The sequence below is a fragment of the Bufo gargarizans genome, chromosome 4, assembly GCF_014858855.1.
Source record: "Bufo gargarizans isolate SCDJY-AF-19 chromosome 4, ASM1485885v1, whole genome shotgun sequence".
NCBI lineage: Eukaryota > Metazoa > Chordata > Amphibia > Anura > Bufonidae > Bufo > Bufo gargarizans.
Window position 1 is genome coordinate 28,115,447 of NC_058083.1, and position 144,179 is coordinate 28,259,625.

Sequence of the window (144,179 nt, forward strand, 5' to 3'; positions counted from 1 at the left end):
GACGGAGCGCTCTGTGAGCACGCTCTAATATTATCTCATGTTTAAAATCAGGGCCCACAAGCTGGGAGCATATAGATTTAACTATGAAGGGTACGTCACCTGGTTGAACTGCTTCAGAGATCCCTCTGAAGCGCAGATTGTTCTCCTGGTTTTCCAGGGCGTTGTGCAGGTCGTTGAAGTGCTGCACTTTTGTAGGGAGTTAGTGGTGGCCGTCTGGTGCTCCAGAATTGCGGCCTGGTGCGATTCGAGTGTCTCTACTCTGTCCCCCACTTGCCTCATTTCTTGACGTAGAGCGGATATTTCGTCAAGCACAGGCTCCATAGCCTTGCAGAGGGCATATTTCAAATAGTGCCTGGTGATGGGGAGCAAACCTTTGCTCTGTGGTTCTTCCGTGTCGCTGTCTTCCTCCGATCTTTCCAGCGACCGCTCCGAATTTTTCTGAGAGTGTGCAGGCGCCATATTTGAGTCCCGCTCTACGAATGAGGAGGCAGCCTTTTTATGAAACTATCCATTTCTCCCGATGTGGCTTGTAATTTGTTGGAGGTAGGATGTTCTCCAGCTTTAGCGTTCCCGATCTTTACCATTGTTAGCTGTGTTCAGGCAGTTTAATGGCTGTATCAGTAGCTTATAGAGATCAGTGTTACGGAGCTCAGGGAAGTGCGGACCGGCGCAAGCTCCGCCCCCCTGAAGAACAGCTTTTACCCCAAAACAATCAGTCTCCTAAATGCTCGGAGATTATTGCCCCTTCCTGCATTCATGAACCCATGATGATCTCTTGTCTGCAGTGGTGTCTGAATCAGTGTGTATATATACTCATAAGCACTTCCTACTTTGCTCTTGCTATATATATGCTGTGAACTGTGAATAGTAATGCTTTCTAGTGCAATGTTTTGTTTTTTTCTAGTGTAATGCTTTAGTTCTTGTTCCTCTGTCCATGGCATCTAGGATTGCTCCAAACAACATTTCATTGTATTGTACATTGTATTACATTGTATTATACAGTGACAATAAAGGCATCTTATCTTATCTGATCATAGATACGACCCAGAGTTTTAAAAAATTCATCCACCGACCTGAGAGACTGTGATCCGGTCAGCAGAGAAAAAGCCCATGACTGAGCTTCCCTATTAAGCAACGAAATAACTGCACCAACTCTCTGCTTATCATCCCCAGATGAGTGTGGATGTAGCCTAAAATACAATTTACACGCCTCCCTAAACAAAATGAATATATCACTTCCCCCAGAAAATCTGTCCAATTATTAGGCATGTTTGGGCTAAGTACACTGGAATTCGGGTTCCAGCGGAGGGGAAGCTGTTTCATGACGGAGGTACCCAGTCAGGGTACTAGGTGGTCTGTCGCAGTAAGTTTCACACACACATAAATATATATTTGTGTGTGTGTATGTATATGAAAAAATGCAATCCTAATTCTGTATTTCAGTAAAAGGCCCCATCCATCATTACATTAGATACATCCCACACTTAACTCTTTAACGCCAGACGACATACATGTACGTCAGATCTAGAAGTGACTTAAAGCCCAGTGACATAAATGTACTGCATGGTGATCGGGCAGGTTCAGGAGCTGACCGCGGCACGTGCGAGCTTCAGAAATGTGCGGGGTGTCCATCGGGATTCCGCGCCGCTGCGACGGGTACCCAAAGGCAGAAAAGGTAGCCCGATGCATTGTGGCTGCCTTCCAGGAGGCCCTATGAGATCCAGCCCCATGTATTACACTGTGTAATACACTTACAGCCAATGCATGGCAAAGCAGAAATTTTGTAATGCATTGTAAAGGAGATCAGACCCCCAAACGTTAAAGTCCCAGAGGGGGACAAAAAATAAACAGGAAAAAAAAAGTAAAAAAATAATGAAAGATAAATGTCCTTTTCCCAAAATAAAGTTAAATAAAAATTGGTAAAAATAGGGAAAAAAAAGAAAAGTAGACATATCTATCGCCGAATCCGTATCAACCGGCTCTATAAAAATATCACAAACCCTATGAACACAGTTAAAAAAAATATATATATAAAAACTGTGCTAAATAAACCATATTTTTGGCACATTACATCACTAAAAGTGCAACACCAAGTGATCAAAAAGGCTTATAACCCCCAAAATAGTACCAATCTAACCGTCACCTCATCCAGCTAAAAATGAGCTTCTGCCTAAGACAAATCGCCCCCAAAAAATAGAACTAATAATGCTCTCAGACTATGGAGACACTAAACCATGAATATTTCAGTTCAAAAATACTATTTTTATGTAATACTAAAATCCCCCCAAAAAAGGATACATATTAGGTATTGCCACGTCCGTAAAAACCAGCTGTATAAAAATATCACATGACCTAACCCCTAAAAATTACATAAAAACAGTGTCAAAAAAGCAATTTTTTGTCACCTTACAATCACAAAAAGTGTAATACCAACTGATCAAATTTTAGGTAAATTTTAAATTTTTCTTAAAAATAACAAAGAACTGTTATGACTGAATTTTACCACCGTCATAAAATACAATATTTGAGGAGCAAACAATCTCAGAATGGCTAGGATAAGTAAAAGCGTTTTAAAGTTACTACCGCAAAAATGGGGAAGGGGCAGCTGTGTTGGGGAGAAAGATGGCTAGAAGGCTGGAGAACTGTTTAAACTAGGGACTGTGGGGTAGGGAAAATACATTATAGAAGGGGAAGATAGTGCAGATAGAGACCGGGGGAAAGGTAGTGAGACTGGGGGAGGAATGGAAGGAGGGACTAGAACAGTTCAGAAGGCAAGGTGTAGGGTAAAAAATATACATACACCTCTCAAATATATGTACACTAATGCCAGAAGCCTGACTAATAAAACTGGTGAACTGGAATTAGTGATGTGTGAGGAGAACTATGACATAGTGGGAATAACTGAGACATGGCTGGATGATAGCTATGACTGGGCAGTTAATGTAAAGGTTACAGTTTGTTTAGAAAGGATAGTCAAAACTGGAGAGGAGGAGGGGTCTGCCTTTATGCAAAGTCTTGTCTAAAGCCCACACTCCGTGAAGATATAAGTGAGGGACATGTAAATGTAGAGTCACTGTGGGTAGAGATACATGGAGCTAAAAACAATAATAAATTACTAATAGGAGTTTACTATAAACCACCTAATATACCAGAGTCCACAGAAAATCTACTACTAAACGAGATAGACAAGGCGGCAAATCATAATGAGGTGGTTATTATGGGGATTTCAACTACCCAGATATAGACTGGGAAACTGAAACTTGTATATCTCATAAAGGAAACAGGTTCTTGGCAATAACCAAAGACAATTACCTCTCCCAACTGGTTCAGGACCCGACTAGAGGGACGGCCATACTGGACTTAGTATTAACAAATAGACCTGACAGAACAACAGATGTGCAGGTTGGGGGACACCTGGGAAATAGTGACCATAAAGTAAAAACCTTCCAATTATCATTCAAAAGAGCGTTTCTACAGGGGGGGGGGGGGAGGGGGGGACAAAAATACCAAACTGCCTAACTAAATGGGCCTATTTTTGAAGCCTAACTAAAGTCCTCAAAAATAAAAATACAGCCATAAGAAAATGGGATATCTTTAAAAGCATCCTAAAATCTCATTGTGAGAGGTACATACCGTATGGGAATAAAAGGTTAAGGAACAAAAAGAAACCAATGTGGATAAATAGAACTGTAAAGAAAGCAATAAATGACAAAAAGAAAGCATATAAATCACTAAAACAGGAGGGTAGCACGGAAGCACTGAAAAACTATAAGGAAAAAAAAAATAGAACACGTAAAAAAAAACAAATAAAAGCGGCCAAACTAGAGACCGAGAGATTCATTTTAAAAGAGAGTAAAACTAACCCTGAAACGTTAAAAAGTATAAATCTGAACATAAATGTTAAAAAGTATAAATCTGAAGGTGTCGGCCCTTTAAAGAGTAATAAGGGGGGAGTCGCAGAGAGCGACGAGGAGAAAGCAAAGCTGTTAAATATTTTTTCTCCAATGTATTCACTGAGGAAAATAAACTGTCAGATGACATGCTAAATGTTGAAATAAATTCCCCATTAAAAGTTTCCTGTCTGACCCAGGAAGAAGTACAACAGCGACTTAAAAAGATTAAAATAGACAAATCGCCAGGACCGGATGGCATACATCCCCGTATCCTAAGGGAATTAAGTAATGTCATAGCCAGACCCTTATTTCTGATATTTGCAGACTCTATATTGACAGGGAATGTCCCACAGGATTGGCGCATGGCAAATGTGGTGCCAATATTCAAGAAGGGTCCAAAAACAGAGCCTGGAAACTATAGGCTGGTAAGTTTAACATCTGTTGTAGGTAAACTGTTTGAAGGTTTTCTAAGAGATGCCATCTTAGAGCATCTCAACGGAAATAAGCAAATAACGCTATATCAGCATGGCTTCATGAGGGATCGGTCATGCCAAACTAATTTAATCAGTTTCTACGAGGAGGTAAGTTCTAGACTTGACAGCAGCGAATCAATGGATGTCGTATATCTGGACTTCTCCAAAGCATTTGACACCGTACCACATAAAAGGTTAGTATATAAAATTAGAATGCTCGGACTGGGAGAAAACGTCTGTAAGTGGGTAAGTAACTGGCTCAATGATAGAAAACAGAGGGTGATTATTAACGGTACACACTCAGATTGGGTCACTGTCACTAGTGGGGTACCTCAGGGGTCAGTATTGGAGGGGTCACTGTCACTAATGGAGTACCTCAGGGGTCAGTATTAGGCCCTACTCTCTTCAATATATTTATTAATGATCTCGTAGAAGGCTTGCAAAGTAAAATATCAATTTTCGCAGATGACACTAAACTGTGTAAAGTAATTAACACTGAAGAGGATAGTATACTGCTACAAAGGGATCTGGATAGATTGGAGGCTTGGGCAGATAAGTGGCAGATAAGGTTTAACACTGACAAATGTAAAGTTATGCACATGGGAAGGAATAATGCAAGTCACCCGTACATACTAAATGGTAAAACTCGGTAACACTGACATGAAAAAGGATCTAGGAATGCAAACTAAGCTGCAAAAAACAGTGTCAGGCAGCTGCTGCCAAGGACAATAAGATAATGGGTTGCATCAAACGGGGCATAGATGCCGTGATAAAAACATAGTCCTACCACTTTACAAATCGCTAGTCAGACCACACATGGAGTACTGTGTACAGTTCTGGACTTCTGTGAATAAGGCAGACATAGCAGAGCTGGAGAGGGTCTGGAGGAGGGCAACTAAAGTAATAACTGGAATGGGGCAACTACAGTACCCTGAAAGATTATCAAAATTAGGGTTATTCACTTTAGAAAAAAGATGACTGAGGGGAGATCTAATTACTATGTATAAATATATCAGGGGTCAGTACAGAGATCTATCCCATTATCTATTTATCCCCAGGACTGTGGCTGTGACGAGGGGATATCCTCTGTGTCTAAAGGAAAGAAGAGGATTCTTTACGGTAAGAGCAGTGAGACTATGGAACTCTCTGCCTGAGGAGGTGGTGATGGTAAGTACAATAAAGGAATTAAAGAGGGGCCTGAATATATTTTTGGAGTGTAATACTATTACAGGCTATAGCTACTAGAGAGGGGTCGTTGATCCAGGGAGTCATTCTGATTGCCTGATTGGAGTCTGGAAGGAATTTTTAATTCCCCTAAAGTGGGGAAAATTGACTTCTACCTCACAGAGTTTTTTTTTCATTCCTCTGGATCAACTTGCAGGATGACAGGCCGAACTGGATGGACAAATGTATTTTTTTGGCCTTATGTACTATGATAAATGATAAATGTCCGATTTGCTAAAAATAGCCTGGGCAGAAAGGTGAAAAATGGCCCGGTCATTAAGTGGTAAATTTGCATTTGTTATGAGTTCTGAGTTGTTTGTCTACATTCTGAACATAGTGTGATTACAGGGGTTTCACTTCCCTCTGTAGGGCGGAGGACATTTGCAGAGGAGATGGAGTTGGTTGTATTGTCAGCAGAGGAGAGGGACGAGGGAGAGCAGGCAGGACCCTGCCAGCATGTAGATGCTCCACCACCATCTGATGTGTGGGAAAATGTGGAGGTTGATGCCGAAGAGGCTTCTCCCTGTCAGAAGCAGCATTCCCCGTTTCAGCTCCTGATGAGGAAGAAAAGGAGGAGGAAGTTGTCTACTGCCCCCTCTAGGAGGGTAAATATGTGCACACAGAATTATAATTTTGTATCGATAACATGTACAGAAAAAAAAGGGCCAACAATGAAGGCAAAACCACACACTACAGTAATATAAAACAACAACAATAGACACTTACTCTGTAATCTACATAAAAACCATTAAATAACTAACTAAATCACATTATACTCTACATAACTTACAAACAACCAACTAAATATAATTATACTCTACTGAACTAATACTAACTAACCAACTAAGTAACATTATACTATACTGAACTATCATTATCTAACCAACTATATAATCCTCATAAATACCATTAACTAATGAATTGTAATGTAAATAATCAGTGCTTTAACAAATACTTCCCACAATGCACTATTTGGCTCTTAATTGAAAGTAATTTTGTATTTTTTTTTTTAAATCCTAACAGGTCTTGCTAAATAAAAACAATTATAAAAATTTGATCCAGCTGCAGTGGGATGAGCAAGTCGCAATACAGGATATCAAAAACCAGCAAAATAATAATTATGGAGCAGCAAAGGAGGATTCAACAGCAGCATCGGTTTATGGAGAAGGTCAATCAGCTGGAGGAGCAGCACCAAAAGGGGCTCCAGTAGTTGCTGGACCTCCAGAAGCAGCTGAAACAGTTGCCTTAGATGCTTGTTTGTTCCTATACATTGTTGATAAATATTTATTTATGTTCTAACGTGTGCTTTCGTTTTTAGATAGTGTTATGTTTTTGATTAATTTTAACCTATAAGGTTGCAGGGAGGCCCCTTTAGTCCTGGTGTAAACTCAACAGGATCAGGGCAGACAGCAGCAGCAGATAAAGGTAACCTTGGAGTATAAGGCCTACACAGAAGTCAACATGATCAGGACAGACAGCAGCAGCAGTTACATGGTAATGGTCAAGTCTAAGGCCTACACATAGCTCGGCCTCATCAGGAACACACAGCAGCAGGTTCTTTGTTTGAAGCAGGAATGTGTTCCCAGGAATGGACACCCACCAGACCTCAGCAACACCAAAAATAAACTTAAACACCTCTGACTAGTGATGGACGAACATCGGCCCGGGATGATGCGCGAAAGCGATCAAATGTTCGCAAACCGCAAGTTTGCAGCGGGCCTCATTCACTTTAATGGCAAGTGAACCTGAAAAACCTTCAGGTCATATTTGCAGCCACCAAATACTTACAAGAAGTGCACAAATAGTCCCACAACATAGACAGTGACATACCAGAGGAGGATCAATGGCAAAAATTTCCCCCAAAAATATGTATTTTAATCAGGGGCCAGTTTTATGCGTCTTAAAGGGAAATTCTCAGAAATATGCCCAGCTGGAGACTAGAAAACATTTATATTAGGCCACGGAGTAAAGTCCTTAAAAATTAGGCATTCACCTGACATAAAAGAAATTGTGGATAAAGTAGTAGGGCACACCACCACTTGATACCACAAGGAGAATTGATATAAAGTATTTATTCGTTGTAACATATATTATTATCAAACACACTAAATTATTTAAAATTTTAATAAAATAAATAATCTCTAATAAAATAAATAATTAGAGCTGTTTCGATGTAACAATGATTATAATATCTTTCGTATTTTTTACATATTTATATTTTTATATATTTTTATGTTTTTTTATACTTTTTACATATATGTATGTATTATATAGAATTAACATATAACTATAAAGTCCAAATGAGAGTTGATATATGTCTAGCAGTATCGATATGGACAGAGAAGTGAATTGTAGCGAAAACGCAGCATGAATAAAAAAACGCAGATGCACCGCGCATAACATACATATTCTCAGTCTCTATCGTCTGCTTTACATTATCATCAAAGATGAAATCTATATATTGTATTCTTTGAACTAGTCTATATAGAGGTATTTGGAAACATAGTTAGATGCCGTTCCGACTGATACATTTATGATACGAACTTCAGTTTTATAGCATATAATTGTAATACTTGGTAACATATATATTTAAAGTGATTTAATATATTTTTACTATGAGAAATAAACGCTTTTAAATGAAAAAAAACACAGTTTATTATCCTGAAGTTTAAAAGGAAATTCACGTCACTTCCGACAAACGCCAATGGATAATTGATTTAAACCACACCTGTTCAGGTATATAAAGACAGATCATTCCCATGGGTAATTCAACCACTGAAGAAGGAGTTGTAGTCCACTCCGAAACGCGTCTGGTAATTATTCCCATGAGACCAAAGTACAGGACCTAAGGATATAAAGTGCTTCAAGAAAGGGATCGGTGTTTTTTCGCTCTGTTACGAGGAAAAGCTGGATATCTGCTGTCCTTTGTTGAGATCATTCTCCTGGTGTTAACTAACCTTGCGGAATTGAACCGCACTGAGGACATTTGTTACCAGGTGATCTCCAGGAAAACACAGCGACATACGACCACCGAAGATCCCATTACCGCAGCAAGATAAATCGCATCGCACCGAAGAAAGATAAATCGCATCGCACCGCAGCCTATAAAGATCTCTACTATACGTGGGACGCCACGAGTGAGAAATTAAAACCGGTATCATCTGAAACAGTGAGTAATATCATTCCGGTTCATGTCTACAAATAGGCAGCGGTATTACAGCGGTACTGGTGCGATTCTTTTGGTAAGTGGTAATTAAAACCACACATGACTTAAATGACTATCCTCAAAATAATCTCAATTGAATAATCTCTTTACCCCTGCCAGAGACATTGTTTGGGTCAATTAACCCTTAAGAGAGACTGCTTCTTATAAATTTTTACTATTGGATGATATATGTTTTAAGGATGTTATATGTTTTAGGTATTTTATAGTAATAATTTTAAGTAATTTAGTGTGTTTGATAATAATATATGTTACAACGAATAAATACATTATATCAATTCTCCTTGTGGTATCAAGTGGTGGTGTGCCCTACTACTTTATCCTCTCATAAAAGAAATTGTGATTACTTGGCTCGAGGTACATTATGTGGTTAATGGATAAAATTTTTAATGTAGGCCACTGGAGTGCAGGCCCCAAACATTAGGCATTCACCGGACAGAAAAGAACAAGTAATTATGTTGTGGCTGGAGGTATATTAGACGGTCACTGGATATAAATTTTACTGTAGGCCAGTACAAATAGATGTCAAATACATATGTTTAGAAGAACAAAAAATATAAAATTGAATTAAAAACATGGCTAACGAAATCCCTCCTCTTGAAAAAAAAACAACACCAAATGATAATAGTTAAAATTTGATAACACGTGGTCGTCACAGGTGTTGAATTCCTCCGAGGTCCCAAACATTAGGCATTCACCGGACAGAAAAGGCCTTTTATGCCGCTGTATTTACCTAAGAAAGGGACCATTATTTGTTCTGGGTGGTGGCTGATATTTGTGCGCTGTCATGAGGAAATTCAATTAAACATGGTCGTCACAGGTGTTGAATTCCTCCGAGATCCATGCCTCATTCATTTATAGAAATGTGAGGTAGTCCGCACTGTCGTGAGCTAGGCGAGTGCACTTATCGGTCACGATCCCCCCTGCTGCGCTGAACATCCTTTCGCACAGGACACTCGACAAGGGGCAAGTCAAAAATTCCATGGCAAATTGTGCCAGCTCTGGCCACAGGTCAAGTCTGCACACCCAATAGTCAAGGGGTTCCTCGCTTCTCAGAGCGTCCACATCGGTCGTTAACCCGATGTAGTCAGACACCTGTCGGTCTAGGTGTTCCCTGAGGCTGGATCCGGAGGGCAGCTGTCGATGGGTTGGCTGCAACATTGATCTCATTATACACACAAACTGAAAAAAATGGTGTGATGTTAAACAGGCAGGAAGTGCTCAAACCCATAAGCAATTGCGCATATATATATACACAGGGGAGCAAATCCTGCACTGATGTTTAAATTGAGAGATTAGCCAACATATCATACTGTGCAGGACATGTCTGAGGTGTCTGTGAGTCAGACCCCACGCTCCTGTAATTCGCCCACTGGCCCCTCGTATTGCCCATACGGCTCAGGTAGGTGAGTGTTAGGACCCAAGCTACTTGAAAAACCTTGGCGCGGTGCTCAGGCTCAGACATGTCCTCCACAGTAGGATATGTTGGCTAATGTCTCAAGTTCAACATCAGTTTGAGGGTTTAGGAAGACCGCAGAGTGCATCTGTTTTTGCTACCATTATATTGTTAAGCATGATCTCATATCTGAAGCGACGAACACCTCTTAAAACCGCCCTCTTCTTGCATGCGCTGTAGGATTGGTACTCACAACTGTTTTTCTGTGGGAGGAAATTCCAGCAGAATGCAACATCTCTCGTAGCAAGGCCTGGAACTGCTGCATTCTGACAGCACTCTGTGTTGCTGGTAACATGTCCATCATTTTGTGTTTGTACCGGGGGTCTAAGGCCTCTTTCACACTTGCGTTGTCCGGATCCGGCGTGTACTCCACTTGCCGGAATTACACGCCGGATCCGGAAAAACGCAAGTGTACTGAAAGCATTTGAAGACGGATCCGTCTTCAAAATGCTTTCAGTGTTACTATGGCAGCCAGGACGCTATTAAAGTCCTGGTTGCCATAGTAGGAGCGGGGAGCAGGGGAGCGGTATACTTACAGTCCGCGCGGCTCCCGGGGTGCTCCAGAGTGACGTCAGAGCGCCCCATGCGCATGGATGACGTGCCATGCGATCATGTCATCCATGCGCTTGGAGCGCCTTGACGTCACTCTGGAGCGCCCCGGGAGCCGCACGGACGGTAAGTATGCTGCTCCCCCGCTCCCCACTACACTTTACCATGGCTGCCAGGACTTTAGCGTCCCGGCAGCCATGGTAACCACTCTAAAATGGCCAGATATTTTCCTGGCCTGCAGCAAGACATCCTGGACCACGGGGTATTTGGCAACGAATCGCTGCACGACTAAGTTCAGGACGTGTGCCATGCACGGCACACGTGTCATTTTGCCCTGTTTCAGAACGCTCATCAGATTGGCACCGTTGTCGCACACCACTTTACCAACTGTCAAATTGAGCGGGGTTAGCCACTGATCGGCCTGTGACCGCAGAGCTGAATGGAGTGCAGGACGGGTGTGGTTCTTGGCACAACAGCCACAGCTCAGCATGGCAAAGTCTCACCTGGCACATCAAATAGGTTCAGGGGAGCTTGGCGGGTGCAGCGGAAGAGGCGGTTGCAGTGGAAAAGGAGGAGTCAGACAAGGAGGAGACAGAGGATGGAGTAGGAGAAGAAGAGGCAGGCCTGTATGCAATCCGTGGCGGTAACACCACATCCACATGAGTGCCATGGGTTACATGCTTGACAGCCATCAGAAGGTTCACCCAGTGGGCAGTAAAAGTTATGTACCTTTACTGCCCGTGTTTGCTAGACCACGTGTCTGTGGTTAGATGTATCTTGGCACCGACACTGTGCCAGAGAAATATTAACTTGCCGCTGAACGTGGCCATATAGTTCAGGGATGCCCTTTTGGGAGAAAAATTTCCTTCATGGGACCTACCATTGCAGTGTGCCAATGGCCTCAAATTTTCTAAAGCCCGCCGAGTCCACCAATTTATATAGCAGTAGTTGGCGGACTAGCAGTTCCAAAAAGCCAGCGATCAGCCATTGGGCAAGAGGATTATCCAGCGTCATAATTTTTTTTACGCTCAAACATTTTGCTATGTGCCAGATTAACGCAACAACGGCACGGTGGAAGGTGGAGGACAAATAGGAGGAGAGAGGAGAAGAGACAGGACATAGAGCGCCGGGAGTGTGGCTTGGTGGGTTCTGACGGCGTTGCCCCCACTGGGCTCGGTGATGGGAGGCCAGGTGCCTTCTTAAGGCTGTCATCCCTAGGTGAGTGTTGGGCTTACTGCGACTTACGCGTTGACAGCACAGGCTGCAGATGGCAACACTATTGTTAGCAGCTGGCACGTTATAAAAAGCCCACACTGCGGAGTCATGTGCCGGTGTCCTGGAAGCACAAGATGTGACCGTGCATGGTGGATGGCTCACTACAGATACATTTGCAGTCTGCTTTTTGCCACCTGTGCACTGAGTTCTGCCAGCTTCTCCTCCTTATCTGCTGCTCAGTCTCTCCCTCTGAACTCCCCTCCTCTTCCTCTCTTGTGGACACCTGCAGTACGCCGCCCTGCAGGGTATTGCGATGTGAGGTCACGGTTAATGGGCAAACGAGGATTACTCACAGTTTGTAGGGAGACCCTGGGCGTACAGCAGTGATGGAGAGGCTGACACAGGGGTCCTCTGGGGCCCTCTCTGTATTTAGGGACCAGGCCTGATGGTGGATGAGGTGCCCTGGATGTTGCAGGTGTTTAATGTGCCTGGGGCAAGGTCCCTTTAAGGTTCGTGACGCCAGTGCCTGTAACGAAGGCACATCGATTTATAGTAATAAGTGAGGAACACGGTGTTGTGGTGAACCAAACTTTCTTTACTGGAAACAGTTCAACTTTATACAGTTTGAGTTCAGTTCCACTTTGCAGCAGCAATCAATAGCAGGCTTTCACATCAATGGCAGGTAATGTTCTTTGCAAGATACTCAGAGGGTAAAAACAACACTCACAGACCAGGCTGCACTATTCCTCAGATATCCTGGCTGTCTGTATGCCAAGGCCCGTATGCCCTAATGCTGGCTTTTATCCTTGGTAACAATCCTCCTCAGGTATATATCCCTTGCTTTGAGTTAATAATGCTTCTGCCCTTCAGCTTACTTGTCTAGCTGGAATACTCTTCTGCTCTGCTCTTTGCTCTGTGGGAACTGCAGGTTTCTCCCAGGAGGTAAACTCTTCTCTTGGGGTGAATCTTCTAAGCCAACTGTGGCTCAAGAACTTCAGGCAGGCTAGACTGCACTTACTAGCCTCCTGGACTACACTACCCTTCCCTGTTTGGGCCTAACTATATATACTAAGGATTCCCTAGTTCCCTCTAGTGTCTAGGAGGCTGAACTACACCCTAATAGGCCTGCTACCCAGATAACACAGGGAAATGAACATAAAACATCATATCAATACAATAGTCATATTAACCTTTGTGTAGTGGCCACATTTACCTAGTGGGACACTACATACACTGTTGCTTTGACGTTGCCCGTCCTCGGCGCAACATAAGGGGCCCTGCCCAGCTGGAAACTGCACCTGAAAGAAAAAATAATGCAAAGCAGGAACACACATCTACATTTGCAAATACACATACATATATATCAGGCAGCTCCGCTGGCTCAGGAACAAGTCCTGGTGAAAATGGGCGTCATTCTCTTCTCTCAGGATAGTATAAGGGAACAGGGGGCGCTGACCTGGTGCAGCGTATCAAGGATAACCAGGATAGTCCATAATGATAATAATAGAAAATGCAAATGTAACATAAGTTCTTGGAGGCTCAAAGAACAAAAATGAGTCCGTACCCGGGTCTTGTAAATAGTTAAACAGGGGTTTTTCCAGGGAGGGGCTACCTGGCCCCATAATGTAGTCTCCAAATCTCACAGGTGGGTGCCCCTTAGTAGACCGTGTGGATCTCCTTACTGGCAGAGGTTCTTCCTGCCTTTGTTCCGGAGGGTCAGAGTAGACAGGCTCTGGAGCTCTTTCAGGTACACTCTGGGACAGGTTATCCTGGGGTTGAGGACTAGCAGGAACCGGAGCTGGTATTACCAAGTTCAACCAGGGTGTGAGAAACCAATGAAGTGGCTCTTTGTCATGTATCATGTTCTCAACAGCCTGCATAGGATCAGCAGGTTGGGCTGGCAACTTGGGTGCAGGAGACTCCGGCTCAATGTCCTCGGCTACAATTTCTCCTTCTATGCAGAGTTTTAATCGATTCCTATGTACAATTTGGGAGCCTTTACCTTCTCTGGAAATTTGATACATGTGGGCCTCAGCATTAGGCATAGAAGAAATGACGTAGGGAGTCCTTTCCCACTTACTGTCTAATTTACTGGTGCGGTGGTTATTCTTCAACCACACCATGTCTTCTAAAGCTAGAGGCTCCGCATGAGCAGCCAGGTCATAGTCTCTCTGCTGTCATTCTCGTGCATTTTCCATGCGCTCCTGAACAATCTCCTTAGCATTGAGGAGATGTCTTTGATGCTCCACCACCCAATCAGTCTTTGGTAGTGGATTGATGACATCAGGCACCTGTACATCCAGAGAGTGGTCAGCAGGTAACCTTCCTTGACGGCCGAACATCAGATAGAAGGGTGTGTAACCGGTGGAGCAGTGAATAGTTTTGTTATAGGTATGCATGAGTTGTGGCAGCAGCGTAGGCCAATTACCCCTTGTCTCAGCATTTCAATGAGAGTTTGATTCATCAGTCTGTTACCTTGCAGATGATAGGCGGTGGTCCGGACTTTCTGGCAATTATGCAGCAGGCACATCTCTTGGAACAACTGTGATTCAAACGCTGACCCTTGGTCGGTGAGGATCCTCTCTGGGCAGCCGTAGGGCAGGAGTAAATGCTTCCAGAACGCCTCCGCCGCAGTCTTGGCTGTCAGGTTCTTCACAGGCACTGCTACGACAAACTTAGTGAAGTGATCAATAATGTTAATGGCACAAGTATACCCTGAGCGACTTGGCTCCAACTTCACATGATCAATGGCAACAAGTTCTAAAGGAGTTTTACTCACGATAGGATGGAGAGGTGCTCTCTGGTTGTGGCGTTCACTTCTCCCAACAGCACAGGTAGTACATTCCCGGCACCATTTCTCAATGTCTTCTCTCATCCCGATCCAATAGAATCTCCTGCGAATGGTGGCCTCGGTTTTCTGCATGCCGAAGTGTCCGGATTGGTCATGATACATCTCTAACACCAGACTGGCATCTCAACGTGGTATGAGGATCTGGTACACCCTATCGCAGGACACTGGATCCAGGCTCCTCCTTAGCAACAGGCCCTTTTGGAGGAAGAGTTGGTGGCGATGTCTCCACAGTCTCATTAGTTCTGGGTCTGCACTCTTCCTGCGGACTCTCTCAGGAGTTCTCCCACTGGTAAGGAAGTCGAGCAGTTCACAGAGGACTCTACTTTCTGACTGGAGCTTGATCCACCTTTCTTGTTTGCCCCTGGACTCAGGAATATTTGATGAAGAGGGATCAGCAGCTGAGTGATTTTCAGTGCGAATATTATCTTGCTGACCAAATTTGTTGTAGAACGCCGGCATCTCCACTTCTTCCCAGGCATCCTTTGGTTCATCTGGTGCTTCTGTAGTGGGGAGCCAGGACAGGGCATCAGCATTATCATTGGAGCGGCCTGCCCGGTATTTCACAGTGAAGTCATAGTTGGCAAGGCGGGAGGCCCATCTTTGCTCCAGCGCCCCTAACTTGGCTGTATTCAGATGCGCCAGAGGGTTGTTGTCCGTGAAGGCGACAAACGGGGTGGCAGCAAGATAATCTTTGAACTTTTCAGTTACAGCCCATACTAAAGCATGGAACTCCAGCTTTAAAGAACTATAATTCTGATAGTTTTTCTCAGCTCCCCTCAGGAATCTGCTGGCGTAGGCAAAATCACCCTCTCTTTGTTGTCTTGCACTTGAGCCAACACGGCTCCCAGGCCTCTTTTACTGGCATCCGTGTAGAGGTGAAATGGCTTCTGATAATCCGGGTAACCCAGGACAGGGGTTTCAGTCAGCTTCTTCTTTAGGAGCTGGAAGGCAATTTCCCGTTCTTCAATCCATTCAACAGGGATAGGAGTCTTTGGACTCTTCTTGGGATGCCCCCTTAGGAGTTCCTGGATCGGATCTGCAATCTGTGCGAAATGCGGGAGGAAGCGCCTATAATATCCTGCAAAGCGGAGGAAACTTCTCACCTCTTTCACGGTGGTGGGAGTAGGCCAATTACGGACAGCAGCAAGTTTATCAGGATCAGGCTGGACTCGTTCGGCACTAACAACGTGCCCCAGATACTTTACTGCTGGTTTCAGCTGATGGCACTTGGACGGTTTAATTTTAAGGCCATATTTAACAAGAACTTGAAACACTTCAGCCAGGTGTTTTAAATGGTCCTCATACGTCTTGGAGTATATAATGACGTCATCCAGGTATAGTAGTACAGTCTCAAAGTTTCTATGGCCTAAACAACGCTCCATCAACCGCTGGAACGTCCCTGGAGCGTTACACAGTCCGAAAGGCATATCATTGAATTCAAACAGGCCCATAGGCATAGTAAAAGCGGTCTTCTCCCGATCTTCTGGGGTCATAGGTACCTGCCAGTACCCGCTAGTTAAGTCCAGAGTGGAGAAGTAGGCTGATGACCCCAGGGCAGTCAAGGACTCCTCAATGCGTGGTAACGGAAAAGCATCTTTGTGGGTGGATTGATTTTTCTATAATCCACGCAGAACCTTATGCTGCCATCTTTTTTTCGGACAAGAACGAGGGGCGCAGCCCAGGGACTATGACTGTCCCGGATTATATTAGAGTCCTTCATCTCTTGTATCATCTCTTTCACAGACTGATAGGTAGTAGGTGGTATGGGTCTGTATCTCTCCTTGATAGGAGGATGAGAGCCAGTGGGTATGGTGTGTTCGATTACACTGACCTCTCCGTAGTCTGTGGAGTGTTTGCTAAAGGCCTTGTGGTGCTCTTTCACCAGACTCAGGACTCCCTCTATTTGCTCCTTCGGGGTGGATTCGTTTCCCACATGAAGTTCTTCCCACCAGGATACTGAAGAGGCGCTGGCAGGGGCGCTGCTGCTCTGTGCGGTCTGGAACGTCTCCGTGGCAGGCAGACAGATAACATCCTGGAAGGACACCTGGAAAAGCTGAGCAACGGGGCAGTGCTTGAAAAGAGTAACGGGGTGATCACCAAAATTAATCAAACGGACAGGCACTTTACCTTGAGATACGGTCACCAGACTCTTGGCTGTTCGCACAAAGGGATGATTCTAAATTTGAATAGGTTCCACTAGGGCTTGATAGTCCTGGCCCTGGACCCCTAACAGCACGGCACCACAGGATGATCTGGGAATTTGGAGGCAGAATTACTGGCCGGTTATCTCGGATCCGGACAGTACAGATTTCTCCTTTTCCATTTGCGAACCTTTGCTGAGCACACAGCACACTGATAGTCTTTTGAATGACCCTTTTGGAAGCAGGTGAGGCCGAAGGTATAGTTTGGTTTAAAGCTTCAAGCACTTCGGAGTAACAATTTTTACAATTAGTCCCTAGGATCACAGGGTGTCCTCCTTTACCTCCGGCTTGTACCACAATCACACCTTGCTGTTGTAAGGTGGCTTCTCCCACCTGAAGGGTAGGTTCCCAATACCCATGGACTTTCACTGGCTTGCCGTTGCTGGCGATGATATCTAGCCAGGACTCTGGTGGCTGGGTGAGGAGACTTGAATCCAAGAACTTGTCAAAGGCAGGTCGTTGAATGGTGGTGACCTGAGACCCAGTATCCAGTAGGGCTTTGAAAGGTATCCCATTGATACATATGTTAATTTTTGGACGGGATCCTACGTATCTGGGCATCCAGCTTGAATCCTTTGGACCTATTGTTCTACCTCCCGAGGGGTGGTCCTCAGCCTCGGGGGTGGCCCGTTTAACTGTCAACACGTTGATTCAGTATGGCCATATTTTTTACAATAATGACAGACAGGCTGCTTGCGATTTCTTTACCGGTAACTCGGTCGTCCATCAGGTTCCTTAGGGAACATCTCTATATGCAGGCGGGAGCCTTGGAGGAAGGGGGCTTTCATCTTCCAGTAGCAATGGTCTCTCCCATTCCTCTATTTTCCTGCACACCTTCTCCTGGCTGTTAGTGAGATGGTTTACCTGCTCCATTAGTGCCGCCACCACACCTGTTACTGGAGCCTGTGTGGCTTGACTGACTCCAGACGGCCTCACATTGACAGTTTTTGACTGCCAGGTCTGAGGTTCAAGGGAGGCCGCTGGCCCCGTGGGCGGGTTTTGGCCTAGGATACTGATGGCCAGCTTTTTAAAGTCCAAAAACGCACAAATGGGGTGTTGGGCCGACAGCATCCTCAGCTGGCCCTTTAAGTGTTCAGTGTTTATACCCGCAATGAATTGCTCTCTCAGAGTCCGGACCTGATCCTCAGCCTCCTTGGGGTCCACCTGGACCACGGCCCTCAGGGTCTCTTGCAGGGACAGAGCAAAATCACGGAGTGACTCGCCCGGCTGTTGCTTCCTGCTGAAAAATCTCATCTTAACTTCGGACACCGTTCTGGCCTCAAACGTGGTGACGAGGCAATAAAATATCTGTTTCAGGCTACCCTTTTCAAAATGGGGCCAGGACATGACTTCCCTGCAGGCGGCGCCTTCTAACTGGGCTAGGAGGATCTCCAGTTGTTGTTCAGCAGAGATAGGGTATAGCCGGAATAGGGCCAGGATCTGGTCTCTAAAATCCTTAAATTTATGGGCTTCTCCGGAATATCGTGGGAACCAGAGGGCCCCAAAATAATGTGGCATGGTCAGTAGCATTAGGCTTGATGCTGCCGCAGTGGCAGGCATCCTATTATCAGCTGCGTGCGCTTCAGAAGGCACATCATGGGCCGCCTGCTCCGCTTATTGAGGTGCGGACATAGCGTTACTAAGGGGGCTATGGATTGAGTATGGCCCTTTAAGAAACTCTGGTGCAGACCGGAGCTAAGGTGGACGTATTTTTCCCCCAGGTCAAGTCTTTTATTCCTAGTAGGGAACCTTCCCCAGTCTCCTGGCAAGGATCGGGACCTCCCCGGTACAGATATATGAAGGGGCCGTTGAATACGAAAGTTTGTACTTACTCCGGTGGTGCTCGCTCCAAATCTCGCGAGATGCGTGGTTACGTCAGACGGAAGTTCCACGCACGGCGTCAGAAGGTAGGCGCGGCCTCTTGGAGCTCCGGGATTCAAGGTAGACGGTCTCTTCTTCAGAGACAGGGCGACGTTTTTCCTTCTTGCAGGCTGGGCGGTACCTTCTCTTTGTCTTTTTCGCGCCAAACGGACACAACGAGGCGCACAAATAATCTAGTCAGGTTAAGCGGCCATCTTTGTGCACATCGCTGTCTATTCACTGACAGCAAGCGGCGACTTAAATAAACGGCAAACAGTCCATGCAATAAAATTTTCACACCACAATTATTACAGTTCTTTGGCCCAGCAATTTTTCCAATAAACAAGTAGGGCTTGGTCACTTTATGGGCAAATAACGGCACACAGTTTAATTCCACAATGGCGCAGGAATAATCCGTAAATCCTGTTTGTGATGCCAAAATATGCAGTACGCTGCCATGCAGGGTATTGCGATGTGAGGTCACGGTTAATGGGTAAATGAGGGTTACTCCGTTTCTAGGGAGACCCTGGGCAGGCGTACAGCAGTGATGGAGAGGCTGACATAGGGGTCCTCTGGGGCACTCTCTGTATTTAGGGACCAGGCCTGATGGTGGATGAGGTGCCCTGGATGTTGCAGGTGTTTAATGTGCCTGGGGCAAGGTCCCATTAAGGTTTGTGATGCCAGTGCCTGTAACGGTGGCACACCGATTTATAGTAATAAGTGAGGAACACGGTGTTGTGGTGAACCAAACTTTCTTTACTGGAAAAAGTTCAACTTTATACAGATTGAGTTCAGTTCCACTTTGCAGCAGCAATCAATAGCAGGCTTTTACATCAATGGCAGGTAATGTTCTTTGCAAGATACTCAGAGGGTAAAAACAACACTCACAGACCAGGCTGCACTATTCCTCAGATATCCTGGCTGTCTGTATCCCAAGGCCCATATGCCCTAATGCTGGCTTTTATCCTTGGTAACAATTCTCCTCAGGTATATATCCCTTGCTTTGAGTTAATAATCCTTCTGCCCTTCAGCTTACTTGTCTAGCCGGAATACTCTTCTGCTCTGCTCTTTGCTCTGTGGGAACTGCAGGTTTCTCCCAGGAGGTAAACTCTTCTCTTGGGGTGAATCTTCTGAGCTAACTGTGGCTCAAGAACTTTAGGCAGGCTAGACTGCACTTACTAGCCTCCTGGACTACACTACCCTTACCTGTCTGGGCCTAGCTATATATACTAAGGGTTCCCTAGTTCCCTCTAGTGTCTAGGAGGCTGAACTACACCCCAATAAGCCTGCTACCCAGATAACACAGGGAAATGAACATAAACCATCATATCAATACAATAGTCATATTAATCCTTGTGTAGTGGCCACATTTACCTAGTGGGACACTACACACCCACGTGACGTCCATCGACAAGTCATCATCGTCAACTTCACCACTGTTGACATTAGAGATCTCGGAGTAGGAAGCAACAGCGGGGACCACCCTCCTTGGGCTTATCTGGGCACGGTCATCAGACCGCTGGGTGCTGGCCGCTGTTACCTCCTCTTCCTCATCCGATGCCAAGAATGGCTGCGCATCGCTAATGTCTGGGAATAGATGGGAAAATAATTCCTTTGACTGGAGGGGTTATGGTGGTGTCTTTGGGGGTGTACACAGCAGAGAGTAAGGAGGGTGCAGAAGCGGAAGGCTGAATGAGCCACTCAACCAACTGTGGTGCGTCCTTTGACATAATCGCACGCACCTTCTCCAACTTCCCACTTAAACTCCGGCCTGGTGCACCTGCCCGACCCTACCCCCCCTTGCGGAACGGCCTGCCTCTTCCTCTGCCTATCATTTTCAAAATGACCCTGTGCCAAAGTCCCTAGAGAAGAGCAGTATTTGTGGAAGCTGATATATGGCAGGCCTCAATCACTTGTTAGTTGAAGCAGGTATATCAAAACCTGCAATCTGTATTGTGTGGACACAGGTATATAGAAAACCTCTACCACTATTTTGTGAAAGCTGATATATTGAAGGCCTCAATTGGTTGTTAGCTGAAGCTGGTATATCATCCACAAGGAAACCTATAAACGGACACAGAGCTACTAAGCTATAAAAATATTATTTTATTGGATACATGATTTAAAACATACAAAAGAGATGACAGACAAATGCAAAAAGTGCAGTACAATACTGGGAGAATTTGTAGAGTACAACAATATAATGAGGCAAGTGACCTAAACATAAAAGCCTATGAGCGGGAAAGCTGCCATATAAGATATATATTAAAAAGGTATCCACTATCCATGAGAGTGCAAATAATATCATCAAGTATAAAGTGCAAGTGCAAACTGCAATATAAGCAGAAGACAGGATGGCAACTCTCAGGTGTGAGTCTTATATATATATATATATATATATATATACATATACATACATATATACACAGTTGCAAGAAAAAGTATGTGAACCCTTTAAATTATATGGATTTCTGCACAAATTGGTCATACAATGTGATCTGATCTTCATCTAAGTCACAACAATAGACAATCACAGTCTGCATAAACTAATAACACACAAAGAATTAAATGTTACCATGTTTATTTGTAAACCTTCACAATGCAGGTGGAAAAAGTATGTGAAACCCTAGACTAATGACATCTCCAAGAGCTAATTGGAGTGAGGTGTCAGCCAACTGGAGTCCAATCAGTGAGATGAGATTGGAGGTGTTGGTTACAGCTGCCTTATAAAAAACACACACCAGTTCTGGGTTTGCTTTTCACAAGAAGCATTGCCTGATGTGAATGATGCCTTGCACAAAAGAGCTCTCAGAAAACTCATGATTAAGAATTGTTGACTTGCATAAAACTGGAAAGGGTTATAAAAGTATCTCCAAAAGCCTCTCTGTTCATAAGTCCACAGTAAGACAAATTGTCTATAAATGGAGAAAGTTTAGCACTGCTGCTACTCTCCCTAGGAGTGGCCGTCCTGTAAAGATGACCGCAAGAGCACAGTGCAGACTGCTCAATGAGGTGAAGAAGAATACTAGAGTGTCAGCTAAAGACTTACAAAAGTCTCTGGCATATGCTAACATCCCTGTTAGCGAATCTACGATACGTAAAACACTAATCAAGAATGGATTTCATGGGAGGATACCACAGAGGAAGCCACTGCTGTCCAAAAAAAACATTGCTACACGTTTACAGTTTGCACAAGAGCACCTGGATGTTCCACAGCAGTACTGGCAAAATAATCTGTGGACAGATGAAGCCAAAGTTGAGTTGTTTGGAAGAAACACACAACACTATGTGTGGAGAAAAAGAGGCACAGCACACCAACATCAAAACCTCATCCCAACTGTGAAGTATGGTGGTGGGGGCATCATGGTTTGGGGCTGCTTTGCTGCATCAGGGCCTGGACGGATTGCTATCATTGAACAAAAAATGAATTCCCAAGTTTATCAAGACATTTTGCAGGAGAACTTAAGGCCATCTGTCCACCAGCTGAAGCTCAACAGAAGATGGGTGTTGCAACAGGAAAACGACCCAAAGCATAGGAGTAAATCAACAACAGAATGACTTAAACAGAAGAAAATATGCCTTCTGGAGTGGCCCAGTCAGAGTCTTGACCTCAACCCGATGGAGATGCTGTGGATGACCTCAAGAAAGTGATTCACACCAGACATCCGAAGAATATTGCTGAACTGAAACAGTTCTGTAAAGAGGAATGGTCAAGAATTACTCCTGACCGTTGTGCACGTCTGATCTGCAACTACAGGAAACGTTTGGTTGAAGTTATTGCTGCCAAAGGAGGTTCAACCAGTTATTAAATCCAAGGGTTCACATACTTTTTCCACCTGCACTGTGAATGCTTACATGGTGTGTTCAATAAAAACATGGTAACATTTAATTCTGTGTGTGTTATTAGTTTAAGCAGACTGTGATTGTCTATTGCTGTGACTTAGATGAAGATCAGATCACATTTTATGACCAATTTGTGCAGAAATCCATATCATTCCAAAGGGTTCACATACCTTTTCTTGCAACTATATTATATATATATATATATATATATATATATATATAGATAGATAGATAGATAGATAGATAGATAGATAGATAGAGAGAGAGAGAGAGAGAGAGAGAGAGAGAGAGAGAGAGAGAGAGAGAGAGAGAAGAAAAAAGAAAAGAAGCAGCACACAAAACTGTAAGGGGGTGCAAAAATCCTCCTGGGGGACCAGAGACCAAGGTCCCAAGTGTAGACAAAAAAGCAAAAAAAGAAGGCAGCACTCCAAATAGTGAAAAGAAGTGTTGTTATCATCCAGGAGTGTGGTCACCTTGGCATCGTAGTCAGACGTATTAAGTACAACTGTGCATCTTCCTTTATCTGCAGGCAGGATGGTGATGTTTGTGTCTTTCTTCAGGGATGTAACCGCCTTCCTTTCTTCTCCAGTCAAGTTTGAAGGAGGTGGTTTGGCACTGGCCAGAGCTGCAGACACTTTAAGGCGAAGTTGTTCAGCCTCACCCTGGGGTACTTTGTTGCTGTGGATTGAGGCTTCAGTGGCTGAAATAATATCAACTATTGGTATGGTTCTTGGTGTGATTGCGAAATTCAACCCTTTCACAAGGACATCCATCTCAGGCTGGGTGAGAACCCGTCTGAAAGATTCTGCACCCATTTCTCTTTGTTTTGCACTGTCCTTGTTTCCTCCTTTCGCCTCCATGTCAGTTCCTCACTGGTATGGCTGTTTGCAGTTCGGGATATTGCAGAACTTGTTCTTCTGCCTCTCCTTGCTCTTAGTGTGCTGAGCTAGCTGTGCATGTACTGTGAAATCTGCTACTTTCCTCCACATTTCAGCGCAAAATCAGGTCCTCTTCCAGGTGACTAATAGTTTGTTTCAAAGCTTCAACTGTGAAATAGGTCTGTCGTACCCGTTCATTTAGTAGTTGCTTCTGTCCAAACTGATGCTGCACGGTACCAGCCCCTGTTTTCGGCATCTGAGGTTGAAGCACAGGTGGTTTCTATTGTCTGCCACATACAATGCTGTCTTGACACCTTTTTCTGGGAAGTCTTTATCACCTACTGACTCCAATTAGGATAATGGAATCAACACCTTTGACCCAATGCTGGGTATAATTACCAGATGTGGATTCAGTTATATATTTATTCCCAGAATTTTTGTAGAATCACTCAGAATTGAGAAAGCTCGTTGGAAGAACGAGTGAAACGTTTTCAAGAAATCTACAGTACGTCCAGTTGCCTTGAATTATTCTTTACAGATATAACCCTTTTAAAAAGACTTTTCTGGCCCTATTAGCTAGCGTTTGGTGTCCCTAAGTTACTAACAGCCTGTCCCTGCTCCAAAATGCAACCTCTCCCTACACTGGCAAAACACATAATGTAATATGGCTGCCAGATCAGGTTCTGTTATAGGGTTGGGGGGGGTGTCCACGTGTTGAAACGTTTCAATTGGCTGTCCTGTCCCACCTGATAGATGCGTCATGGGTCGAAGTTCGGCACAATGCAAAAGAATATGGCGAATATGTTTGCATCTTCCGCAAATCACAAACGCGCAAAGTTTGCTGCGAGCCGCAAGGCCATCTCTAGTGTTGTGTATTTTACCACACTAAAATAATATTAACCCCTTCAGGACCCTGCCATTTTTCACCTTAAGGACCAGGCCATTTTTTGCAAATATGACATGTGTCACTTTATGTGGTGATAACGTTAAAACACTTTTACTTATCCAAGCCAATCTGAGATTGTTTTCTCGTCACATATTGTACTTCATGACAGTGGTAAATTTGAGTCAAAATATTTCATTTTTATTTATTAAAAGCTACCAAATTTACCAAAAGTTTGAAGACATTAGCAATTTTCTAAATTTCTATTTCTCTGCTTTTAAAACAGATAGTGATACCTCCTAAAATAGTTATTACTTTACATTTCCCATATATCTACTTCATGTTTGGATCATTTTGCAAATAAAATTTTCTTTTTTGGGGATGTTAGAAGGCTTAGAAGTTTAGAAGCAAATGTTAAGATGCTTCAGAAAATTTCCAAAACCCACTTTTTAAGGACCAGTTCAGGTCTGAAGTCACTTTGTGAGGCTTACATAGTGGAAACCACCATTAATGGCCCCATTTTAGAAACCACACCCTCAAGGTATCCAAAACTGATTTTACAAGCTTTCTTAACCCTTCAGGTGTTACACAAGAATTAAAGGAAAATGTAGATGAAATTTCAAAATGTCACTTTTTGGCAGTAACTTTTTCCAGTAACAAAGCAAGGGTTAACAGTCAAACAAAAGGTTGTTATGGACGTGGCAATACCCAATATGTATACTTTTTTTTTTTATTTACCGTATTTTTCGCCGTATAAGACGCACTTTTTCCCCCCCAAAAGTGGGGGGGAAATAGCAGTGCGTCTTATACGGCGAATGTAGCCGATTTTGCCTAGTTTTCAATGATACACCCGGCGCGATGCCGTGCGGCGGGTGTATCAGCTGTGAGGGAGGAGGGGCTGGGGGTGGCATCTGCATTTATAATGGCAGCGGGGCCCGTGCAGTGACTATTCTACTACACGGGCCCCGCTTACTGTATAATCATATCCCTAATAGTTAATTGTGTGCATATAAAGGAATAATGAGTGGTAATGATGAGCGCTATTACTTACAATTAGAAGCGCTCGCCGTTCAGAGCAGAGAGGAGGGAGGAGGGAGGAGGCAGGCCGGGAGGACGGGCGCTGGCAGTGTGAGTCATACGTCACGAGCCTGCGCCGCCCACTTTATGAATGAAGCAGGCGGCGTGGGCGCATGACGGATGACTCACACTGCCAGCGCCCGTCCTCCCGGCCTGCCTCCTCCCTCCTCTCTGCTCTGAACGGCGAGCGCTTCTAATTGTAAGTAATAGACAGCGCTCATCATTACCGCTCATTATGCTTTTACATGCACACAACAATTAACTATTAGGGATATGATTATACAGTAAGCGGGGCCCGTGTAGTAGAATAGTCACTGCACGGGCCCCGCTGTCATTATAAATGCAGATGCGACCCCCACCCCCATTATAAAAGCAAATGCGACCCCCACACTTATGGAGGGGATCTGTGGATGACACATAGCATAAGATGCTATATATGTGTCATCCACAGATCCCCCCCCCATAACTGTCATACACAGATCCCCCATAACAGTGCGTCACCCACAGATCCCCCAAAACAGTGCGTCACCCACAGATCCCCCATAACAGTGCGTCACCCACAGATCCCCCATAACAGTGAGTCATCCACAGATCCCCTATAACAACAGATCCTCCATAACAGTGCGTCACCCACAGATCCCCCATAACAGTGCGTCACCCACAGATCCCCCATAACAGTGCGTCACCCACAGATCCTCCATAACAGTGCGTCACCCACAGATCCCCCATAACAGTGCGTCACCCACAGATCCTCCATAACAGTGCGTCACCCACAGATCCCCCATAACAGTGCGTCACCCACAGATCCCCCATAACAGTGCGTCACCCACAGATCCCCCATAACAGTGCGTCACCCACAGATCCCCCATAACAGTGCGTCACCCACAGATCCTCCATAACAGTGCGTCACCCACAGACCACAATTAGTTCAAAAGCACACCTTTTGGTTCAAAATATTTTTTTTCTTATTTTCCTCCTCAAAAACCTAGGTGCGTCCTATGGGCCGGTGCGTCTTATAGGGCGAAAAATACGGTATGTTTTACACAATATCTTTTTTTTTAAACAAAAATAAAAAATTTGTGTCTCCATAGTCTGAGAGACATATTTTTTTTTATTTTTTTGGAGATTGTCTTAGGTAGGGTTTCATTTTTGAGGGATGAGATGACGGTTTGATTGGCACTATTTTGGGGTGCATATGACTTTTTGCTCACTTGCGATTACACTTTTTGTGAAAAAATTGCTTTTTTTACACCGGTTTTATTTTATATTTTTTACGGTGTTCACCTGAGGGGTTAGGTCATGTGGTATTTTTATAGAGCAGGTTGTTATGGATGCGGCTATACATAATGTCTACTTGAAAAAAATAAATAAAAAAAAAAAAAATTACACTTAACACAATAAAAGCATTTTTTAAACAAAAAACAAACAAAAAAAAAAAAACACATGTTTTAGTGTCTCCATAGTCTGAGCCATAGTTTTTTTTTTGGGGCAAAAATCTTAGGTAGGGGCTCATATTTTGCAGGATAAGGTGATGGTTAGATTGGTACTAGGGATGAGCGAATTGACTTCAGATGAAACATCCGAAGTCGATTCTCATAAAACTTTGTTTCAATACTGTACGGAGCGAGCGCTCCGTACAGTATTATAATGTATTGGCTCCGATGAGCCAAAGTTTTTACTTCACAAAGTCTCGCGAGACTACGCATTACAACTTCAGAAATTGATTTATACTGTAAAAAAAAAAAAAAAAAAACTTTCCAGAACCCGAGTTTTTTACAGTATAAATCAATTTCTAAAGTTGGTCAGGTGGGAGTTCAGTTTGCACACAAGAGGATTACTGGATGCCTATTGTTGTTTCCTGCCCACACCATCTGTTATGGATGACAGATGATGGAGCCAAGGAGTAGAAGTCGGAGTAGAGGCAGTAGCTGGCGATGTGGATAATAACAACAACAACGACGACACTGTACGGCTTGATAATTTGTCCTGGCTACTAGAATGATAACGGGGAGAAGAAGGATGGCCTTGCTCACATTGGTGGCCAGTTTGACTTTTCCACTTGAACAGGTCTTCTCATGTGCTGAAAGAAAACCTTAGTACATGACATTTGTGCCTAAACTGCTACAGCTGATTTGCTTGCACAGTGCAATGGTTTTCTTGGCTGGCACTGTGGAGAAAAATTATCCCATGTAAGATGTCCACCATTGGCATTGCTCACAATATTTTTGCCACCACCACTATCACCACTCGAGCTTCCCCTAGGACAGCTTTGGAGCCTACATCAACAGCAGCAGCATCACTTGCCCCCAAGCTGACCACAGTAGAAGCAGATCTGCCCTGCCGTTTTTTTTTTTTTTTTTAGGTTCTGGCCGTATGTCAGCTCTTCTCTTTTTTGCCACCAACACTCTCCTCTTCTGTTGTCACCACCTCCTCATCATTCAGATCCAGTTCCCCGGTCTTGTCCAACACACAATCACCATTGTAGTCATCATTGTCACCCCCACCACTTTTATCAGATTATGAGGTGTCCTTGCCCCCTTCATGATTCCCACTACTGTATTTGCTACCAGTACCTCTATTACCATCACTGCAAAGTGCCACTACTACCACCAACAATGCAGCTGTGTATTTCGACCATCATGTCCTCCTCCTCACTCTGAACCACCTCTTCAAAGAAGGCTAAATGCTGAATGTTCTCATAAAACTCATTGAACTTGAAATCTAGCTTTAGCGTCTTTCATAGAGGAAAATAATGTGCCCCACTAGAAAGAGCCAGTGAAGACAGAGATAATTAAAAGGCTTCTCTGGGGCCACAAGGAACAGGAGCAGGAGGTACTTGCTGAGCCTTGGATCAAATAAAAAGAAAAAATTTAGCAGCACTACAGAAAATATTGATGGTTCCTTACTGTGGTGGTGCTCACTGTGTCAGAAGCCAGCCCTATGCTTCCCCAAATCCAGATGCAATTGTAAAAGAAAACTGCAGCACTCTCCAGCCTTGATCCTTAATGCTTTATTTCACCAAAACAAATGCGACGTTTCGATCAGTGTGATCTTTCTCAAGATTGCTTGAGAAAGATCACACTGATCGAAACGTCGCATTTGTTTTGGTGAAATAAAGCATTAAGGATCAAGGCTGGAGAGTGCTGCAGTTTTCTGTTACAATTGCATCGAGCCTTGGATCAAAGTCATGGTGTCAGACTCAGAGGTGACATTAACATTACCCTGATGTGACTGAGATGATGTGTGGACCATTCAGTCCCCAATGTCATCCTCAAAAATAATATTTTTTACCAGTTGTGCTAAAAAGAAGTTTGGTGTCATTTTCAACGCAAAAAATAAATAAAAAAAATACAAAGTTGAACAGAGTCCACCTCTACAACATCTATCTGCCATTGTGACGTGAAATTTTCAACATGTTTTCAAATGTGCAATTGGACAGGGTCCACTATTATAAGAAGTAACTATGATTCAGGAAAATATGTCAGATCAAGTGCAACAGTTTCTGGCAAATGGAACTCTTGTAATCAAATTTTTAGCACTTTTTCAGAATGCAAAAATGCACAATGTAACTATGATGATGTCCGCCAGTACACCATCAGTACCAGGATTAATACTGTGGAAGAGTTCTGTCTGTGAGAGCGATTTGGCTTATGCAATTAGGCCGATAGCTGAGTACTGTAGCTTTACATATTGATATATAATGCAAACAGAGATTTATGCAATGTTATGTGACACCTGGCTGAGGAGAAAGGTTTAACATTATTGCTCTGTTACAATCTCTAGGCAGGCACGGTACACACTGTGTACTGAAAGCAGCATTATTGAAGATTAAAGGGGTTCTCCGGACAATTAATATTGATGACATGTCCTCAGTAGAGACCACCAATATCAGATCGGCAGGGGTTCGACACCCGGCACCCCCGACGATCAGCTGTATGAAGGGAAGGCACGCGCAGTATTCACTTGCCGTTTCCCTTCTATCTTCCTGCTCGTTGCTGCTTTGCCATAGACCTACCTGTACGGGAAGTGCGAGAACGACAGTCTGTAGAGGTGACGCACACATTTTGTCTTATGGACTTTATAGCATATTGACTAGGTGTAAAGGTCCTAAGGCCCCTTGTCATACAAAAGAAAGAGAGACAGATTACAAGTCTGTTAAAGGTTTTTTTTTCAAGACTTAACTGATCATCTATCTTCTGGATAGCTCCTGCACAGCTCTGTCCTTCATGTAGAAGTCGGAGCTGGTTACTGCATGTAGTGCCGTTCCCGTTCACTTTAATGGGAGAAGCGCTGCAGTACTCCGCTCCATCCATTACACAGTGGACAAGGCTGTAGTTCCGGCACAGGAGCTACTGTGGAATAGTCGATTGTCAGCAAACTGGGGTGTTGGACCCCAGATTTGATAGTGGTGGCCTATCCTATGGATAGACTATCAATATAACTATCCGGGACAACCCCTTTAAACCCCCCTTCAATCTTGTAGCACTACAAATAGTCTATGTGTATTTTATGGTGAATAGTACAGTACAAGAATAAGAAAAACACAGCGACCAGTCATTTCACAAACTAAAATTATATGGTTTATTTCACTGAATACTATTAGATTAATCTGTCAGCAATGTAAAATGGGATAGAGCATTTTTTTTTGTTGATATTGTAGTTACTTTGGCTTAGAAGCCAGCACCATAACAAAGGTGAACCAGACATCGACTTCCGTTTCACTGGAGGACACTCCCATAATCTCAAGGAACCTTAAAAAGAAAGAAAGGCACAAGGTTTAAAGGGAACCTGTCGTCAACTTTATGCCGACCGTACTGAGGGCAGTATAAAGTAGTGACAGAAATGCCGATTTCAGCGGTGTGTCACACATCAGCTAAAAGTAAGTGGTTGCCGAGAACCAGCATCATAATCATTGCAGCCCAGGCCTTGAAAAGAGTCAAATCTACCTGAGAAGAGTCCTGGTTAGTCATAATCTCCTGCTCTTCCGCCCACCTGCTGATTGGCAGTTCTCTCCTAGAGAGGAAGGGAGAAAACTGGGTAGAAGACAGTCAGTCATCAGCAGGGAGAGCAGGAATTCATGAATAACCAGGACTCTTCTCAGGTGGTCGTGACTCTTTTCCAGGCCCAGTCTGTAATGTTTGTGATGTTGGTTCTCGGCAACCACTTACTTTTAACTTATAAATGACCGACCGCTGAAATCAACTTACTTGTCTCTACTTTATTCTGCAGTTAGTATGGGCAGCATAAAGGTGATGACAGGTTCCCTTTAAGAAAATATATTCTAAACATAATGATATTTTACATCCATGACTTTCCATAAAAAGTGGAAATCCTTTAATTCGTATAAGACAAGACTGGGAATGGGATGGGCAAATTGTACAGTATGTCATTGCTTCAGTTCTAGTGACTGTACCAGAGATTTACTTAAAGGGGTTGCCCCACGGAAAATATCATATACAGTTTTCAAACCAGCACCTGGATCTTAATACTTTTGTAATTGCACATAATTAAAAGTTTTGTATAGCCACTGAGCTGTTCAATAGAATGTATCTGTATAGCGCCACCTGCTGTTTTTTTTCCCTCTCATTTCTTTGTCCTGCTCACTGAGATGTCCGCACATGCTCAATTTCATCCTTCAACTGCCTCCTGAGCTGTGACAGGGAGAGCATGGACACACCTCCTGAGCTGTGATAGGGAGAGCATGGACACGCCTCCTGAGCTGTGATAGGGAGAGAGCTCCAGCAGAATGGACACGCCCCCTTAGCTGCGGCCGAAGAGACACTCCCCTTGAGCTGTCAGCTTGATATTAATTTAGAGATCTCTGGATCCATGTGAGGTGCAGGGCTGGTTCTAGTTTGGCTAGAAAGAGATTGTCCTGTACTATATGATGTCTGATTTTCACTTTTTACATTAAATCATGGGATAACCCTTTTAACATAAAAAGTTGACTCAATTTGGGTGGTTTCACTCTGTGGGAGGAATTCTGTGGCTTTTTTGAGACTTTTTAAAAAGTCTCAGTGATAAACCCAGAGTAAAAACTCATTAAAAAGGGCATCTTTCAGCAGATCTGTACTAGGCTGACCTGTTACATGTGCGCTTGGCAGCTGAAGCCATCTGCGTTGGTCCCATGTTCATATGCATCAAAATGCAGAGGGTGCGGCATTTGCAGAGAAAGCAGAGCCTCTAGATGTAATGACCATGCGCCCGTTGCACCTAGAGGCTCATTTACATATAATTTAAAAAAAATATCTCAGCCATGTGGGCACATAGGAACATGGGACCAACACAAATGTCTTCAGCTGCCAAGCACACATGTAACAGGTCAGCCGGTATCATAAGGTACAAAACTGCTGACAGATGCCCTTTTATGTGGCTAACCAGATCCAATTTACTTTTCAAAACTGGAGTGAATGGTGCAAGAATGTAAAAAGTCACAAAATGTTTGAGCACGTGAACCTTAAAAGTTGCATAGCCCTTATTTTGTGTATTTTTGAAGCCAGAATTCTGACGCAAAGGCGTGGTAAATTCCATTAAGCCTTTTTGAAGATACGTTGTACTTTATTTTTTTACATTCTTCTTTTTGTAGATCCAAAACCCGAAGACCAGATGTTACATGCTGGCCAACAGGAAATAATAAAACACCCCATAAACACTCTTGCTGTGCCATTTTTAGACAGTTTCTTCGTGTTTTCTGCTCCTCTGGCATTTATTTTTATTTATTTTTTAATCAAAGCATTTTCTTGCCATTTTTCTATAGCATTCTCTACAGGAAGGAAAAAAAAATTGCAAAAGAAAGTACGAAAGAAAAGTATGAAAGAGCGAAAGAAAGACCTTTAAAAGTCTTGGTCACGGAAATACAGTATTTAACCCCTTCAGGACCCAGCCATTTTCTATTTCTGCATTTTAACTTTTTATTCCCCGCCTTCCCAGAGCCATAACTTCTTTATTTTTCTGTTCAGCTAGCCGTATGAAGGCTTGTGTTTTGCAGGACAAGTTGTACTTTTAATGACACCATTTATTATTGCATACAATGTAGTGAGAAGCTGGAAACATTTCCAAATGGGGTGGAATTGGAAGAAGTGCAATTCTGCCACAGTTTTATGGGTTTTGTTTAAACAGCCTTCCCCATGCAATAAAACTAACCTGCCATATTTATGATGAAAAAAGTGGCAAGGTGGGAATGATAAATTCCCCCCGCTGAGTTTGCGAGGCTGCAGGCTAGTTATATCATTTCCCTACTTGGGCATGCTACACAAAATGGAAGTTGATGGAAGTAATGGGGTCTTCACATTCGAGTTTGAGGGGCCCGGATAATTCCAATTTTGATACTGCAGCTACCCAAAACCTTAGCTTCTCTAGGACAGCAGAACTTCAACTATAGCACTCGCTTTTCCCAAGTCCTAATTACTGTATCTATTAACTATCTTGGTTCTCAGATAACCCCAGGACTTGAGTAGAAAGAGCAGAATTACAACCAAACAGTCACAAGGAAAGATATTTGAAGCACATATCAGGCAACAAAAGCAGAATGATAAAGTGACTGAAAGATGATGGCAAACTGAATGAAGATGGCAAGGGGATCTGGTCACCGATGTGGCCAGTGAATGGCCCCATGTTTTCAGTGAAGGAGCCTAGTCTAGCACCGTAGGCCGGGAGAAGACAGAGTAGGGAGTCATCGTCCAAAAGTAGGCAAGTAATCTTTCCTTTACAGGTCCGGCATTAGGCAGGTTTCATTATAGTTGTCTGGTCTCCTGTGCCTTTGCTGATCTTCTCATGATAAGAATTTGTATGTGATGAAACATTATGAAATATTATCTGCTGTACTGGATTATACTATAATCATGGAAAATAATATTTTATGATGTAATTAGCATAATCCGCTCTAAATTACAAATTTAGATTTCCATATTCCCTAGTTCTATAGGGATAGCTGTTTTTATGTAATTTCCCTCAAAATTACAGAAAATGTAAATTTGAGGGAAATTATATAAAGAAAAAAATAAAAATAAAGCCATCATCACTCAGTGTATAAATCATGGCATCAATACTTGGACACTTAACCCTCAGTTATGACCGTACATATTTTATACGACCAGTTTAAAAAAAATAAAATAAAAACATAGATGAATACATATCAAAAGAAATAATCCATCATACTTCTTACCTTTGCTCTGTCGTCTTTATGTACTCTTTCGCTTTCTCAGGTTCATGTTCCCGATATTTTTGGAACATGGAAAAAGACTGAACAAGACCAAGTAAATGTGAAAGAGGCATAGTCATCTTTGCCTTCACATTCTCCTTCCTGAAATACATAAAAGTTGTTTTCCAGTATCATCCAGTCATATGTTACAATCAAACATGCAACAAATCTGAGAAGGTTTACTAATCGTGCAGAACCTCTAATATAGAGCTGGGGTCTGACACCCAGGACCCCGTTGACTAGCTGTTTACGAAGGCAATGAGACTCACAGTAACGCAGCGGCCTTCTCACAGCTTAGGCTACTTTCACACCGGCAGGGTTCAGCAAAAACGCTCCATTACTGACAATACAACCGTCTGCATCCGTTATGAACAGATCCTGTTGTATTATCTGTAACATGGCCAAGACGGATCCGTCATGAACTCCACTGAAAGTCAATGGGGGACGGATCCGTTTTCTATTGTGTCTTGCTCCACTTCCCGGGATGAAAAGCAAACCGCAGCATGCTGCGTTTCGCTCTCCGGTATGAGAACAGAACGGAATGCATTTTGGTGCACTACGTTGTGTTCAGTTACGTTTTGTCCCCATTGACAATGAATAGGGACAAAACGGAAGCATTTTTTACCCCATGACGGATCTCAATACCAGAAAACATTAACAGTAGTGTGAAAGTAGCCTTCGGCCAGGTGATGTCACGTTCATCGGTCACATGGTTAGGCGCAGCTTAGTCCCATTAGACACAACAACAAAACATAATAAAATCAGTAGATACCAATAAAACCCACTCAGAATATCCACAATATGTGAAGTATAAATACACCGGACTCTTACGATCGGGATCAGATGCTGCTGAAGTATCCTGCCTGTCGTTACTAATGATTCAGCTGTCTGTATATCCGGTCAACAACTCCCGATTTGACTTGAGAAGTGGGATCATAACAGATTTGGGAATATCCTTCCCAGCTCCTTTAATGCCCCTGGAGTACACCTGCCTAAAAGCAGAGCTCGCACCCCGACATGGGCAATCCCACTTCTCGGTGGCCAAGCCCTGCTGATCCCTGCAATAAATATCAAGCTTCTTGTCCTGATGTGTTTCCCCAGTATTAGATAACTCTGTTTTTTAGGGGACCCCAGAAAAGGGGTTGCTAAATAGATGAAAAGGTTTAAGGCACACCCTTAAACAGCTACCTCCTGACTCCATATATTCTTCAATACCTTTGATTTGTGCCTCAGCTTGAAGCACATTCCATTCCTCCTATCCTCATCCATCATACTTGTGCCTCCACAGTTTCCTGTTATGCGCAGTCATCCAATGCGTTCCACTATGGAACGCACATGGCTTCCAGTGATATGCGTTTCCTCACCGGGATTTTGTGTATAGAGCTGAGGACATGGGTTGCTAGATGGCCGGTAGCACATCCGCAATATCCAGTCCCCATAGCTCTGTGTGCTTTTATTGTGTAAATATGCAAATGAACCTGAGATGAGTCCTGTATGTGAGATGAGTCAGGGACAGGACTCATCTCAGGTTAATTTGCATATGTATGAAATATTTTTTTTACACAATAAAAGCACACAGAGCTATTGGGACTGGGTATTGCGGATGTGCTAGCAGCCATCTAGTAACCCATGTCCTCAGCTCTATACACAAAATCTCAGTGACAGGTTCCCTTTAAGTTCAGTATGTGACCTGTAAATCCATTGGGCCTCCTTTTGGAGGACTCGTTTATCCCACTAATAGAAGTGGTACGTTCATCTCTTCCACACCTAGGCCCCTCTTCAGCCTCTTTTGTGGATGTGGAATGCACAACAAATATCTGACTTACAAGGGTCTTACATTTGTACCTTGATCCCTCTTAGTTTATAGTTATTTTTAAGCACATAATCTAGGAGTAGAGGGGAAATATTACGGTCCAGGATGTGGAATGCTTTCCACGCTGGAACGCAGGAACCAGCACGCATGACTCCAGCTATGATTGCTCCATGGAGGAAAACATTGGATTATTACACTTCATACTATAGCCCAGGAGGAAGAGAGCATCACCAGAAGCCATGTGCATTCCTCCTCTTTCAGGCAGGGGTAGTCCGGGGACATTAAAGGGGCAGAGAAGGATATTAATGAACCTGGATATACACTGTTATGATCCCACTTCTCAAGTCAAATCAGGAGTGTTAACCAGATACAGTTGAATCACGAATAACGACGGGCTGGTTGCTTCAGAGGCGTCTGAGCTCCATGTATTTAATGTATACCCTGACTCAATAACTGCTCGTTATTCGCGATTCAACCTTTAAATTCTGAGTGGCTTTTATTGGTATCTGGCGATTTATTCTTTTAAGGAATCAATTAAAGGTTACAATTTAATGGGGGTTACTTTTGGAGTTCTGCGAAAAATATTTAATTCCCTGTTATCTAACAGACAGAGAGAGGTGGTTGATATCAAGCACGGCCGCAGTACAATGTATGTGAGCTGAGAGAAGGCGGTGGCGCTACTGCAAGCGCTGGTGCCTTCACGAATCCTGGGGGTCAGCCCCCACGATCAGTATAAAAGTTTTGAAAACTTCTTTAGCATCTTTTCCATAGTGAATCTAGCAGTCGCTCAGCACTTTGGAATGAAACAAAAACGTTATTCTCTAGTGGATTTCAGGGATTACAGTCCACATCATTCTGTATCACATAACAAACGTTCTACAGAAAAAACATGACAGTATCTGGGCAAAATCCGCATGTCTATAGGGGATGTCCAGGATTATTATTATTTTTTTTAATACCCCTCCCTACCCCCCACACATAACCAGTGGGACCTGTGAAGGGAATTTACTTAACTGCTCCCCATGGCACGGCAATGACTGGCCACAGCAATGATGTGTCCCCTAGTGGCACGTGACCCAGCAGTGACGTTCAGCTTGGGACCTCTGAGGCCTGTCATTGGTTGCAGAGGAACAGGTGACCCTGTCTGTTCAGGATGTTTACAGGTGGGGACTGAAAGTCCAGTAAAAAGAGGCCGGGAGCCACAGAGCAGCGAGAAGCCGTTAAGAACACTTCTCTTCACAGGTCCTGCTGGGTAGAGGTGGAGAATTAAAAAAATAAAAAATAAAAAAATAAAGTATTCCTTGATAACCCCATTTAATCTGCTAAATTCTTTTTGGATTTTATTTGTAACTTGTGATTCAGAGCAAATCAGTTTGAATTCAACAAATGGTCTTGTGACAAGACAAATGATAAATCATCTAAATGCAATCTACAGCTTCTAAAAATACAAAAATAATAATGTACTAACCTTAGTTTGTCTGGATAAGGAACAGCCTCAAAAACGCCCTTGTACCCGGATTCAACAATATTCACTTTCTGATGCCGATATTTGGTCAGATGATCACTAACCTGAAAAAAACATCATGTAACCTTTCTCTCAACTGCAGGGAAAGGGAAAATGTACACCCTGATAACTAATATACACATGGGATGGCCCAATGACATTTGAGAAAATGTCCAGCCATCTAAATGACAATCAATGGGGTCTATAATTCAGTGGCAAATCACTGGAGAAAAGTCTTGAATATCTTGATCTCCTACTATACATCGACAAAAGGGCAATCATAAATCAATTTTAATTTTATTTTTTTAAGTTGACTATGCTGTACTAGATTATAGAAGTTCACACTTTTGTAAATGGAAAAACAATATCCCTTATTGACAATTTAGGAGACTCAGACTTAACTGTACCAGGGATTCTGACTTCCTGTCCAAAGCCTAATCATGGAACATAGATTTTTCGTGAAGAAATACCCTAAAGCAGTGTTCCCCCCCCAACTCCAGCCCTCAGGGCCCACCTTCCGGTCATGTTTTCAGGATTTCCTTAGTATTGATCAGGTGATACAATTAGTGTATGCATCAGGACTTACCTCAGGTATTCATTCTGTGGGATATTCCCAAATCTTGACCGGTAGGTGGGCCCTAAGGACTGAAGTTGGGGAACACTGCCCTAAAGGGATTATCAAAGCAGCCTTCAACAGAGCAAAGCCACTCTCTAAAAAGGAACGCATTCCATCCAAGCAATGGCCCACTAAGAGCTCCATTCATAGCAGCACGCACCAGCTCTACAGAAATCATTGTATCACTAATTACAATCAGTCGAGAACAAAATCAGATCCATTATGTAGAAACACTGCCCTGTTTTACTAAACTATCTTCTTTTGAGATACACCCTTCCAGATCACCCATGAATTACCTACAGACGAGTCAAGTCCAATGGAAAATTAAAAACCGTATCATTATGTCTGTCTTTCTTTCTCCTGTGAGGTTGCTATGAGCATGGCGATATTTCGATGTGCATTATTCCTGTTCTGTCATCACTATTCAAGCTGTTATTTTGTTGTGCAATATTCCTTTACTATATGCCAGTATATAGAAATTCTGGGATGCAGACTATTCTACCCTAAGGGTATGTTCACACAGAGCTTTTTATAGGCTGAAAAAAATGGTTAATCTGCTTCAGGAGTCTGCATGGACTTTAGATGCATTTTTTTCAAAAATGTGGGTTTTGACACATTGTTGATGCAGTTTTTCATCCTGGACAGGTCACCTCTTTTTTCCACATTGCAATTTTTAAAACCGGAAGTGAGAAGAAAAGCACAGTATGAAAGCACATGCAGATTTCTGATTTAGATCAATGGGAAAGATCTGCATTTGTTTTCGGTGTGGTTTTTTGGCACCACAAAAACTCCATGCAAACATAACCCTAAGGCCTCACGCACACCACCGTGCCGTTTCTTTGCGGTCTGCAAAACACAAGGCCCATTGTAGACATGCCTATTGTTGCCCGCAAAACGGATAAGAATAGGACATGCTATATTTTTTTTTGCGGGGCCTCGGAACGGAGCAACGGATGCGGACAGCACACGGAGTGCTGTCCGCATCTTTTGCAGCCCCATTGAAGTGAATGGGTCCATAACTACGGTCGTGTGCATGAGGCCTAAAAACAAAGCTTCTGGGGAAAAAAAAGAAAGCTCCATTATTTTTTCTTGTCATATTTTCTGCATAAATCCATAAAGACAAAAAAAATAAAAAAAAATTCAAATGCATGGAAACGGCATTACAAATACATAACGTGGCCGTGTGCATGAGGACTTATATTGGAAGAAAAGATATTGAAACGCATTGAACTTTCTTTAATACTGACCTCAGACATCACCTTACACATTTGCTCTGATCGGTCTTTGTAGTGAACTTCCACATGCGGTAGGTAAGTATAGAAAGCAAGGCATCCATGAGGCTTCAGAATCCGGTCCACCTAGATCATTAACATACAGTATGAGTTAGTAAATGTGTGACCCAAATTAATACTATCATGGCTTCCTGCTAGTGTAAATAATGTCACAAAAGGAAAGATTTGCCTTTATATGTGGGTGGGCAGGTGGCACCTTCTGGATGTTGTGCCTTTTGGCAACTCATATACAACTCCAATTCCCAAAAAGTTGGGGTGCTGTGTAAAATATAAAAGTGAGGCCTTCTATTATTTTATGGTAAGAATAAACTCATTTAGAACATATTCATAGCAACTCATCTCAAAAACATTAGGAGAGGGCCATGTCTACCATTGTGTAGCATCTCCCAATGTAAACGTCTGAGAAGTGAGAAGACCCAATTGCTGGAGTTTAGGGAGAGGAACATTGTCCCATTCTTGTCTGAAGTAGGATTCTAGCTGCTCAACAGTTCTGGGTCTTTGCTGGATTTTTCATTTTAGAAGGCGTTTTCTATTGGTGAAGGGTCTGGACTGCAGGCGGCCAGTTCAGCACTTGGACTCTTCTTTGGCGTAGCCATGCTGTTGTGATGGATACAGTATGTGGTTAAGCATTGTCTCGCTAAAATATGCAAGGCCTTCCCTGTAAGAGATGTTGTCCCTGTAAGCAGGGGCGTAGCTAAAGGCTCATGGGCCCAGGTGCAAGAGTTCAGCTTGGGCCTCCCTTTCCTCAGTGCTTTGTGGCTAGGGGCAGGGGAGCACATTCATGCTGGCTGAGGCAAAAATTTGAAACGGCATCCCTCCCCCCATGCCAAATTCTTGACCTAACCCCTTCCGTAAAGCCAGAGAGGTGTAACTTAACCAACAAGTACTTTCTATAATACTGGTGTCTTCTTATGTGGCACAAGGGTCTTTGGGCCCCCTCAGGCTCCTGGGCCTAGTAGCAACTGCTACCTCTGCACCCTCTATAGCCATGTCCCTGCCTGTAAGATATGTAGGAGTTTGACCTGTGTGCTGATTGCAAGCTGGACCGTCCCTCTCCACTTGAGTCTGCAGAACACTGCATCCAGTAATTTCAAACTTTGATTCATCTGACCACAGAAGCATTTTCCATTTTAAATGAGCTTTGGCGCAGAGAAGACGGCAGCATTTCTAGATGGTGTTGACATATGGCTTCTTTGCATGATACAGCTTTAACTTGCATTTGTGGATTGCATGGCAAACTGTGTTCGCAGACAATGATTTCTGCAATGTCCATGCAGCGATTTCTGCGAGTGTTCCTGAGCCCACGTAGCGATTTCTGCGAGTGTTCCTGAGCCCACGTAGCGATTTCTGCGAGTGTTCCTGAGCCCACGTAGCGATTTCTGCGAGTGTTCCTGAGCCCACGTAGCGATTTCTGCGAGTGTTCCTGAGCCCACGTAGCGATTTCTGCGAGTGTTCCTGAGCCCACGTAGCGATTTCTGCGAGTGTTCCTGAGCCCACGTAGCGATTTCTGCGAGTGTTCCTGAGCCCACGTAGCGATTTCTGCGAGTGTTCCTGAGCCCACGTAGCGATTTCTGCGAGTGTTCCTGAGCCCACGTAGTGATTTTCAGTACAGAATCATGCCTTTTTTTATTGCAGTGGCACCTAAATCACGAGCATTTAATACTAACCGTGGGTCTTCTCCCTTGCCACGTGGATTTATCCAGATTCTCAGAATATTTTGATGATATTATGTACTGTAGATGGTGGGATATACAAAGTCTTCACGTTTTTATGTTGAAATTTTTTTCTGAAATTGCAAAAATGTCAACAGGGGAAGCTCACTGAGATAACTCAGCCTGCTATAACTCCTAGCTGCTCAATAAAATTAATAAGTGCCGTTTTTCAAAAACATATAATTACATTTATTATTACCTATTACAATATACAGTACAGACCAAAAGTTTGGACACACCTTCTCATTCAAAGAGTTTTCTTTATTTTCATGACTATGAAAATTGTAGATTCACACTGAAGGCATCAAAACTATGAATTAACACATGTGGAAATATATACATAACAAAAAAGTGTGAAACAACTGAAAATATGTCATATTCTAGGTTCTTCAAAGTAGCCACCTTTTGCTATGATTACTGCTTTGCACACTCTTGACATTCTCTTGATGAGCTTCAAGAGGTAGTCACCTGAAATGGTCTTCACTTCACAGGTGTGCCCTGTCAGGTTTAATAAGTGGGATTTCTTACCTTATAAATGAGGTTGGGACCATCAGTTGCATTGTGGAGAAGTCAGATGGATACACAGCTGATAGTCCTACTGAATAGACTGTTAGAATTTGTATTATGGCAAGAAAAAAGCAGCTAAGTAAAGAAAAATGAGTGGCCATCATTACTTTAAGAAATGAAGGTCAGTCAGTCCGAAAAATTGGGAAAACTTTGAAAGTGTCCCCAAGTGCAGTCACAAAAACCATCAAGCGCTACAAAGAAACTGGCTGACATGCGGACCGCCCCAGGAAAGGAAGACCAAGAGTCACCTCTGCTGCGGAGGGTAAGTTCATCCGAGTCACCAGCCTCAGAAATCGAAGGTTAACAGCAGCTCAGATTAGAGACCAGGTCAATGCCACACAGAGTTCTAGCAGCAGACACATCTCTAGAACAACTGTTAAGAGGAGACTGTGTGAATCAGGCCTTCATGGTAGAATATCTGCTAGGAAACCACTGCTAAGGACAGGCAACAAGCATAAGAGACTTGTTTGGGCTAAAGAACACAAGGAATGGACATTAGACCAGTGGAAATCTGTGCTTTGGTCTGATGAGTCCAAATTTGAGATCTTTGGTTCCAACCACCGTGTCTTTGTGCGATGCAGAAAAGGTGAACGGATGGACTCTACATGCCTGGTTCCCACTGTGAAGCATGGAGGAGGAGGTGTGATGGTGTGGGGGTGCTTTGCTGAAGACACTGTTGGGGATTTATTCAAAATTGAAGGTATACTGAACCAGCATGGCTACCACAGCATCTTGCAGCGGCATGCTATTCCATCCAGTTTGCGTTTAGTTGGACCATCATTTATTTTTTAATAGGACAATGACTCCAAACACACCTCCAGGCTGTGTAAGGGCTATTTGACCATGAAGGAGAGTGATGGGGTGCTGCGCCAGATGACCTGGCCTCCACAGTCACCGGACCTGAACCCAATCAAGATGGTTTGGGGTGAGCTGGACCGCAGAGTGAAGGCAAAAGGGCCAACAAGTGCTAAGCATCTCTGGGAACTCCTTCAAGACTGTTGGAAGACCATTTTAGGTGACTACCTCTTGAAGCTCATCAAGAGAATGCCAAGAGTGTGCAAAGCAGTAATCAAAGCAAAAGGTGGCTACTTTGAAGAACCTAGAATATAACATATTTTCAGTTGTTTCACACTTTTTTGTTCTGTATACAATTCCACATGTGTTAATTCATAGTTTTGTTGCCTTCAGTGTGAATCTACAATTTTCATAGTCATGAAAATAAAGAAAATTCTTTGAATGAGAAGGTGTGTCCAAACTTTTGGTCTGTACTGTATATCACGTACCATATAATATGTATACCCTATAACACATTAAAATATACTTAAAAATATATAATACCAATCCCTCTTTCAAATTATAGTGCGGAGCTCTCGCACTATTTCTGAAAAAATACAGCACACAAGAGTGATGCAAAGTCCTTGTTATCGCGTTCTTACTTGCTTTACAATCTTTCAGTGGCCACTTTTTTAAGCACAATAATGATGATCATTAAATGATCATATCGTCTCTATTTCGTATATTCCAAACGTAGTATTGCCCAATGATTGAGCAGAGTATGCAGTTGACCGCTTGTTACTTGATACGGGGTGTGCACTGTTCCTCAGGTAATTTTACCAACTACACCCAACTTATATAGTAGATCGAGCAGTCACAAAGCGAGACAAAATTAGCAGAGTATATATTTTTTTAACTGCTTACCGGATCCTTCGATGAGTTCAATACTGGCTAATACATACATGGTGCGCTTTGTAACGCTGGCTTTGCTTCTTAATTGCGAAGTATCAATCTTCATGTAAAGGTTCACACTCTGTCCGTGCTGTTGTGCTTTCAACTCACAAACGCGTTTCAAAACCGCACAGGTTTCTTCCTCAGTGGTGAAAGATATGGTAAGAATGAGGCACATCAGATACGTCTCCTATATAGGGGTCATGTGACCTATAATCCGCGGACCAGACTGCGGCACTCCAGTGCTGATGGATAAAACCTGGACCGGACAATACTTTACTTTTCATCTCAGATTTAGTTCAGACATTGCGATCCTGCATTTGGACTATATTACATGCATTTTCTTCCGATTTCCATTATTAATCTATATTGTTTGTCATACATATTCCATATACTATTCCCAGGCGAAAAACTCCTATTATAACCCACGTAGCTAATTAGCTCTCATATAATCCACCACCTTATTACTTGGAACTGGTTTACATCCTGCGGTTTTACTTCCATACTAGACATGATTTAGACCGCAGGAACATCAAAGAAATTCCCATAAAAAAAACAAAACAATAAAAAAAAATCACCTACAACTAAAAGAAAATAAAATAAAAATGACGCAAAAAAAAATAAAGAATAAAAATATATAAAACTACAACTCCAGGTGATTCTTGGCGTTTCTAGGGCTGGTGGGAGGATGCAGGGCATGTCGCTGCGCTGATACAACAGCCTGGCAGCGACCTGACGTGTAAATCTACCACCAACCCTATTCCAGAAAACCAAAAATCTCCATTACAGAATTGAGACCAAAAGGTGCCAACGATCCAAATTAATATATCATTCTTGATTCATATCTTGACATTTTAGAGATAAAATCACCACCTCTCCAATCTCTCTTTACTGATTGTATTGCCGCATATTTTAAACCTGTTGGAATCCTGGCATGATGTAAATTAAAATGTTGGGATAGAGTGCGCTTCTCCTATCCCTTCTTAATATTTATATGTTCTGAAATTCTGTTTTTTTAATAGTCTTCCCGTGCGTCCCATATACTGTTTAGCGCATGGGCACGCCACAATGTAGATCTCTGCCTCACTATTACATGTTAAGGTCTCTTTTCCCACTTAAACGTGTTGACCCTAGATACTACCGTAGTTGTTTTCCTACCAAACGTCGTTATTTTGCAATTACTGCATACACCACACCTATAGGAACCTTTCAAGTTTTCACAAGGTGTGGTAATAGTTATTTTTGGTTCCTTACAGTGGGGGCTATTTGTAACCCCAAATTTGGGACTCTAGTGAATACAATTGGTGGTTTATTTGGAAGAATCGTCGCCAATATTTTATCCTCTTTGGCTAAATGCCAATGTTTATTTATTTATGATATTCAATATCTTTTATATTTGGTATTAAAGGGTAATATTAATTTTTCATAAATGTTCTATTTCTTTTCTTGGTCTTTCCGCCATTTGAAAGAATAGCAGTCTTTTTTAATTTTCTTACTTTATTCAACGAGTCCTCTACAAGAGGTAAGGGGGATTTATTCTCTAAGAGTTGAACCTTCATGGATTCTGCTTCTTTTTCAAATTGTTCCTCCTGTGTACAATTTCTTTTGAGTCGACGAAATAGACAAAAAAAATGGTACATTTTAATAACCAGAGAGGTAAATGGCAACTAGTATTTAGTATAAAACTATTTTTCGCTACCCGTTTCTGATAGGTGCTAAATATAAAACTTTGATCTCTATATTTAGGTCCAAAAACTGTATTAAATGACTGCATATACTAGACGTAAATTTCAAATTCAATTGATTCCTCTTTATGTCTTATATAAAGTCAGTCAATTCCTCCTGGTTGCCTTGCCAAATCAAAAATCACGTCATCAATGTACCGACGTCCTATGAATTTGAAATTTACGTCTAGTATATGCAGTCATTTAATACAGTTTTTGGACCTAAATATAGAGATCAAACGATCAAAGTTTATATGTCTAGTATGGAAGTAAAACCGCAGGATGTAAACCAGTTCCTAGTAATAAGGGGGTGGATTATATGAGAGCTAATTAGCTACGTGGGTTATAATAGGAGTTTTTCGCCTGGGAATGGCATATGGAATATGTAGGACAGACAATATAGATTAATAATGGAAATCAGAAGAAAAGGCATGTAATATAGTCCAAATGCAGGATCGCAATGTCTGAACTAAATCTGAGATGAAAAGTAAAGTATTGTCCGGTCCAGGTTCTATCAGCACTGGAGTGCCTACCTAGGTCTGGTCCGTGGATTATAGGTCACATGACCCCTATATAGGAGACGTATCTGATGTGCCTCATTCTTACCATATCTTTTACCACTGAGGAAGAAACCTGTGCGGTTTGCAGGAAAGATAAAAGGCACTCAATGTATGTATTAACCAGTATTAAACTCATCGAAGGATCCAGTAAGCAGTTAAAAAAAAATATATACTCTGCTAATTTTGTCTTGCTTTGTGACTGCTCGATCTACTATATAAGTTGGGTGTACAGTCGTGGCCAAAAGTTTTGAAAATGACATAAATATTAGTTTTCACAAAGTTTGCTGCTAAACTGCTTTTAGATCTTTGTTTCAGTTGTTTCTGTGATGTAGTGAAATATAATTACACGCACTTCATACGTTTCAAAGGCTTTTATCCACAATTACATGACATTTATGCAAAGAGTCAGTATTTGCAGTGTTGGCCCTTCTTTTCCAGGACCTCTGCAATCCGACTGGGCGTGCTCTCAATCAACTTCTGGGCCAATTCCTGACTGATAGCAACCCATTCTTTCATAATCACTTCTTGGAGTTTGTCAGAATTAGTGGGTCTTTGTTTGTCCACCCGCGCAGATGCGCTCACACCTGCCTGCTGCCATTCCTGAGCAAGCTCTGCACTGGTGGCACTCCGATCCTGCAGCTGACTCCTCTTTAGGAGACGATCCTGGCGCTTGCTGGACTTTCTTGGACGTCCTGAAGACTTCTTAACAAGAATTGAACCTCTTTCCTTGAAGTTCTTGATGATCCTATAAATTGTTGATTGAGGTGCAATCTTAGTAGCCACAATATCATTGCCTGTGAAGCAATTTTTATGCAACACAATGATGGCTGCACGCGTTTCTTTGCAGGTCACCATGGTTAACAATGGAAGAACAATGATTTCAAGCATCACCCTCCTTTTAACAGGTCAAGTCTGCCATTTTAACCCAATCAGCCTGACATAATGTTGACGAGCACAAGGCTGGAGATCATTCTCACCTGAGTTAACAAGACGATTACTGAAATGATCTCAGCAGGTCCTTTTTTTGGGGGATTAAGTTAATTTTCATGGCAAAGAAGGACTATGCAATTCATCTGATCATTCTTCATAGCATTCTGGAGTATATGCAAATTGCTATTATAAAAACTTAAGCAGCAACTTTTCCAATTTCCAATATTTATGTAATTCTCAAAACTTTTGGCCACGACTGTACAGTAGTTGGTAAAATTACCTGAGGAACAGTGCACACCCCGTATCGAGTAACAAGCGGTCAACGGCATACTCTGCTCAATCACTGGGCAATACTACGGTTGGAATATACGAAATAGAGACAATATAATCATTTAATGATCATAGTTATTGCGCTTGAAAAAGTGGCCACGGAAAGATTGTAAAGCAGGTAAGAACGCGATAACAAGGACTTTGCATCACTTTTTTCTCCACTGCCGCTTGCTGCATTTTTTTCAGAAATAGTGCGAGAGCTCTGCACTATAATATCAAAGAGGGACTGCGATTATATATTGTTTTAAGTATATTTTATTGTGCTATAGGGTATACATATTATATGGTACGTGATATATATATTGTAATAGGTAATAATAAATGTAAATTATGTTTTTGAAAAATACGGCCAATTTTTCCGAAATGGTTTCACAATTTTTAAATGCAGCTTTTCGCATTTTGCCCATCTTTGCTTCTGAGGGACTCTGCCTCTCTAAGGCTACTTTCACACTCGCATTTGGTGCGGATCAGTCCTGGATCTGCACAGACGGATCCATTCAGATAATACAAACGTCTGCATCCGCTCAGAACGGATCCGTTTGTATTATCTTTCACATGTGCCAGATTGTGTCATAGAAAACGGATCCGTCCCCATTGACTTACATTGTGTGTCAGAACGGATCCGTTTGGCTCAGTTTCGTCAGACTGACACCAAAACGCTGCAAGCAGCGTTTTGATGTCCGCCTCCAAAGTGGAATTGAGACTGAACGGAGGCATTTTGAGCGGATCCTTTTCCATTCAGAATGCATTAGGGCAAAACTGATCAGTTTTGGACCGCTTGTAAGAGCCCTGAACGGATCTCACAAACGGAAAGCCAAAACGCCAGTGTGAAAGTAGCCTTATGCGCGGTTTATACCCAGTCATGTGACTTAGTAGTTAATTGCTCCTCCAGCTGTTTCTTATTAGTACTACTTATCTTTCCAATCTTTTCTTGCCCCGTTCCAACTTTCCTTGAGATACATACATTGCTTCCACCAAGTTTTAAATGAGTTAAATGTTGTCTTCAAATGGTAAAATGTCTCGCTTTCAGCATTTGATATGTGTACCATCTATTCTGAATAAAATAGGGGTCTATGAAATTTTCTAATTATCGCATTCTGTTTACATTTTACACAGCACCCTACTGTATTTATATTTTTTTAATCAGGGTGAAAAAAAGAAAGGTTCTTGATGTAGTCAGTTACAAAAGTATCAACAACTGACATGCAGATTGTACAACACTGTACATCATAAAATCATAAATTAAACACTTCCTGGATGCAAATGTATACTACGATCAGAATTTAGGAGTTGTTCACACGGGAAAAAGAATTGCAGGTGGGGGGAGGGGGGAAATGTAATAAAAATAAATAAATACAAGAAGCATTGCTTACCCATTTATTCCCCCACCATTCCAGTTCCTCAGCTCTGTCCCTCCCCACCAGTTACTTGGTTGCAGCAGTGACATGCCCATATACCCAAATGACCACTGCACCCCCTGGCCTAGAGTAGAATATACAGATAAGTAATGCTTCTTTCATTGTCACATAACATCTGACCCAAAGAATGTTTGGCCAATGGCTTGTAGAGAACTGGGCTAATGGCTTGGATACCAGCACTTTCATCTTAACAACTCATTTTGGCTGAGGATGCAGAGTCCTGAGGGAAAAGGGTCTTTACTGGTGACTGTCACAAACCAGCGGGTGTGAACCCACTGTGCCACTGACTGGTTATATTCTGGAGGGGCGTGTCTAAGCAACTACCTGGTTTTCACTACAGCTTCAGATGGTGAGGATAGACTTGAGCCATTAGGGTAGTTGCCAGTCGCTACTGCAGAGAAATCCCTGAGTCAGTGGCAGCTGGTCTAGGAGGTACCCAAGTAGGTACCAGAAGTACGAACGTAGTCGGGCAGGGTCATCACCAGGAGCAACAGTGCAGGACCAAAGGATGAGGCAGGGGCGTAGTCCGACAGGCAAAAGGTCAGGGCAGGCGGCACAAATACAGGTCAGGCAATCCAGATCATAAACAGGAGAGTCAAGGCAAGCAGGCAGGGATCAGATGGTTAGCAGAATCCAGGAACAAAGTACAAGTCAGGAACACACGTGAGTATCAAGAACTTTAGCAAACACAAGGACCATGACACTGAGGCATCAGGGAAGGGGGCTGAGCCATTTATATATGTGCATGAGGGCTGGGATTGGTCAGCAAGGTCACATGACCAAACCCATAAAACCAAGGAAGTGATGCGCGCCTGCCCTTAACCACTTCAGCCCCCCTAGCTGAAACACCCTTAATGACCAGGCCACTTTACACTTCTGCACTACACTACTTTCACCGTTTATCGCTCGGTCATGCAACTTACCACCCAAATGAATTTTACCTCCTTTTCTTCTCACTAATAGAGCTTTCATTTGGTGGTATTTCATTGCTGCTGACATTTTTACTTTTTTTGTTATTAAATTGAAATTTAACGAAATTTTTGCAAACAAATGAAATTTTTCACTTTCAGTTGTAACATTTTTCTAAAAAAAACGACATCTATATATAAATTTTTCTCTAAATTTATTGTTCTACATGTCTTTGATAAAAAAAAATGGTTTGGGTAAAAGTTATAGCGTTTACAAACTATGGTACAAAAATTTGAATTTCCGCTTTTTGAAGCAGCTCTGACTTTCTGAGCACCTGTCATGTTTCCTGAGGTTCTACAATGCCCAGACAGTAGAAAAACCCCACAAATAACCCCATTTCGGAGAGTAGACACCCTAAGGTATTCGCTGATGGGCATAGTGAGTTCATAGAACTTTTTATTTTTTGTCACAAGTTAACGGAAAATGATGAATTTCTTTATTTTTTTTTTCCTTACAAAGTCTCATATTCCACTAACTTGTGACAAAAAATAAAAACTTCCATGAACTCACTATGCCCATCATGAAATACCTTGGGGTGTCTTCTTTCCAAAATGGGGTGACTTGTGGGGTAGTTATACTGCCCTGGCATTTTAGGGGCCAAAATGCATGCAAAGTAGTTTGAAGTCAAAATCTGAAAAAAATGGCTGGTGAAATCCGAAAGGTGCTCTTTGGAATGTGGGCCCCTTTGCCCATCTAGGCTGCAAAAAAGTATCACACATGCGGTATCGCCGTACTCAGGAGAAGTTGGGGAATGTGTTTTGGGGTGTCATTTTACATATACCCATGCTGGGTGAGATAAATATCTTGGCAAAAGACAACTTTTTCAATTTTTTTATACAAAGTTGGCATTTGACCAAGATATTTATCTCACCCAGCATGGGTATATGTAAAATATCACCCCAAAACACATTGCCCAACTTCTCCTGAGTACGGTGATACCACATGTGTGACACTTTTTTGCAGCCTAGATGCGCAAAGGGGCCCAAATTCCTTTTAGGAGGGCATTTTTAGACATTTGGATCCCAGACTTCTTCTCACGCTTTAGGCCCCCTAAAAAGCCAGGGCCGTATAAATACCCCACATGTGACCCCATTTTGGAAAGAAGACACCCCAAGGTATTCAATGAGGGGCATGGCGAGTTCATAGAATTTTTATTTTTTTTGGCACAAGTTAGCGGAAATTGATTTTTTTAGTTTTTTCTCACAAAGTCTCCCTTTCCGCTAACTTGGGACAAATTTTTTTATCTTTCATGGACTCAATATGCCCCTCACCGAATGCCTTGGGGTGTCTTCTTTCTGAAATGGGGTCACATGTGGGGTATTTATACTGCCCTGGCAGTAAAGCGTGAGAAGAAGTCTGGAATATAAATGTCTAAAAAAATTTATGCATTTGGATTCCGTAAGGGGTATGGTGAGTTCATGTGAGATTTAATTTTTTGACACAAGTTAGTGGAATATGAGACTTTCTAAGAAAAAACAAAAAACAAAAATAAAAAATCCATTTCCGCTAACTTGTGCCAAAAAAATGTCTGAATGGAGCCTTACAGGGGGGTGATCAATGACAGGGGGGTGATCAGGGAGTCTATATGGGGTGATCACCCCCCTGTAAGGCTCCATTCAGACGTCCGTATGTGTTTTGCGGATCCGATCCATGGATGCGTGGATCCGTAAAACACATACGGACGTCTGAATGGAGCCTTACAGGGGGGGTGATCAATGACAGGGGGGTGATCAGGGAGTCTATATGGGTGATCACCCCCCTGTCATTGATCACCCCCCTGTAAGGCTCCATTCAGACGTCCGTATGTGTTTTGCGGATCCGATCCATGGATGCGTGGATCCGTAAAACACATACGGACATCTGAAAGGAGCCTTACAGGGGGGTGATCAATGACAGGGGGGTCTATATGGGGTGATCAGGGGTTCATAAGGGGTTAATAAGTGACAGGGGGGGTGTAGTGTAATGGTGTTTGGTGCTACTTTACAGAGCTACCTGTGTCCTCTGGTGGTCGATCCAAGCAAAAGGGACCACCAGAGGACCAGGTAGCAGGTATATTAGACGCTGTTATCAAAACAGCGTCTAATATACCTGTTAGGGGTTTAAAAAAAAATAAAAAAATCGCATCTACAGCCTGCCAGCGAACGATCGCCGCTGGCAGGCTGTAGATCCACTCGCTTACTGGCCGATCCTGTGAACGCGCGCGCCTGTGTGCGCGCGTTCACAGGAAATCTCGCCTCTCGCGAGATGACGCACGGATGCGTCAAGGAGGAATGAATCGACCGCCTCCAGGACGCATCCGTGCGTTAGGCGGTCTTAAGGTGGTTAAAGGGGTATCCCATCACAATGATCACCGTTAAATCTGTTAATGATTTGACAGTGATCATTTTTGTAAATACATTTAATTACCCAATTCCCACCCTTTTTGAGAAAATAAGTCCCCTCTTACCCGATTGTGGTCTCTCGTCTCCCCTGGTTACGGCCACCTCTCCTGTCGAATCCCGCCGGGCTGCTCTTGCACAGAAGACTGAAGATTTTCTCCCGGCCGGCGCAATGTCCTGAACGCACACGCCGCCGCGCATGTGCCATGATGACTTCATTCCTGGCCAGTATAGTACAGAGCCGCGAACGTGCACGCTGGCTCTGTACTACACAGGAATAAGTCAACATGGCGCATGCGCGGCGGCGTGCACGTTCAGGACATTGCGCGGCCCGGCTGGGAGAAAAAAGTCAGTCTTCTGCGCAAGAGCGGCCCGGCCGGGATAAGACGTCACTCAAGCCCAGTTGAATCCAGGAAGTGGACGTCGCGCACAACAAAAGGCATGTATGAAAAGTGAAGATGGGAATACCCCTTTAAAAGGAAGTGCTGCAAAAAGCCAGCAGCAAGCATGCTGTGGTCAGGAGTGAAATGAAACAGTGGAGCGGTTACTCAAAACCATAATATCTACACAAACAGAACCCAGAGATGCAGCGGTGAAGGGGAAGCTCTGGCCACAGATCACAGCTGAGCACTGCGCCCGGGACCGCGGGGATAAGCAGGGGGAACAGCTGCGCACAGCAGTCGCTGTTACAGTTCCCCCACCCTTACCCGCCCCCTCTTCTTGAGTCCAAGTCCGGAGCAAGAATGTTCTCCTCCGGCTCCCAAGACCTCTCCTCAGGACCAAAGCCCTTCCAGTCCACCAGATAGTAGGTCTTATTGCCACGCTTCTAGACATCCAGGATGTCTTTGACCTCAAATGTCTCGTCAGAATCTTCAGATACCAGAGTTGGAGTAGAAGGAGTCGTGGAGAAGCGATTAAGGACTACTGGAAGGCATTGGGAATACGCAGCCGTAACTTATATGTCACTTTGTTGATCCTCCTTAATACTTTAAAGGGTCCAAGGAACCTAGGAGCAAACTTTAAACTGGGAACCCTTAAGCGGATGTTTTTGGAGGAGAGCCATACCTCATCTCCATATGAGAACTGAGGGTTTTTTTTTTCTTCTCTTGTCTGCATTAGTTTTAATGCGGGTCACCGCTTTGTTGATGCAGACCTTGGCATCACGCCAAATCTTCAAAAATCTCTAAGAGGAATCTGTAGCCGGTACCCCAGAAGATGTAGGAAAAGGGAGAGGAGTACAAGGGTGTTGACTAGAGAGGAGCAAATTTTTCAAAATCACACACATGACTTATTTGGGCAGTCGCGGGGCCAAAACTGACCAAATAAATTAAATTTTATTAAATGCTTATACAAGTATTTCTCCCCGACAGAGTGGAGAGGGTGTCAGCAGTAAGTTTGTGTTGACGTCACTGATTAATTTGCCCTTCCTCTGATCCGTCAGAACCATAACCCACAAAAAACAGATCCTGTCTGTGGAGCATATTTGCATGTCTTCTGTGTTTTGTATACCGACTCCTGCTTTTGGCTACCAAATCATAAGCCAATTCTGATGGGACCATACAGGCCTTACAGCTTCAACACAGAAAGAATCCGTTGTGAGTCTTATTTTTCCTTCCTTCTGACAGATCCAATTAAATACAATAAATTTACTGCAATTTTACAAACACAGAACTGGCATCTACTGCCCTTTGCACTCTGCAACATACTATTATGGCACAGAACACAGAGAGTTAATGTTCTCTGTCTTAACAGCATGTCAGAGTTATAGCACAGGCTCAGGAACGGGTCCATGGCATCGCTTGTGGGTGCCAGCTGTACTATAAACTGGCTCTCACTGCTGGGATCAGAGATAACTCTGATCCCAACAGTTTTACTCCTCAGATGCCGCCTTAAATAGTGACCATTTTATCTGAGCATTTAGCCAGAAAGCACCGTCTGTCCTTAGACTGGCACAATGTTGCGGGTTGCCGAGTAATTGTCATGGCTGCCGGCAGACTTCTGAAGGTTTCTAGGCCTGTTGTGGTCTGGCCTCTGTTACATCCTGCCTGTGCTGTGCTGCTTGGTTCCAAAGAATATTTCAAAAAATTTTATCTGCATTTGTAGCTACTGAAGAGCTGGACATGAGCCCTGGGATATGTATAGTCTCCACAGCTGTAATTTTTTTTTCACAAATCTGACGAATACCTACCCATACTATTACTGGACTTCCAACTCACATACTATTGGTGTTAGGAAATGCATAAATAGCTCCCTATCATCAAACTGGATGCCATTTTTATACCATCTAAGGTCTGGTTCAAGCACATATTGGGCATTCGATACGCAACACTTGTGGAACCAACCCAAAAAGCTGAATTTTATCTAATAGCGGGAGCTTTAAGGCCTTACATCCAATATGTTCATAGGCTAGGCCATGCATAGTAATGTTGAATGGAAATGGTCATTCCTCTAGCTCCATGTTGGGTCTTCTCTAAGCCCCTTCTTAGTCTCCAAGGAAAAAGTAACTAAGCCATACCTCGTGTGTATTTTGCTATGAGATCCCAGGCTAAGATGTAACTACAGCACACAGGAAAGTGGTTGATCACCTCCTCATAGGGATGATAGCTGAGGAACTCCATCTCGTGCAGGGAGCCCTTACTTCCCATAATAACGCGTGCTCGGCAGAGCAACCAATCATCACTGAGAAGGACTAGCCCCGTCTCTCCTCAGTGCAGCGTTTCTTTGATTTCAGCTCTGACAGACACTGAGGATGCATTCACAAGTTACTTTAGTATCGCCTTTTTTGCTATGATTTAGCCCAATCAGCAGCAAAAAATACTAGATTATCTTATGAAGGCATTGCACATGTCTAGCTTTTGTCAAAGGACAGAAATCCAACAGATGGTGAGTATTTTGTTAAGAAAACCACTGCGCCCTCACCCCAAGGAACTCCCAAATCCTACCCAGTAATGCCCACTTATGGGTGAGTATTTCATAAGCACCACCCACTTTAAAACCAGAACAGTCCAAATTTGCCAGGCTTGTCCTTCTGTGACAGACTTACCGCCGTACAGTACAATGCAGAAAAATATACAAGCTATAATTTCCTTATATACAAGCTATAGAGAAATCAACGACTCACTTATCTTCACCACATAAAATTTTCATTTACCTCTTTCATAAACTTTGCAATGTCAAACCAATGGACAGCGGCACATGCAGTAATTAGATCGACAGAGGCATCATCTACTGGTACCTCCTCAGCTGGCAAGGCCCTGTAGAGATGACAAGTCCATTTAAACAACAGAACAGTGGTAGTAGTAGTAGTAGTAGTAGTAGTAGTAGTAGTAGTAGTGGTAGTAGTAGTAGTAGAAGTGATGGTGATGAGATATTACAATATTCTGGATGTCTGGGATAACAGTAGACTTTGACTGTCAGTGCTTTTATGCTGCCTGGGTGAGCAGAGCCAGAAGAAAATTGTAGTAAAAAATGTTAAAGTTGGAAGCCATCTCCACGCTTCCCCTCTCCAATCAGATTACATGGGAACCAATATGTTTACAAGAAACCTGTCAGCTACTTTGGCTGCATATAACTAAAGCCAAGCATCATTCAAATTATACCTTTGTGCAGGTAATCCATGTAGCTAAATGCCTGAAAATAAAGTTTTTACTTTATGCTAATGAGCCTCAAAGTGCCCAGTGGGGTTCGCTCAACTTTTCCATGAGCCCAAGACCGCCTCCTGTAAGAGCCCAAACCCACTTCTTCACTTGTGCCCAGTACCTTCCAGTCCACTCTTTACTCTATGACATTTTGATCATCTTTAAACTCTACCCCCCTGGTCACCTTGTCCCTGCGCTTCTGCACTCCCTTCCCTCTGCTGGGCATCTCTCTCAGTGAAGCTACATCGCATGTGCTGAGCACTGTGAAGTCTATGCAGACCAGAGGCACTCGGGACATGTGCTGTAGCTTCATTGAGTCAAATGCCCAGTGCAGGAAAAGGAGTGCGTAGGTGCAGTGGCCGGGTTTGGGGTGACCCCAAAACTACGCTGGGTCCCCTGGACACCATCGAGCTGTTATCAAGTGTTGCTGCTCTCTGGAAGGGATGGTAAGGCGTGGTGCACCCATATGGGAAATACGTCCATAGAGTCAGGGTCTGCAGTAACCCAGTGTGCATTATTACTGGGGGAATTCAGGTATAAACAATACAGGCGAGGCATTGGGCTGGCTTCTCCAGTTTCCTCCCTGGCAGAAGAAGGGTTTGATGCTGAGGCAAGGTCTGAGCTAGCTATCCCTTTATCAGAAGGCTGGTACCCTGGTCAAAGGCTGGAGGCCTACGATCTGTAGCTTAGTAGTACGGGTGGTTCCTTGGTCACAGGGCAGGTCTTGCCATCTCAGCGTCTTCATCTGGTCACTCAGTAGTCTGGCAGAGTCTTCTCCCTCCATGCACTGTTCCCTAACTACAGCACACTAGGGGGCTCTGACTCTCCTTATATACCATTTTTAACTAGACTGGAAACGTCTAGTGGGAGGAATGGAGTGGAGTAACTCAGCAGAAACAGATGCAAAGTTACAACTCCCGTCTCTCTTAGACTTACATTAGAGCTTTGTGAATACTCAATGACACAGCAGTTTTTCCAGACATAACAGAGCTAAACCAGACAGTCACAAGGCCAGTCCGTCTGGTTTTGGTGGTAAACAAAGTCTGGCTTTTTCCACCCAAAACATGCTCTTCTTTAGGCTCCTTTCACACCTGCGTTCAGGTGTCCGCTCGTGAGCTCCGTTTGAAGGGGCTCACGAGCGGCCCTGAACGCAGCCGTCTGGCCCTAATGCACTCAGTGGAGGCGGATCCACTGAGAATGCATCCGCCTGCCAGTGCTCAGCCTCCGCTCCGCTCAGTGAGCGGACACCTGAACGCTGCAAGCAGCGTTCGGGTGTCCGCCTGGCCGTGCGGAGGAGAGCGGATCTGTTCCGACTTACAATGTAAGTCAATGGGGACGGATCCGCTTGAAGATGACACCATATGGCTCAATCTGCAAGCGGATCCGTCCCCCATTGACTTTCAATGTAAAGTCGGAACGGATCCGCTCAGGCTACTTTCACACTTAGAAAAATTTTCTAAGTTCTAATGCAGACGGATCCGTTCTGAACGGAGCCACCGTCTGAATTAATATGAGCGGATCCGTTCAGAACGGATCCGATCAAACGCTAGTGTGAAAGTAGCCTTGAACCTTATGGCATCTATGGAAAATTACCAACTTCTCATTATTAGCTAAAAAGTCCCACAAGTCTCTCAATGTTTATTAACCGTTTCCACGGTGCTGTGCAAATAAACAGGAAATATATCACAACATACAGTACAGACCAAAAGTTTGGACACACCTTCTCATTCAAAGAGTTTTCTTTATTTTCATGACTATAAATATTGTAGATTCACACTGAAGGCATCAAAACTATGAATTAACACATGTGGAATTATATACATAACAAAAAAGTGTGAAACAACTAAAAATATGTCATATTCTAGGTTCTTCAAAGTAGCCACCTTTTGCTTTGATTACTGCTTTGCACACGCTTGGCATTCTCTTGATGAGCTTCAAGAGGTAGTCACCTGAAATGGTTTTCACTTCACAGGTGTGCCCTGTCAGGTTTAATAAGTGGGATTTCTTGCCTTATAAATGGGGTTGGGACCATCAGTTGCGTTGTGGAGAAGTTAGGTGGATACACAGCTGATAGTCCTACTGAATAGACTGTTAGAATTTGTATTATGGCAAGAAAAAAAGCAGCTAAGTAAAGAAAAACGAGTGGCCATCATTACTTTAAGAAATGAAGGTCAGTCAGTCCGAAAAATTGGGAAAACTTTGAAAGTGTCCCCAAGTGCAGTCACAAAAACCATCAAGCGCTACAAAGAAACTGGCTCACATGCGGACCGCCCCAGGAAAGGAAGACCAAGAGTCACCTCTGCTGCGGAGGATAAGTTCATCCGAGTCACCAGCCTCAGAAATTGCAGGTTAACAGCAGCTCAGATTAGAGACCAGGTCAATGCCACACAGAGTTCTAGCAGCAGACACATCTCTAGAACAAATGTTAAGAGGAGACTGTGTGAATCAGGCCTTCATGGTAGAATATCTGCAAGGAAACCACTGCTAAGGACAGGCAACAAGCAGAAGAGACTTGTTTGGGCTAAAGAACACAAGGAATGGACATTAGACCAGTGGAAATCTGTGCTTTGGTCTGATGAGTCCAAATTTGAAATCTTTGGTTCCAAGCACCGTGTCTTTGTGCGACGCAGAAAAGGTGAACGGATGGACTCTACATGCCTGGTTCCCACCGTGAAGCATGGAGGAGGAGGTGTGATGGTGTGGGGGGGTGCTTTGCTGGTGACACTGTTGGGGATTTATTCAAAATTGAAGGCATACTGAACCAGCATGGCTACCGCAGCATCTTGCAGCGGCATGCTATTCCATCCGGTTTGCGTTTAGTTGGACCATCATTTATTTTTCAACAGGACAATGACCCCAAACACACCTCCAGGCTGTGTAAGGGCTATTTGACCATGAAGGGGAGTGATGGGGTGCTGCGCCAGATGACCTGGCCTCCACAGTCACTGGACCTGAACCCAATCGAGATGGTTTGGGGTGAGCTGGACCGCAGAGTGAAGGCCAAAGGGCCAACAAGTGCTAAGCATCTCTGGGAACTCCTTCAAGACTGTTGGAAGACCATTTCAGGTGACTACCTCTTGAAGCTCATCAAGAGAATGCCAAAAGTGTGCAAAGCAGTAATCAAAGCAAAAGGTGGCTACTTTGAAGAACCTAGAATATGACATATTTTCAGTTGTTTCACACTTTTTTGTTATGTATATAATTCCACATGTGTTAATTCATAGTTTTGATGCCTTCAGTGTGAATCTACAATTTTCGTAGTCATGAAAATAAAGAAAACTCTTTGAATGAGAAGGTGTGTCCAAACTTTTGGTCTGTACTGTACATATAAAATGCAGTTACACAGTATTAGACAGTAGACGTTAGTGCAAGTTAACCCTTTCAAGTGAAATAAAAGTACGAGTTTTATAACTTTGCATAGGGAAAACGGGGGCTAATATCCACAAATGTCCAGACTTCAAAGTATCCCTGCTCCAGGCCACTGACTGCTCTGTTCTTGTGCAAGATTTCACAGAGGGACAGGATGACCAAGTGGGCAGAGTTTAAAGAAGACAATGTCATCACAGAGGAGAGGGGGTGGACTGGAAGGTGCAACAGGAGGTACTAGCCACAAGTGAAGAGGTGGGCTTGGGCTCCTGGAACAGTTTAGCATTTAGCTAAATGGATTACCCACACAAAGGTATCGTTGGAATGATGGTACACACTTCTATATTACATTGGCTTATGTTATAGACTGCCAAAGTAGCTGACAGATTCCCTTTAATTTCATAGTTTTATTTAAAGGATAACTGTCATTTTTATTTTTTATTTGCTAGTTTATTAGCGCTAGGCATGTATACCTGAGTTAGTCCGTCAATGATTGCCAAAAGAGCTGTAATTACCTTATAATAACCGCTTTCATTAATGTCCTCTGTCTCTTTCCAGGGCTCATCTGTCTCCGGCTAGGAAGATGGAGGGGCGGTCCTCCACACTGCATGCCTGCATTAGGCTTCAGAGTGAGGAGGCGTGTCTCTCAGTAATCCAATCTGATTGGCCGGCAGGGAGCTGCTGGCTACAGCAAGTGTGTATGTGACCTGAGGGAATGCATTTTTTGGCCTCAGGGAACTGGCAAAGGAGCCATCTTGAGAAGATCCTCATAATGTAGGATTCAAAACAGCCGTAACTAAGGGGAAAACTCAAGGAAAACAGTGGTATGTGAAGAAACTAAAGATCGCTTTATGCATAATGCTGCTGCAGCAGTAACATATGCCAAAATTGATTTTTTTTGTAATGTAAATATGACAGTTATCCTTTAAATGCAACCTAGACCATGGTAATATTCCTTGAAATGTAAAGTATTTAGGCCTCATGCACACGGCCGTTGTGTGCCCGTATTGCGGTTCTGCAATATACAGGCACCGGCCCGTGTGCACTCAGTATCACGGATGTGGACCCATTCACTTGAAAGGGTCTTCAATCACGGAGATGCAGAACGGAAGCACAGATCGGAACCCCACGGATGAACTACGGAGTGCTTCATTGGTAAACACCGTGCCTGTGCCTCCGTACCGCAAAAAAAATAAAAAAAAATAGACCTTGTTCTATTTTTTTGTGGTACGGACGAATCACAGACCCATTCAAGTTGAATGGGTCTCAATCTGTCCCGGCCGCAGCACAGACGTTGCCCGTGCATTGGGGACTGCAAATTGTGGTCCCCAATGCACGGAACGTACACACAACGGCCATGTACATGAGGCCTTAGGTGGTGGCTCCCTATAAGTTCCAACTTTTTAGCATGCCTTGGGACAGAACAATGGAAATAGCCAAGCCAAATAGCCATCCGCTGACAGCCATTTCAGGGTGCTTGCCCCTCATCAGTGCGGAGTAGGATTCTGGCTGGCTAAGATGCTTTAAATGCATCTTAGGATGGTACTGGCTCTCCTTAAGAGGATCACCTGTGTATAGAGACTTAGTGGATTGTCTCCATAGATCAAGTACCCTGACTAACCTGCATCCAAGGCATCTCACTCTGAAAACAGAATCATACACTGCACTGATGAGGGGCATAAACCACAAAACAGCTGTCTACAGATGGATATTTAACTTGGTGATTTCTCTTGCCGTGCCCAAGACTTGTTAAAAAGTCAGACTTTGACTCATAGGGAGCCTTCTCTTCCCTTTCCATGGGCGATACCTCTTTGCATATTGTTTTCCCATGGAGAATTGCCAGTACATCTCCATGCACAGCTGGTCTTTTTAAGGAGAGCCAATGCCTCGAAAATACCCACCTGAATGTTCCATTTGGAAGTTTATGTGTTTTGTTAGCCTCCTCGATTTGGGCTTCGCTAATATCAGTTCCCAAAACCTTTTTAAAGAGTGAAGCCAGCATTATGGTGCTCTGTCCTGTTCCACAGCCAACATCCACCGCAAGTTCATAAGGTTTGCTCAACTGGGAATGCAGAAGACATACATCTTAGAATATTGAAAAAAAAAACTGGTCAGATGACACTATTCTACAAAAATTTGACATAATTAAGAAATTTTACATAAAATGCTGTGGTGCTGAACACAAAAATTACATGGAAAACATGAGATTGGTTCTTGCTTGGAAGTTACAGAGGACAGAAGAAAAAAAATACTGAAAATATGAGAGGTGGTTAGGCACACCTCTGGCACTTCGTGCACCAGAAAGTCAGATCGAGCTGTAAATTAGGCCAGTTTGTGGAGTGTTATAGTAAATCTGGAAGGCCACGGTAGGCTGCGCCCCTCTTTTACAAAAAAAAGTGTTGAGAAGCTCAAAAATTTGCAAATTATCTTTTTAATGCCACAATAGTAGGTAAATAGATTGATAAATGCCCCTCAGTGTTCTTTCCTTTTTTCCTCTGTAAATTCCATACAAGAACCAATCTCACATTTTCAACGTCAGGTCTGGTACAAAATCTGCGTTGAACAGGGTCATTGCTTGCATTACTTTTTAAGAATTCGGCCTTACACCAATTTTATGATAGACTGAAATAAAGGGATTTTCTTAAAGAAGCAGTTCTAGAGGAGGTTGTGGATGCCATTTTTTTATGCCAATATTTATTAAACCATCATAAAGTAACCAAAAAATATAGGCCTGGAAGTTTCACCCTGATGGTTGTTTAAATATTCAAATGTTGTTAAGAGAGGACGTCCATCAGAAAAATAAACTTAGAATTCAGTATTGGTATGGGTTTATGAGAGAATTACTGGACCTCAGCAGAAGCTAGTGAAAGATCCTCTTAGAAAAATAATGAGTCACTTTCTTTAACCACAAGGCAGACCACTCATTCACTATACACATTCGGGAAGTCGGCATAAACAGTGGGAAAAATAAGTCATTTTACACAGTTTTCCCACCTACAAAGAAGGGAAAGGTCTGTAATTTATATTGTAGGTATACTTCAACTGTGAGAGACAGTCTGTTAAGGGGGCAGGTTAAGGAGACTGGGTACTGTGGAGGTCACTAATAAGGTGGCGGCCGCTTTGGAGGTCACTGTTAAAGGGGAGGGCGCTGTGGATGTTACTTTTAAGGGGGCAGGCAGCTGTGGAGGTCACTGTTAAGGGAGGAGGGGACTGTGGGGGCCATTATTAAAAGGGGCAGAGGGGTACTGTGAGGTCACTGTTAAGGGAGGGGGGTACTGTGGCAGTCACTGTTAAAGGGGCAGTCGCTGTGGAGGTCTGTTAAGGGGGCCGGGAATGGTGGAGGTCACAGTTAAGGGGACTGTAACCTATGGTCAGTGTTAAGGGGCGGGTGCTGCAGAGGTCACTGTTAATGGAGCGTGCCCCTGTGGAGGTCACTGTCAAGAAGGTGGTATGCTGTGGAACTCCCTGTTAATGGGGCAGGCTGCAGTGAAGGTCAAAGTTAAGGGGGTGGGCTGCTGTGGACGTCCCATTTTAAGGAGACACTGCACTGTGGGGGGGGGGGGGGGGGTCAGTGTTAAGGAGTGGGGGGCTGTGGAGGTCACTGTTATAGTGGATATTGTCGATATCTTTTAACGACACAAACATTAAATAGATGAAATATACCCGTGCGAAGCCGGGTCCTTCAGCTAGTAGATTTAATAAATCTCAACTGGAATACCAACCTCTCCAGGATCTTTCTAATTTGTAATACCCCTCTAAAGTCAATGGAGCCTCCATTCTGGTATACCAATTAGCTTCTTACTAGGGATCCCATTAGCTTCTTACTATGGATGAGCAAACCCGGACCACTCTCCACAGGTTCTGCTCGTTTGCTGGTTAGAGGCTCTATTTTAGTCTGTCTCTGACTTCTCACTGTGCGGTTGATATTTCCTTCTGGAGTTCCTGCTGGTTGTTTGTGGATCCCTTGTTCCTCACTCTTCCCAAGCTAAGTTCTGCTTTTGCTCTGTGTTGTTTGTGTCAGTCTAGGTCTCAGGGAGATGCTGGCCCCTTCACTGTGGAAAGGTGCCGGCAGTCTCATTCCCCGTTCCCTAATCTAGGGTTTGCTACAGTATTAGCAGGGTCCAAGTTCGTGTGTGTGTGTGTGTGTGTGTGTGTGTGTGTTTGTCCACCATCAGGGCTTGCACATACTGTCAGGAGTCAGGGAGAGACTTAGGGATTGCTAGGAGGTAACCATCTCTCCCTCACTAGCTTTCAGGCGTAGACTGTTATCCTATGCTGTTTGTCTGGTGTACCTGGTATCTACATTACCCCGTGACAATATCAACCGCCCCTACCGTCATTATTTTCCTTGCTGTGTGAAGATATGGATACGGTTGATGCACTGGTGGTTCGCATGCAGGGATTATCTTTGGAGGTAGATGACCTCCATGATTCTGTTGCTCAGTTTCAGAATTCTCTGGCGTCTGGTTCGGTCAGTGGCAACCAGGTCAGCCTTGAACCTAAAGGTCGCCCTCCCAGATAGATTTTCTGTAGGGAGTGATAATTTTGTTCGGTTCAGAGAATCTTGCAAACTGTATTTTTGTCTGCGTCAGTTCTCTTCGGGGGACGAAAAATCAAAGAGTGGGGATTATTATGTCTCTGCTAAAAGGTGATGCTCAGTCATGGGCCTTTTCTCTACCGATCGGTTCTCAGTCCCTCTGATCAGAGGATGAATTTTTCAGAGCCCTGGGCCTGATTTATGATGATCCAGATCGTGTTTCTTTAGCTGAATCTAAGCTGCATAGCTTGAGCCAGGGAGTACGTTGTGCAGAGTCATATTGCTCTGAATTTAGGAGATGGGCGACTGATTCGGAGTGGCATGACCCAGCATTCCGCAGTCAATTCAGTCAAGGGTTGTCTGAGAAACTAAACGACGCACTGGCATTCCACGAAAACCCTGATTCGTTGGAGGCGGCTACGTCCCGGGCCGTTCGGATTGATAAACACCTGAGAGAGAGTTGCAAGGTTCCCCTCACTCGGGATGCATTACCATATGGAGAAACTTCCTCTTCCGTCCCTCGGGGTTCAGAGACATCAGAGTTCGTGTCAGGTGATGAGCCTATGCAATTGGGACAGATCTCTTCTTACCCTGATAATAGGAAACTCAAGGTCCAGAGAGGACTTTGTTTCTTTTGTGGTAAAAAAAGGACATTTTGTTAATGTATGTCCTTATATTAAACCTCAGGGTGAAAAAGAGAAAAAAGGGGTTGTAACTAAGGGGTTTAGTCCGCTTACTCTTGGCAGTGTGGGTGGAGAACCAGAGAAGGTATTTTTGTCTTTGGCCTGTAGTACCCGATTTTTCCTGCCTGCCATGGTGGCACTAGACTCTGAAAATATTGATTTGGAGGTATTTATTGATAGTGTGGCAGGGGTTAATCTTGTGGACTATCAGTTCGTTCAGAATCATGGTTTTAAAACAAGCGCATTAAAACAAGGTGATATCTGTGTTTGCTATTGATTCCGTCCACTATCACAAACGTGTCTGACTCATATGGTGCACAATATTCATTTGAGGGTGGGCGATTCCCATGTTGAGTCCATTTCTTGTTTTGTTTGCCTGCTCCTCTAGTGCTGGGTTTACCATAGTTGACCAGACATAATCCTACCATTGACTGGCAAACAAGAAAGATCAGTAATTGTAGTGATTTCTGTATTGACAACTGTCTTGGTGCATCACTTTCTGTGGTATCCACTAAGGCGTTACCCCCCCCCCCCCCCATTCTTTCCGATTTTGCAGACGTATTCTCTGAGGGTGGAGATCAGGTGTTACCCCCTCACCGAGTGTATGATTGTCTGGTCAACCTTATTCCCGGAGCCAAATTGCCAAAGTCTTGCTTGTATAATTTTTCTCAACCCGAAAGAGTAGCTATGTGAGAGTACCATATTTTCTGGCGTATAAGACGACTTTCTAACACTAGAAATTATTTTCATAAGTCGGGGGTCGTCTTGTACGGCAGGTATAAGGTATAAGGTATAAACTCAGATCCGATGGTATATTCTAACCCCCAGGCATTCCCATGGTGACGGGGACGCTTGCCTGGGGGTTAGAATATACCATCGGATCTGAGTTTTCACGGGGGAAACTTGCCTGTCACTCCCCCCCATGCTGCCGCGCCCCAAATTCTGGATCCCAGCACCGCCCCTCTCAATTTATTCACTGTAGGGCTGCTACAGCTTCACAGCGCAGCGAGGTATCAGCCACTCACAGCAGTATAATATCTAAAGACTATTCCTTAGCCGGCAGTAACTTGAACTTTAAATTAGAGCTGTGATCTTTATTACTTTACAATGAGGCTCCGGTAACAGGCAGAGCAGGCGGCAGCGTAACGTCACTCACTCATGTGACGCGCCTGCTCCGCCCACTTTATGAATGGAGCAGGAGCGTCACGTGAGTAAGTGACGTTACGCCGCCGCCTGCTCTGCCTGTTTCTGGAGCTTCATTGTAAGGTAATAAAGATCATAGCACTGATTTAAAGTTCAAGTTACTGCCGGTTAAGGAATAGTCTTTAGATATTATACTGCTGTGAGCGGGGGGCCGGTGTATTGGGAGACAACTGTGGATGACATATATAGCATAAGATGCTATATAGTGTCAGACAGATCCCCCTCCTCATAACAGTGCCATCCACAGATCCCCCTCCCCATAACAGTGCCATCCACTGATCCCCCATGGCAATGGACCCACCATCTTTTCCCAGCCCCTAGTAGTTCCTATGTGGACAACTGGGAATGTGAAAAGTAAAAAAAGAGAGGTTACCATGGCAGCCAGGACGCTACTGAAGCCCTGGCTGCCATGGTCAGTTCCCTGGACTGGAGAAGATAGTCTTGGAGACAGGGAGGGCTGGGAAGGCAGGGTTAGACTTATACGGAGAGTATAGCCCAAACCCTATATTTTAAATAGAAAAGTTGGGGGTTGTCTTATGCACCCAGTCGTCTTATACGCCGGAAAATACAGTATATTACCAAGAGTTTGGCAAAAGGACATATTAGACCATCTAAGTCACCTGTGGCTGCAGGCTTCTTTTTCGTTTAAAAAATAAATAAATAAAAAGATGGGACCCTTTGTTTAGACTTCCGTGAGCTCAATCTCATCACTATCCGTGATCCGTACCCCCTTCCCTTGATTCCGGACTTGTTTGATTAGAGATTGTCGGAGCCAAGGTGTTCTCCAAGTTGGATTTAAGGGGGGCTTATAATCTGATAAGAATCAGGGAAGGGGACGAATGGAAGACGGCCTTCAATACCCCTGAGGGTCACTTCGAGAACTTGGTAGTGCCTTTTGGGTTAACGAATGCTCCGGTGGTCTTTCAGCACTTTATCAATGACATTTTTCATCACTTGGTGGGGAGGTTTGTTGTTATATACCTCGATGTAGGGGTGGGCGATATAGACGATATGCGATATAAATTTGTGCCACGATATGTATTTTGAGCATATCGCCGGATCGCGATATGATCGCGCTCTCTGCGCGCACCATCTTCTCCTGAACCGGCACAGAGGAGAAGGAGAGAGTCCCTCCTTCCCCACTGTGCGCGGCTGCCGCTGACCACCAATGAGAACAGAGGAGGGGAGGGACTGACAGGGAATCATTGAGTTTTCACGATCTCCGTGAGCGCGTGAAAACTCAAATCCGATGGTATATTCTAACCCCCAGGCGTTCCCATGGTGACAGGGACGCTTGCCTGGGGGTTAGAATATACAGGGCCACGCCGCTGACCGTAGAACATTTGAAAACTAATCAGTAACTTTATTAATTGGTGATCTCTTTACTGTATACCTTACTAGGTCTTAGCTCCGGTAACAGCAGGCAGTGCGGGGGGCGGCGCTCACTCACTGACGTCACGCGCCTGCTCCTCCCACTAGGCGGCGCAGGCGCGTGACGTCAGTGAGTGAGCGCCGCCCCCCGCACTGCCTGCTGTTACCGGAGCTAAGACCTAGTAAGGTATACAGTAAAGAGATCACTAATTAATAAAGTTAAAGTTACTGATTAGTTTTTAAATGTATTCCTGTGAGCGTCGGGGGGGAATCTGTGGATGGCACCGTTTAGGCGAGAGGGGGATCTGTGGATGGCACCGTTTAGGCGAGGGGGGGGGGGGGGTGGTATCTGTGGATGGCACCGTTTAAGGAAAGGGGGGATCTGTGGATGGCACCGTTTAGGGGAGGGGGGGGGATCTGTGGATGGCACCGTTTAGGGGAGGGGGGGGGGGGGGATCTGTGGATGGCACCGTTTAGGGGAGGGGGGGGGAATCTGTGGATGGCACCGTTTAGGCGAGGGGGGGGGTGGTATCTGTGGATGGCACCATGGCACCGTTTAAGGAAAGGGGGGGATCTGTGGATGGCACCGTTTAGGGGAGGGGGGGGATCTGTGGATGGCACCGTTTAGGGGAGGGGGGGAATCTGTGGATGGCACCGTTTAGGGGAGGGGGATCAGCTCCCTGCTGTTGTGTGCACAAAGCACAGGGCAGCAGGGAGAGTGTAAAGTCCTATTCACCCTAATAGATCTCTATTAGGGTGAATATGACAAGGGTTCTACGTTCTAGCCCTTAAGGAGGTTAATAGTTATTAAATAAAAAGTAAAAAAAATAAAATAAATATAGAAAACAATATATCGCGATATATATCGCACATGCTTAAAATTATATTGCAATATAGATTTTAGGCCATATCGCCCACCCCTACCTCGATGACATACTAATTTACTCGCCCGATATGGTGACTCATCAGGATCATTTAAGACAAGTATTACTGATCCTCCGGGAGAATAAGTTGTATGCCAAGTTTGAAAAATGTGTGTTTGCGGTCCAGGAGCTGCAGTTCCTGGGTTACCTGCTTTCGGCCTCAGCTTTTCGTATGGATTCAGAAAAGGTCCCTGCGGTATTGGACTGGGATCGACCCGAGAATCATAAAGCGCTGATGCGGTTTTGGGGGTTTACCAATTACTACAGAAAATGTATCCTGAATTATTCTACTGTTGTTAAGCCTTTGACCAATATGACCAAGAAAGGTGTTGATTTCTCAGTCTGGTCTGAGTCTGGTCTGATGAGGCATTGCATGCCTTTTCTACTATAAAGAAGTGTTTTGCTGCTTCTTCCATTATGGTGCAACCCGATATGTCACTACCTTTCATTGTGGAGGTGGATGCGTCAGAAGTGGGAGTCGGAGCAGTTTTGTCACAGGGTCCTTCTCCTGGCAAAGGGCGCCCTTGTGCCTTCTTTTCTAAAAAACTCTTCTGCTGAAAGAAAATCTGATGTTGGTAATAGAGAGTTGCTGGCCATCAAATTGGCTTTTGAAGAATGGCATCATTGGTTAGAAGGAGTGATCCATCCCATTACTGATCATAAGAATCTGGCTTACTTGCAATCGGCGAAGCGTCTGAATCCGAGGCAGGCCAGATGGTCATGGATTTTTTAATAGGTTTAATTTTGTGGTCACTTATCGCCCTGGGGTCAAAAACGTCAAAGGCGGATGCTTTGTTGCGTAGCTTCCCTGAAGGGGGAGATTCGGAGGACCCTGCTCCGATTTTGGCTGATGGGGTGGTGGTATCTGCCCAGTATCCTGAACTTGAGGCGGATTTGTTGGATGCTCTAGGTGAGGCACCCGATTCCTGTCCCCCAGGGAGGTTATTTGTTCCTTCTGGGCTTCGGCGCAAAGTGTTCAAGGAACATCATGATACCGTACTTGCTGGACACCCTGGGGAATAGATCCACGGTGGATCTAATTTCCCGGAGAGTCTGGTGGTCAGGTTTATGTAAAAGTGTGGAGGGTTATGCGACAGCTTGTGAGACCTGTGCACGTGCCAAGGTGCCGCATACTCGGCCTTCAGGATCTCTTCTTCCTTTGTCCATCCCATCCCTGGACGCATTTGTGCATGCACTTCATCACTGATCTGCCTAGTTCTTCTGGGAAAACAGTGATTTTGGTGGTGGTGGATCGCTTCAGTAAAATAAACAAAATGAGCCCTAGGTTGGAGCCCTCGGGATGAAAATTCACTTATTATACAAAAGGTCATCCAGACCAAAAAATCCCTTTAGGGGTCCCAACAAAAAAGTTTAATGTATATAAAACTAATTCTTTAATTGTACCTTTAAAATTAAACCTACAGACGACAGATCATGAACAATTAAAACCATCAGGGACTGGCAATATGTCACTTGTAGTCTTGGAATTGCTGGGAGGACTGAGTGGGTGCTTTATTTATCTGTGCGTTTATGGATATTATTACCACATTGTGTTATATGGAACAGACTCCCGTCCATCTGTCACCATCCACAGTAGCCACTGGGGACGGTTAGGACTTATCACAAATTGGCGATCAGACTTATTATAAGTCTGCGCAAGACTACTTGGCAGTTTTCTGCTCAATTCACTAGGTGCACACACAATGTGGCTGTCTGTATTACCACATACAAATTGCTCACTTGCGGCATTTATACACTGTGGCCATTTGTATCGCCTCATTCAAATAACTCACTGCCAGCGTTCATACAATGTGGCTATATATCACCACCTGCAGATTATTCGCTGCCAGTGTTCATATAATGTGGCCATTTGTCTCACCACGTACAAATTCACTGCCAGTGTTCATACAATGTGGCTATTTGTATTACCACATGCGGATTGTTCACTGCCAGTGTTCATACAATGTAGCTATTTGTAACACCACGAGCAGATTCACTGCCAGCGTTCACACAATGTGATTAAATCTATCACCGTATGCAGATTGATCCGCAGATGGTGATATATAGACACATTGTATGAACGCTGGCAGGGAACAATTGATATGTGGCAATACAGACAGCCACATTGTGTGTGCACCTAGTGAACTGAGCAGAAAACTGCCAAGTAGTGTTGCGCAGACTTATAATAAACAGTGTGGCTGCCTGATCGCCAATTTGTGATAAGTCCTAACCGTCCCCAGTGGCTACTGTGGATGGTGACAGATGGACGGGAGTCTGTTCCATATAACACAATGTGCTAATAATATCCATAAACACACAGATAAATAAAGCACCCACTCAGTCCTCTAGTGACATATTGCCAGTCCCTGATAGTTTTAATTGTTCATGATCTGTCGTCTGTAGGTTTAATTCTAAAGGTACAATTAAAGAATTAGTTTTATATACAATAAACTTTTTTGTTGGGACCCCTAAAGGGCTTTAGTAAGATGGCGCATTTTGCCTAATGCCAAAACTCTCGCACAAGTGTTTGTTGATAACATTGTTAAATTACACGGCATTCCCTCTGATGTGGTGTCGGATAGGGGGACGCAATTTGTTTCCAGGTTCTGGAGGGCATTCTGTTCTCATCTGGGAGTTCAGTTGTCCTTCTCTTCAGCTTTCTATCCCCAGTGGAAAGGACAAACGGAACGCACTAACCAGAATCTGGAGACTTATTTGAGGTGTTTAGTCTCCGAGAATCAGGAGGAGCTGTCTTTTTGGGGTTTGCTTTAAATAACCGTAGACGGGAGTCCATTGATAAGTCACCATTTTTTGGAGCATATGGGTTTCATCCTCAGTTTGGTACGTTTTCAGGTACTGAGTTCTCTTCCTCATTGTCATCTATCTGGCGGAAGATTCAAACCAATTTGAAAAAAAAAATGGGTGAAAAGATATAAACGTATGACTGACAAGAGACGTATGACTGGTCAGGACCTGTGTGTGGGTGATTTGGTGTGGTCGTCCACTAAGAACATTAAGTTGAAGGTACCCTCCTGGAAGTTGGACCCAAGATTTATTGGTCCTTACAAGATCTCTGCCATTGTTAATCCTGTTGCATTTCGTCTCGAACTTCCGCAGGCTTGGAAGATCCATAATGTGTTCCACAGGTCGTTGTTGAAAAAATTATGTGGAACCTGCTGAACCATCTCCCTTGCCACCTCCCCTTGTCTTGGTAGATGATAATCTGGAGTTTCAGAGCTCCAGAAAAATTAACTCGCGTGTTCTTCGTAGGTCCCTTCAGTACCTCGTACATTGGAAGGGTTACGGTCCAGAGGAAAGAACGTGGGTTCCAGCAACTGATGTCAGTACTAGTCGCCTTCTTAAGGCCTTTCACAGGGCGCACCCAGATAAGGTCAGTCCTGGGTGCCCGGAGGTCACCCGTAGAAGGGAGGGGGGTACTGTCACTGCCTGCCCTGTGAGAAATCTAAGAAGATCAGAGACTTGCAGCACGCGAGTCTGACAGGTTCTAGGTGTTTCCTTCTGTTTATTGTTGTGGGCAGGATCCCACCTCTCCACAGGTTCTGTTTGTTTCCTGGTTAGAGGCTCTATTTTAGTCTGCCTCTGACTTCTCACCGTGCGGTTGATATTTCCTTCTGGAGTTCCCGCTGGTTGTTTGTGGATCCCTTGTTCCTCACTCTTCCCAAGCTAAGTTCTGCTTTTGCTCTGTGTTTGTGTCAGTCTAGGTCTCAGGGAAACACTGGCCGCTTCACTGTGGAATGGTGCCGGCAGTCTCCTAGGGTTTGCTACAGTATTAGCAGGGTCCAGGTTTCTGTGTATGTGTTCGTCCACCATTATGGCCTGCACATACTGTCAGGAGTCAGGGAGAGACTCAGGGATTGCTAGGAGCTAACCATCTCTCCCTCACCAGCTTTCAGGCCTAGACTGTTATCCTATGCTGTCTGTTTGTCTGGTGTACCTATTATCCACATTACCCCTTGACAGCCGTGCATGTTGTAGTTTTTGTCCAGCCGCCTCTCGAACCCCGCTAGCGCAAGTGTTAAAGTAGCCTTAGTGGTGTTGGAGCTCCTGCCAAGAGAAGTTTGTCGATCTGTGCCAGCTAAGGGTCCAAAGGAAACACCTTCCTCTGGTGCACAGAGGCGACAAGATGTTCTGCATCATTTTGTAGGCTCGAAAACCGCTCTCAGAATAGTGACGCCAGAACAAGTAGAGGCGGTACTAAATTAGATGGCCTCCACATTGTCTTCCACCCAGGCCACTGGTCAAAGTGCAGAGTTGGCACCGACGGCCCACAGGCATCTGTCTTCCACCTCAACTCCTTGCAACATCAGCCAAGCAGTCTGAGCCCCAAGTCATGCAGCAGTCACTTATGCTTTTTGAGGACTCTGCTGGCGGGAGTTCTGTCAGCCATCCACATAGCGCTGCCCCAGAAGTGGAAGAGATTGAGTGCACTGATGTCCAACCACTTATGTTTGAGAATGAGGACGTGAGAGAACCACCGCAGCACGTCCCTCATGATGATGAAAGAGAGGTATCACCTGCTGCGGCTTTCTGCAGTGTGCAGAACGGCCAGGATGGCAGGAGTGGGTGGAAGATGACGAGGACCTCACATGGCATCCAGGTTATGCCAGTGATGTGTGCAGTTCAGAGGAAGAGGTGGGGGTCACACAGCGCATGCTACTACCCACCGCACCGAAAGACAGAGCACACCAAAGCTAGCTCAAAGTAGTTCCCTGGCGTGGGAGTTCTTCAGGCAATGTGCCATTTCTCCCCCAAAAAAAAATATATATTAGCTACCTCCTCTGCCTCTTCCGCTTGCAGCATCACGTCCGCCTTCTCCTCCACTTGGCCCTCCACCTCCTGGCTCAAAATTATTATGTCTTATATTGGCAGAGTAGAGAAATATATCGGCCGCACCCCAAAAATACACATTTAAAAAAAAAAAAAGTCAACTTCCTACTCCACTTGGACCTCTGACTCCTGGTTCAAAATTATAATTTTTTTTATTTTTATGTATTTTATGTTATTTTAAGTAATTTCCCAATTTGTTTGTAGGGCAATTGTACTGCTCTTATCACCATCTTGGATCCTTTTGCAGCCCTCTAGCCCTTTCTATGACATTTACAGCCCAAGAGTTCGGGTCCCTATTGACTTCGATGGGGTTCGTTGTTCGGGGTCAAGTTCGGGACCCGAACCGAACTTTGAAATATAAGTTTGGCCAAATCTGAACATCCACGGTCTGCTCATCACTACTTCTTACATTTCACATTTGCCATACCCCTTTAAAGACAATGGAGCCTCCGGGTCCTTGCTGTCCTCCAAGCTTAACATCACCCAAGAAATCCCATCCTGATCACCTGTAAACTGTTGATTAGTATATTCTGCTCTAGAACTATACAGCCGGAGATTAAAAAAAAAAAAAGAAAAGAAAAAAGAAAAACCAGCAAGATATCCAGATTATTAACAATGAATCGTACCCCCCACATCTTTAAGCTGATAGATATATGCTGAATCCTTTTGTGGCTGAGCACCCCAGGTCAAAAGCATACACCCTTAAAGGGTTTCTCCAGGAATTAAATACTTAAATATTAACTTTATTATAAATATATTCCAAACATCTATCATTAGTTATAATGGTTCGATTTGACTAGGGAGCAATCAGGGGAAATAAAATGGCTGCCATCCTATTAGTACACACAAAACCTGTCCTAATCACATAGGAGGAAGTTACTTCAAAAACACTGAGCCAAAGAGCTGCCTTATCCTCCTCTCTGCTCTACTTGTCAGGGATTATAGCCCTGAAGCAAGTAACATTTTTATTACTGATATGGTTCCTTACCTTTTCCTGAACATAGCTGAAGATCATGTCTTGTATCTCTTGTGGTGGAGAAAACCTGTACTTTTGATAATAGGATGCATGCTCTTTATTCTCAAACATTCGTGTAGCCATTTTGGAATTGGTTGAACCACCTTCTGGGGTGCTAAAAAAAAAAAAAAAAAAGTTGAGAAACCTGTGAAGATACAATCAAGACCTTCATTGCATTTATGAGACATAATTGTTTGATCTAGAGGTTACAACTGTAATAAAATGAAATATATACAGTATATTTTTCGGTATGAATAGTGCTTCATGGTGACCCTTTAGGAAAAGATCATTACAGGTTTTCTATTTGGCGTCTGCTTTACCTTTTGAGGTTTATAAGCAAACATTGAAAGAATACACGAGGGCTAGAGGCTAGAGCTTACTTCTGCTGTTTAAAACCACAATAAGGCATAACTATTGTTACATGTCTTCCATAAATGACTAGTGCATACAAGGATAATAAAGATTGTAAAAACATTCCCTTTCTCCACATATCAGACGCTTTTTTTTGTCTTGTACATGGCCATTGCACTCTCTGTAACTGTTGTAATCGGATTAATGTGATCGTCGTGTTCTAGTGTAGAAGGGCACGCCAAGTTTTCTTTGTTTTTTTTTTAAGAACTGGCTATGACCAGCTTTTTGGCTCTCTTACAAAAAAGATATCACAGAACAATAAAAAAGAAATTGTACACCACTAAATACAGAAAAGTAGCTTTCCTCCCTACCACAGTGAAATTTCATACGAGTCCTCATGACTCCCTCAGGCAAGAATCAACCCATTTTTCCCCAGGCAGGGAGCCGTGTGAATAAATGAGTAATTACAGTACACTTACATTGAAGTCTCTATGGCTTCACATCTGAATTCACCCTACCCTGATGAGACAGGAAAAATACATGCTGAGGGGTTAAAAGGCCCCAATCTGGCCTCCACCTTCAGTGATTTACCAAGAACCTCCAAGGCAGAAGATATTCAAATAATAATACTAAAACCCAAAAAGAGAGACATAGGGTGAGAAACTATGGGTTCTGTCATGGAGACTTCCAGGAAACCCAATCACCGGTAAGTGTAATTGAACATTTCCCTAGTCATCTCCATGAAAGCAGACCCGAGATATATCAAAAAGCTAAATTTAGTGAGAGACTTAAACTAAAGGACGTGTTAACGCCTAAAGTCAACAACCTGAAGTATCAAAACTCCAGTACTGCATACTTATCTTAGAACACAAGACTCTTTCTGCCACTATGATGTAGTGTAGATTGACATTTTTCACAGTTGCTTTACGCTTCCAGCCAGCCACATGAAAACGTCTTCCATCCAGTAAGCCCAGGGGCTATAGGCCAAAACTTAGAGACACGAAGCACGAGCATCAGAGGTGCAAAGCTCAAACGTGACGCAGACAGCGCAAGCCAGAAAAGTCTGTTCATAACTAAAAACAAATCCCACTACCTCTAACACGACACCATATTAAACAAAAATTCTACCATGTCAAATAAAGAACCCTATGGATACGTAGACATTGGGGGGGTAAAAAAAAAAAAAAAAAAAGGAAAGAAAGTTCTGAGGAGGTTCTTAGAGCGGAATCATATGGATGTGCAGGAAACCTAGCCAGTTAATCTCCTGAACCGACCGTGGCTCTGAGATTTATGATGCAGTCAGTTTTTTGGCAAGTCTAATGTACAGTACCAACATGATGAGTGATTCCAGGGCCAATCACGGCCATACGAATCAGCCCTCAGCAAGTACTCAATCTACTTGTTGAACACAGGCTATAGCAATGTACTTATTTTGAGCTAAAAATCTTTTTTTTTTTTCAATTGGCCTTTATTAAAAATATAGAATCCTTTTTTGTGTACAGAGCTGGAGATGCTCTAGCAGCAGCCTGTGGATTTTTTGTCTTTTCCGTCATCTGGGGAGCAGACAGACTCTTTATCTCTGCTCTCTCACATTATAAACACTCATTATAGCTCAGCTCTTATCTTACTGATAAGAATGTGGCTTAAATTAGTGTTTATGACCTCTCAGTAGTTTAGAGAAGGATTATTAGAAGACCGGCACAAAGTGAGAGTGAAAGTACCAGTCACAGAGAGGCTCAATATTTTTAATAAAGGCCAATTGAAAAAAAAAAATGTTTTTGCCAAAAATTAGTAAAATGCAATCATAAACAAAAATGTACTACAAAAAGGTGTACATAGCCTTTAATTACATCCAGCTGTATAGTCCTATATTCAGGTTTAATCTGACTTGCATGGGTATAGGATAACCACTCCTAGATCAAAACATGAGCAGGAGAAGAATGATAACTATAGTAGAATTAAGTGCTAATCTCAAGCAATACACAGGCCTGGATTAGATACTGAAGGAGCTTCAAAGCTCCATTCCACAGAACTTACTACACCAAACACCTGCTGGTTGGGATCAAGGCCCAGAAACATACAAGGTCTTGAGACTGAGTGCCTAAACTCCTCCTGGAGCGCTGCAGCCATACCAGTGGGATAAGGATAGCATCCTAATAGTACAGCAATCCTAAGCAGAGTTCCATGGAGAGGGCGGACAGCTGCTACATTTGCTGCCTTCATCTACTTTCCCCTTGAATCTCCATATGGACCAATTGTCATAAAAAGCCCTGATCTGTCTGCAGGCTCTGTCCTGTACAGCATACCTCCCAACCATCCTGGATTCGGCGGTACAGTTCTGCATTTCGGTGGCTGTCCTGGAATGGCTGAGGTATGTCCTGCTCTCAGCTGTCTCTGCATCCATAGTGCACAGAGACAGTTGTTTGTAATGGAGCCATCTGCTCCCCGCTTCACTGTTTAGCTCAGGTTCCAACGCTCCACAGCAGGATGCGGGCGGACATCCCTCTGCTGGATGGTATAGGAGGAGTGGTGCAGGCCTGGGAATCAGCCTCTGCTCCCCCTACACGGTACAATGTGTGACAGTATTCTGCTTGCTGCTGGGGAGTGCAGGTTGAGCCGTGATGATCATCAGAGGAACTAGGTGAGTATTTACAGTTTTTTTTACTCCTGTGAGGGGGCACATATCTGGCCATGGCTACTGGGAAGGGGGGAATATATGTGGACATAACTGCTGTGACGGGGACACATATCTGGACATAACTACTTTGAAGGGGGCACATCTGGATAAAACTGGTGTAAGTGAAAACTGGCTTAGTTGCCCATAGTAGCCAATCAGATTCCACTTTTTATTTTCCAAAGGAGCTCCGAAATATGAAAGGTAAAATTTGATTGCTTGCTAGGGGCAACTAAGCCAGTTTTGATAAATCTACCCCAGTGTGCTTTGCATGCAGACCACATACTTCCTCAGGTCTACGCATCAGATGAATAGACCTGACAAAGCACAGAGTCCATGTGATATTGAGGATTCACACATACCATTTGTATGTCACATGCTAAGACATTCCTCTGCCTTTTAGTGGCTCCATTATACACTGTTCAGAAACTCTGCACTCACTGAAAAGAAATCTAAGAGCCATAGAGTTAGACTATTAAGCCTGAGGCATTCTGTGCGGGCATGTGTAGGAGGCTGTATGGTGGCAGTCATGTACCATGAAGCTGTAGGGACATTGCATGCCATGTTACCATTCATAAGGAGCTTTTGTCCTCTAGAAAAATGTTCTTCTTTAAAAAGGATTATCCGGAATTTAATAACTGACGACCTATGCTTTGGATAAGTCCTCAGTATCTGATCACTAGGGGTCCAACACCTGGGACCCCCACCGATCAGCTGTTTGAGAAGGGACCGGCTCTCCTGTGAGCTCCGCTGCCTCCTACACGCTTATCCAAGCACAGCGCAGTACATTGTATAGCGGTTGCGCTTGGTATCACGCTCAACCCCATTAACTTCTATGGGACTGAGCTGCTCCTAGGCCACGTGACTGATGAATGTGTCAGGAAAAGCTGCGAAAAGGCCTTCTCGAATAGCTGATTGGCAGGGGTCCCGGGTGTCAGACCCCCACCATTTATATACCGATTACCCATCCAGAGGACATCAGTTATAAAGTCTCGGAAAACCCCTTTAAGGCCCCTTTCACACGGGCGAGATTTCCGCGCGGGTGCGATGCGTGAGTTGAACGCATTGCACCCGCACTGAATCCTGACCCATTCATTTCTATGGGGCTGTTCACATGAGCGGTGATTTTCACGCATCACTTATGCGTTGCGTGAAAATCGCAGCATGTTCTATATTCAGCGTTTTTCACGTAACGCAGGCCCCATAGAAATGAATGGGGTTGCGTGAAAATCGCAAGCATCCGCAAGCAAGTGCGGATGCGGTGCGATTTCCACGCATGGGTTCTAAGGGAAAATAATAGCATTCTGACTACAGAATGCTTAGTATAATAGTGCTGGGAGGGTTAAAAAAAATAAAAAAAGTTAACTCACCTTATCCCCATGATCGCCTAGTTCCCGGTCGGTCTGTTCTTTAGCTGTGGCTAAAGGACCTGTGGTGATGTCAGATCACATGCTCCATCACCATGGTGATGGACCATGTGATTGGAGCATGTGATCTGACATCACCAAAGGTCATTCAGCAGACAGCTAAAGAACAGACCGGGATCTACACGATCATGGGGATAAGGTGAGTTAACTTTTTTATTTTTTTAACCCTTCCAGCGCTATTATACTAAGCATTCTGTATTCAGAATGCTATTATTTTCCCTTATAACCATGTTATAAGGGAAAATAATACAATCTTCAGAACATCAATCCCAAGCCCGAACTTCTGTGAAGAAGTTCGGGTTTGGGTACCAAACATGCGCGATTTTTCTCACGCGAGTGCAAAACGCATTACAATGTTTTGCACTCGCGCGGAAAAATCGCGGGTGTTTCCGCAACGCACCCGCACATTTTTCCGCAACGCCCGTGTGAAACCAGCCTAACTCTGAACATATGACATCCAATGGAACGTGCCACGTATAGAATCATACAGAAAAACCTCCATATGGCTCATGCATCTCTGATCGACACAGCGTTCCCTTTTTTTACATTTTAGGGTGTAGCTTATGTACTTTGAGCTGCTAATATAAAATAAAAAAAAAATCACCTCAAAACTTTCCTCTCATGAACCTTTTTTTAAAATTAAATCTTCAGTTTTAACGTCATATTTTCGTTCAGTCCGTATATATGAGGTCTTTCATTTGTCCAGGCATGCAGTCCTTGCAATGGATTGAATTTGCACGATATCAGTCAAATTGCTAATGGACATGTCTAGGCAGTCCCGGCTGCTGTCTGCAGAGGCTATAGAAGCAGCTGGCACACATGTGCCATCATCAGACTGGTACCAGTTTGCTTGTATATGTTGATACTCTGGTTCTAAGGCATAGCCAGAGCTGTACATGCAGGTTACCTAAAATCTAAGCACTTCTAAACCGCTACAGGACGATGTGATATACCGGTAGCTATAATGTGCTGCCAGCGTCGCATCAGCCACGATGCATTAGGTTACATTTGTGGCGAGTACAAACCTCAAGGACGCACCATGGTAGCTCCGATTATGGAAGCCGATGAGATGTACTTTGGATGTGAGATCAGCGATGAAGCCTGGGCTCATCACATCTGCAGTGAAAATTCTGCTGTAGATCTTATGGTGGATTTACACTGCCCGATATTGGGGCAGATTGTCCGGAATAAACGTTCCCGACAATCTGCCTGTCTAAATGTGCCGATCGCCTGATTAACTAGCCAAACGTTCATTCATTGGGTGATCCAGTCATTCGTACTGCCACACCAATTATGGTTTCTTCACAGATCACTATTTAGACCGCACGTTCTGCTGCCCAGAAACAGCGATTCCGTAGAGGGATGAGCGATAGCGATCCCTCATTCTCATACTGTGAAGGAGATCGCTGCATGTATGTGTCTCCATCACTGAACGGGCAGCCGACTGTCAGGAAGGAACGCTTCCTTCCCGCCAATTGGCTGTTACATCGGGATGTGTAAACCCAACGTTAGAGCTTGGCTGAGGGGTGCTTGCACGTCAATGCCAATCGCTGGCCCAATGATATGGCGGAAACAGAAGAATTGCATGACTGATGGCTACTTCTGTCTTACCAATGTCTCTGGTTTTTCTTCTAAAAAGAAATCCACTGAATATCCCAATCTCCCATCAGCTAAATGACCAGTGCCACAATATGACACTCTTCCAGTACAATAGCCACAGAGCCACGATGTAGCAGCCGATGAGGTCCATGGGTCAGATATGGGGTGGTGACACATACGTCTGGTAAATCACATCACAGTAAGTTATTCTTATTGGTTCCTTCCCCTTTAATTATTACTCTTATTATCTTTAATTATTAGCCTTTTAATGTAGTGAATGCAGTGACTTAGCTAGTCAGCATATAGAGGACCCCCACTGAGCTGTGAAGGCCACTTGTCTAATGCTAGTGCACATTTATGTCGTTAATCATTTAAGTGTTCTGTTGGTTTCATATAACCCTGAATGTATTCCTGGGAAGGTAAATCCAGTTGGTCATTCAGCACATTCCACCAGGCAGATAACATATTCTACCTGGTTAAAATTTACTTAGGTCATTTGGTCACCTGGCCAGTGGTCATGGATGATCTGGCCTTAATAAACTTAAATATTAAAGGCTTTCTGTCACCTGAAAAATGGGTATTAAGCTGGCTGACATTAACACATCACTAATGTCAGCTGAACATAACTATACTAGTGCCATCTCACTGCCTGCCGTCATTATTGAGAAAAACGAAACTTTTATAATATGCCAATTAGCCTCTAGGAGCGGGGGGGGGGGGGGGCATTGCCCCTTCTCCTAGAGGCTCCGTTCTCCCACCTCTGGCCATGCTACACTAGATTGACAGGGCCAGGCAGCGTTGGTCTCCTACCTCCGGGCCTGTCTGCAGTGTAAATCTCGCGCCGTTTAGTATTCTGCGCAGGTGCAGCGAGTGAAGGGCGCTCACCGGCTGCCAGCTTCCTCACTGCGCCTGCGCCGAATACTGAACGGCGCGAGATTTACACTGCAGACAGGGCCGGAGGTAGGAGACCAACGCTGCCTGGCCCTGTCAATCTAGTGTAGCAGGGCGAGGCCAGAGGTGGGAGAACGGAGCCTCTAGAAGGGGCAATGCCCCCCCCGCTCATAGAGGCTAATTAGCATATTATAAAAGTTAGTTTTTCTCAATAACGGCGGCAGGCAGTGAGATGGCACTAATATAGTTATGTTCAGCTGACATTAGCACATCCCTAATGTCAGCCAGCTTAATACCCATTTTTCAGGTGACAGCAACCCTTTAAGCATGTCAACATTGTTTGATTAAAACTTTATGGCCCATGTAAAATAGTTACATGGGTAGACGTTTTACTAAAGTAAAAGAGCAGGAACTTCCTGAAGCTACATCAGAAGCCTCATCTGTGGAGTGGACGAGCGAAGTGCTCAGAATTTCCTGAAATTCCTGGCTTGGCTGAAAATAGGCTTCCCAGACGAGGTGTTGGCCGGGATGTTGTGTTTTGTTTTACTTGATTTACTAAGTACTACATTCTGGATGCAGTTAGGACTCCATCTGAAGTGTTGGTATTATGTGTCCTGTTGTATGTAATCTTTATTCAACTCCTACAATAAAGGAACCCTTTTTACGATCATCTATTGCAGGGATGGCCAACCTGCGGCTCTCCATCTGTTGTAAAACTACAATTCTCACCATGCCCTAAGCGGATAGCTGTAGGCAGTCTGGTAGTTATAGTTTTGCAACAGCTGGAGAGCCGCAGGTTGGCCATCCCTGATCTATTGTGTCCTTTTCTTCTGGTTATCCTTCGGATTAGGTGAAACTCACAGTCAGAAATGAATGACTGTCAGGGACTTAGGTTTGTAAAAAAAAATAAAAAAAAGTTACTGGGCTCAAGACTTCAAGGATGGCATTTGTTGTCAACTGGTATGAAAGTTTGTCTTTCGAACCCGTAGAGGTGACTTGACAAAGTTTTTTACACAGGTGGACAACCACAATAATGGGTTGTTCGCAGCTTTGGGTTGAGCATGAGCCAGCACTGTGGCATCTCTTCATTCACAGGCAGATTAGCCATAGACCCTACAGGGAAATATGCAGGTGGACCAATGCCCAGGAGTCAACCGTGCCCTCTTCAAAAGTAATTAATGCTAGGAGTATCAGGTACTCATGCACCTGGCCGTTAACTGCAGGACAGTCATGCCGTTGAACACTGCGGCAAGGTGGCAGCGTTTTGTTTACAAAGCATTAAAAAAATAGCTTTATGGCAGCCCCATGGTCTATAGACACAATGGTCAGGAGGGGACCTCATTGACTTCTATGGGAGAGTTTTCTAGGCATGCTCTGTGACCTGTGCAGAGGACATTGTAGAAGGAAAGACTAGATAAGCTCTGACAATCAACTATTGTGAATGGTGGATCTATACACGGAGGCGATATCTCCATATCATTACAGGCAGGATTACAAGAATATATAACTGCAGGAAAGTGATCGGTACAGACCAATAAGTGGCACCAATTTTCTGGCTTAGTGGCCAGTGCAAAAACTGCAGGATTGTATTATGGTTTTTGTTTAAAAGTGTTAAAGGGAAAATAAAAAAAATTAAAGTAATCAGGAATTCGAAAAACTAAAAAAAAAAAACATTTCCTGAACTGGGGTTTGGTTCCAAGTGGTATCTTGGAACCGAACCAGAGTTCAGGAAATGTTTTTTTTACAGTATAAATGAATTTATCATGCGAAGTCTCCATAACTTTGTCTCATCTGAGCCAATACATTCTAATACTCTACAAGCAGTATCGAAACTACGTATTATGTGAATCAACTTCGGATGTTTCATCCGAAGTCGATTCGCTCATCCCGTCATTTTTGGATTTCCCTTTAAGTTTCCAATTCACCCCTATCTTTATTGATTCTTTATTGCCAAGGCTCAAGACTGTCTTGTTACACAATGGTGAGGTCTATCCTCCAGTACATATTTGTTTTGCTGCACACATGAAGAAAACAAAAGAGAACATGGAACTATTGTGGAAACACATCAAGTATAGCAACTACAACATCTGTGGAGATTTCAAAGTAGTGGCGATGCGGCTTGGAATGCAGCTCGGATATAACAAATACTGTTGTTTCATTTGCAGATGGGACAACTGTGATAAAGAGACTAATTTTACACTCAGAAGAACTGGGGATCCTTCAGCAGTTGACTGTCACGGCTGAGGATGGGAAAACCCTCAGCCGTGCAATGACAGAGGATGGTAGTCACGACTTGGCCAGAACCACAGAATTAGGGAGCAGGTCACCTCCTTTTGCTTCCCTAATCTGACCCTAACTCCTAGCAACATGAGCCGACCTTGAAGGTAGGAGGGCTCATGCTCTGGAACCTCGGGTCCCTACTAGCCCTCCGCAGGTCCCTAAGCTAGGAGCTGGGTAGACTACCTGTTCCTCCTGGACATGGAGAAATAGGAGGAGTCTAAAGATGGCCAAACTATCAAGACAGGGGAAACGGAAACAGGCATATGGCAATGGCAGGTAAGTGCAACTAGTACTAACACCTACCTGCCACAGGCACAGAGCCTGGGACCCAAGTATCAGTGCTGCTGTCCACAAACACAATAGACAGAGCACACACACCACACAGGACACCAGGAACCATACGCTGCAAAGAATAGACATGACACACAAACACATGCTCATCACATCGTGTATAAACAATACATAAATTTGTTTCAATTTAACAATTTACAACCACAAGGGTGGCCCCCACTGGCAGATGGAAATACCAGGAGGGTGTCTCCAGCAAAGCATGGCTGAAGAACCCCTCAGCATCTGATCTCCAAAGAGGCTTTATAGCCCAAAGTGGCCACACCCAACAAACACACCCAGTGTTCACACACACAGAAGGGAATTAACCCTTCAAACACAAGGCAAGGGAAGACGGCCACTTAAAGTGGAATACACACATAAACAAACACACTACACCTGTTGCTGCGGGCAACGGCATGTGTGGCAATCATGTCCTGGGGATCAGCCATAGGGCTGAGACACTGCCACCACATGCAATCAACACCACACGCTGCCACGGACAACCAAGTGAAGGAAAGTGTCACACAACATACCATAAGCCGTGACATTGACTCCAGGACATGAAAATGTGGCACACAAGTTGTGGACGAGCACCAAACTACATCAAACTGGTGGCCAACCTTCTGAAAGCTTACAAAGAGATGCAGTAAAACATGTCATTGAATCTATTTTCTTTGGTGCAGTAAGTGATGAACATGGCGAGTGGTTTCTCCAAGACATTGCCACGATGGAAAAGCGTTAAAGGCTACTGGAATCTGTCCATGCTGGCTGACTATTTCTGGACACTAATACGAGATGCCCCACACATCGAGTACAAACATTCTCTTTACCTCCAGGTTTCTGTTAACTGCTAATTACATTTCAAACTGAGGAAATGGTAACCTGAAACTAACTCAAAAGGCATAAACTGAAGTTTTTACCATGCATGGTGCTCAGTACCCTGCTCTGAACATCATTGAAAATCTGTGGATAGACCTCAAAAGAGCAGAGCATGCAAGGCAGCCCAGGAATCTCAGAACTGGAAGACTTCTGCAAGGGATAAAGGATGGAAATCCCTCAAAAGAAGAATTGAGAGACTCGTGGCTCACTACAAAAAGTGTTTACAAAAAACACACACACACGTCGCCAGCGCCAACCATTGGAAGTGACTCCTATCAGTCAAGATGCAAATTTTCAACAAGCCTTGGGATTTGACAATGGCCTTGAATTTTCAACAAGCCTTGGGTTTTGCTAGTTCATCGGGTGATCTGTGGCACCTTTAGATGGCCAGATTATCGGGAACGAGTTCCTGATAATCAGTCTAAATATTGGGCCGTGTAAATCCACCAGTCCACCACTGAGTGTATGAAATTGGAAACATTGACTAAAGAGATTTTTACATCAGGACATTTCCCGATTCTGAATCATCACACTTTAGAAACTGAAGGAAGCATAAAAAAAATCTGTGCCATAGAGCATAACAATGCAATCTATCCCACCCACACACCGCGCTCTATTTCCATCAGGTTCTTAACGGTTTAAATATCAATCAGCCATTCTAATGAGGGCGTTAATTACCCCATATCTTATCCATGCAGAGCACATTAAGGGTGATGGTGTCAACTAAGTCATAGAACTGGGCGTCCTGCCGTATAGTGAAAATCAATGACAGATGGGAGCAGTGAAGGGTGAAGAAATCGATTGATCGACTGCATTTGTTACCAAGTATCCTCTAGGACATGGTATCTTTTGAATAATGGAACTAAAAAAATCCGAAATAATAAATAAGGACCTTGTATATGGGGATCAGCCAATCAGTGACTATTGTTAATCCCATCCCTGTACATCAGCAACGCTTATCCTTTATCTTCAGAATAGTCCTAATTTGGTGGTTACCTGATCATCTTAGACCATTGGATGGGGTCCAATTCTTTTAATAGTTAAAGTAAATGTTATGTTTTCATACGGGTATTGGTGGGTCTAAAGTGGGAATCTATGGCCTTTGGCTTTGTGTAAATGGTCATTGACCTCATGCTACTGCTATAAAAGGGATGACCGCAATGAAGGCTGGAATGGAGGTCTATACTCTTCAGAAATGAGTGCTGCTTTTGCCTCGGATGCACTGAGAGCAGGAGATTGGTCTGGAGACCACATGGCCATCACCAAAAAAAGATTTTCACAGGGGAATGTCACATCGGTCTTGATCCCAGGATTATGGTGTGGAGTGGCATAATATACGGTAGCTTTATCCTTCTAGTCTTCCTTTCAAGCACATTAAAAGCTCTGTGTTACATTATTTTGGTTGTGGAATCCCTGGTATGGCCATTTCTCCAAAGTGTTCCAGAAAAAGGGTCAAGAGAACTCTTGACATGCATCTATGTCCTTTTGATGCAACCCATCATCTTTTTGGCCATGGCAGCAGTTCGACAGATGAAAGAGCTTTCCGGGATTGGTGGGGGTCCTACACCCGGGACCCCCGCTGATCAACTGTTTTGAGAGGACATCGCTGCTCCTGTGAGTGCAGCTGTCTTCTCACAGCTCACCAAGCAAAATACCTTACATAGTATAGCCACTGTACTTGGTATCGTACTGCTCCTAGGCCACATGAACATGTCATCACACAGCCTAAGAAAAGCAGAGAAAAGGCTGCAGCGCTCACAGGAGCACCAGTGCCTTCTCAAACAGCTGATTGCTGGGGGTCCTGGGTGTCGGACCCCACAGATCAGATACTGATGATCTCTCCAGAGGAGAAGTTATCAGTATAAAAATCTTGGAATACCCTTTAAGTTTACTGCAAACTAGATTTCCTAAGTCCTTTTCCATGTCAGTGCCCCCTGTTTTACCATTAGATATGTACTGGTGACTTGCATTATTCCTTCCCATGTGCATATCCTTACATTTGTCAGTGTTAAACCTCACCTGCCACTTATCTTATCTGTCCAAGCCTCCAATCTATCCAGATCCATCTGTAGCACTATACTGTCCTCTGTAGTAGATGTAGAGAGAGATATATATATATATATATATACACACACATACACACACACACACACACACACACACACACACATATACATATACATACATACAGGTCCTTCTAAAAAAAATTGCATATTGTGATAAAGTTCATTATTTTCTGTAATGTACTGATAAACATTAGACTTTCATATATTTTAGATTCATTACACACCAACTGAAGTAGTTCAAGCCTTTTATTGTTTTAATATTGATGATTTGGGCATACAGCTCATGAAAACCCAAAATTCCTATCTAAAAAAATTAGCATATCATGAAAAGGTTCTCTAAACGAGCTATTAACCTAATCATCTGAATCAACTAATTAACTCTAAACACCTGCAAAAGATTCCTGAGGCTTTTAAAAACTCCCAGCCTGGTTCATTACTCAAAACCGCAATCATGGGTAAGACTGCCGACCTGACTGCTGTCCAGAAGGCCATCATTGACACCCTCAAGCAAGAGGGTAAGACACAGAAAGAAATTTCTGAACGAATAGGCTGTTCCCAGAGTGCTGTATCAAGGCACCTCAGTGGGAAGTCTGTGGGAAGGAAAAAGTGTGGCAGAAAACGCTGCACAACGAGAAGAGGTGACCGGACCCTGAGGAAGATTGTGGAGAAGGACCGATTCCAGACCTTGGGGGACCTGCGGAAGCAGTGGACTGAGTCTGGAGTAGAAACATCCAGAGCCCCGTGTACAGGCGTGTGCAGGAAATGGGCTACAGGTGCCGCATTCCCCAGAAACAGCGGCAGGAGCGCCTGACCTGGGCTACAGAGAAGCAGCACTGGACTGTTGCTCAGTGGTCCAAAAGTACTTTTTTCGGATGAAAGCAAATTTTGCATGTCATTCGGAAATCAAGGTGCCAGAGTCTGGAGGAAGACTGGGGAGAGGGAAATGCCAAAATGCCTGAAGTCCAGTGTCAAGTGCCCACAGTCAGTGATGGTCTGGGGTGCCATGTCAGCTGCTGGTGTTGGTCCACTGTGTTTTATCAAGGGCAGGGTCAATGCAGCCGCTATCAGGAGATTTTGGAGCACTTCATGCTTCCATCTGCTGAAAAGCTTTATGGAGATGAAGATGTCATTTTTCAGCACGACCTGGCACCTGCTCACAGCGCCAACACCACTGGTAAATGGTTTACTGACCATGGTATTACTGGGCTCAATTGGCCTGCCAACTCTCCTGACCTGAACCCCATAGAGAATCTGTGGGATATTGGGAAGAGAAAGTTGAGAGACGCAAGACCCAACACTCTGGATGAGCTTAAGGCTGCTATCGAAGCCTCCTGGGCCTCCATAACACCTCAGCAGTGCCACAGGCTGATTGCCTCCATGCCACGCCGCATTGAAGCAGTCATTTCTGCAAAAGGATTCCCCACCAACTATTGTGTGCATAACTGAACATAATTATTTGAAGGTTGACTTTTTTTGTATTAAAAACACTTTATTTTTGTCGGATGAAATATGCTAATTTTTTTAGATAGGAATTTTGGGTTTTCATGAGCTGTATGCCAAAATCATCAATATTAAAACAAAAGGCTTGAACTACTTCAGTTGTGTGTAATGAATCTAAAATATATGAAAGTCTAATGTTTATCAGCACATTACAGAAAATAATGAACTTTATCACAATATGCAATTTTTTTTTAGAAGGACCTGTATATATATATATATATATATATATATATATATATATATATATATATATATATATATATATATATACACACATATATACACACACACACACACACACACATATTTATTTTTTTGTGATGAAGTGCACAGTAGATGCGTGGAGGGGATGTACAGTATATCTCACTCAGTTTTCCAGTTTAGTTGGGTGAGGCAACAAAAATCCAGAGATGTTTTGCTTTAGCAAGATATAGCTTGCTGGACATGGTTTGTTTAGGTTATATGGGCTGGATTTCTGTGGACTGGGAGACAGGTTGGTAGTGGGAGTTTCTCAGTCCACACCCCTAGTCCACTACAGGTTTTAACCGGGCCTGAGGTGAGACCAGCTGTGATTAATCACCGAGGGATAAAGCAACCCTTAGTGTTTGTGGGGGGTTTTTTTGGGGAAGAGGGGGGGGGGGGAGGAATTGAGACCGGAGAGAAGAAGGCCTGAGAGGCGGTTAGGCTGAATGGGAGAATGAAAATGAAATCTGGAGAGAGGCATCACTTGGTCAGTCAGGTGGACTGTTGGACCGTGATCCACCAAGGTGTTATGTTGGTCACAGCCAGGAAGCTGCTAGACCGTATGGCTGTATGAAGTTGGATCTCTCCCCTGGTGTGAACAGTGATCTCTAGGCGAGTCAGGAACAACCTGTTGTATTAGTTAGAGCCTGGACAGGAAGGTTTTGTTTTTGTGTTTTGCTGGTGTTGTAGCTTCACCTCACAAAGTAAGGACATAACTTTGGTGCTTTTGTTATGCTGCAGTTACCAAATAAAGCATGGTTTGGACTTTAACAATCCCTACAAAAGATTATATAATCTGTATAGTATACTGTCCTCCGTAGTATATAGCATACTGCCCTCTATAGTGTGTGTATATATAGTACTGTCCTCTGTAGTGTGTATATATGTGACACAGTGAAGGGTATTGTCTGGGGAAAATGGGTATTTTCCTCCCAGTGTGTGCTGCTGGACTGATTGGTGGCCAGGTGGGGACACCTATCTGCCTGTAAAGACAGCTGGGATCAGCAGAGGTGATCCGTGTTGGGATCTGAGGATTATGCTGAGACCCGGGTGTATGGGAAACAGGCCTGCTTATGGACTTGGAGGCAGAACTGCCCGCAGGGTGTGAACTAACACCCAGGAGATAGGGTGACTTTCTTGATTTATTAACTCTTTCGTGTGTGTGAACAAACACCAAGACTGCAAAGACTTGTTTTGTGCTATAACTTAGAGTGAATAAACACTAAAGTTTTGCTTTACAAACTTTTTTTTTGCCTCTGTACTGCGTCCGCTTACCCAGTCTACTAGAGCGGATCCCTACTTTATATACACTGTCCTCTATAGTGCATATATACAGAACTGTCCTCTGCAGTGTGTATATATATTCTGTCTGCTGTATTATATATGTTCAGTATACTGTCCTCTGTAGTATGTGTGTATACATACATACTAGCAGAAGGACCCGGCTTCGCACGGGTATATTTCATCTATTTAATTTAATGTTTGTGTGTTGTTTAAAGATACAGTGACCTCTACAGCACCCCGCCCCTTTAACTGTGACCTCCACAGTAGCCTATCCCCTTATCTTTGACCTTCACAGAAGCCTGCCCCTTTAACAGCACCCCACTCCCTTGACAGTGACCTCCCCAGCGGCCTGCCCCCTTAGCAGTAACATCCACAGTGAATGCCTTTTTAAAGGGGTTGTCCGGGATTAAACTTTTTTTTTTTTTAAACCGCTTACTCGCCGTTACTAGCCGAGTCTATGTTCCCCAGATGTTTTTAGGTAGCTTTTATACTGCAGCATGGCTCCTACAGTCCCCAACAGATTGTTTACATATCTGTGCGATCACTTCCTGCCGCACTGCGGGGCCCAGCGCAGCGCGGCATCTCCCGGATTCTACATTCTAACATTGCGTCCCTGCACCCACACCCCTCATATTCATGCTTAATGCATATTACATGGGAGGAGTTTTCTATGCTAACTAGCATAGCGATATGCCTCAATTCATTATAAAGCTCCATGCCCGATGATATTAGTGCGATGTCATCCGGCCTAGTTACCGCCCCTCCATCCACTCTGCATAATTACATAAGCTGCCAGTGACGTCACCGGGCTCCCTGAGCAGCAGAAGAGGAGGCTTTGCTCGCCTGCAAGGGACCCGGTACGTCACTCAGAACAAGAAAACAGTCACTTCCGGCCAATAATTTACTGGATGAAAACGGGGCTTGAGATATGTGCAAAAGGCAGTACATGTATGTTTGTAATGGGTAAGGCAGTCTAGTACTATTAGACCAATGTCCCCAATCTCTGACAAACCCTTTAACAGTGACCTCCACAGTGCCTGCCCCTTTAACAGTGACCTCCACAGTGCTTGCCCCTTTAACAGTGACCTCCACAGTGCCTGCCCCTTTAATGCTAGGGCTACACGATGACGTGTTGCGCTACATTTTGTCTCAACAATTTTTATAATGATAGTCTGTGGTAACATGTTGCAACGGTCGTGTCACAGTATGTCACAAGTCGCAGTCCAACACCACAGACTATCATTATAAAAATTGTCATGTGACATTGGTGCAACATCAATGTTGCGCGACACATCGCAGTGTAGTTGTGCTTTATGTGTCGTGTAGCCCTAGCCTAAAGCAGTGAAGAAATATGGCTGGGTTGTTATGGAAACCTGGAGTAAAACTGTTTATGTGGAGACTAAGGGCCTGCGAGCTTCTATTGGCTGATAAGGGACATGTGACGTGAAGAGAGACTTGCAGGCTTGTATTGGCTTGGCTAAGGCTACTTTCACACATGTTTGGTGCGGATCCGTTCAGATAATACGACCGTCTGCATCCGTTCAGAACAGATCAGTTTGTATTATCTTTAACAATCGCCAAGACGGATCCGTCTTGAACACCATTGAAAGTCAATGGAGGACGGATCAGATTTCTATTATGCCAGAGAAAACGGATCCGTCCCCATTGACTTACATTGTGTGTCAAAACGGATCAGTTTGGCTCAGTTTTGGTGTCCCTCTTGAAAGCAGAATGGAGACGGAACTGAGGCATTCTGAGCGGATCCTTTTCCATTCAGAATGCATTAGGGCAAAACAGATCCATTTTGGACCAAAGGTGCGAGCCCTGAACGGATCTGACAAACTGAAAGCCAAAACGCAAGTGTGAAAGTAGCCTAATGCAGGTCACTTTTTGGGAGTATCTCCTAGAGAGCTGAGACCCCCACAAGATTTCTTTCCAGGTAGCAAGCGATGTGTATACTAAGTTTCGTTGAAATCGATGGTTGCGTTTTTGAGTGATCTCGGAACATATATTATACACACACAGTATACTATACTGTCCTCTGTAGTATATATACAGTATACTGTCTTCTTCAGTGTTAATTACTTTACAGTTTAGTGTCATCTGCGAAAATTGATACTTTACTATGCAAGCCTTCTACAAGATCATTAATAAATATATTGAAGAGAATAGGGCCCAATACTGACCCCTGAGGTACCCCACTAGTGACAGTGACCCCTCCAGTACTGACCCCTGAGGTACTCCACTAGTGACAGTGACCCAATCTGAGTGTGTACTGTTAATAATCACCCTCTGTTTTCTATCACTGAGCCAGTTACTTACCCACATACAGACGTTTTCTCCCAGTCCGAGCATTCTCATTTTATATACTAACCTTTTATGTGGTACAGTGTCAAATGCTTTGGAGACGTCCAGATACACGACATCCATTGATTCGCCGCTGTCAAGTCTGGAACTTACCTCCTCATAGAAACTGATTAAATTAGTCTGACATGACCGATCCCTCACGAAGCCATGCTGATATGGCGTTATTTGGTTATTTCCGTTAAGATGCTCTAAGATAGCATCTCTCAGAAAACCTTCAAACAGTTTACCCACAACAGATGTTAAACTTACCGGTCTATAGTTTCCAGGCTCTGTTTTTGGACCCTTTTTGAATATTGGCACCACATTTGCTAAGCGCCAATCCTGTGGGACATTCCCTGTCAGTATAGAGTCTAGAGAGGAGCGAATTAAAGCTGACAAAGTGGAATTCGATCTAAATTTCAGGAAAAATTCAATTCGCAACTAATGCGAATTTCCTCACGCTTCGTGGTAACAAATCGCAGTTTTCCTAAAATGGCAGCTACACGTGTGAGGACTGAGGACATGGGCCAAGGAACTCTGGGAAGGCGGATTGACATGCCTGCATGCAGCCAATCAGCAGCCAGCCCTGTGATGCCACAGCCCTATAAATACGTCTGCCATCTCAGTCAGACATTTTCCAGCGTTCAGAGTGCAGGGACAGCAAGTAGAAAAAAGACAGAAAAAAAGATTTATAAGTGCAGGAAAAGGATAGGGAGGAATCATGTCAAAGCATCTTCGTGCAGGGAACGATTATTTGAGGATCCAGCTCTGCCATTCCAGCTTTTTGTTGTTGGGCTGCAAGTGTTATAAGCCACTAAAGGCTTTTCAACATATCTTAGTATCATATATCAGTACTATAAGAAAAGTATATACACATTTCACTTTTGCAGTTATTTCTGTTGAAAGCGTATAGGGGCATATTTCAGTACAACAAGAAAAACATATTCTTAGTGCATTTCTGCAGTGAATTGTGGTGAATGCGTTTAGTGGACTTAGTACAAAAACCAACATATTCGTCGCTTTTAGGGTTGTTCTAATTTCCGTTTAATTTGTGTAGTTCAACTACAAGTATGTTAGGCAGAGAAGTGCCAGGCCATGCACCGAGGAGTGGCAGAGGCCTCAAGGTTTCTGTCGCAGCGAGAGGCCTGAGCTCCCGGTGTAATCGAGCCGTTGTGTCTTATCCAGCAGTTCTTGATTGGTTAACGGTCATCCCAAGTGACATCAGACACCCCCAGCCAACAGTTGGTGGGTTCGTTAGACACAACCCTTAGTTGGCAAGGCCTGGGAGCAGGCCCTGTGCCCTCACCTGTCCTCAACCTGCCTCTGTCTTTTGCTGTTCCCTCACCGCAAGAAGTACTATATGCTGTGGGCTCAGCTCCGAAGACCAGGGTGCCAATGTTGGCACTATGGCCCTGCATCAACATATGCAGTATCGCCATGCAGTGGCCTGGGAGAACCAAAGTGGTGGTTCAGCCTGCTGCATCACCCAGTGGCACGCACCACGTTTCACCCAGTCAAGGCTCCACCGCCTCAGCCAAAAGGGAGTTGTCTGTCTGTCATTCCCATCTTCTGTTGGTCCAGATGCTCCTGCCCCTATGACATAGTGGTGAGGTGGAATCAGCATGAGGAGGCCACAGAGTGGCACAATGACAGTCTGGAGGCGGCGACAGTAACAGCATCAGGAGGAGACCAGAGTGGCAAGGTGGCAGTTTGGCCATAGCAGCATCAGGAGATCACAAAGTGACTGTCACGGATGGTGTTACAGAAAACTAGAAGACACAAATGAAGATCCGACTGACTTCATCCAAAACTAAGGAACAGGAGGGTAAGCCCTGTAAGAGCCCTAGCTCTCTCCCTTACTGCTCAGCCTATGCAAAAATCTCAATGGTAGAAAATTGCATATCCTCGTTCCTCGACTGTATAACACCTGAACACCCTATAATAGTGAGGGGACACGACCACCGGCTCCCTACACTTAATACGGAGGGAGTCAGGGTCACCTAGGATCAAGCCCACAGGCAAACAGAAATAAAAGAAAACACTTATCTTGTGGATGCAGTAGTAACAGCTTCTAGCATCAGCACACTCAGGAAGTTGTATAAACCGCAAAGTGATGCACTATGGGAAGGGATTAAAAGGGATGCAATCAGTGCAACTACATGACAGCTGAGAGAGGCTAACGAGATGAGAAAACGAAAGCAAAACAAAAAGGAACCTCAAGCAGGAGGTTCTGTAGAACATCTGTCAGAGCTTCTCAGATGTCTGGTGGTGACAGTGACCCGTTAACAGAGTGGGGCGGTGGGTGGCAATACCATTACCTGCTGACTAAAGTGGTTGCAAAAAGGAGCACTTGGCATCAGATGTGTGTCGTCAGGCGGGTTGCAGCATCAGAGTAGTAGCTGAGGCAGGTAGTCAGAAGAAATCGGTCTCTTTTATCAAAGTGTTGGTGTGGCACCATAGATCTAGTCTGATGCAGCAGCTGTAAGGCCTGTATGGTCCCATCATAGTTTGCGTATGATTTGGTAGCCAAAACACAGAAGACATGCAAATACTCCATTTATGTGTCATTTCTGTTTTAGATCCATATTTTTTATTTATTTTTTGCATTAGCAATACTGATGGATTATTGAGAAAATGCTGACCGAGTGAAGGCGGATGCTCCACACACAGGATTTGTGTTTTTTTTTTTTTTTTTTTTGTGGCTTATTGTTCTGACGGATCAGAGGAAGGGCAAATAAGTCAATTTTCACACTCGCGTTTTGGGTTTCCGTTTGAGATCTGTTCAGGGCACTCACAAGCGGTCCAAAACTGATCAGTCTGCAATCTAATGCATTCTGAATGGAAAAGGATCCGCTCAGAATCCATCCGTTCAGTCTCCATTCCGGTTTGGAGCGTTTTGGGGTCTGTCTGATGAAACTGAGCCAAAGGGATCTGCCCTGGCACACAATGTAAGTCAATGGGGATGGATCCGTTTTCACTGACAATAGAAAACGGATTCGTCCTCCATTGACTTTCAATTGTGTTCAAGACGGATCCGTCGTGGCTATGTTAAAGATAATACAAACTGATCCGTTCTGAACGGATCTGCACAAAACATGAATGTGCATTGTTTAGTTTTTTTCATTTTCCTAAATCTTTTATTCCCATAAGGTATGTATCTCTCACAATGAAATTATTAGGATGCGTTTATAATTATCCCATTTTTCTGGCTGAATTTTTTTATTTTTGGAGGACTTTGTCCCAGTTAGTTAGGCCAATGTCTTCTCTTAGCTGGTCAAATTTAGCATTTTGGAAGCTCAGCGTTTTTGTGCCTTCCCGAAGAAATGCTCTTTTGAATGATAATTGGAGGGTTATTACTTTGTGGTCACTATTTCCCAGGTGTCCCCCAACCTGCACGTCTGTTGTTCTGTCAGGTCTATTGGTTAATACTAAGTCCAGTATGGCCGTCCCTCTAGTCGGGTCCTGAACCAGTTGGGAGAGGTAATTGTCTTTGGTTATTGCCAAGAACCTGTTTCCTTTATGAGATATACAAGTTTCAGTTTCCCAGTCTATATCTGGGTAGTTGAAGTCCCCCATAATAACCACCTCATTAGGATTTGCCGCCTTCTGCCGATTCTGGTTTATAATAAACTATTAGTATTTGATTATTGTTTTTGCCTCCATCTATTTCTACCCACAGTGACTCCACATGTTCATGTCCCTCACTTATATCTTCCCAGAGTGTGCGTTTCCTCTGGATTCAAACCAGTAGCAAACCAGTCTGCATCCAAGTGGGTTTAGAGGGTGCTCCATCTGTCACCCCATCTCTCTACAAACAAACACCCCAAATGTGATTGTGGGATGCCAATAGCTACCATGACAGCCAGAGGCCTAACAATGGTCTCTAAGGCTGCAATCTACAGAAGCCTAAGGCCGTTGTAAGGCAATGCGTGAGGTGAACGCATTGCACCCGCACTGAATCCGGACCCATTCATTTCTAACATGGTTATAAGGGAAAATAATAGTATTCTTAATACAGAATGCTTAGTAAAATAGGGCTGGAGGGGTTAAAAAAAAAAATATAATATATATATATATATATAATTTTTTTTTATTTTATTTTTCTCTCACCTCATCCACTTGTTCGCACAGCCCGGCTTCTCCTCTTTCTTCTTCTTTGCTGTGCAGGAGGAAAAAGGACCTGTGCTGACATCACTGCGCTCATCACATGGTCCATCACCATGGTCCTTTACCCAGGTCCTGAGAAGCCAGGATGCGCAAACAAGTGGATTAAGGGGAGTTAAATAATTTATATATTTTTTTGAACCCCTCCAGCCCTAATTTACTCTGCATTCTGTATTCAGAATGCTATAATTTTCCTTTATAACCATGTTATAAGGGAAAATACAATCTACACAACACCTAACCCAAACTTCTGTGAAGAAGTTCGGGTCTGTGTACCAAACATGCCGATTTTTCTCACGCGCGTGCAAAATGCATTAAAATGTTTTGCACTCACGCGGAAAAATTTTGCATTTTCCCGCGACGCACCCGCATCTTATCCGGCCCAAAACTGTGACGCCCGTGTGAAAGAGGCCTAAGACTTCCAGCTGCCATAGCCAATGGCAGGGTCTAATAGGTTGTCAGTATTAAATGACACACAAAATGTGCTGCACTACATAGGAAAAACATCCGCTTTGGGACCAAAAAATGTTTTAAAATACATTAAATTAGATTAAAAAAATATATATATATAAAACACACACACACACACACACACACACACACACACACACGCACACACACACGCGCGCTTAGACAGTAAAAGTAATAAGAACTGTTGCAACCAGAATGCTCAGAACTATACAACTACTGTGTGATTTATTCCACATGTTGAATATGACCAAAAACTTTTCTTGATCATCCTTCTCCCCCTTAAAATTGAATAAAAAGCAATCAAGAAGTTTTATGCACCGAGAAATTATACCAATAAAAAAAAAACTTTATGGATCTTGAGATATTTCAACACAAAAAACTATTTTTTGTAAAAGTGTCGTTCCATGTTGTGAACTTGGTAGCACCATGACCACACCTACCCACAGAACATCATTTAAAAAATAATAATAAAACAATACCAGAATTGCTGTTTTTTTTGTTTATTATCCTCCACAATTTGATCAGAAAGTCTATGTATCCCCCCCCCCAAAAAAAAAGTTCCATGAATAAACACAATTCAACTCCAAACAACAACTAAATAAACCCCACACAGCTATAGGAATGGAAAAATACAAGGCGTTATGGCTCTTCTTGGATGTGCCGTGGAATTTCTTCAATGGGACATATATGCGAACATCGCCACACACGTGGTTACTCACGATATGATCTTCTTATGGTGAAGAAGTTGCATTCATCAGGCACCAGATGAGGATCACGTGGATACTTTCTGCACGGAATTGAATGCTTTTTACGGAGGCTGATGGCCCAGAATCTGCTAAGGAGTGGGGTCATCAATATACAAATACACCGCTTTTAGGCATCAGGGAATCCTTCACCAGGCAACTATACTCTCCCTGCCTAAAAGCGGCGTCATCGCCCCCGAAAGGGGCGGCCCCACTTATCGTGGCTGTACCCTTCTATAAGCAGTCCCTACCTTCCAGTAATTCCCAGTTCTGGATGATGCCATTAAACTATAAAATGTCCCATATGGTATGTGGTCTCCAACTTTCATTAGGTCCCAACGCGTTTCCCCAGTTTCATAATCCGGTTCATCAGGGGAAAGGATGCAGAAGGCACACGTTGCGGACAGCTCCCCCGCCCCCCCCCCCCCCCCCCCCCCTTATAGGCATTTCTATAGGGCTGTGTTTATTGTGGATTTGCAATACACTACAGACATGTGAATGGACCCCAAGAAAGTCATCATATCGTGACTAACCACGTTTGTGGCGATATTCAAATACTACTGAGAGAGAGATTATATACGTCCTATGTATTAATCTTAATTTTATATGCTGTATATATTTTATTTTTAATTCTTTTATGGGGGATATAATTTTTTATTTTTTTTAAATATCATTAATAAATACTAAGTTTTAGGGATAATATTTCTGTGACATTTATGAATAAACCAACAACATGTATTAGCTTTCTAAGCATAGAAATATACTGTTCTCAATGTGGTAAGGCTACAGTACATAGTGGATATGATATGTACATGCTAGGACACGGCTCTGCCTTCAGCATACCATAGCAGTGCTGGAAGGATTCAGCCGCTCCTCCTAATGCTCCAAAACGCTAATGTGCATATTAATAAACACACAGTATTCCGGAAATCCTTTTTGAAGCTTGTCCCCATGTAGCATCAGGCCTCTTGGGGAGGATTTCTCGGTCATAAGACACTCATAGTCACTATCTGTTTTTTTGCCCTGTATGGGGAAAAGCTGAACACTTACCACTGACTGGCAGAGAGAACCTGTCAAGCAACACAGAAGACATCACACCACATCTAGCATATAGGCTACATGCACACGATCGGTGTGTGTTTTGCGGTCCGCAAATTGCAGATCGGCAAAAACACTGATGGTGTCCGCGTGCGTTCCGCAATTTGCGGAATGACACGGACAGCCATTGATATAACTGCCTATTGTCCGTTTTGCAGACAAGAATAGGACATGTTATGGTTTTTTTTTTGCGGGGCCACGGAATGGAGCAACCGATGCGGACAGCACACGGAGTGCTGTCCGCATCTTTTGGGGCCCCCATTGAAGTGAAGGGGTCCGCATCAGAGCCACAAAGACTGCGGCTCGGATGCAGACCAAAACAACGGCCGTGTGCATGAGGCCATATACAGGGAAAAGCATCATCAGGCCCTCACCCTCCTGCCCTTTTGTCCCCCATCAGACCATTGTGTCGGCATACCGCTTTTTTAGGGTTTTTTTCTATTTGTAAATGAGAAATCTACTGTAGCTTCTTTGCTATACAGAGAACCAAAGCTAAATATCTGTATTTCATGCAGTAAACAGAGTTGTCCACACTTACATGTGTAACACAGAATTCCAACTGGTACAAAATGTGCCTGCAATGCAACGCTTCAGCCAGCAGGTGGAGCCTGTTACCAGCGGTCATAAGGTCAAGACACAGAGCACAGAGGATTTCAGAAGAGGAGTTTGCTGATCTTGTGGGGGGGGGGGGTGTCACAGGCTGAGAGTTACATAGTGTAAGGGGAAGGGTCCCAGCAGCACAGAGGATTTCAGGAGATGAGTGCGCTGATCGTGTGGGAAGTCAGGGTCCCAGCAGTGCAGAGTATGGCCTCTTGCTCACAACCTTATGTCCGGTCCACAAAATATACGGATGACGTTCATGTGCATTCCGTTTTTTTGCTGAACAGCTGGCCCCTGATAGAACAGTCCTTTCCTTATCTGTTATGCGGACAGTAATGGGACATGTTCTAGCTTTGAACGGAAATGGAAGGCATGCGGAGTACCTTCCTTTATTTTCCTTTTTTTTTGCTGATCCATTGAAATGAATGGTTCCGTATACGGAACGCAAAAAAACAGAACGTAAACTAAAAAAAAGTTTGTGTGCAAGAGGCCTATTTCAGGAGAAGTGTGCTCATGTGGTGTGTGTGAAACTGTCTTCGGAGTATCCAATCCTGTGATACTGTCTGTGGTGTATCTAATCCTAGAATCACAGCCCCTCCCTCTGGTCTGCAAGGGATCACTCGTCCTCCTCCACTTGCTGTGTCTAATGCCATCTCATGTGATACTGTGTATCTAATCTTTTCATGTGTGATACGGTCATATTAGCCATATATCTAATCCAATCATGTGTTCGGCTACTTTCACACCTGCGTTCGGTGCGGATCCCTCTGGTATCTGCACAGACGGATCCGCACCGATAATGCAAACGCTTGCATCCGTTCAGAGCGGATCAGTTTGCATTATTCATTTAAAAAAAAAGTCAAAACATCCGTCCTGACTTACATTGAAAGTCAATGGGGGGACTGATCAGTTTTCAATTGCACCATATTGTCTTAGTGAAAACGGATCGGTCCCCATTGACTTTCAGTGAGGAATCCTGTGTACAAAGTAACCAACAGGACATTCCCCCCCCCCCCCTTCAATAAATGAGCTGGCCGTGCATTCTACTCAGGCCCGTTTCCACCTCACTTGTAGTCCATATGGATCCACCTGCTTTAGTCCTTTGTTTGACAGTTCAATGTCCTCAGGCACAGTCCATGGCTGGGTCATATCACAGGGATGTCTGAAAACATCATGATGTAACAGGAATCTCCATATAGCTTCCAGACAACCACCAATAGTCCTCAGTGAGCAACTCGTAAGGCCTGGTCAAGTTGCTTCCAGGACACTACAGCCTGTGAAATGGAGTCTCCTCAGCCTGAAATGGCTGATAACAGGGGCAATGGATTGTGTTTTCCTGTCCTACAGTCATCCTCTCCTCAGCCTGAAATGGCTGATAACAGGGGGCACAGAGTGTGATCTCCTGTCCTAGTCGTCCTCTCCCCTGAAATGGCTGATAGACTGTATTCATCAGTCCTACAATGGCTGATAACAGATGATAATAGTGGTTTCCAGACCTAGTCAGACTTTTTCAAATAATGGTTTGTAGGGACGGTCAGTGAGAGAATAGGTAGCCATGTACAGTACTTGGTGCATGTGTAAGAAGGAAAACTGTGAAGACCCCGACACCCAACTGTTCTGCAAACAGCCATGCAGCTGGATGGGTGACCGATAAATGTGGTACACTTGACACCCAGTGGTTGTGATGTGAATTGCAGCCTCTCCAGGTTTGATATGATCTTGTGATATTGTACTGCGGTGTTTTCACGACAAATTGCATTCCTAAGGCCTCATGCACACGACCGTTGTTTGGGTCCGCATCCGAGCCGCCGTTTTGGCAGCTCTGATGCGGACCCATTCATTTCAATGGGGCCGCAAAAGATGCGGACAGCACCCCGTGTGCTGCCCGCATCAGTGGCTCCGTTCCGCGGCCCTACTTTGCGGACAAGAATAGGCATTTATATTGCCCGCGCCCGTTCCGTAAATTGCGGAAGCCTTCCGTTTTTTGTGGATCGCAAAAACCGGCACGGTCGTTTGCATGAGGCCTTACCCGAACTTTAGGTCAGTTTAGAGTGGACACCACTATACAATGGAACCCCAAGGCCAACAGGTGCCACTGTATTCCAAAAAATGAATTTGTGAAGGCAGCCTCCAAAAGTTAAGCAAAATCATGTGTCTTGATACCAGATGCAACACTTTGCCCGACATACACTAGGCTTTCTCAAGTTATGTCACATCTCATATAAAGACGCCCAGTTCTGCATAACTTGGGGTGCTGCCATCACCAATTCATTTATTAGACGATGGTATTTCCAGTCAGTTTGACCAAACCTTATGTGTATTGAGTACCCCTTGAAAAAGCCCACAGTGAAATGCACAGTGGTGTCCTGGGGTGGTGGAGGATCTCAGCCCAATCAGGTTGGTATTGTAAGGTCTGAACCCCACTTGGGTCTTGGGCTTCATGCTTGTTGCAGATGTTAATCCTTTTGATCTGTAATGCTACGCTGTCTGTGATTGGACTTGGTGTGGACAGTCATTAATAGAGATGAGCGAATTTCATATTTTGAACTTCGAGAGGACTCCTGCATAACGGAAACCAGACTGATGCGTTATGCAGGCCATAGACTTCTATTATAACGGAATGCCTCTAAAGGCGTTCCGTTATGTGCTCCATCGTAGAATTGGTCCGTGGTAACTGAATCCATAACGCATTTCAGCTTCTACCAAAACACAAACTCAAAGTTCAAAATATGAAATTCGCTCATCCCGAGTCATGACCAAAAACATTCTGACTTTCACAGTTTGCTGCTTAACCACTTCAGCCCCGCTAGGTGAAACCCCCTTCGTGACCAGAGCACTTTTTACACTTCGGCACTACACTACTTTCACCGTTTATCGCTCGGTCATGCAACTTACCATACAAATGAATTTTACCTCCTTTTCTTCTCACTAATGGAGCTTTCATTTGGTGGTATTTCATTGCTGCTGGCATTTTTACTTTTTTTGTTATTAAACAAAATGTAACGATTTTTTTGCAAAAAAATGACATTTTTCACTTTCAGCTGTAAAATTTTGCAAAAAAAACGACATCCATATATACATTTTTCGCCAAATTTATTGTTCTACATGTCTTTGATAAAAAAAAAAAATGTTTGGGCAAAAAAAAATGGTTTGGGTAAAAGTTATAGCATTTACAAACTATGGTACAAAAATGTGAATTTCCGCTTTTTGAAGCAGCTCTGACTTTCTGAGCACCTGTCATGATTCCTGAGGTTCTACAATGCCCAAACAGTAGAAACCCCCCACAAAAGACCCCATTTCGGAAAGTAGACACCCTAAGGTATTCGCTGATGGGCATAGTGAGTTCATAGAACTTTTTATTTTTTGTCACAAGTTAGCGGAAAATGATGATGATTTTTATTTATTTATTTTTTCTTACAAAGTCTCATATTCCACTAACTTGCGACAAAAAATAAAAAATTCTAGGAACTCGCCATGCCTCTCACGGAATACCTTGGGGTGTCTTCTTTCCAAAATGTGGTAACTTGTGGCGTAGTTATACTGCCCTGGCAATTTAGGGGCCCAAATGTGTGAGAAGTACCTTGCAATCAAAATGTGTAAGAAATGACCGGTGAAATCCAAAAGGTGCACTTTGGAATATGTGCCCCTTTGCCCACCTTGGCTGCAAAAAAGTGTCACACATCTGGTATCGCCGTACTCAGGAGAAGTTGGGGAATGTGTTTTGGGGTGTCATTTTACATATACCCATGCTGGGTGAGAGAAATATCTTGGCAAAAGACAACTTTTCCCATTTTTTTATACAAAGTTGGCATTTGACCAAGATATTTTTCTCACCCAGCATGGGTATATGTAAAATGACACCCCAAAACACATTCCCCAACTTCTCCTGAGTACGGCGATACCACATGTGTCACACTTTTTTGCAGCCTAGATGCGCAAAGGGGCCCAAATTCCTTTTAAGAGGGCATTTTTAGACATTTGGATCCCAGACTTCTTCTCACACTTTCGGGCCCCTAAAAAGCCAGGGCAGTATAAATACCCCACATGTGACCCCACTTTGGAAAGAAGACACCCCAAGGTATTCAATGAGGGGCATGGCGAGTTCCTAGAATTTTTTTTTTTTTTGCATAAGTTAGCGGATATTGATTTTTTTTTGTTTTTTTCCTCACAAAGTCTCACTTTCCGCTAACTTAGGACAAAAATTTCAATCTTTCATGGACTCAATATGCCCCTCACGGAATACCTTGGGGTGTCTTCTTTCCGAAATGGGGTCACATGTGGGGTATTTATACTGCCCTGGCTTTTTAGGGGCCCTAAAGCGTGAGAAGAAGTCTGGAATATAAATGTCTAAAAATGTTTACGCATTTGGATTCCGTGAGGGGTATGGTGAGTTCATGTGAGATTTTATTTTTTGACACAAGTTAGTAGAATATGAGACTTAGTAAGAAAAAACTAAAACAAAAACAAACAAAAAATTTCCGCTAACTTGTGCCAAAAAAAATGTCTGAATGGAGCCTTACCGGGGGGGGGGGAATCAATGACAGGGGGGTGATCAATGACAGGGGGGTGATCACCCATATAGACTCCCTGATCACCCCCCTGTCACTGATCACCCCCCCTGTAAGGCTCCATTCAGACATCCGCATGATTTTTTACGGATCCATGGATCGGATCCACAGAACGCATGCGGACGTCTGAATGGAGCCTTACAGGGGGGTTATCAATGACAGGGGGGTGATCAGGGAGTGTATATGGGTGATCACCCGCCTGTCATTGATCACCCCCTGTAAGGCTCCATTCAGACGTCCGCATGTGATTCATGTATCCATGGATCCGTAAAAATCATGCGGACGTCTGAATGGAGCCTGACAGGGGGGTGATCAATGACAGGGCGGTGATCAATGACAGGGGGGTGATCAGGGAGTGTATATGGGTGATCACCTGCCTGTCATTGATCACCCCCCTGTAAGGCTCCGTTCAGACGTCCGTATGCTTTTTGCGGATCCGATCCATGTATCCGTAAAAATCATACGGACGTCTGAACGGAGCCTGACAGGGGGGTGATCAATGACAGGGCGGTGATCAATGACAGGGGGGTGATCAGGGAGTTTATATGGGGTGATCATGGGTGATTAGGGGTTTATAAGGGGTTAATAAGTGACGGGGGGGGGGGTGTAGTGTAGTGTGGTGTTTGGTGCGACTGTACTGACCTACCTGAGTCCTCTGGTGGTCGATCCTAACAAAAGGGACCACCAGAGGACCAGGTAGGAGGTATATTAGACGCTGTTATGAAAACAGCGTCTAATATACCTGTTAGGGGTTAAAAAATTCGGATCTCCAGCCTGCCAGCGATCGATCGCCGCTGGCATGCTGGAGATCCACTCGCTTACCTTCCGTTCCTGTGAGCGCGCGCGCCTGTGTGCGCGCGTTCACAGGAAATCTCGCGTCTCGCGAGATGACGCATATATGCGTGACTGTGCGCCAGCCTGCCACCTCCGGAACGCACATGTGCGTTAGGCGGTCCGGAGGTGGTTAAAGGGCTTCTGTCACCCCACTAAAGTCATTTTTATTTTTTTGGGCTAGTTACATTCCTTATAGCGCGATATAGGAGAATATAATGTTGTCACTTACTTTCATTCGGCCGTTTCTTAAGAAAACAAAGTTTTATAATATGCAAATCCGGTCTCTACCAGCAAGTAGGGCGTCTACTTGCTGGTAGCCGCCGCAAAAAACCGCCCCTTCGTCGTGTTGATTGACAGGGCCAGCCGCGATAATCTCCTCCGGCCGGCCCTGTCAGTATTTAAAAAAATCGAGCACCTCTGTTCATTCGGCGCAGGCGCTCTGAGATGAGGAGGCTCGTCTCCTCAGAACTCCCTCAGTGCGCCTGCGCCGATGACATCACCGAAAGAGAAGACGTCATTCGGCGCAGGCGCACTGAGGGAGTTCTGAGGAGACGAGCCTCCTCATCTCACAGCGCCTGCGCCGAATGAACAGAGGTGCGCGATTTTTTAAATACTGACAGGGCCGGCCGGAGGAGGAGATCGCGGCTGGCCCTGTCAATCAACACGACGAGGGGGCGGTTTTTTGCGGCGGCTACCAGCAAGTAGACTCCCTACTTGCTGGTAGAGACCTGATTTGCATATTATAAAACTTCGTTTTCTTAAGAAACGGCCGAATGAAAGTAAGTGACAACATTATATTCTCATATATCGCACTATAACTAATGTAACTAGCCAAAAAAAAAAAAAAAAAAAAAAATTACTTTAGTGGGGTGACAGAAGCCCTTTAAAGGGAACCTGTCACTGGGATTTTGTGCATAGAGCTGAGGACATGGGCTGCTAGATGGCAGCTAGCACATCCGCAATACCCAGTCCCCAAAGCTCTGTGTGCTTTTATTGTGTCAAAAAAACGATTTGATCCATATGCAAATTAACCTGAGATGAGTCCTGTACGTGAGATGAGTCAGGGACAGGACTCATCTCAGGTTAATTTGCATATCTATCAAATCGGTTTTTTGACACAATAAAAGCACACAGAGCTATGGGGACTGGTTATTGCAGATGTGCTAGCGGCCATCTAGCAACCCATGTGCTCAGCTCTATACACAAAATCCCGGTGACAGGTTCCCTTTAAGCATTTTTAGATCTTTTTGTCAGATGTCTCTATATTATATTGAAGTACAGTTATTTCATTTTTTTTCAGTACATTATTATTTTTTTAAACTTTGACAAAGCTCTCAGGTTTATGCCAAGACTCAATCTTTCCAGTGTTGATCCTTCTTTTTCAAGACTTTGGCAGTTCGCCCATGCTGGATATCAGCTTCTGGAACAAATTCTGACTGATCTCGGCTCGGAGTTTGTCACAATTTCAGTGTTTTTGTTTGTCCATCCCCTCTGAGGATTGACCACAGGTTCTCAATGGGGAGTTTTAGGCACTTATTGAAAATCAGGTGTAATAAGCCATCAGCGAGCGCTACGCTGGAAGGAGAGAATCCATGCTATGTGTGAAGCCGCTGGCGCCTCGACTTCCAATTTTGTCCCCTTTTTTGGTGCATGGAGGCGGATTTAGGCCACGCCTCTTTCACTGTCAATTCATACCTCTTTATCGTGACGCCACTATCCCTTGTCGGGGCAAGTTTTGTAAAACTGTTGGTAAATGTGGTGCAAAGTGTGTGCGCCAGTATTTCGCGGATCGCGAACAGGGCGGACACGTTCGTGTGCAGGAGGCATAAGACTTTGTATACAGAGATGGCCGTCGCCAATAGGACGACCTCCTGGACGTCAAAGCCCAGAATGAGCAGGAATTTCAAAGTATAAATGACATGTTAGGGTCCATTCACACGTCCGTTGTTTCTTTCCTGAGCTGTTCCGTTTTTTGCGGAACAGATCTGGACAAGTTCTGTACCCATTCATTTTCAATGGGTCCTGAAAAAAATTGGACAGCACAATGTCCGATTTGTTTTCAGGACCCATTGAAAATGAATGGGTACAGAACTTGTCCAAATCTGTTCCGCAAAAAACGGAACAGCTCAGGAAAGAAACAACGGACGTGTGAATGGACCCTAACTGAGTTTTTTCCATAAAACTACTATATATATATATATATATATATATATATATATATATATATATATATATATCAATCTGCTCAGCTCCTCCTGCTCTATAACCTGCAGCTCAGACACAACGGTCAACGCGACAGGATCCCTTTAATTGCGTTCAACTATTGTGATGGCAATTTACTACCTCAGTGATGTCATAAACATTACATCTTCTGTGGGATTCTTATATGGTTGTATATTGTGGTTTTAGCGTCATGCCCATGAATCGTGTGTGTTATCTTTACATAGGACTGCATGACCCTCAGACATAGACGCCGTGAGTGTCTACAGTCTCACAACCATTAGTGAGCGGGATCCCAGGCTAGTAAACCATTTCCGCCCTGTAAATAATTAGGTGAAATGGTTATCACAAGGGGCCAAATTCCTCCTGCAGTTTAAACTTCATCTCCTATTTCTGTAACACTGTATATTATACGTCTATTACAAGTGCCCTAATACGCGCTTGACTTTATGGCGTTCTTCGGTCAGAGATGGCAACAAGCAGGTGTACGAGAAGAGGAGGCAGAGGATACAAGGAGGGCAGCTCACACAGGCTGGCGATAGGGTGGAAAGCACACAAAGTGGTTTGCAGAAGGGAAGACAGCATCATCCTGGACTCACACGCCGCTGAATGGGCCCGCAATCCGAGAGATGCGGTGCCGAACGGAGGCACGGGTCGGAAGCCCACAGAAGCACTACTGAGTGCTTCCACGTGTTTTCTGTCTTTTTTGTGGTGCAGACAGTCGGATGTGGATCGCGAACTCTATTCCAGTTAATGGGTCCACGATCCGCATGCGGCGGCCCCACGGTCGGTGCACATGCAATTTGCCGTCAGCAGCACGAGCCCGGCCGGCCCAGTAGGTGCTCTTTTAGATGGCTATGCTGTGGCTGCATTATAGCATGCAGGTTACTATTACCAGTTCTGGTCCAACATGTAGCATCAAATTTTCACCATTTCAGGACTATCAAAAATTCGTCAATTTTGTATGTTTTTTGCCATCACAGAAATCCAGGCTCTTTCTATGAATGCTTTGTAAAAGGTAATTTTGCAGCCCTATCCTCCAAGTTCATGCTGCTTTTTTTAATACCCAGTAGTACCCTGTTGGCCTTATTCACACATCAGTGTTTAGTCAGTACTTGATCAGTATTTTTCATCAGTGACTCTGAGCCAAAACCAAGGGCGGGTCAAAAACCACAGAACAGGAGCAATTCGTTCCCTGGTCCCAGATCTCTGCAGCCTCCACGCCTTCCTCTGGCCAACAATCTCTGATGGAAATCACTAATTACACACTGACTGGTGACCGCGGCCTCACTCCTGCGCTGGTGAGTCATGGTCGTTTCCTGCCAGGCTCTGCGCACACAGCCTCGGATTTTAGTGGGTTTATCCAGTCACCTTTATTTGTCTAATAACCTTGTGTCCTCTATTTTGGTCATTTTACAGACCAAACGCTCCCATAGATGTCTGTCACTGAAAACCAAAAGTCTTATATTAAAGGGTTTCTACCACCAGATTTGGTCCGATGCGCTAGTGTCAGCAGTCCATAACAGTGTTCTTACTTATCTGTCTGCTGCCGTTCACCTTAAAAACGTACTTTTATAGATATGCTAATGAGCCCCTAGGTGCTATGTGGGAGTCATTAGCACCTAGAGGGCTCCGTCCACTAACCATTTCAGCCGCCCATCGCGTCCCTCCAGCCCACCCCGCTCCTGTTGATTGATTTGAAACTTCTCAGTATCTCATACCAATTCCCGCGCCGTGCGCTTCTGTATTCGGCGCAGGCGCAGTGAGTGAATGCCGCGCTCCTAGTGCCGGCTTCCTCACTGTAACGTAGTTGGCGCAGGCGCATTGAGCACGGAGCGGCCAAGCGAGCGTCCGCTTCTCAGTGCGCCTGCACCGACTGAATACCGTTACGGCGCAGGCGCGAGATCTTGATAGCAGACAGGGCCAGCCAGAGGACGATCGCGTTCGCTGGCCCTGTCAATCAACATTTAGTGGGGTGACAGAAGCCCAGGGTGAGGCACAGTGAAGGTCACCGTTATGGGGAGGAGTGCTGTAGAGGGGTCGCCGTTATGGGGAGGAGTGCCGTAGAGGGGTCACCGTTATGGGGAGGAGTGCCGTAGAGGGGTCACCGTTATGGGGAGGAGTGCCGTAGAGGGGTCACCGTTATGGGGAGGAGTGCCGTAGAGGGGTCACCGTTATGGGGAGGAGTGCCGTAGAGGGTCACCGTTATGGGGAGGAGTGCCGTAGAGGGGTCACCGTTATGGGGAGGAGTGCCGTAGAGGGGTCACCGTTATGGGGAGGAGTGCTGTAGAGGGGTCGCCGTTATGGGGAGGAGTGCCGTAGAGGGGTCGCCGTTATGGGGAGGAGTGCCGTAGAGGGGTCGCCGTTATGGGGAGGAGTGCCGTAGAGGGGTCACCGTTATGGGGAGGAGTGCCGTAGAGGGGTCACCGTTATGGGGAGGAGTGCCGTAGAGGGGTCACCGTTATGGGGAGGAGTGCCGTAGAGGGGTCACCGTTATGGGGAGGAGTGCCGTAGAGGGGTCACCGTTATGGGGAGGAGTGCCGTAGAGGGGTCACCGTTATGGGGAGGAGTGCCGTAGAGGGGTCACCGTTATGGGGAGGAGTGCCGTAGAGGGGTCACCGTTATGGGGAGGAGTGCCGTAGAGGGGTCGCCGTTATGGGGAGGAGTGCCGTAGAGGGGTCGCCGTTATGGGGAGGAGTGCCGTAGAGGGGTCGCCGTTATGGGGAGGAGTGCCGTAGAGGGGTCGCCGTTATGGGGAGGAGTGCTGTAGAGGGGTCGCCGTTATGGGGAGGAGTGCTGTAGAGGGGTCACCGTTATGGGGAGGAGTGCTGTAGAGGGGTCACAGTTATGGGGAGGAGTGCTGTAGAGGGGTCACAGTTATGGGGAGGAGTGCTGTAGAGGGGTCACAGTTATGGGGAGGAGTGCTGTAGAGGGGTCACCGTTATGGGGAGGAGTGCTGTAGAGGGGTCACCGTTATGGGAGGAGTGCTGTAGAGGGGTCACCGTTATGGGGAGGAGTGCTGTAGAGGGGTCACCGTTATGGGGAACATAAGTTCTGTCCTAGGGGCTCAATACCAGAAAAGAACTGATCCATTTTATCCCCATGCTTTCTGAATGAAGAGTAATCCATTCAGGATGTCTTCAGTTCAGACTTTTTGACTTTTCAGGACGGAGATAATACCGCAGCATGCTATGGTTTTATCTCCGGCCAAAAATCCGGAACACTTGCCTGAATGCAGGATCCAGCATTTTTTCCATTTAAATGCATTAATACTGGATCCGGCCCAAAGTATTCCGGCAAAACAGATCCGTTTTTGCAACAAAAAAAAAAGTGAAAAAAATAAGCAAACGCTGGATCCGTTTTTCCGGAGAGACGGATCAGTCTGACAAATGCCATCAGTTTGCATACGTCTTAACGGATCCGGCAGGCAGTTCCGACGACGAATCCTCTGCCGCGAGTGTGAAAGCAGCCTTAGCCAATAGAAGCTTGAAGGTCCTGACACATGACCCTTATTGGCCAATAGAAGCTCGCTGCTCCTGCAGTCTTGACATACACACAGTTTTAAACCAGGTTTCCATAAGAACCCAGGCATTCACTGCTATAGATCAGGTGGCGGAGTTCTGTGGAGGTCACTGTTAAGGGAGGGGGGTGGAGTGCTGTGGAGGTCACCGTTATGAGGAACACTAAGGCCCCTTTCACACAAGCAGAGTTTCAGTGCGGGTGCAATGTGTGATGTGAACACGGAGCACCTGCACTGAATCCGGACCCATTCATTTCAATGTGCACATGACTTTTTTTTCCTTTTTTCTTTTTTTCACACATCAGTTCTGTGTTGTCTGAAAAACCCAGCAGGTTCTAGATTCAGCGTTTCTTCACGCAGCCCTGGCCCCAAAGAAGTCATGTTGTCTGTAAACCTTCAGTGTCTTTATCACGCGCGTTGCACCTGTGCGGGAAAAACTGAACCCAATCGCAGACAAAACTGACTGAACTTAATTGCAAAATGTTGCAAGTTTCACTTAACGCACCCGGAGCCGATCAGTCACCCGGAGCCGATCAGTCACCCGGAGCCGATCAGTCACCTGGAGCCGATCAGTGATGCTCGTGTGACAGAGGCCCAAGGATATCTTATGCCCTCACACACATTAAATGTAATAAACAAAATATACCCATGCAAAGCAGTGTCATCCTGCTAATCTCTGCTCATTTTGGTCTATGACGTCTAGGAGGCGGTCCCATCGGGGTCCCACAGCCTTCCCTCTATGAGGGGGGGGGGGTCCCACAGCCTTCCCTCTATGAGGGGGGGGGGGGTCCCACAGCCTTCCCTCTATGAGTGGGGGGGGGGTGTCCCACAGCCTTCCCTCTATGAGTGGGGGGGGGTGTCCCACAGCCTTCCCTCTATGAGTGGGGGGGGGTGTCCCACAGCCTTCCCTCTATGAGTGGGGGGGGGTGTCCCACAGCCTTCCCTCCTTCCCTCTATGAGGGGGGGGGGGGGGAAGGTCCCACAGCCTTCCCTCTATGAGTGGGGGGGGGTGTCCCACAGCCTTCCCTCTATGAGTGGGGGGGGGTGTCCCACAGCCTTCCCTCTATGAGTGGGGGGGGGTGTCCCACAGCCTTCCCTCCTTCCCTCTATGAGGGGGGGGGGGGGGGAAGGTCCCACAGCCTTCCCTCTATGATTGTGTATACAGAGACAGCTGTCAATCACTGATAGGACCGCCTCCGTGACTTCAGAGTCCAGAATGAGCAGAGCTATAAATGCATAATGTACAACTATAAATCAGTCTACTCCACGCCTGCTGCTCTATAACCTGCTGACTGCGGATTAAGTCACATTTTTATGGGGACAGGTTCCCTTTAAATGCCAGTTGGACAATATTTTGTTGCATGGGTAGGTGTTTTTTATTTTTTTTATTCTGTCCTTGCGAAATGAGAATGGAAACCGCATGGCAGGGGCGCACGTTTCGTCATATATTAGGCGAATCCTCTGGCAGTGCAGGGGGTAAACAAAGACCGGCGTAAAAAGCCTACAATTTTAGGCCACGGTCAGGTTTCCTGGTGCAGTTTTGGAAGCCAAAGTCAGGAGAGATTCCTAAAAGGACAGACGTATATGAAGGATGGACACCGCTCAGGAAACCTGCGCCCTTAGGTGTCGGGTGAAAGACACGATCGTCAGACGAACAGAAGTCTGCAGCTTTCACACAGGTCAATTATTGGGAACGAGGGTTCCTACAAACGCTCATCCCTAATATTTGCGCCAATTATCAGTCCCTGTAAAGGACCTTTAGGGGGTAATGTAGGACATGCACGGCGCCACAAGGGCTGAGCGGGTGTGTCAATTTTTGTGGCATTTGCGACAAATTGATAAAGTGTTTGTGCCATTTTACGTGTGGTTCGCATCAGTTTACATTCTGGGGCGGCCAAAGGTTTTAAGTCCGATTCATCATTGTGACTGTTTGCAGAAAACCGCGCAATAATCACAAATGTCTCCAGTCCCCGAGCGCAAACTGACGAAACCAGAAGACTTTAGACAGAGCAATCGCTACGAAACCTGTGCCTTCAAACCAAGCAAAAACAAGCGCCACCTCATGACACAGAGCCCCCCCCATGCGCCACCTCATGACACAGCCCCCCCCATGCGCCACCTCATGACACAGAGCCCCCCCATGCGCCACCTCATGACACAGCCCCCCCCCATGCGCCACCTCATGACACAGAGCGCCCCCCCCATGCGCCACCTCATGACACAGAGCGCCCCCCCATGCGCCACCTCATGACACAGAGCGCCCCCCCATGCGCCACCTCATGACACAGAGCGCCGCCCCCCATGCGCCACCTCATGACACAGAGCGCCCCCCCCCATGCGCCACCTCATGACACAGAGCGCCCCCCCCCCCATGCACCACCTCATGACACAGAGCGCCCCCCCCCCCCATGCACCACCTCATGACACAGAGCCCCCCCCTTCATGCGCCACCTCATGACACAGAGCCCCCCCCTTCATGCGCCACCTCATGACACAGAGCCCCCCCGATGCACCACCTCATGACACAGAGCCCCCCCCTTCATGCGCCACCTCATGACACAGAGCCCCCCCCTTCATGCGCCACCTCATGACACAGAGCCCCCCCGATGCACCACCTCATGACACAGAGCCCTTAGACAGGTTGTCTAGAAATGCAGCAAACCCGTCACGGGCTCAGGCGGACGATGAATGTTGCGCACGGCCGGACACGTTTTTAACGTTATACTAAGACTACTCTGCAAAGCCTCTCAGATCCGGAAATCCGTATGCAAACGGACAGCATTTGTTTCCGGATCCGTCTGACAAATGCATTGAAACATCGGATCCGTCTCTCCGGTGTCATGTAGAAAAACGGATTCAGTATTTTATTTTTCACATTTTTAAAGGTCTGTGCATGCGCAGATTGGGAACCTAGATCTGGTTTTCCGGAACACTTGGTACCGGATCCGGCATTAATACATTTCAATGGAAATTAATCCCGGATCCGGCATTTAAGAGTGACTGAACGGATGCATACGGAACGGATTGCTCTCTATTCAAAATGCATTAGGATAAAACGGAAGCGCATTTTTTCCCCCCAGGTATTGAGCCCCTAGCACAGAACTAAATACCGGAAAACTTCAACGCTAGTGTGAAAGTACCCGGATCTGCTCCTTCTCTCCTGCCGCACATCGGCGCCAGGGCTACACTGGGACTTTTTGGGCGGCATGGTTTGATTTTTACCAGCGGGAGTCCACAATACTGCGCACAACTCATGTGGGGGGGGTCACCTATCACTGGCCAGCGCTTTATGCCGGTCTTGCGAGGCTCGTCATAAATTAGGGGCATCCTCGGCAGTCTGTGCACCTAGACTGAAAGTTACTCCGGCCCCCGCGTAGACTTCCATCATCACTTTTTTTTTTTTTACATCAACACCAGCCGTAAGGCACCACGAAACATGACCCCCAATGTATTCTGGTGGACTGCAGCTGCAACTCGAGGGTTAAAAATCAATCAGTAGCGGCACAAAGAGTCACAGTAAGGGCTCGTTCACGCGAACGCGCGCTGCCTCTTGCCGTATTGCGGACCGCTTCCGTAGTATTCCGTATCTCCGGATTTGCGGACCCATTGAAGTGAAGGGGTCCACATTTGTGATGCGGAATGCACACGGAACGGCGCCTGTGTATTGCGGACACGACAGCACGCGTTTGTGTGAATGAGCCCTAACTCCCTACATTCACATGGAGCTGACGGAAAGGCTTCTTCAGTCATCTCCCGGGTGAGAACGCCCCCTACAGCTCACCTGACGTACAGTTACTGCGTTCAGCCCGCTGCTCTCCTGCGCAGGTGCGACCGGCCGGCTCGTCTGTGGTTAATGTGAACGCGTCAGTGGTTCTTATACAGGCGACGGTTGTGTCTGAACTCCATGCACCGTAAGGAACTTGTGATGTCACCCGGTCACATGACATGTGGAAGTTGGGTAATAATATCTACATCCTATGCGCTGTGTGAGCAGCCCTCAGTCACGGGGCTCAGGGTGAGGAGCACTTGGGATGTCACATGACCCTGTGACATCACCAGGTCCCTGTGGTGCATGGAGATCAGACGGTTCCACTCCTGAAAACGTCCAAATCACGGAAGCAGATGAGAGGTTTAGGCAGAATGAGATAGGACGCAGGTTTCCTGTCACAACAGCACCGTGAGCAGCCGGAAAGTGTCAGGTGCTCTGTGGAGCGGCAGTGGGACTGCTATCCCCCGCCCTGCGCCTGCAGTTGGTATGATCCGGCTGTGGAGGAAATGACAGGGTGCGAGGCCTGTCCTGAGGTGACCTGTCTGGGAGGTGGTTACTTGGCCTGTAGTATTTCATGTTTCTAAACTTTCTTTTTTTCATGTTGTCATTTAGATAAAGTGATTTTTCGGATATGCTAATGAACCTTCACGGTGCCCAGAGGGGGGTTATTCCTGCCCGCTAGAGCCCAGTAACGCCTCCTCATAAATACGTTTCCTCCCACAGCCGATCCGGACGGCGCCGTCCCCTCCGCTACGTCATATTTATTCAACACAGGAACCTTGCTTCATCCTTTCTTGCACATGAAATTTCGCGCAGCCGCAGTATCGCCGACGGCCTGCGCCTGTCCGATCCTACGGCAACAGCGCTCTGATTACGTCACTGGGCGCGGCGCATGCCCAGTGACACCATCGAGGGTGCTGCCCTCAGGAGCCGTAGGATCGGACAGGCGCAGGCCGTCGGCGATACTGCGGCTGCGCGAAATTTCATGTGCAAGAAAGGATGAAGCAAGGTTCCTGTGTTGAAAGAATGATATGACGTAGCGGAGGGGACGGCGCCGTCCGGCTCGGCTGTGGGAGGAAACGTATTTATGAGGAGGCGTTACTGGGCTCTAGCGGGCAGGAATAACCCCCCTCTAGGCACCGTGAAGGTTCATTAGCATATCCGAAAAATCACTTTATCTAAATGACAACATGAATAAAAGAAAGAAGCCCCTGCTGGAAAGAAGGCAGTTTATTGTGCATTGCTATGGTAACGGCCTAATCTTCTCAAACCTGGTGACCGATTCCCTTTAACTTTTTTCTCATCATCGCTTTCCTACGGCAAAAGGGCTTGTTCTTTGTTGGACTAGTTCTAGTTTTTAACGGCACCATTTTGGGGTCCACAGAACTTACTGATTCATTTTTATTTACATTCTGAGGGGGGGGGAACCCTGCACGATATTACCCTACTCCCTGGGTCAGTATGATACCGTATACATATATGGGGTCATTTATCAGCCAATCAGATTCCACTTTTCATTTTTGAAGAAAATCTTTTTGCATTGCTGCCTCCCAAGACCCGTAACTTTTTTATTTTTCTTCCTACCGACCTGTAGTTTTCATTGCTATCATTCTGGGGTACATGACAAGATTTGATGTTTTTATATATATATATATATATATATTTTTTTTTTATCTGCTTTTTGGTGGCTTTCAAATAAATTACATGATGATTGTGTACTGTGGGTCGTCAGACGCGATGATGCCAAATTTGTGGACATTTTCTTTTTCTTTGAAAAACAATGGGGCAGATTTATTGAGACGGCGGTTTTAGATGCCGGTCTTAATAAATCCCTAAGCCGGTGGTTGATCCTCCGAAGTTATGAAGTGGCGCAGGACTCTCCAAAACTTCAGCGCATCCAGTGCCCGTTTTAAATGTAAGGCCTCTTTCAAACAACTGTATGGCTTTTTCAGTATTTTGCGGTCTGTTTTTCCCGGATCCGTTGTTCCGTTTTTTTGTTTCTGTTTTTCCGTATGGCCTATACAGTAACTATGCATCAGGGTTTTTATTGGCTGTTAACCACTTTTTACTTTGCTTTGTGAACGCTAACTATGAGGCAAACATCTAATAAGGGACGCGGACATGGTCGTGGTGGTGTTAGTGGACCCTCTGGTGCTGGGAGAGGACGTGGCCGTTCTGCCACATCCACACGTCCTACTGAACCTACTACCTCAGGTCCCAGTAGATGCCAGAATTTACAGCGATATTTGGTGGGGCCCAATGCCGTTCTAAGGATGGTAAGGCCTGAGCAGGTACAGGCATTAGTCAATTGGGTGGCCGCCAGTGGATCCAGCACGTTCACATTATCTCCCACCCAGTCTTCTGCAGAAAGCGCACAGATGGCGCCTGGAAACCAAGCCCATCAGTCTGTCACATCACCCCCATGCATACCAGGGAAACTGTCTCAGCCTCAAGTTATGCAGCAGTCTCTTATGCTGTTTGAAGACTCCGCTGGCAGGGTTTCCCAAGGGCATCCACCTAGCCCTTCCCCAGCGGTGAAAGACATAGAATGCACTGACGCACAACCACTTATGTTTCCTGATGATGAGGACATGGGAATACCACCTCAGCACGTCTCTGATGATGACGAAACACAGGTGCCAACTGCTGAACCTTAGCACAACCTGCATGACCAGGCATCTACAAACCGGATTCCAAATAAGTTGGGACACTAAACGAATTGTGAATAAAAACTGAATGCAATGATGTGGAGATGGCAAATGTCAATATTTTACTTGTAATAGAACGTAGATAACAGATCAAATGTTTAATCCGAGTAAATGTATCATTTTAAAGGAAAAATACGTTGATTCAAATTTTCACGGTGTCAACAAATCCCAAAAAAGTTGGAACAAGTAGCAATAAGAGGCTGGAAAAAGTAAATTTGAGCATAACGAAGAGCTGGAAGACCAATTAACACTAATTAGGTCAATTGGCAACATGATTGGGTATAAAAAGAGCTTCTCAGAGCGGCAGTGTCTCTCAGAAGCCAAGATGGGGAGAGGATCACCAATTCCCACAATGTTGCACAGAAAGATAGTGGAGCAATATCAGAAAGGTGTTACCCAGCGAAAAATTGCAAAGACTTTGCATCTATCATCATCAACTGTGCATAACATCATCCGAAGATTCAGAGAATCTGGAACAATCTCTGTGCGTAAGGGTCAAGGCCGTAAAACCATACTGGATGCCCGTGATCTCCGGGCCCTTAAAGGGAACCTGTCACCAGGATTTTGTGCATAGAGCTGGGGACATGGGCTGCTAGATGGCCACTAGCACATCTGCAGTACCCAGGTCCCATAGCTCTCTGCGCTTTTATTGTGTTAAAAAACAGTTTTGAGTGATATGCAAATTACCGGATATGAGTCCTGTAGCCGGAGATGAATCAAGCGGAAAGGAGCCCAGCACCGCCCCGCGTCCTCCGAATCTCCTCCTTGCTGGCTGACGTCACAGAGCTGGGGCACCGAAATCTCGCGATGAGCGAGCTAGCGCATGCGCAGTGTCGGCATCATGTTCATTCCCTGTGCTGGCATCAGCACAGGGAACGAACTACGCATGCGCTAGCTCGCGCATCGCGAGTTTTCGGCGCCCCAGCTCAGTGACGTCAGCCAGCAAGGAGGAGATTCGGAGGACGCGGGGCGGTGCTGGGCTCCTTTCCGCTTGATTCATCTCCGGCTACAGGACTCATATCAGGTAATTTGCATATCACTCAAAACGGTTTTTTAACACAATAAAAGCGCAGAGAGCTATGGGACCTGGGTACTGCAGATGTGCTAGTGGCCATCTAGCAGCCCATGTCCCCAGCTCTATGCACAAAATCCTGGTGACAGGTTTCCTTTAAACGACACTGCACCACAAACAGGAATGCTACTGTAAAGGAAATCACAGAATGGGCTCAGGAATACTTCCAGAAACCATTGTCAGTGAACACAATCCACCGTGCCATCCGCCGTTGCCAGCTGAAACTCTACAGTGCAAAGAAGAAGCCATTTCTTAGCAAGATCCACAAGCTCGGGCGTTTTCAATGGGCCAGGGATCATTTAAAATGGAGTATTGGCAAAATGGAAGACTGTTCTGTGGTCAGACGAGTCACGATTCAAAGTTCTTTTTGGAAATCTGGGACGCCATGTCATCCGGACCAAAGAGGACAAGGACACCCCAAGTTGTTATCAACGCTCAGTTCAGAAGCCTGCATCTCTGATGGTATGGGGTTGCATGAGTGCGTGTGGCATGGGCAGCTTGCATGTCTGGAAAGGCACCATCAATGCAGAAAAATATATTCAGGTTCTAGAACAACATCTGCTCCCATCCAGACGTCATCTCTTTCAGGGAAGACCCTGCATTTTTCAACAAGATAATGCCAGACCACATTCTGCATCAATCATAACATCATGGCTGCGTAGGAGAAGGGTCCGGGTACTGAAATGGCCAGTCTGCAGTCCAGATCTTTCACCTATAGAGAACATTTGGCGCATCATAAAGAGGAAGGTGCAACAAAGAAGGCCCAAGACGATGGAACAGTTAGAGGCCTGTATTAGACAAGAATGGGAGAGCATTCCTATTTCTAAACTTGAGAAACTGGTCTCCTCGGTCCCCAGACGTCTGAGTGTTGTAAGAAGGGGGGGAGATGCCACACAGTGGGGAAAATGGCCTTGTCCCAACTTTTTGGGGATTTGTTGACACCATGAAATTCTGATTCAACATATTTTTTCCCTTAAAATGGTACATTTTCTCAGTTTAAACTTTTGTTCCGTGATTTATATTCTATTCTGAATAAAATATTAGAAGTTGGCACCTCCACATCATTGCATTCAGTTTTTATTCACGATTTGTATAGTGTCCCAACTTTTTTGGAATCTGATTTGTACATGCGAGACACGGGCTGCAGTGGAGTAAGCACCTTCAAAACCAAGAAAGGGCTCAGGCCCCTCCTGCTCCCTCTTCTGCTGCTGCCGCCTCGGCCTCTTCTGCTGCTGCCGCCTCGGCCTCTTCTGCTGCTGCCGCCTCAGCCTCTTCCTCCTCCTCTGGAGGAACGTTGGCACCTGCAGCCCAGCAAACAGAGGATGTACCACCAACACCACCACCTCCGTCACCAAGCATCTCAACCATGTCACACGCCAGCGTTCAGCTGTCCATCTCACAAACATTTGAGAGAAAGCGTAAATTCCCACCTAGCCACCCTCGATCCCTGGCCCTGAATGCCAGCATTTCTAAACTACTGGCCTTTGAAATGCTGGCATTCAGGCTGGTGGAGACGGACAGTTTCAAACAGCTCATGTCGCTTGCTGTCCCACAGTATGTCGTTCCCAGCCGCCACTACTTCTCCAGGAGAGCCGTGCCTTCCCTGCACAACCAAGTATCTGATAAAATCAAGTGTGCACTGCGCAACGCCATACGTGGATCAGTAAGCACGGCCAGGGACGCTATATCTCCCTAACTGCACACTGGGTAAATGTAGTGGCAGCTGGGCCCCAGGCGGAGAGCTGTTTGGCGCACGTCCTTCCGCTGCCAAGGATCGCAGGGCAACATTCTTTGCCTCTTGTTGCCACCTCCACCTTCTCGGTTTCCTCCTCCTCTTCTTCCACCTGCTCATCCAGTCAGCCACACACCTTCACCACCAACTTCAGCACAGCCCGGGGTAAACGTCAGCAGGCCATTCTGAAACTCATATGTTTGGGGGACAGGCCCCACACCGCGCAGGAGTTGTAGCGGGGTATAGAACAACAGACCGACGAGTGGTTGCTGCCGGTGAGCCTCAAGCCCGGCCTGGTGGTGTGCGATAATGTGCGAAATCTCGTTGCAGCTCTGGGACTAGCCGGTTTGACGCACATCCCTTGCCTGGCGCATGTGCTGAATTTGGTGCTGCAGAAGTTCATTCACGACTACCCTGTAATGTCAGCGCTGCTGCATAAAGTGCGGGCCGTCTGTTCGCGCTTCCGGCGTTCACATCCTGCCGCTGCTCGCCTGTCTGCGCTACAGCGTAACTTCGGCCTTCCCGCTCACCGCCTCATATGCGACGTGCCCACCAGGTGGAACTCCACCTTGCACATGCTGGACAGACTGTGCGAGCAGCAGCAGGCCATAGTGGAGTTTCAGCTGCAGCACGCACGGGTCAGTCGCACTACAGAACAGCACCACTTCACCACCAATGACTGGGCCTCCATGCGAGACCTGTGTTCCCTGTTGCGCTGTTTCGAGTACTCCACCAACATGGCCAGTGGCGATGACGCCATTATCAGCGTTACAATACCACTTCTATGTCTCCTTGAGAAAACACTTAGGGCGATGATGGAAGATGATGTGGCCCAGGAGGAGGAGGTGGCTCAGAGGGAGGTTTTTTGCAACAGCAGAGGCCAGGTATAATTTTGGCCAGCCAGGGCCCACTACTGGAGGAGGAGGATGGGGATGAAGCATGTTCACAGCGGGGTAGCATCCAACGCAGCTCGGGCCCATCACTGTTGCGTGGCTGTGGGAATACGGAGGACGCAGACGATACGCCTCCCACAGAGGACAGCTTGTCCTTACCTCTGGGCAGCCTGTCACACATGAGCAATTACATGCTGCAGTGCCTGCGCAACGACAGCAGAGTTGCCCACATTTCAACGTGTGCTGACTACTGGGTTGCCACCCTGCTGGATCCACAGTACAAAGACAATGTGCCCACCTTACTTCCTGCACTGGAGCGTGATAGGAAGATGCGCAACTGCAGACGCACGCTAGTAGATGCGCTCCTGAGAGCATTCCCGCCAATGCTGCTGTGTCAGCGCCAGCACCTCAGAAATCAGGGTTAGCATGGCTGACATGTGGAAAAGCTTTGTCACCTCGCCGCAACCAATGGCCCCAACTGCTGATATTTTGGGGGCTACCTACCCAATAAATAATTTGAAAATAAACATTGTTGGCTACCTGTTCCTCCACCTACAACACCACATTCACCGCCTCCTCAACCTCCGACTCCATATCCACCTCCTTCTCTGAGTTGCAGGGTAATAATTTGTAATTTTTATTTATTTTATTTCATTTTAAGTTATTTCCCTATCCACATTTGTTTGCAGAGCAGTTGTCATGCTTTTAGCACATTTTACATCCCTCTAGCCTTTTCAAGGACAATTTTAGAGCCATTTTAATAAAAAAAAAAATGTGTGCCCTAAATTAAAAAAGATTCTTATTTTCAATTGTCGGGTGACATTTTACCATTTTTGGCGTATACAAACCCCTGCTGTGCCTGGGTGACAGGGGCCTAAATCTCTCAGAATCCTCTGTTCTATTGCTGGGTGACATGAACCCCCTTTTGCCGTGAATGAACCCCTGCTTTGCATTGCTGACAGGGAACTAAATTTAGTAAAAACATCTGTTACTGATCGGAAGATGCGCGACTACAAGCATTCCCACCTGACAGCGGGGGCACAATGGAAGCACAAGGTGAAGGCAGAGGAGGAGGAAGAGGTCGCCAACACCGCAGGGGCACCGCCAGCACCTGAGAAGGCAGGGTTAGCATGGCCCAAATGTGGAAAAGCTTTGTCAGCCTCGGAGGTGCTGACCTGCCCTGCAGCCAGTGTATAGTGTGAACGTGTGTTTAGCCGGCAGAGAGCATTATCACAGGCCGCAGCCAATGTGGACAAGCTTACGTTTATCCAAATGAACCAGGCATGGATCCCACAGGACTTGTCCGTACCTTGTGCAGAATAGACATTTATAGCAGCCTCAACCATCCATTCTTGTACTCAAGTGCTCTTATTCTTTGTTTTATTTTGTTTTATGTCCCAAAATTTTGGGGGATACCCCAATTTAAAAATAAAAAAATAACACAAATCAGTGTTGGCTACCTATTCCTCCTTCACCGCCGCATCAACCTACACCGCCACATCCACCGCCTCCTCAACCTCCTACTTCTAGATCCAGATTGTTTTACATTTTTCTGTATTTTATGTTATTTTAAGTAATTTCCCTATCCACTTTTGTTTGCAGAACAGTTGCCATGCTCTTAAGCACATTTTGATGCCTTTTGCAGCCCTCTAGCCCTTTCCAGGACTATTTTAGAGACATTTTAGTGCCCAAAAGTTCGGGTCCCCATTGACTTCAATGGGGTGCGGGTTCGGCGTCAAGTTCGGGTCCCGAACCCGAACTTTTTTTTTTCAAGTTCGGCCAAACCTGCCGAACCCGAACATCCAGGTGTCCGCTCAACTCTAGTTCCTAACTAGGCAAATTTAACAACTTTCCAATGAACTCACTTTATCTGCAGTGGCTGGTTTATCAGATTTGACTGAGGGTCACATGACCTGTGATGTCAGCTTCTCTCCCTGCTCTGATGATGTTTGGGCACAAGCCTGGAGATGTCACTGTGCTGGCCACGCCCCCCGCACTGTCGGCTGCTGCTTATTGCTCTCTCCTAGGATTCTTAACCCCTTCAGCTGCACAGACTTGGAAGCTGCAGCAGTGACATTTCTGGGCACAGGAGCTAAGACTAGAGAGAGCATTGCACAAGAAGGTAGGGGGAAGATCCTGTGTGTTTTAGCAGTGTCTTTATACAGCTGGGACTTGTAGTTCTACACTTACAAGTTGCTGCTGATTCTCCCAGCACTCAGCGCAGCTCTTGTATCCACTCCCTTAGCAGTGTCATTGTACAGCTGGGACTTGTAGTCCTACACATACAACATGCTGCAGAGTCTCCAAGCAGGCAGACATGTCACTCAGGGCAGCTCTTGTATTCACTCCTTTAGCAGGGGCATTATACAGCTGGGACTTGTAGTCCTACACATACAACATGCTGCAGAGTCTCCAAGCAGGCAGACATGTCACTCAGGGCAGCTCTTGTAGCCTCTCTCTTAGCAGTGTCATTATACAGCTGGGACTTGTAGTCCTACACATACAACATGCTGCTGATTCTCCCAGCAGGCAGACATGTCACTCAGGGCAGCTCTTGTATCCACTCCCTTAGCAGTGTCATTATACAGCTGGGACTTGTAGTTCTACACATACAACATGCTGCAGAGTCTCCCAGCAGGCAGACATGTCACTCAGGGCAGCTCTTGTATTCACTCCCTTAGCAGTGTCATTATACAGCTGGGACTTGTAGTCCTACACATACAACATGCTGCAGAGTCTCCAAGCACTCAGGGCAGCTCTTGTAGTCACTCCCTTAGCAGTGTCATTATACAGCTGGGACTTGTAGTCCTACACATAAAACATGCTGCTGATTCTCCCAGCAGGCAGACATGTCACTCAGGGCAGCTCTTGTATTCACTCCCTTAGCAGTGCAGGGGGAGGGGCAGGGATTGTTTTTATTGCAAGTAAACAAAGGGCCAGAAAAAAAACAGGGAAATTAGGAAATATATATATTTTCTTTGAATAAAACTTGATTAGCTCAGTTAAATATTGCTGCCCATCAGATTTTCAGTGCTATATACAGTACAGACCAAAATTTTGGACACACCTTCTCATTTAAAGAGTTTTCTTTAGTTTCAAGACTATGAAAATTGTAGATTCACACTGAAGGCATCACAACTATGAAGTAACACGTGGAATTATATACATAGCAAAAAAGTGTGGAACAACTGAAAATATGTCATATTCTAGGTTCTTCAAAGTAGCCACCTTTTGCTTTGATTACTGCTTTGCACACTCTTGGCATTCTCTTGATGAGCTTCAAGAGGTAGTCACCTGAAATGGTCTTCACTTCACAGTGTGCCCTGTCAGGTTTAATAAGTGGGATTTCTTGCCTTATAAATGGGGTTGGGACCATCAGTTGCGTTGTGGAGAAGTCAGGTGGTTACACAGCTGATAGTCCTACTGAATAGACTGTTAGCTGCTTTTTTTCTTGCCATAATACAAATTCTAAGTAAAGAAAAACGAGTGGCCATGATTACTTTAAGAAATGAAGGTCAGTCAGAAAAATTGGGAAAACTTTGAAAGGGGCCCCAAGTGCAGTCACAAAAACATCAAGCGCTACAAAGAAACTGGCTCACATGTGGACCGCCCCAGGAAAGGAAGACCAAGAGTCACCTCTGCTGCGGAGGATAAGTTCATCCGAGTCACCAGCCTCAGAAATCGCAGGTTACCAGCAGCTCAGATTAGAGACCAGGTCAATGCCACACAGAGTTCTAGCAGCAGACACATCTCTAGAACAACTGATAAGAGGAGACTGTGTGAATCAGACCTTCATGGTAGAATATCTGCTAGGAAACCACTGCTAAGGACAGGCAACAAGCAGAAGAGACTTGTTTGGGCTAAAGAACACAAGGAATGGACATTAGACCAGTGGAAATCTGTGCTTTGGTCTGATGAGTCCAAATTTGAGATCTTTGGTTCCAACCACTGTGGAACTGGTGAACGGATGGACTCTACATGCCTGGTTCCCACCGTGAAGCATGGAGGAGGAGGTGTGATGGTGTGGGGGTGCTTTGCTGGTGACACTGTTGGGGATTTATTCAAAATTGAAGGCATACTGAACCAGCATGGCTACCATAGCATCTTGCAGCGGCATGCTGTTCCATCCAGTTTGCCTTTAGTTGGACCATCATTTATTTTTCAACAGGACAATGACCCCAAACACACCTCCAGGCTGTGTAAAGGCTATTTGACCATGAAGGAGAGTGATGGGGTGCTGCGCCAGAGGACCTGGCCTCCACAGTCACCGGACCTGAACCCAATCGAGATGGTTTGGGGTGAGCTGGACCGCAGAGTGAAGGCAAAAGGGCCAACAAGTGCTAAGCATCTCTGGGAACTCCTTCAAGACTGTTGGAAAACCATTTCAGGTGACTACCTCTTGAAGCTCATCAAGAGAATGCCAAGAGTGTGCAAAGCAGTAATCAAAGCAAAAGGTGGCTACTTTGAAGAACCTAGAATTTTCAGTTGTTTCACATTTTTTTGTTATGTATATAATTCCACATGTGTTAATTCATAGTTTTGATGCCTTCAGTGTGAATCTACAAGAAAACTCTTTGAATGAGAAGGTGTGTCCAAACTTTTGGTCTGTACTGTATATATTTTGTTTTTCATAACTTGAACAACCCCTTTAACATCTGAAAGTTCCTTTTGTGATTTATTTGCTCCAGTGTCCTTGTGACTTACTGTATGCAGGAGAGACCACTTGATTTAAAGACACGTCTGACTCAGCATAGGTACACTATCCGACAGAAAAATAAAGATTTACCTGTATCCAAACATTTTGCTGAAGCTGGTCATAGAGAGAAAGAGCATTTTAGGATCATTGACCACATTCCCCTTCTTATCAGAGGTGGAAATAGGAAGGAAGCGCTGAAACCTAGAGCACTGGTATGGATATATCGCTTCCATACTCTGAAACCATATGGGTTAAACAGAGTTCAGATGGGGTCTGTACGATAGTTGGGTGTTGCTCTCGCTCTGCTCCGGACTGATGTTTTTCTCTCCGGTCTGTTTATATGATTATGCAATAGTGTCATTGTTTGCTCCAATTCACATATGTGTTTTTTGTCTTTTATCTGATATCTAGATTGATGTCCTTAAATGACTCCGCTGATGCAGCCCGTTTACGTATTATTGTATTTATTTTTTGGATGGCATAAACGATTTAGTTACCTAGGTGACATACACGCCCCTTTTGTGGATTGGCCGAGGCTTGGTCACATGATCCGCCTTTTTCTTCCTCTGGAATGGGCGGTAGTGTCCTCGTCAGCGCGCCCTAGGTCACGTGGGCGTCCCTTGGGAGGAACACCGCTGACGTCCATGGATGATGGGCGGTTTGTCTGACTTCGCACATGCGGACACACTGAACCACCAATGGTCTGGTGTTTTTGATATTTACTTAGACTTATTATAGGTCAGCTGTGAAAGATCAGCTTAGCCTTACCTCTTTTTTTAACCCTTCACTTGATCGATGCACTGGCACTTTATTTTTATATATGTATATACAGATGGATATTTTGTGTTTATGTTTTATCACAACTTTAATCATGGAGACATTTTGTCTATTTATATGTAATCATGTATTCACTGTATTATTCTGATAAGTTTGATTCTATAACTAGATGTTGTGACTTCTTGATCCACTAAATGGTTAAATTGTTCACTTTCATCACATGACTTGATTCGGATATATATACCCATGTGTGACACTATTCTACTGCTTGACAAAGGCCCCATCGAGTGGGCTGAAACGTCGCCTGGGAATAAGCGGTTGCTGCCTATTCTTTGGATATACTATATTGGAGGAAAGGTTGCCCACCTTTTCAGAGGATTTGCACCCTAACTCCCCTTTTTTTCACTGGGCTTTTTTGGTTTCTATACAGTAATTACATAGAAAAAATTGGGCTGGGCATTCAATTTGCAATTGCTGGTTCCGTAAAAACGGAACGGATACGGAAGACTGAATGGAGCCACGGAACGTGACTTGCTGGCAATAATAGGGCATGTTCTATCTTTCAACGGAACGGAAATACAGAAACGGCATGCATACGGAGTGCGTTCCATTTGTTTATTTTGCTCAACCATTGAAATGAATAGTTCCGTATACGGAATGCAAAAAACAGCCTGAAAACGAAAAAAAAAAAAAGTTTGTGTGAAAGAGGCCTAAACCAGCTTCCTAGGCGTTTTTCTACGTAGAAAATAGGACATGAAACGGGCCTGCCGACCCCTCCCCATCCCTGCCACGCACACAACTTTAGACCAGGCGCGAGTGGGGTGAAGTCGCAGATAGCAGTGCAGATCAGTATAATAAATGACCCCCAATGTTTTTTTATTTAATAAAAACTTTTCAATTTTTTTTTGACCATTTAATAGTCCCACAATATTTTGATTGCTTCTAAAATACATTACACTGTTCATGCAGTATGTAAAGGGGAAAATATGAATTACAAATATTTATGCAAATATAAATTAATATTCATAAATGGGAGTCGTCTACTGATGACACCACCTATTTATACCTTTATAAATTAATAACACTTTCACTTTGCCTTACGCTAATCACTAAGCTAGCTGCATGCGCCTTACTGAACTAACTATCGCTAATAACCACACGTTACACAGACAGTTACAAATAAAACCTACAGTACACTACGCACGCCATACACTAACAATACAGCACTAAACTACACGGTTCCCAAATTCCACCCACAAAGCTATCTAATACAGTACATACACACATATATTAACCTGCTCAGGACCGCCGTACGCAGGATTGCGTCCTGCCGGCGGCCCTGCTCTTCTGGTGGACGCATATACGCGTCCTCCCGCGAGAGCCGAGATTTCCTGTGAACGCGCGCACACAGGAACGGAAGGTAAGCGAGTGGATCTCCAGCCTGCCAGCGGCGATCGTTCGCTGGCAGGCTGGAGATCTGATTTTTTTAACCCCTAACAGGTATATTAGACGCTGTTTTGATAACAGCGTCTAATATACCTGCTACCTGGTCCTCTGGTGGTCCCTTTTGTTTGGATCGACCACCAGAGGACACAGGCAGCTCAGTAAAGTCGCACCAAACACTACACTACACCCCCCCCCCCGTCACTTATTAACCCTTTATGAACCACTGATCACCCCATATAGACTCCCTGATCACCCCCCTGTCATTGATCACCCCCCTGTCAGGCTCCGTTCAGACGTCCGTATGATCCGCAAAACACATACGGACGTCTGAATGGAGCCTTACAGGGGGGTGATCAATGACAGGCGGGTGATCACCCATATAGATTCCCTGATCACCCCCTGTCATTGATCACCCCCCTGTAAGGCTCCATTCAGACGTCCGCATGTGTTTTGCGGATCCGATCCATGGATCCGTAAAAATCATTCGGACGTCTGAATGGAGCCTTACAGAGGGGTGATCACCCATATACACTCCCTGATCACCCCCTGTCATTGATCACCCCCCTGTCGTTGATCACCCCCCTGTAAGGCTCCATTCAGACGTCCGCATGTGTTTTGCGGATCCGATCCATGGATCCGTAAAAATCATACGGACGTCTGAATGGAGCCTTACCAGGGAGGTGATCAATGACAGGGGGTGATCAGGGAGTGTATATGGGTGATCACCCCCCTGTCATTGATCACCCCCCTGTCATTGATCACCCCCCCCTGTAAGGCTCCATTCAGACATTTTTTTGGCCCAAGTTAGCGGAAATATATATATATTTTTTTTGTTTGTTTTTTCTTACAAAGTCTCATATTCCACTAACTTGTGTCAAAAAATTAAATCTCACATGAACTCACCATACCCCTCACGGAATCCAAATGCGTAACATTTTTAGACATTTGGATCCCAGACTTCTTCTCACGCTTTAGGGCCCCTAAAAAGCCAGGGCAGTATAAATACCCCACATGTGACCCCATTTCGGAAAGAAGACACCCCAAGGTATTCGCTGAGGGGCATATTGAGTCCATGAAAGATTGAATTTTTTGTCCTAAGTTAGCGGAAAGTGAGACTTTGTGAGAAAAAAACAAAAAAAAAAACAATTTCCGCTAACTTATGCAAAAAAAAAAAATTCTAGGAACTCGCCATGCCCCTCATTGAATACCTTGGGGTGTCTTCTTTCCAAAATGGGGTCACATGTGGGGTATTTTGCCAAGATATTTCTCTCACCCAGCATGGGTATATGTAAAATGACACCCCAAAACACATTCCCCAACTTCTCCTGAGTACGGCGATACCAGATGTGTCACACTTTTTTGCTGCCAAGGTGGGCAAAGGGGCACACATTCCAAAGTGCACCTTTCGGATTTCGCAGGCCATTTTTTACACATTTTGATTGCAAGGTACTTCTTACACATTTGGGCCCCTAAATTGCCAGGGCAGTATAACTACCCCACAAATGACCCCTATTTGGAAAGACACCCCAAGGTATTCCGTGAGGGGCATGGCGAGTTCCTAGAATTTTTTATTTTTTGTCGCAAGTTAGTGGAATATGAGACTTTGTAAGAAAAAAAAAATTTAAATAAAAATCATCATTTTCCGCTAACTTGTGACAAAAAATAAAAAGTTCTATGAACTCACTATGCCCATCAGCGAATACCTTAGGGTGTCTACTTTCCGGAATGGGGTAATTTGTGGGGTTTTTCTACTGTTTGGGCATTGTAGAACCTCAGGAAACATGACAGGTGCTCAGAAAGTCAGAGCTGCTTCAAAAAGCGGAAATTCACATTTTTGTACCTTAGTTTTTAAACGCTATAACTTTTACCCAAACCATTTTTTTTTTTTTGCCCAAACATTTTTATTTTAATCAAAGACATGTAGAACAATAAATTTAGCGAAAAATTTATATATGGATGTATTTTTTTTTTTTTTGCAAAATTTTACAGCTGAAAGTGAAAATTTTCATTTTTTTGCAAAAAAATCGTTAAATTTCGATTAATAACAAAAAAAGTAAAAATGTCAGCAGCAATAAAATACCACCAAATGAAAGCTCTATTAGTGAGAAGAAAAGGAGGTAAAATTCATTTGGGTGGTAAGTTGCATGACCGAGCGATAAACGGTGAAAGGAGTGTAGTGCAGAAGTGTAAAAAGTGGCCTGGTCATGAAGGGGGTTTTAGCTAGCGGGGTTGAAGTGGTTAACAGCCCACCCCACCTGGTTCTAATCCTATCCCTAAGGGAACAACGAGGGTTAACGGTGGCGCTGCAGGGGTTAATCCAGGCCACAGATACAGTCAGGGGTAGAGAATAGGGAGCAGGGCTGCTCCTGCAGGGTTAGGGTAGGGGATTGGTGGTCAAGGGGTGAACTGAAGGGTAGGGGTACAGAATACCCTATAGGTGATATGAGGGTAATCACGTTAATGGGATAGTGGTATGGTTGGTGGGATAGGGCAAGTATGGGTGAGCAGGGGAATGTAAAAGGGTTGGTGGTATGGGGAGGGTAAAATATCGTTGGTGGGATAAGGTGCGACTTATGTGAGGGGTGCGCTGACTTATGTGGGATATTTGTATATCCACGTTTCTAATGAATTTAATAAAACCAGTATATACTGTATGTTATTACTAGGGATGAGCGAATCGACTTCAGATGAAACATCCGAAGTTGAGTCGCATAAAACTTAGTTTCAGTACTGTACCACTTGGAACCCGAGTTTGGGAAATGGTTTTTAACAGTAGAAATTAATCTATGACGTTATTAAGCAAAGTCTCACGAGACTTCGTGAAGTAATAACTTCAGCTCATCGGAGCCAATACATTCTAATACTGTACGAAGGGCTCGCTCCGTACAGTACTGAAACAAAGTTTTATGCGAACAGACTTCGGATGTTTCATCTGAAGTCTATTCGCTCATCCCTAGTTATTACTAAACCAATACACAGGATAGCGCACAAAATTATTTGTGAGGCCCAGAAATGTCAGGGCTATGGGAAGGGTTCCCAACAAATGACCTAGAGCCAGAATGTGGGTAATAGCGGCACCAGCTATCCTACCAGAAGTAGTAGTAGGTAGGGATCGACCGATATTGATTTTTTTTTTTTTTTTTAGGGCCGATAGCCGATAATTTATACCGTTATTCTGTGAAATTTCATTCTTGAAAAAAATTCCTACACAAATCTGCTTAAAATGAATATTTTTATTGTTAATGTGTAATTTTTATTTTTTTGGTAAATCTTTCTTTTTCATTTATACTTAATATTTTGGTGTTTTTTTTTAACTAACTTTTAGCCCCCTTAGGGACTAGAACCCTTGTCCTATACACCCTGATAGAGCTCTATCAGGGTGAATAGGAGCTCACACTGTCCCTGCTGCTCTGTGCTTTGTGCACACAGCAGCATGGAGCTGAACATGGCAGCCAGGGCTTTAATAGCGTTCTGGCTGCCATGGTAACTGATCGGAGCCCCAGGATTACATTGATGGGGCTCCGATCAGAGGAGGAGGCGAGAGGGGACCCTTTGGCCACTGCCACCAATGATTAATACTGGAGGGGGGGCTTGGGTGGGGGGGCGCACTGTGCCACCAATGTTTTTAATACAGGGGTGGAGGGCGCACTGCACAACCAATGTTTTTAGTACTGGGGTGGGGGGAACACTGTGCCACCAATGAACATAAATCTCTCATTTATTCATATACAGGAGGCGGGAGCTGGCTGCAGAATCACATAGCCGGCTCCCGACCTCTATGAGCGGTAGCTGCGATCTGCGGCACCTGAGGGGTTAACTACCGCGGATCGCAGCTATTGCTCATAGAGGTCGGGAGCCGGCTATGTGTTTCTGCAGCTCCCGCCTCCTGTATATGAATGAAAGAGTAAGTTAACATCATTGGTGGCGCAGTGGCCACAGCCCCTCCCCTCCTCTTGTCTTCTCTCCTCTCATTGGCGGCAGCGGCAGCAGCATCACAGGGGGAGGGAGACACTGCTTCCTTCTCCCCTGTGCTGCTGAGGGAACACGGAGAGCGCTAACAGCAGCGCGATCTGTGTTCCCAATACGTTATCGGAATATCGGCAAAATAGATGCCGATAACGGTCCAAATCCTGAATATCGGCCGATAATATTGGTTAAAAACCGATAATCGGTTGATCCCTAGTAGTAGTAGTAGTAGTAGGCCGCAGTTGTCCCTGGTTTCAGAAAGGTGCAATATTTTTGTTGAGGAGACAGAGGATAAGATTGTGGATTGGATGGCTCAGTCCTCCTATCACAGTCGCAGCAGGATAAATTAGAGGTGACTTTGGAGTCTGACACCATGCCATGGAGCCAGGGATCACAGCGTTCCTCCTTGCAGCCCCAGAGAAGGCTTTCAGTGGTCGTCTCAGTCTTCACTGCCCCTTCCTAGTGGCTCGCCTACCTTCCTAAGAAGTAGCAAGAAAACCCCACAACGCCTTACGGCATATAGTCAAGGAAGTTTCCATATTGACGACTTGTGTGAGAGCCACCACCGTTTGGACTGCCCTGAGGAGGAAGTTCAGAAGGTTGCATAGCTGTGTCAATAGTGGTGGTAACAGTGGCACCTGGTTCCACAGCATTGGAGGTGGGGACAGCGACAGTGGTAGTTTGGGAAAATGCAGAGCAAGGGTGGGGGGCCCAGGAGCCCACCATGATATCTCAGTCTGATAAAAGCAGTAGGAAGGGGGAGGACTCTAATGATTGTGTGCTGGACAGGACCTGGGAGCAGGATCTGGGTACTGAGGAGAAGGCAACATCAGCGGAGAAGGGGGTGGTGGCAGCAATAAAGATCAGAGGAGATGTACCTCCCAAAGAATATCCAGGGCCATGTCTGCTTTGGGATCTGGTGATGCTGCTGAACCCCCAAGAAGTGACCTCAGTTTAGAAACCACATCCCCCACAGTATTTACCAAGCGGTGTAGTGATCAGCTTGTTTTGTGAAATAAATTTACAGCAGATGCAGTAAAAGGGAAAACTGAAATTTTTAAGCAGATGTGCCATTTCAGTGCCCTATATGGTGTGCCAGTCTGTCCTCTCATTATGCCATGCTTCCTGGTTTTATAAACACCAAACATATGGCCCTAATCTTTAGCCTGGACACACAGCAGGACACAGGAATTATAGAGCACCATGCACATTATTATGGTGATTTATACATCTTGTGCTGACAACTGTAAGGACTGTGAGGTGAAATAATACATAGGACCCCCGACGTAACCCAATGTATTAAGGAGTGGAGGGAGCATTTTGATGCCACAGATATTTTGCAGAAATTAGTGTGCAGCGGACCGTGCAAAGTGAGAATTGCAACTCTCATTTCCGTGCCCAATATATTGGGCACAGCTGGTGCCATCTGAGACACAACATGCCCTTTAAATTGTTAGGCGGGTTGTACCAGGTACTAAAATGCCTGTGTCTATTTTTATTTAATTTTTTAAATTGTGAATGACTTGATAAGTTGAAAGGGACACTTTTTTAACTTGAAACTTTATTTTTTTTGTCCCACTGTGGGACTTGACATTTCAGGGCCTGATTCCTATTTCAATGCAGTACAATACATATTGAAACCCAGCCTGGTTCTTATAGGTCTCCATAGCTGGCAGGCCCCAAGTCCTGATGGAGGAATCCTGTCGGATAACGGACTGATGGAGGAATCCTGTCGGATAACGGACTGGTGGAGGAATCCTGTCGGATAACGGACTGATGGAGGAATCCAGTCGGATAACGGACTGATGGAGGAATCCAGTCGGATAACGGACTGATGGAGGAATCCTGTCGGATAACGGACTGATGGAGGAATCCAGTCGGATAACGGACTGATGGAGGAATCCTGTCGGATAACGGACTGGTGGAGGAATCCTGTCGGATAACGGACTGGTGGAGGAATCCAGTCGGATAACGGACTGATGGAGGAATCCTGTCGGATAACGGACTGATGGAGGAATCCAGTCGGATAACGGACTGATGGAGGAATCCAGTCGGATAACGGACTGATGGAGGAATCCAGTCGGATAACGGACTGATGGAGGAATCCAGTCGGATAACGGACTGATGGAGGAATCCAGTCAGATAACGGACTGATGGAGGAATCCAGTCGGATAACGGACTGATGGAGGAATCCAGTCGGATAACGGACTGATGGAGGAATCCAGTCGGATAACGGACTGATGGAGGAATCCAGTCGGATAACGGACTGATGGAGGAATCCTGTCAGATAACGGACTGATGGAGGAATCCTGTCGGATAACGGACTGATGGAGGAATCCAGTCGGATAACAGACTGATGGAGGAATCCTGTCGGATAACGGACTGATGGAGGAATCCTGTCGGATAACGGACTGATGGAGGAATCAGTGGTGCCCTGCTGAAGATCTGTCATGGCAGTATTTGAGGAGAAGGAAAGACACATGGATTCAATGTAAGAGCAAGGGAAATGCTGGGAGTTGTAGTTATCTCCTTGTGCCTCCTCCTTGTGATGTCCTCTGATACTACATAAAAATGGCCTGGACATGCCGGGAGTTGTAGTGTTCTTCTTATACCTTCTCCTGTAATGTCCTCTGATATTACAAAATAATGGCTTTGTGATGCTTGGAGTTGTAGTCCCATCTTCTTACACCTCCTTCTGTAATGTGCTCTATTACATAATAATGGCCTATATATGCAGGGAGTTATAGTCCTTTTATACTGCCTCCTGTAACGTGCTCTGATATTAAAAAATAATGGCCTAGACATGCTGAGAGTTGTAGTTCTCTTCAAGTTACACCTCCTCCTGTAACGTGCTCTGATATTTAATAATAATGGCCTAGATATGCTGGGAGTTGTAGTCTTATCATCTTATACCACCTCTTTTTATGTGCTCTATTACATAATAATGGCCTAGATATGCTGGGATTTATAGTCCTCTTATACCGCCTCCCGTAACGTGCTCTGATGTTAAATAGCCTAGACATGCTGGGAGTTGTAGTCCTCTCCTCGTATATCTCCTGTAATGTGCTCTGATATTACATAATAATGGCCTAGACATGCTAGGAGCAGGGTTGCCACCCGGCCGGTATCTCACTGCCCAAGTGAGTAATTAATGCCCCTGCCGGTGCCGGTATTTTCCTGTAAGGACTGTTACTAATGAGGCTTCCCTTGTGGAGTGCTCATTAGTACAGCCTTTAACTTCCACCCCTCTCCCACTTGTGTTAAAGGGGTTGTCCCACAAAAAATATTTCACAGTTTTTTAAACCAGCACCTCGATCTGAATACTTTTGTAATTGCATGTACTTAAAAATTTTGTATAACTACTGAGTTATTCAGTAAAACGTATCTTTATAGCGCCAATTAATTTCTTATTTCTTTGTCCTGCTCACTGAGAAGGCCGCACATGCTCAGTTTCATCTTTCAACTGCCTCCTGAGCTGTTATAGGGAGATCATGGACACGCCCTCTTAGCTGCAGTGGAAAAGCCACTCCCCTCCAGCTGTCGGCTTGATATAAATCTAGCAGAGAAATGAATGGGAAAATATCTGGATCCATGTGAGGTACAGGACTGGTCCTAGCTTTTTAAGAAAGGTATTGTCATGGACTATATGATTTTCATTTTTTACATTATTCATGGGATAACTAATGTTGATCGAGCACCAAAGTGCTCGGGTGCTCTGGTGCTCGAGTAGAACACTTTGGGATGCTCGGGTGCTCTACAGGGCACCAAAGCACAATGGGAGAACCCGAGCATTAACCCCTTAAGGACACAGCCATATTTTACCAGTCCATTTTTTGCCAATCTGACCAGTGTCACTTTAAGTGGTGATAACTTTAAAACGCTTTGACTTATCCAGGCCATTCTGAGATTGTTTTTTTTTTCCGTCACATATTGTACTTCATGAGACTGATAAAATGGAGTAAAACTAAATCATTTTTATTTATAAAAAAAAATACCAAATTTGCCCAAAAATTTGAACAATTAGCAAATTTCCAAGTTTCCATTTCTCTACTTCTATAATACATAGTAATACCTACAAAAATAGTTATTACTTTACATTCCCCATATGTCTACTTCATGTTTGGATCATTTTGGGAATAACATTTTATTTGTGGGGGATGTTACAAGGCTTAGAAGTTTAGAAGCAAATCTTGAAATTTTTCAGAAATTTTCAAAAACCCACTTTTCAAGGACCAGTTCAGGTCTGAAGTCACTTTGTGAGGCTTACATAATAGAAACCACCCAAAAATGACCCCATTCTAGAAACTAAACCCCTCAAAGTATGCAAAACTGATTTTTACAAACTTTGTTAACCCTTTAGGTGTTCCACAAGAATTCATGGAAAATAGAGATACAATTTCAAAATTTCACTTTTTGGGCAAATTTTCCATTTTAATAATTTATTTTTCCAGTTACAAAGCAAGGGTTAACAGCCAAACAAAACGTTATATTTATGGCTCTGATTCTGTAGTTTACAGAAACACCCCATATGTGGTCGTAAACCGCTGTACGGGCACACGGCATGGCGCAGAAGGAAAGGAATGCCATACGGTTTTTGGAAGGCAGATTTTGCTGGACTGGTTTTTTTGACACCATGTCCCATTTGAGGCCCCCCTGATGCACCCCTAGAGTAGAAACTCCCAAAAAGTGACCCCATTTTAGAAACTACGGGTAAGGGTGGAAGTTTTGTTGGTACTATTTTAGGGTACATATGATTTTTGGTTGCTCTATATTACACTTTTTGTGAGGCAAGATAACAAGAAATAGCTGTTTTGGCACCGTTTTTATTTTTTATTTACAACATTATTCTGACAGGTTAGATCATGTGGTATTGTTATAGACCAGGTTGTCACTGACTTTACTTTGTTTTTATTTATGCAAGTTTTACACAATGATTTCATTTTTGAAACAAAAAATCATGTTTTAGTGTTTCCATAGTCTGAGAGCCATAGTTTTTTCAGTTTTTGGGCGATTATCTTAGGTAGGTCTCATTTTTTGTGTGATGAGATGACTGTTTGGCACTATTTTGGGGTGCATATGACTTTTTGATCGCTTGCTATTACACTTTTTGTGATGTAAGGTGACAAAAAATGGTTTATTTAGCACAGTTTTTTATTTTTTACGGTGTTCATCTGAGGGGTTAGGTCATGTGATATGTTAAGAGACGGTCGATAACGACGCGACGATACCTAATATGGCTACTTTTTTCCCCCCTACTTTTTTACCAATTTTTTTTTTTACTTTATTTGGGGGAAATTACGTTTTTGTTTATTTTCACTTAAAACTTTCAATTTTGGGGTGAAAACTTTATTTTTTCAACTTTTTTTTCCACTTGATTTTTTTGTCCCACTTTGAAACTTTTGGGGTCTAATTCTTTACAATGCATTCCAATACTTCTGTATTGGAACACATTGGCTGTATGAGTAATACAGGGTGTGTCACTCATACAGCTTCCGGCCTGTGAGATCCAGGAGGCATCGCGCTGCCTTCAATGCCATCGGGTCCCCCCTACAGCCCCATGGGGACCCGATGGCACCGCCGCCCGTCGCAATATGTAAAAGCCCCAAACTGCAGGTCTGGGGCCATGTGTGCCAGAATCCCAACAGACAAGACTTCGCTGTCCTCAATCTTCTCATCCTCTTTGGCCCACGCTGAACAGATGGAATAAACCTGCTATGGGTACTACCCTCTGTAGCGGAGGCAACCGTCTCCTGCTCCTCATTATCCAATTTGCGCTGAGAAGACAAATTGAGGGTGGTCTGGCTATCACACTGTGTACTGTCTTCCCCCATTTCCACCTCTTCCACATGCAAAGTGTCAGCCTTCATTTTGAGCAGCGAGCGTTTGAGTAGACACAGAAGTGGGATGGTTACGCTTATAATAGCGGCATCGCCGCTCACCATCTGTATTCATTCCTCAAAGTTGCGTAAAACCTCACAGAGGTTAAACATCCATGCCCACTCGTGTCTTCCGAAGAGCGGAAGCTGACTGGAAAGGCGACGACCATGCTGCAGCTGATATTCCACTACTTGTGTTAGGCGCAGCACTATGAAGTACCTTTTGCGCTGTGGCATTAGAAGAATTTTGATATCTCTGACTTTTAGTCTAACCAGACTATTACTCTGTAATTCCTCTTGCGCTATTCTATGGAAACAGTAGGTTTAAAGAGCACACCAAATGCTTCAAATAACTTCTTTATTAACTTCAACTTTTCTTCATATATCACAATGCCGCCTCCGCAGCAGATAGTCCATGTACAAAACACGTGTTGAAAAGATATCACAAAATGGCGGTATGCATAAGATGGTGGTTCAACTGTTCAATTTTGTCATTCAACATAAAATGGTGGATATATTTCTCTCTTCAGTATCTGTACTGTCATTTTAAGTTATTTAACCACTTTTTGATCTCTTTGAGAGGTATATCTGAGGTCTAAATAATAGTTCTACTTGAAGTATGCAGTTAGCATTGACTATTTGCAGATTGGTTGAGTATGATCTGGTATGGTTGTATGCAATTTGGATTGCAATATGGAATCTGAATGCTTGCAATTGTATGCTTGCAATTTGTAGCTTGTAATTTTGTAATTGCAATTGTATGGTTACAATTGGTGTAACTGTAAGTAACACATATATATCTAGTTCAGTATACAATTCTAAACACAATACTAATGAACATTATATAACTGTTTAAAATACCTATTTTGGCCTCTTGTTCCCATAAAACTCAACTCTTAGTGGAGTGAATGTCTCTTCAGCTCCTGTCTCTGGTGAATAATGATTCTAGCAGCAGGAGCTGGGTGAATTCCCAGACAGGCTGTGTGAGAAGCTGGCTGTGATTGGTCTAGACTTCTGCCCAGCAACAACAGATTAACACTATACTTTCTGTTTCTGCTGTGTCACTGAGCTTACCTTACATGACAAAATTAATCTTAAAGGCATATTATCTTTTTCTGCTTCTGTGAACACAAATTAAAACAGTTATGACCTCCAAAACATGATGTCACAGTAAATAACTCTGCTTTTGTCTTTAACACATAAACATAGGAACTGTATTAAGGCTAATAGCAGGTTTAGCTGTATACACATATAAGACTATACTAGCAACCTTGGACAGGTCTTAGCTGGCCGGCTACGGTGGAGAGTGAAGTTCCAGCGCATGCACGTCGCACAACAGTCGGTGAGCTGGCATTTGAAATCGCTGCTGCAGCGTTGCCAGACCGGCGGAAGCTGTAGATGACTTTCGGAAATGGGTACACACACGGCGCACCTTCACCAGTAGCTCAGGCAAATGGGGGTAGGTTTTGAGAAACTGCTGAACCACACGTGGGCTAGGCATGGTATGTGTGTGAGCTTGCCGAGCTCCAAAGCCGCCACCAAGTTACGCCCATTATCAGACACAACCATGCCTGATTGTAGGCTAAGTGGCGAGGGCCACAGCTCAGTCTGGTCCCTTATACCCTGCCACATCTCTGCGGCGGTATGTTGTTTGTCACCTTAGCAAATTAGTTTTAGCACGGCCTGTTGCCGCTTCCCCACTGCAGTGCTACACTGCTTCCAGCGGCCAAACATTTATAATAATATATATTGCAGCCAGAAAAACAGTAGTCCTTAAAAGGACTTTTGGGTCTCTAACACCTTTCAACACTAAACCCTGCCTAAAATAAAAAAAATCCCTGTCCCTTCTGCTGCAGCTCACCCTGACTAATTAGGCTACTTTCACACTAGCGGCACGGACCTCCGACAGGCTGTTCCGTCGGGTGAACAGCCTGTCGGATCCGTCCTACCGCTATTGAACGTGTGTCCCCGGACTGCCGCTCCTTCCCCACTGACTATAATGGGGGCGGGGCAGAGGCATGGCAGCGCATGGCGAGAGGCTGCCGGAATAAATGTCGGACATGTTATTGTTTTATTCCGGCAGCCTCTCGCTGTGCGCTGCCGTGCCTCTGCAGGAACTGCGCCCCCGACCCAATTTTTTTTCAATGGGGATGGAGCGACAGTCCGGGGGCACACGTTCACTAGCGGCAGGACGGATCCGACAGGCTGTTCAACGGACGGAACAGCCTGCCGGAGGTCCGTGCCGCTAGTGTGATAGTGTGAAAGTAGCTAAGACTGAGCCGAACCACGTGTCATTGGGTGCTATAAAGTACCCGATGATGCTTTCCGGCCAGCCAATCACTGTAATGCCAGTAACCAACATGGCTACAGCATTACAGCGAGAGCCAGTACTCCCCCCCCCCCCCCCCCACGTTTATTGGCAACAACAAACGTGCAGGGAGGAGACAAGTCAAAATGGTGTTCGGCCGAGCATGCTCACCCAACACTAAGGATAACCCCTTTAAGAAAAGAAAAAAAAGAACTCTCCTCTCCCCTGTTCCTTTGTTCGCGCCGCTGCGAACACATGCTGCTCACTGGATTTGCAGGACAAGGGAGCATTACTATTACTAGAGGCACTAATGGCAACTTTATTATTACTGAGGGGCTCTAATGGGGGCATTATTAATTCTGGGGGGTGCTAATGGGAGCATTACATAGTACATAAGGCCGAAAAAAGACATTTGTCCATCCAGTTCGGCCTGTTATTAATTCTGGGGGACACTAATTGGGGCATTAATATTGCTAAGGGGAAATAGTGGGGGGCATTTTTAATTCTGGGGGCACTAATGGGGACATTATTCATTTTGGGGGCGCTAATGGGGTCACTATTCTGGGGGGGTGCTAATGGTGGAATTATTAATTCTGGGGGGTGCTAATGGGGCATTAACATTACTGGGAAGCACTAATGGGGGCATTATGAATTCTAGTAGCACTCAAGGGGGCATTAATACTGGGGAGCACTAATGAGGACATTAAATACTGGGGGGCACTAATGGGGGCATTATTAATTCTGGGGGGCTCTAATGGTGGCATTATAAATTCTGGGGGTGCTAATAGGGGCATTATTCTAGGGGGGTGCTGATGGTGTCACAATTTTTTTTTTGGGGAGGCGCTAACAGTGTCATTATTACTTCTGGGGGTGCTAATGGGGACATTATTAATTCTGGGGCACTAATGGCTGCATTAATATTACTGGGGGCACTAATGGGGATATTATTATTTGTAGGGGGCACTAATGGAGGCATTAATATTACTGGGGGCAATAATGGGAGGCATCATCCATTCTGGGGGCGCTAATGGAGGCATTAATATTACTGTGGGGGCATTATTAATACTGGGAGCCACATTATGACATACCACCCCATGTTAAGCCATGCACCCACAACCACACCCCATTTAGGGTGTGGTCTAACTTGGATGGTATTTTTTGTTGGCCAAGGTGGCATCCCTATACACAGTGTAACATAAAAAACATTGTTTCACCTCTGAATAAAAATGTAATGTGTGATCTAAAAGTCATACACACTGCAAAATGGTATCAATAAAAGCAATAGATCATCCTGCAGAAAATTATTCCTCACTTAGCTCAAAATATATATTTAGGTGCATCCTCCAGCAGTGCAGAGGATATCTTAGACCAGCGTAAAACGCAGACCTATGATAAATTCTTCCGTTTCCCCCCTTTTTTTATCTCTGTTTAACCATAGTGAGCCTCCAGTTCAAGAAAAAAAATAACATATTAAGTGGAAAACCAACAGAACACTTGATGACCTGGAGACCTTCTGTTCATTCTTTCAGCTGCAGATCCTGAACTCCTCTTATGTCTCATTAGGGTGGTGATGTCCAATCCGAGGGCAGCAGAAAGTGTCTGAGACGACCAAATGTACAATTTGCACTAGGTAGTCTGAGAAGTGGTGCAACCATCTTGAGTGGCAGAAATGTTGCACAGGAATTGGGGGATCTGCAGCAGAAAAGATGAGAAAGAGGGCACCGGGTAAGTATTCTGTTTTCCTGGTAAGAATGTGAATATGTCATTTGAAGACTCAATAAAATGATACTTGAAAGAAAGAATTTGCTTTCAAGTATTGAACAACATATAGAAACTTCAACATGCTTTCTGACACAGTAAAGTGTAAGACATTTATTAAACGAAACTTGTTTTATATGTAAATTAAATGGTTGGCTTTAACACTAGGCAAATATCTTAACTATTGGAAAGTCCATTGAGTTCTTGAATTTAGGAACCGTTGGTTCCAGTGTGGTATTTTGAGTGATAGAAAACGTTCTGTTCTTAATTTATGACTAAACGGTCATTTCAACTTTCAATTTGATATGATAGAGAAAAGCTAGAACAAGGACTCTGGTCACAGAAGATAAAGGCAAGGAAGGAAGACTGGCTAATTCTATAGGCTAAAACTAACATATTTGATCATAATGCTCTTTTATTGTTGCATAAAAATTAGATTGGACTTTATGTTCATTTCTGGTCTCATTAAAATTATTGTAACATTTGGGAATGAAGATACAGCCCAGAAGTCCAGCACTGGAAGATGAAATAGAGAAGATCTCCACAGCAACCATGTATTTCCCCTTGGTGCTGAGGTAGGCTGGGATGAAGGAGATCCACACACTGCAGAAGACCAGCATGCTGAAGGTGATGTACTGGGTCTCATTGAAGATGTCTGGAAGTTTCCTGGCCAAGAAAGCTACAATAAAGCTCAACATGGACAGGAATCCAATGTAACCAATGGACAAGTAGAAAGCATTGGCAGATCCCTCATTACATTGTAAGATTATCTTTCCAACCTCTATCTCAGTGTTATAATCTGGGAATGGTGGAGAAAAACACAACCAGAAGACACAGATCACAACCTCTCCTATTGCACCAGTAATGAGTAATGATGTGGCCAGATGTCTTCCCAACCACTGCCTCAGTGTCCTGCCTGGTTTAATAGCACGAAAAGCCAAGACTACAGTGACTGTTTTAGCTAAAATGGAAGAAACTGCAAGACTAAAAATAATCCCAAAAGTAACCTGTCGTAGTAGACATGACATCCTTGTGGGATGTCCAATGAATAAGGACAGGACACCACTGACTTTCTAAACAAAATCCAATGCCTGAACCTGGAGGGTGATAATATCTTTTTTAGCAACAATGGATGTCAGCAGTCTCTATACCAACATCCCCACCGATGCCGGTATAGAATGTGTTAGAGAAATCATTCGCCAACAAGCAGAATTCTCTATTCCAGAACAACAATTCATTCTTTCTCTTTTGACATTTGTACTCAAAAGGAATTATTTTCTGTTTGAAGATCAATTCTATTTTCAAATCTCCGGGACAGCCATGGGCTGTAATGTAGCACCAACTTTTGCAGTCTTGTACATGAACCACTTTGAACGTTGCCATGTATATATGAATGAACTCTTTTCTAAACATGTGAAATGTTGGTATAGATACATTGATGATATCTTTTGCGTTTGGCAGGGTCCAGTGGAAGACCTGCATACATTCCATAAAACTATCGACTCGGCCACAGACTTTATCTCTCTCTCCTTGACCTGCAGTAACACCGAGATTTCGTTTCTGGATGTCCTAGTCATGGTAAGCAATAATACATTACAAACTGATCTCTATACCAAACCCACAGACAGGAACAGTCTTCTCAGACATGACTCATTTCATCCCCCTGGACTAATTCATTCCTTACCATACTCACAACTCATGCGAGTTAAACGGATTGTATCTGATCTAGATACAACAAACTTTCGACTCGTAGAAATGTCGAATAAATTTCTCAGCAGAGGTTTTCCCAAACATGTTCAACTAGATGAACATATTGACAAAACCACCCAGTTGTCCAGGACCGATTTACTCAAATCTATACATTCCAGATCCAACCCTACACAGAAACGCATTCCATGTGTTACTACATTCTCCCATTTAAGTTCAGACATTAAACGGATCATTTACAAACATTGGTCCGTTCTATCCAATAATTTCCCCAATATCTTCCCAGATAAACCACTGATGTCATACAAAAGGGCAAAAAACATCAGGGACAATATTGTACGGTCTGACCTTGGTTCCAACAAAACACATAGCATACAAAGCACTATCACTGGCTCCGCCATTAAAGGTACATACCCTTGCCTATCCTGCGCCCAATGCGGGAATGTTACCAAAGGTTCGACCTTCACCCACCCATCCACTGGGAAAAAATACAACATCAATGGTCACTACTCTTGTGTTTCCAGCTATGTGGTATATTTAATTAAATGCCCTTGTGGATTGGGATACGTTGGGGAAACCACTCAAAAAATAAAAGAACGTATATCTCAACATAAGTCTAATATACGTACCACTAAACTAGAGGCACCCCTTGTCCAACATTTTACCAAACATGGTCACTCAGTCAGTCAACTGCGTTTCCAAGTCATCGACTGGATATCACCACCAAGACGAGGAGGTAACCGCGAGCTGCTTTTACAGGAGAGAGAGATGTCTTGGATCCGACGCCTTAACACTCTTGAACCTCATGGTCTTAATAGAGATTATATCTTAGACTGATTAATCATCCTCTTTCTTATGTTTATGTTCTCTATTTCCCTGTATGTTTGTTCTCTTATGTTAATCTTGTCTTTATGTTTCCCTTTTAGGGCCAGAGCCGTCTAATAACGGGTGGCGACATCCGTGAAGCACGCCCTAGCCGTTGGTATATGTCTTATGTGATATCTATATTAACTTATGCTCCAGCCATTATACTGTGTCCATTCCACCACGAATAGACGACATTACTGACCTCTAACTAGGGTTCTACCCCATTAGTTTCTCTTACATTGGTTGGACTTACCAGATGTGCCCTTTAACATACATTAGCTATCACACTTTCCTATTTGTGGTACATGCTAATTTATTCCACGCCTCAGTTCCTAAAAAAGGACCCTTATGTCCGGCAAATAAAAGCATTAACCGCATACTGGAGTGCTGTCTAAATTATTTGAAATATTTACTAGTTCCGCGAGGTGGAGCAAGGAACGCACCTAGACGTGCACCCTAAACCTATCAGCCTCAGATAGAGTGCCATGATCAACACGTGATTTTTATAATGAATAAGAGAGGACATAGAAATGAGAAGAGCAGAGACAGTAGCAGGATGTAGCTCAGGTTCCGGTTATTGGCTTTCACAATCGAAGTGTTCTTGTGCTTTATAAATATCCCCAACACAACGACCGTCACAGAACAGAAGAAGAGATTGATAATAATGAGGGATAATCCCAAGGTATCTTCATATGACAGGAAGTCAAGTGGTCGCGGGATACAGGCGTCTCTTCTCTCATTAGACCACTGGTCTTCAGGACACTCCGAGCATCTCTCCATATCTGAATAAAAGAAAATAAGATATTGGAAATGTGTGTAATTCATCAACTACAAAATAAAAGTTAAAAGGAAAATCTTTGTTCTTTTTTTATTAGGTTTTAGGAAAGGTATTATAAATACAAACCGGATTAAAAAAAAGATGGGACACTATACAAATCGTGAATAAAAACTGAATGCAATGATGTGGAGGTGCCAACTTCTAATATTTTATTCAGAATAGAAAAACACGGAACAAAAGTTTAAACTGAGAAAATATACAATTTTAAGGGAAAAATATGTTGAATCAGAATTTCATGGAGTCAACAAATCCCCAAAAAGTTGGGACAAGGCCATTTTCACCACTGTGTGGCATCTCCCCTTCTTACAACACTCAACAGATGTCTGGGGACCGAGGAGACCAGTTTCTCAAGTTTAGAAATAGGAATGCTCTCCCATTCTTGTCTAATACAGGCCTCTAACTGTTCAATCGTCTTGGGCCTTCTTTGTTGCACCTTCCTCTTTATGATGCGCCAAATGTTCTCTATAGGTGAAAGATCTGGACTGCAGACTGGCCATTTCAGTACCCGGATCCTTCTCCTACGCAGCCATGATGTTGTGATTGATGCAGAATGTGGTCTGGCATTATCTTGTTGAAAAATGCAGGGTCTTCCCTGAAAGAGATGACGTCTGGATGGGAGCATATGTTGTTCTAGAACCTGAATATATTTTTCTGCACATTGATGGTGCCTTTCCAGACATGCAAGCTGCCCATGCCACACGCACTCATGCAAAACCATACCATCAGAGAT

The 144,179-nt window shown here is 44.5% G+C and overlaps 1 protein-coding gene across 2 annotated transcripts; it reads right to left on the reverse strand.

The window, feature by feature from the left end:
- Positions 1-30,183: 30,183 nt before the first annotated feature.
- Positions 30,184-112,981, reverse strand: LOC122934889 (putative methyltransferase DDB_G0268948). 2 transcript variants are annotated; one of them, XM_044290543.1, is made up of 8 exons: positions 112,818-112,981; positions 72,922-73,063; positions 60,270-60,430; positions 54,516-54,618; positions 39,007-39,117; positions 37,108-37,208; positions 33,791-33,928; positions 30,184-30,377 (listed from the first exon to the last, which is right to left on the reverse strand). In XM_044290543.1, exons 2-8 carry the CDS (start codon positions 73,030-73,032, stop codon positions 30,287-30,289), a joined length of 816 nt encoding a protein of 271 aa, XP_044146478.1. In that variant the 5' UTR covers positions 73,033-73,063; positions 112,818-112,981; the 3' UTR covers positions 30,184-30,286. The 2 variants fall into 2 exon arrangements, with proteins under 2 accessions (XP_044146478.1, XP_044146479.1); XM_044290544.1 differs by having other exon boundaries at positions 112,827-112,970.
- Positions 112,982-144,179: the final 31,198 nt, after the last annotated feature.

Coding starts and splice junctions, on each gene's coding strand:
- LOC122934889 (XM_044290543.1), bottom strand. CDS start 73,032: ATGGCTACACGAATGTTTGAGAATAAAGAGCATGCATCCTATTATCAA. Junction 39,118..54,515: donor TTGCAAAGTTTATGAAAGAG/GTAAATGAAAAT, acceptor TTAATGATCTAG/GTGGACCGGATTCTGAAGCC. Junction 33,929..37,107: donor CCTTATCCAGACAAACTAAG/GTTAGTACATTA, acceptor TATGTATTTCAG/GAAGGAGAATGTGAAGGCAA.